This window comes from Mobula hypostoma, chromosome 2, assembly GCF_963921235.1.
Source record: "Mobula hypostoma chromosome 2, sMobHyp1.1, whole genome shotgun sequence".
In the NCBI taxonomy this organism is placed as follows: Eukaryota; Metazoa; Chordata; class Chondrichthyes; order Myliobatiformes; family Myliobatidae; genus Mobula; species Mobula hypostoma.
In genome coordinates, this window is record NC_086098.1 from 240,925,297 (window position 1) to 241,040,448 (window position 115,152).

The window sequence follows — 115,152 nt, forward strand, 5'->3', positions numbered from 1 at the left end:
TTCACCATCCAAATCATTGACGTGCAATGTAAAAGAGGCAGTCCCAAAGCTGATCCCTACAGAACACCACTCGTCACTGGCAAGCCAGCCAGGAAAGGGCTCCTTTTGTTTCCACTCTTTACCTCCTGCCAAACAGCTACTACTTTATCCATGCTAGTATTTTTTTTTCTGTAATACCGGGGGCTCTTATTTTGTTAAGTAGCTTCATGTATGGCATCTTGTCAAAGGCCTTCAGAAAATTCAAGTACACTTTGTCTATTCTGCCTGTTATTTCCTCAAATATTTCCAACAGATTTGTCAGGCAAGATTTTCCCTTAAGGTAACCACGCTGACTTTAGCCTATTTTATCATGTGCCTCCTTGGTACCTTGAGACCTCAACCTTAATAATCAGACTCCAGCATCTTCCCAAACACTATCAGGCTAACTGGACTATAATTTCCTTCCTTCTGCCTCCCTCCCTTCTTGAAGACTGGCAGAGCGACAATTGCAATTTTCCAGTCCCCCCCCCCCCCCCGGAACCATGTTAGAATGTAGTGATTCTTGAAAGATCACTACCAGTGATTCTGCGATCTCCCCAGCCACCTTTTTCCAGAACCCCAGGGTGTGATCCACCTGGGCCAGGTAACTTATCCACCTTGACCTTTCATCTTCCCAAGCACCTTCTCCCTACTGTTGGCAATTGCATTCACCTCTGCTCCCTGACACCCTCGAACTTCCGGTACATGGTGTCTCTAGTGGTATAGCAACTGACCCATCCTCATCTCTATCACCCTGGTGGCCTATCCCCAGTAGATCACCAGATACAACCCTGAGATTCATTTTCTTGAGGGCATGCATACTCAAAGAATCCAAAAACCACCCAACAACCAGTGTGCAAAAGACAGCAAACTGAAAATACAACAATAAAAAAGTGATAATACTAAATAAATAAGCGATAAATATTGGGAACATGAGATGAAGAGCCCTTGAAAGTGAGTCCATAGGTTGTGGGAACAGTTCAGTGATGGGGTGAGTGCAGGTATCCCCGCTGGTGCAAGAGCCTGATGGTTGGGGGTAATACCCTGGTGCTGTGGGTCCTGAGGCTCCTGTACCTTCTCCCGACAGCATCCGGATTAACCGCACGAGTGCGCGTACTGGGTCTGTCCCCGCATCGGTCCCGGACACTCCTCCGGGGAGGCGGCCTCTGCTCCGGACACCGCCCCGGGGTCTGATTGACAGGGCCCCGCGCCGAGGGCGGAATCTACGAAAAAAGCGAGAGAGCGGCGGGCGGAGGGGCCAGAGTCGGGGAGTGAAGCCGCCGACTGCCGCTCTCTCGCTTTTGCTCCGCGACCGCCTGCCCCATGGCTCCCGCTTCCCCCTTATTGCCCGCGTGTCTCCTGGTTCTCCTCGGGGTGGCGGCCGGCCGGCCATGGCAGGGTGAGTGAAGTTGGGGTCTGTGGAGAGGGTGGGAAAGTTTTCTTGAACTTTGGGAAAAGTTTCTACTCGAAGACGAGGGGAGTAATCCCCCGCCTTGGGGATCCCTGCCCCGCGGATCCGCGATCCGCTCAGTCCCGAGAAAAGGTGGGGGACTCCTTGGTGACTTCCGAACCAAGAGCGGGCATCACAGGCTATGCCTGTGGAGGGGGCAGAGCTGGGAGGGCACGGGAAGTGGCGAGGGTCAAGGGGCAGTGCGGGTTTGTAAAGGGTGCAGTGAGAGGTCAGTCAGTTGTGGGGGTTAAGGGGCCTGACAGGAGAGAAAGGGATGTTGTTGCCGGGGTCAAGAGGTGACGAGAGGGCATGGAGGAGGTGATAAGGTCAAGGGGCACAGGGGATGCGGTGAGAGGGTGTGGGGGGGGTCGTGGGGTGTGACAAGAGGGCAAGGGAGCAGGTGAGAGGTCAAGGACACAAGTAATGGCAATGGCACAGTGTTAGGTCGGGGGAGTGGCCGTGGGAAGTGACAAAGGTCAAGGGGCACAGCATGATGGTAGAGGTCACAGTAAGAGCACAAGGGGCTGAGAGAGGGCACAGGTAAAGGTGAGGGTCAAGGGTTACGGAAGGTGGGGGGGGGGTTGGTTTTGTGGGCACTGCCAGGGAAGCAGAGGATGAATAGTGAGGGCAGCTGGGGTCAGGGGTCAGGATAAAATTCAGGTTCATGACCCCTGCTGGACTTGTCCATTCAACCACTGCTGTCAAAGACATATACCTTTTAAATGTTGCCTTCCACCTCCCACGCCCGCGAGTTTCCATTTGAGATCAGCACCCGTCTGTCTCTGACTGTTGTCTCCGTCCCCCACCCCCCCGGCAGTGATCGATTTCATGTCCGTGCGCAGCGAGATGGAGGAGGCCGCGATGGTGGAGAAGCTGGCTGCAGAGATCCTGACGGTGGACGAGGTCTCGCTGGTGTCCACGTTTAACCTGCCGCCTGCACATAAAGTAAGTCTGCTGGGTTTCCACGCCAAGGACGATGACTCCCAGTACCTGGAGGTGACGGTGATGGGAAAGACGGATAGAGGTAGGCACAGATGTACAGGAGGGTTTCCAGAGTGTTGTGAAATGGTTAAAAAGGTGTAAGAAAGACCAACTACTGGTTAATTGAGTAACAAATGATGTATTTAACTGAAATACAGAACAAATTAGAACTACCAATACTACCACAGCATTATAAAGCTGGGTATTAGTACTGCTTGCTGGGAAATAAAACCAAGAAACCAACTAAATACTTCACAAATTACCCTTTTCCTACTAAACGGTAGACTGTAACTGCAAACAGTAGACTGTAACTTCCCTGTACGACCTGACGTTTTTGCGGTGGGAATTGAAGTTTCGAAGGTGCAGGACGGCTGTGGCGTGGAGTGTGTACGGAGCGGTGGGGTCTGGGCTGGAGAGCGGGCAATGAGCCAATGTTTGGCCATTCTTGGAGCGAACTTGGAGGCAATTCGATTCTGCAGAACCAAAGCGGCAGGGCCTGGATCCGGGCCTGAGAGCGAGGAAAAGACCCGAGGTTTGATTGGTTTGAAGACTGAGTCAAATTGGAAAAGTCGGGTACAGGCTGAATTGAGATGACGGGGCACCGGCCTGAGAGCGTATCGAAGCAGCAGAGTCCTGGTCTGAGAGCAAGGTCTGGTCGATTTAAGTGCTGGGTTGGGTTGAAAAGGACAGGGTGCCAGGGCCAGAGGCCAGGCACGGACCAGTTCCAATCGCTGCTCCGCGAGGTTTGCTTGTCTCTGCACCGAGCTGTGGCTGTGGCCTGCAACTACCCCACTGTGAGCTCACTGCGTGTGTTTTCCCTTCCTCCTTCTCTGTACGTTGGGTGCTTGACGGTCTTCTTTTGTGGTAATGGGTTCTATTGGCTTTCTTTGCTTTGTGGCTGCCTGTAAGGAGACGAATTTCAAGGTTGTATAAAGTGTACAAACTTTGATAATAAATGTACTTTGACTTGACTTGTTTAGTTCCTAATAGTTATCGATGGAGGACTTCATCCAGTGTACATTGTCGTGTTCTTTTGATTGATTGTAAACGAACAAAATCAGTGCAGAAACTGAAAGCAGATAGTGGACTGCCTTCAAACAGTGCTTTCAACTACTGTACCCTCCAAATCTTCATTTTTATTGTAACATTCAAGATGATTGCTGATACCTTCAAATTCTTCGTAGTTTCTAACTTGTTAAAGTAGTGGAATTGTTTCATTTTTACTTCCAGCTGTTTCTGGCCTGTCCAAGCCTAAATGCTTGAAATCACAGTGAGCAAAACAGTTCTGAATTGTCTTACTGCTTATTTCTTGCCAACTATCAGTGACAAAAATCACTGTTTGCTCTCGGCTGGAATGTCTGAACAGCCACACAAGTTCACGTGACTGACACTAGTTAGAAACTGTTTGGCAACAATCTCCTGTCCCAATTAAGTGGCGTAGTGTCCCAATTAACCAGAATCCACTGTACTACCTTAGTGTCTACGGTTAATTGGGCAACCTTTAAAGAACAAAACTAATTGAGAAACTAGCTGGGATACCCTTTGTTTATTTGGGACACCATGCCGCTTAATTGGGACAGGAGACTGTTGCCAAACAGTTCTAACTAGTGCCAGTCACGTTTCTTTGTGTGTCTATTAAGACATTACACTGCTGAGAGCATTCGTTAGTCTTGCAAGACCATGGATCTGCACCTGGAAAGTCTTCACTCTCCAGGGTGTAGGCCTGGGCAAGGTTATATGGAAGACCAGCAGTTGCCCATGCTGCAAGTCTCCCCTCTCCATGACACTGATGTTGTCCAAGGGAAGGGCATTAGGACCCATACAGCTTGGCACCAGTGTCGTCGCAGAGCAATGTGTGATTAAGTGCCTTGCTCAAGGACACAACACGCTGCTTAGAGCAAATAGTTTTTAAATAGCGTCATTTACGATGTATTCAAAAAGCAGTGATTTTTGTCACTGATAGTTGGCAAGAGATAAGTAGCAAGATGATTCAGAACAGTTTTGCTCACTGTGGCTTGGAGATGCCAGAAACAGCAGAGAGTGAAAATGAAACAATTCCACTACTTTGACAAGTTAGAAACTACGAAGAATTTGAAGGTATCAACAATCATCTTGAATGTTACAATGAAAATGAAGATTCATGTTCTTTCAGGCATTTACAGGGAAGCAAAGAAATGTAATAGAATTTACAGAAAACCTCTACAAAAACAAAGATGGAAAAGTAACCAATGTGCAAAAGAAGACAAATGTAAAAAATACTGAGAGCATGAGTTGTAAAGAGTCTTTGAAAGTGAGTCTGTAGGTTTTCACATCAGTTCAGAGTTGTGGCGAGTGTGGTTTTAACATTGGTTCAGGAGTCTGAATGGAAACAAAGAATGAAGTGTTAAGGCTGATATACTTGTGTGTCAAATGTATGCCGTAGGTACGGTGTAGCCGCATACCCTACGCTGTACCCTACGCCGTAGCCTAACGCGCACCTCTCCCAAAATGTAACTACGCGTTGCGGCGATGCAGACCGCAACAACTGTGATTGGTCCGCTTGGTAGCATCGCATTTCCTCCTACGCTGCAATAGCTTCCCATTGGGCGACTGAAGGGCAGGGAAGGAACTCTGGCTGCATAAAGCTTTACAGACCCCCAAGATTATGGAGGACCCTGTGCTTGACGCCAGTTTGTAGCTAGCTGCTACAGCCTGTTGACTTCCACCTGAAGCTAAAACTCAAATGGTGATTGCCAGTCTCTGAGTAGACTGTGCGTACACGGATGCAAAATAAATGGTTGGAGACGGTGAACCAAATCGTCAAATCTACCTGCCGACATCCGAAAATATTTGAAATGTATTTCCTCGTCCATGTCTCTCAGTGGCCGGACACGCACAGAAAATTCACCCTCCTTCAGTTTCAGTCGCCATTGTTTGAGTTTGAGTTTCTTCGTGTTGAGTTTCAACACGAAGAAACTCAACACAGTGGCATAGAAACCCCACCTTCAGCTAGCGTTTTGGCGGTGAATTGCAGAGCGACGCTGACACACCAATGCACAAGTGTAAATGCTCACAATGGCGTAGGCTGTGGCATAAGCTAGTATGCACAAGTATAAATCAGCCTCTACACAAAGAGAGTGCAGTGTAGGGGGACATTAAGGTGCGAGGATCACGATGAGTTAGAAAGCAGTCGACATAATTGAGGAACTATACCCAGCCAGACATCCTTTCTTCTCTCTTCTCCTATCGACAGAAGATGTACAAGTCTGAAAACATGTTCTGCCAGGCTTAAGGTCATCTTGTATCCCTCTGTTATCAGACTCTTGAACGAACCTCTCATATGCCAGAAGGTGAACTCCAGGTTCTGACCCTTGTTCTTTGTCTACCTGCACCACACTTTCTCTGCACTGTAATTGTAACACCACACACAGTAGCCCGTAACAGTGAATAAGTGTTCATAGCCTTCTACTACTGTAGCCCAAACACTTTGAGGCTTGATACGTTCTGTGTTCAGGGGATGCTCTTCCACACGCCACCGTTCTAACGTGTGGCTATTTGAGTTACTTTCACCTTCCTGTCAGCTTGAACCAGCCTGGCCATTCTCCTCTGACGTCTCTCATTAGCAATGCACTTTCGCCCACAGAACTGTCGCTCACTGGATGTTTTTTGTTTTTTCGCACCATTCTCTGTAAACTCTGTAAACGCATGAAAATCCCAGGAGACCAGCAGTTTCTGAGATACTCAAACCGCCCCATCTGGCGCCAGCAATCATTCCACAGTCAAAGTCACTTAGATCACATTTGTTCCCCATCTTGATGTTTGGTCTGAACAACAGCTGAACCTCTTGACCATGTCTGCATGCTTTTATGCACTGAGTTGCTGCTATATGATTGGCTGATTAGATATTTGTATTATTGATCTGGTGTACTACTGCACCTGATAAAGTGTTGATTCTGCGTTTTCTTTTTCTACTACCTCGATGTACTTGTGTACAGAAAGCGCAGTATGGATGGTATACAGACAAAGGTTTTTACTTTATTGTGGTACACATAACAAAAATAAGCAAATTTCCCAGTTCAGAGCCCAATCACAGGCAGATAGTAACTTATTAATCGAGCACTTTTCATACAGGCAATATTGTTCAAATTCCTTTACAGTGGGGCAAAGTGCAAACAGGAAAATAACAAAAAAAGTGAAAATAAAAGGCAAAAAGATATTTGTTAAAAGCAAGGTTGAATATGTTTTGAGCTGGTGTTTAAAAGTGTCAACTGAGTTGAGGCCCTTATAATTTTAGGTATTGAATTCCACAATTTAGAAGTGCAGTTCAAAAAAGCTGACCTGCCAATTATCTTTTGAGAGAGTTTGTTTAAATCTGAGAGACCAACAGGAGAAGACCTGAGTGCTGGTGCAGGATTGGCATGGACTAGATGGGCCAAAGGGCCTGTTTCTGTGCGCTGTATTTTTCTATGACTCTATTATAAAACAAAAGCAATTCTGTGATGCACTCCAGTCCCAGACCAGTGAGAGCTTTAAAGACAAGTAAGAGAACTTTACTTTTTTTTTTGGCGTGTGCCTGCGTGCACGGGAGTCTGTGCATCTGCGTGTTCGTGTGTGCGTCCGTGATGGTGTCTTTTCCATGGCTTTTTTTACAAGGTGCGGAACGAGAGAGAGAGAGAGAGACTGTGTGGCGGGCCACTCCTCTCACAGACATTTTCGCAGTATTTTCCCTTTATTTTACAAGGTCGAGTTGTGATCTCGACAGTCAACCCGGCATGGATGGAAAGCGTACTCGGGAATGGACCCGACTGGTTTCGAACCCGGGAACCCCCGCTCCCGGGTCCGGCACCGATGTCATTACGCCACCAGCCGGCCCAAGAGAACCTTACAATTAATTCTAAAAGATAAACGATGCCAATGTAGATGGGAGTGGTAAACTCCTGCATCCTGGTTCACTCTAGCTGCTCTGGATACCCTGACCAGGGTCAGCCTCGTGCACGGGTTACAATGTCCCGTTGCTATTCCAGACCTCATGCTGGGAATTCCTGGTGGGATGGGGTGGGGAGGAGAGGTTATGAAAGTTGTGGGGCGGAGTTGGAAATGGGTGTGGTGGGCGAGGAGGTGGGAGGGAGCGGAGGCTCCTCGGGAAGATTGGATAAGGTGGGAAGTTTGGTGGGTGTGTTGGGAGTAGGAGTGAGGGGGATAGGAAGGGGTGGGATGGTAGTTGGTTTAATATTGTCACATGTACTGAGAGGCAGAGAAAAGTTTTGTTTGCACGGCACTCAGAACAATTGTATAATTACATTGAGGTCGTATGGGAGTGCCTGGGTGCTACTGTAGTGTAGCAGTTAGAGCGACGCTGTTACAGCTTGGGGTGGGGCACTCTGGAGTTCAGAGCTCAAATCCAATCGGCATCCATACGTTCTGCCTGTGACCGCCTGTGTTTTCTCTGGAAGCTCTGGTTTCCTTCCCCCGGTACCAGTTAGCGGGTTAATTGGTCACTAAATTGTCCCGTGATTAGGCTAGGGTGAAGTGTACAGGTTGCTGGGTGGTGAGGCTCGTTGCTGCAGAAGGGCCTATCCCACGCTGTATCGCTAAATCAATGAATGAATAAAGTGCGAAGGAAAAGCGACAACAGAACGCAGGATAAAACGTTACCGTCACAGTGCGGGTGGACAGTTAGATGTGGTAGATTGGGAGAGCAAGGCTTCATCTTATTGCACAAGAAGTCTGATAACAGCAGGAGAGAAACTGTCCTTGAACCTGGTGGTACGCGCTCCCAGATTCGTATCTTCTGTCGGAGGGGAGCAGAGGAAAAGTCCAGGGTGGCGGGGTCTTTGATTACGCTGGCTACAGACCAGGCCGCTCAGGGACTTTTGTGACTGAATGTTTTATGTGCTGTGTGCTTTTGGCACTGCGTTTTGCACCGTGGCCTCGGAGGAACGCAATCTCCTTTGGCCGTGTTCGTGTGTGTGGTTGAATGACAAGTAGACTTGCACTTTCTCAGTGGAGCAGGAAGTGTGGACAGCGTCAATAAGGGATGCCTGATTTGCGTGCTGGACTGGGCTGTGTTTTCATCTCTCTTCTGTTCCTTCCAGCTGTGTGCCTGCCGGGCTGTGAATACTCCCAGTTAGGATGCTTTCTACGGTGCTTCCGTTGGTGAGGGTCAATGGGAACGTGCCAAATTCCCTGTGCCTTCTGAGGAAGTTGGAAGCGGTGTGGGAAGGGCAAAGCTGGTTAGGAGGATGCTTGGTAAAGAGGAGCGGGAAGCACTAATTGTCACGTTCTCCCAGTGCTCGTCCAGTACCTGAGGGAAGACGGGAAGACCCAGTCCGTGAGCCTACAGAACGCGACGCTGGCCGACGGGAAGACCCACTCCATCATCCTGAGGTTCACGGGACTGCAGAGTGGCCGGATCTCTGTGGAGCTGCACGTTGACTGCCGACAAGTGGACTCCAGCTCGGACCTGCCGGCCATGGACACCATTCCCCCTGAGACGGCCGACATGGTCGAGGTGCGAGTGGACGAGAGATTCGGACAGCTCCAGGTGAGGTTGGGGCTTGGTTGGTTTCTGTCTCCAGGGAGGGAGGTAGATATTACCCGCTGCTCTAAGCAGAGATGTATACACTCGTATCATGACCTTCCGTCTCTCGTGTTGGCACCCTGACTGATGAAGGTAAGTGTGCCAGACACCACCTTCCCCCCACCCCCCCCATCAACCTGAAGGTTTGCAACACTCAAACTTCAAAGTAAACTTATTACCAAAGTACGCACTGTCACCATTCCAGCCCAACGAGCCGCAGTGTCCAGCAACCCACCGATTTAACCCTCGTCTAATCACAGGACAATTTGCAACGATCTATTAACCTACTAACCAATAAGCCTTTAGTCTGCGGGGGGGGGGAACCAGAGCACCCGGAGGAAACCCACGCGGTTCGCGGGGGAGAATGTACAAGCTCCTTAAAGGCGGCGCCAGAATTGAACCCCAAGTTCTGGAACACCCGGAGCTGTAATAACGTCACACCAGCCGCTGGGCTCCCGTTGTAGGGGCCTTGAAAGTGCGTGGAATCAATTCAGGCTGGAGATGAGCGCGGTTACCCACGCCGGTCCAGGAGAATGACAGTTGAAGGGTGATAGCTGTTGTGAGACACAAGCAGGTTTAATCTGCCTGCATTATTAATGCATGTAGGTTCGCAAAGCTTCTCTGTCCTCCATCGGGCTGAATGCCTGCCATTGGCACTGGGAATAAATTGGATATTGCACCTTTGCAGCCAGATCGAGAGCCTGGAGCTCCTCCTTCCCCACAAGGGCTGCAGCCGCCCAGGAACGTGGCTGACGTCTACCAGCTGCTGAAGAAGGCCAGGACACTCCAACCTTGCCAGCAGCAGTGACACCCCGCAGAGTTTAAAATAAAAGGCCTGTTACTTCTCACGGTGTTGGAGTCTTGACATGCGAGGGATGAGACAGGAGTCGAATTCTTCCCCTTGGACCTTCCCCGATTGGACTTGGGGACTCGGGCTGCCCGGAGGACCACTCACCCCCTTTTCCACCCGACCTCCCTGCTTAGAAACCACCAACTGCAGATGCTGGAAATCCAGAGCAGCAGGCAAAAATCATCTGTATACTTTCCGAAGACTCCAAATCCTTCCCGGGATGGGGGTGACTAGAATTGCACACAGTACTCCAAGTGTACCCTAACCGAAGTGTTACGGGTTCTGCAACATGACCTACTCTTACACACAGTACCACGACTGAGAAAGGCAAGTATGCCATACATACCAAGAAGCCGACTGTTTTCCATGTCGTGGGAATCCAGGCATGCAAAGAATGTGCAGGAGCACAGCTCGCTATCCCGCCAAGCGGCCTGTCCCCTGGCTGACTCACACCGAGTAGTCGGGCTGTCAGAACATGGGAACCAGGATTCCCTGGGAGTCTGCAAGCTGTGCCCCCGGATCAAAGTTCAAAGTAAACTTGGGCACTGCAGTTCGCGCGATGCTCTTACAGCTGGGGGTGTTCCGGAGTTCAGAGTTCGATCCCGGCGCCATCTGCGAGGAGCCTGCGTACGTCCTCCCCGTGGAAGGTGTGCGGTTTCCCCGGGCGCTCCAGTATTCCCCCCACCCCACAGTCCAAAGGCGTCCCGAGTAGGTTAACCGGTCATTGTAGATTATCCGATATAGGTTAGGGTTAATCGGGGTCGTGAGGTTGTTGGGGGAGCACAGCTGGAAGGACTGACTGAGCTACATCCTTAGATAAATACATGTATTATTGAAGTATGTGTACATCACAGTGTGCCACCCAGAGGTTCATTTTCTTGCAGGCACTCACCGTAGATGCAAAAACAGAATAAATGAAAATCTACACACAAAGATAGACCGACAACCAATGTGCAAAAGAAGACAAAATGTGCAAATACCCAAAAAAAAAATAACAAAGTCATATGTGTTGTAGCTTGCAGTCGTTAGCCCGCACAGTGTGTCCGAAGGGGTTGTGGCTGTTCCTTTGACTGAGCGGGGTCTTGCCTCTCTTCAGGGCTCACTGGAGGAGTTGAAGCTGGTCCTTGGAGGGACGCTGAACCAGGTCAGAGCCCTGCAGGGTTGCCCGTTTCGGGATGAAGTCATGCCAAAGAGTAAGGGTATGGATTTTAAGAAGCAGCAAGTGGTCATCTAGTCTCTCGGTTCGCGACCTACTGACCCATCACCCCGTGTATGTCAAATCCACGAGCACCGTTTCTTCCCCGACCCTCCCCCCGCTTCATTCCCAAGAGTCAGTCAAAATCCGATATTGCCGCCCGGATCAAAGAGCATGTCTGGTGAGGATAGTTGAGAGAGCAAGAGCTTTTCTCTTTGGAGCAGAGGAGGATGAGAGGCGACCTGATAGAGGTGTACAAGATAAGAGGGATAGGCTGAGTGGACAGCCGGAGACTTTTGCCCAATACAAGGGGGCATAACTTTAAGGTGATTGGAGGACAATATAGGGAGGTTATTTTTACAGAGAGAGAGGTGGGTGTGTGGAACACACTTTTGGGATGATGGTAGAGGCAGATACGTTAGGGACATTTAAAAGACTTAGACATGTGGATGAAAGGAAGGCGGAGGGTTATGTGGGAGGGGAGAGTTAGGTTGATTTTAGAGTAGGATCAAAGGTCAGCGTAGCATTGCGGGCTTGCAGGTGCTGTACTGTTCCCTGTCGTAAAAACTGTTACTGAGTGAGCTTCTTTAAGCTGGCTGGTTGTGTAGTGGTGTCAGCACTGGACTTTGAGGCGAATGGTCGCTGGCTTTCTCTCATCCCTACGTTTCGTAAACATCCCTAACATATCTGCCTCTACCACCATCCCCGACCCCTGGCAGCCGGAGCTGAGCTACGCTTGATCCATCAACTCTGTTTGGGCAGCCTCTGCTTTTGATGGGCTGAATGGCCTAATTCTGCTCCTCTGTCTTGTGGTCTTGTACACTGTTTGAACGCTACACCCTTCCACGCTTAGTCATAGAGCACGACAGCTCAGAAACAGGCCCTTTGGCCCCTTGTATGTTTCACCTTTCACCCTCAACCTATGACATCTAGTTCCAGTCTCGCCCAACCCCGGTGGAAAAGCATGCTTGCATTTTCCCTATGGAAACCCCTCACAGTTTTCTATACATAACCCTGTCTGTTACTTACTTACTTAAGCCCATCACCCCCGCGGGGGCACAGGCCGCCGTCAGAGCTCGCAAGAGTCCTCTGTCCTGGGCTGCCGGAAGGTTGATTGGCCCTGCGGCTTCCACATCCACCACACAACCTCATACCTCTTCCAGGTGAAGATCCTTTCTCGCCCAGAGTTTCTGTAGCTCTGAGGCTTTACGGAATGTGGTCATTAGCCCCATATCCAACCCTCCTCCTTTCTCAGCCGGGCTTGGGACTGTCCCTGGTGGGGTTACCACTTCACCATGACCATGTCCAATCCTTCCCCTTTTTCAGCCGGGCTTGGGGCTCCCCATGGCGGAGTTAACCCTATCTTTACCCCTCATCATTTTGTATTCTTAACTGTATCGTTGCCCCTCATGATCTTGCACACAGAATAGTTGTAGTAGATCGCTTGTTAAGATCTTGTTTCCGATTCCCAGCTTCTGACCCTCACCTCCATCTCTCTCTCTCTCCCGGCAGTGATCGATTTCATAGCCGCACGTCGGCTGGCGCAAGAGGCGCCGGCGCTGGAGAAGCTGGCCGCAGCGGTCTCGTCGGTGAGCGAGCTCTCGCTGCTGTCAGTGTTCAGTCTCCCGCCCGGTCAGAGTGGCGTCCTGCTGGGCATCTACGACAAGAGCAACAACTCACGGTACCTGGAGGTGTCCGTGAAGGGAAAGGTCAACAGAGGTAGGGGTCAGGTAACCGTTCCGTCAAGGGGGGGGACGGGGGAGGTTGTCGGCCCGATTGGTAGTGGGTGACGTGCTGTGGTCCTTTGTTGCCCAGACTGTTGCTCTCTCAGATCTCGTCAGCACATATACTCAGGGTACGAGGCCCTTTGTTGGTCAGATACGGCGTCCGAACTGTCTATGTGATACGCAAGCCAGGGCAGTATGATATGGAGAGCAAGCTGCTGTCCATATGTAGCAAGCTTCCCCTCTCCATGCAGCTGATGAACCCAAAGGAATGGCAGAGACCGATACAGTTTGGTACCAGCAGCATTGCAGGAGTTGCCAGTCAGCGTTGAACTCAACGTAGGACTGTCTTAGGGACTCCAGCTCCGGATTTCCCCTCGGGGTTTACTCCCGGACCCTTCCCCTTGGGTGCGTATAGCACAAGGCAGCGGAGGTTTGAGATCAGAGTTTGCCTTCTCCTACATGAGCTGCCAACCACCGCTGATGAGCCCCGTGTACACAGGCGTATGAATGGCATGAAAGCTAGCTCTTTGCAGCAACATGGTACATTACGAAGATAAATTAATGTAAATTTAAATGAACGTAAATTACACGTAATTTAAATGTGCACAACATAGAAAACAAACATAGCATTCCTGCAACGAACTAATCGGAACCTGTTTGTCTTTGGAATGAGGGGGGAAACGGGAGCAGCCGGGGAAAATCCACACGGTCACGGGGGGAACGTACAGACCCCTTACAGACCCCTTGCAGATCGCTGGTGCTGTAATACTGTTACACTGACCATCGTGCTCCCCTGGAGAGAGGGAGGGAGGGAGAGAAAGGGAGGGAGCGGGGGAGACGAAGTGGGGGAGAGAGACACAGACACACACACTCTCGCACACACAGTCTCACACTCTTGTGCACTCTCACACTTACACACTCTCTCACACTCTCTCTCTCAGACACACACACACACACACACTCACTCACTCACGCTTAGGATTTCTCAAGCTGGTTCAAGGACCTGATGGCAGGTTTCTTGGATGTCCTACCTGAGGGCCTCATCGAGATGAGGACAGAGCCCTGACGCTGGGGGTCCCTGATGATCGATGTGGCCCTCCCGGGGACCTTGAGTCATGTAAGTGCCCCTCGATCGCGGGGAGCACCATACCTGGGATGGAACTGGCGGAGTCCCACCCCTCTCCGTCGCCTCTTGTGTTCCTGTATATTGGAGTTTGCATACGAGAGCGTGACCGGGGGTATAACGGGGGCATGTTACCCAGTATGATCGACCTGACCGGGGGTATTTCGGGTGGAGGATGAACGGTTCGTGATTAACTGGCGTATCAAAGGTTACGGGGAAAAGGGAGGAGAGTAGGGTAACCAAGTGGTGGAGCAGACTTGCTGGGCAGATTGGATTGATTCTGCTCCTGTGTCTCATGGTCTCGTGGTGGTGCAGCAGTCAGAATGCTTTCCACCGTACACCGGCAGAAGTTTGTCAAAGGCTTTGATGGCTTGCTGAATCTCGTCAGACTAGTGAGAAAGCGGTGAGGCTGGCATGCCTTCTCCATCTCTGTGCCAGGCCCAGGATCGATCCCCCGAGGTGCTGAGGCAGAAGAAGATGTCCACCCGTCTATCGCAGAACCTCAGTGAGGACCAGTGTGTGTTCGCCTGGGATTCCTGTGGTCCAGGTGGTCAGGTGGGGCACAGGGTGATGAGATGGACGGAGAGGACGATGGTGCAGTGGGCACAGGGTGAGTTAGATGGAGTGGACAACAGTGTAGTGGGCACAGGCTGAGTTAGACGGAGTGGACAACAGTGTAGTGGGCACAGGGTGATGAGTGGGATGTAGTGGACAATAGCATAGTGGCCACAGGACAAGTTGGACGGAGTGGATGACAGTGTAGTGGGCACAGGGTGAGTTAGACAGAGTGGACGACAGTGTAGTGGGCACAGGGTGAGTTGGATGGAGTGGATGACAGTGTAGTGGGCACAGGGTGAGTTAGACAGAGTCGACGACAGTGTAGTGGGCACGGTGAGTTGGATGGAGTGGATGACAGTGTAGTGGGCACAGGGTGAGTTAGACAGAGTGGACGACAGTGTAGTGGGCACAGGGTGAGTTAGACGGAGTGGATGACAGTGTAGTGGGCACAGGGTGAGTTAGACAGAGTGGATGACAGTGTAGTGGGCACAGGGTGAGTTAGACGGAGTAGATGACAGTGTAGTGGGCACAGGGTGAGTTAGACGGAGTGGATGACAGTGTAGTGGGCACAGGGTGAGTTAGACGGAGTGGATGACAGTGTAGTGGGCACAGGGTGAGTTAGACGGAGTGGATGACAGTGTAGTGGGCACAGGGTGAGTTGGATGGAGTGGATGACAGTGTAGTGGGCACAGGGTGAGTTAGACAGAGTGGATGACAGTGTAGTGGGCACAGGGTGAGTTAGACGGAGTGGATGACAGTGTAGTGGGCACAGGGTGAGTTGGACGGAGTAGATGACAGTGTAGTGGGCACAGGGTGAGTTGGACGGAGTAGATGACAGTGTAGTGGGCACAGGGTGAGTTAGACGGAGTGGATGACAGTGTAGTGGGCACAGGGTGAGTTAGACGGAGTGGATGACAGTGTAGTGGGCAGAGGGTGAGTTGGATGGAGTGGATGACAGTGTAGTGGGCACAGGCTGAGTTAGACAGAGTGGACAGCAGCGTAGTGGGCACAGGCTGAGTTAGACAGAGTGGACAGCAGTGTAGTGGGCACAGGGTGATGAGTGGGATGTAGTGGACAATGGCATAGTGGCCACAGGACAAGTTGGACGGAGTGGATGATAGTGTAGCGGGTGTGCCAAGGACTGGCCAGTTGGTTCATTATTGCCACCTGTACTGAGGTAGAGTGAAAAACTTTGTTCTGCAAAACACCCATAGGGATCACTTCATTGCATCAGTGCATCGAGATAGCACAAGGGAGAAGCAATAACAGAGTGCAGAATAAAGTGTTACAGCATTACAAGGATGTGCTGCTGAGGCTTTATAAGGCTTTAGTCAGAATGCAAGTGGAGTATTGTGAGCAGTCTTGGGCCCCTGTCTATGAAAAGATGTGTTGCCTCGGAGAGGGTCCAGAGGAAGTTCACAAGAATGATCCTGGGAATGAAGGGGTTAATGTATGAGGAGCATTTGATGGCTCTGGGCCTGTACTCCCTGGAATTTAGAAGAATGAAGGGGGATCTCACTGAAACATATCAAATATTGAGAGGCCCAAACAGGTGGATGTGGAGAGGACGTTTCCGACAGAGGGAGAGTCTAGGACCAGAGGGTGCAGCTTCAGAAGGGAGGAACGTCCATTTAGAACATAGATGAGGAGGAGATTCTTTAGCCAGGGAGTGGCGAATCTGTGGTATTCGTTGCTACAGATGCCTATGGAGGCCAAGTCATTTAAAGCAGAGGTTGATATGTTCCTGAATAGGAAGGGCATCAAAGGGGCGAAGGCAGGAGAATGGGGTTGAGAGGGAAAGTAATCAAATGGCGGGTCAGACCTGATGGGCCAAATGGCCTAATTCTGCTCCTTATGGTCTCGTTGGAGAGGAAGTGCAGTGCAGACAGAAGATAGGATTCAGGACCATGACGGGGTAGATAGTGAAGGCAAGAGGTCTGACCAATAGTCTACTACAGTGAGATCGAAGGTGTTCTGGAGCCTGGTGCTATGCGTATGGTGTATCTGGCGGTAAAGGCAGGGTGGTGAGGCCCACAGAGCAACCAGGGGACAGTAATGGTCATTTTCTCCCAGTTCTTCTCCGCTACCTGAGGGAGGATGGGAAGACCCAGTCCGTGAGCCTGCAGAACGCGGTGCTGGCCGATGGGGACTCCCACTCCGTCGTTCTGAGGTTCATCGGGCTGCAGCAGGAGCAGGGCCAGCTCGCTGTGGAACTCTACGTCGACTGTCGAAGGGTGGACTCCAGCATGGGCCTGCCGGCTGTGGCCTCCATCCCCGCCCAGACGATCACCAGGACCAGTAAGACATTCGCACATCCACAGGTGGGTTCGGGATCTGTTAAAGTTTTTACTTCGATCACGTGCCTTCCAGCCCAATGAGGCCGCTCTGCCCAATTACCCGCCTTTGACCGATCAGCCTACCCACCGGTACGTCTTTGGACTGTGGGAAGAAATGGGAGCCTCTGGAGGAAACACACACAGTAACGGGGAGAACGTACAGACCCCCAACAGACAGCGGGGAAATTGAGCCTGTGGTGCTGTAATAGTGTTATGTTAATCTGCAGCCTGATAGTGTAGCAGTTACCACAGCAACAGGGCATTCCCTCATCACGTGGGGAGAATCGAGGACATCTCCCTCTCGCTGCAAGAAGGGGGTAGTGTTGGACTGCTCCAACACAGGTAGGGGAACCCCCAGCGCGAGAGGGAGACGGTAACCCTGCCACTGTCTGTAAGGAGGTTGTACACTCTTCCCGTGACCGCACGGGTTTCCCCTCTCAGTCCAAAGACGTACAGGTTAATTTGTCATTGTAAACTGTCCTGTGGTTAGGCTAGGGTTAAAATCACGGTTTGCTGGGCGGAGCCTGTAATGCGCTTTATCTTCAATGAATTAAAAAATGCAGGGTTAAGGGTTCAAACTCCACGTGGGGACTGGGAGAGGTCAGAGGTCAGGGTTGAACCCAGGTCGCTGAAGTCACGAGGCAGCAGCTGCCCTTCCTGCCACGTCTTGGGCCGTCCTGTGTCGAGGGGGAAATCTATGAACCATTCCCATGGTATTTCTCCCGGACCCTGGATTGAAATCCCACAAAAAAAACGTGTGACTCTCTCCTCTACGTGTTCGGGAAAACGATGCCCTCATCCTCTGATTTACTTATTGATTGAGATACAGGCCCTTTCGGCCCTACGAACTGCGCCGCTCAGCAACCCGAGCCTAATCGCGGGACAATTTACAACGACCGATTAACCTACTAACCGGGACGCCTTCGGACTATGAGAGGAAACCGGAGCACCTGGGGGAAACCCACGCGGTCGCGGGGTGGACGGGAAAAACCCCTTGTGGGCAGCGCCGGCGTTGAATTCCGAACTCTTGACGCCCCGAGCTGTAATCGCGTCTGTGCTACCATGAAGCCGTAGCGGTTAGCGCGAGGCTGTTCACAGCTCGAGGTGTTCTTGAGAGGCATCTAAAGCTGAGGTCCGTTACCCTTCCTTGCAAGCAGGGGCCCGACCCCAAAAATGAAGGAAAGTAGTATCCCTGCACTAAAGAGTCTTCCCCTCGTGTTGTGACTGAACCACCCGACCGTACAAACTCGGGCCCCCCCTACCCGGAGAAGTTTCTGCCTTATCCCTCAGCCCCTGGTCCCCAGCAAAGTCAAAGTCAGGTTTAATGTCACCTGCACCAGTCCCTGTCTGCACAGCTGCAATGAAAGACTTAACTTGCAACAGCATCGCAGGCTTGGAGCATCAGGTACACACCATTCACAAAGAAAACGTAGATTAAACAAAACTATAGACAATTCTCACAAAAAAAAGGACAGAATTAGCACCAAAAAACCCTCCATTTCAGAGCAAAGTAACCATAAGACATAGTAGAATTAGGCCATTTGGCCCATTTCGTCTGCTCTGCCATTCCACCATGGCTGATTCATTTTCCCTCTCAATTCCCACTCTCCTGCCTCCTCTCCATAACTTCTGATGTCGTAAGTAATCAAATAATTTATCAGCCTCTGCTTTAATATACCCAATGACTTGACCTCCACAGCCGGCTGTGGCAATGAATTCTACAGGTTTACCAGCTTCTGGATAAAGAAATTCCTTCTCACCTCCGTTCTAAATGGACATTCTTCTATTCTGAGGCTATGCCCTCTGGTCCTAGACTCTCCCACCATAGGAAACACCCTCTCCACATCCACTCTATCTAGGCCTTTCAATATTCGATAGGTTTCAATGAGATCCCCCCTCACAGTGGTCGTAGTGATGCTGAGCCCTCGTGATGAAGATTTGGCCAGTTGGTTCAAGAACTGAATGGTAGGAGGGAAGTAGCTGTTCCTGATCCTGATGATGTGGGACTTCAGGCTCCTGTATCTCCTGCCTGATGGAAGCTGTGAGAAGATGGGATGTACTAGATGGTGGGGGTCTGGAGGCAGCACCTCCTGGAGAAGCCGTCAGCAGTGGGGAGGGAGGGATGTGCCTGTGATGTGCTGGGCTGAGCACACGACTCTCTGCGGCGTCTTTAGTTTGCGTGACGTGTCTCCCTTTCGCTGACCGGTGTGTTGCCTCTGTTCAGGGTTCACTGGAGGAGCTGAAGGTGATTCTCGGAGGGACATTCAGCCAGATGGGAGCACTGCAGGACTGCTCACTTCAGGGCGATGACACTCTGAGGAACATGGGTATGACTTAAGAGCATGAGAAATAGGCGAATGGACAGATTATCCAATATCTCGAGCCTGCTCCGTCACTCAGGCCCTGTGGCCAGACGAGTTCACTGATATCTGGCTTGTTACGGTTGGGCAGGGTACTGGTGAGGTCACACTGGGTGTCCGGTGCTCAGTTTTGGTCCCCTTATTTAAGAAAGGTTATCTTGACATTGGACCATATCCAAAAGAGATTCATCATCATCATCATCATCAGGTGCCGTGCCCAGTTTGAGCTCTGACTGCCATTGCCCACACACTCCTGTTTCGGGTTAGGTGGATCAATTCACTGGTATTCATTTCCAGTTCTCTGGCTGCTGTCTCCATCATCATTTGCCTTTGCCTTCCTCTTGCTTTCTTCCCTTCAGTCTTTCCCATAATTACCATGCATTCTAACTCATGTCCAATGAAGTTATGTTGCCTTTTCATGATCTCATACATTATTTCTCTTCTTGTGCTTGCTCTGTTCATGACATCCTCGTTAGATATTTGTTTCGTCCATGATATTCTTTGCATCCTCCTCAAAAACCACATCTCTGCTGCTTCAATTCATTTCCTCATGTTACTAGATATTGTCCGACATTCTGAGCCATATAACGTAACTGGATAAACTTGACATTTCAGTGCTCTGAGGCAGGTTGTCATGCCTAGTTTAGTATTGGTCAGTATACTCTTCGTTCTCGTAAAGGTGTCTTTGCCATCCCTATTCTTCTTTTGATGTCCCTGTTGCACCTGCCATCTGATGTCACCCAGCTTCCTACGTAGCAAAAGTTCTGTACTTGTTTTATGTCTTCCCTGTTTATTCTCAGCCTGCAGATAGGATTCCCATTTTTGGATATCACCATACATTCTGTCTTTTTGCAATTGATAGATAGACCTATTTTTCCACTTTCTTCAACAACTGTATCAATTAAGTTTTGTAGTTCTTCCTCTGTAGAGATCCACTCGGCCAGTTTGTGGGATCATAAACCCAAGAGATTCTGCAGACACTGGAAATCCAGAGTAACACACACAAAATGCTGGAGGAGCTCAGCAGGTCAGGCAGCATCTAGGGAGAGGAATGAACAGTCGACGTTTCGGGCCAAGACTCTTCATGAGGACACAAGATCCTGATGAAGGGTCTCAGCGCAAAAATCAACTGTTTATTCCTCTCCATAGATGCTGCCTGACCTGCTGAGTTCCTCCAGCATTTTGTGCATGTTCCTATGTGCTTCTTAAATGATACCATTGTACTTGCCTCTGTGTGAAAAAGTTGCCCCTCGGGTCCCCTGTCACCCCAAACCTAAGCCTCCTAGTTCTGGTCGGAGTAAAGAATGTGACTATCTGCCTCATTTACACTCAGTGTCCACTTTATTAGTCGCCTCCTGTACTTAATGAAACGACCACTGAGTGTTTGTTCGTGGTCTTCTGCTACAATGGCAGATTCACTTCAGGGTTCAACATATTGTGCATTCAGAGATGCCCTTCTGCACACTACTTCATAACATGTGGTTATTTGAGTTACTGTACTGTCCTGTCAGCTTGAAACAGTCTGGCCACTCTCATCTGATCTCTCGTTAACAAGGTGTTTTCACCCACAGAACTACTGCTGACTGGATGTTTTATTTTGTTTTTGCACCATTCTCTGTAAACTCTAGAGATTGTTGTGTATGAAAATCCCAGGAGATCAGCAGTTTCTGAGATACTCAAACCACCCCATCTGGCACCAACAATCATTCCACGACCAAAGTCACTTTGACCACATTTCTTCTGCATTTTGATGTTTGGTCCGAACCAAGAACTGGACCTCTTGACCATGTCTGCATGCTTTTATGCATTGAGTTGCTGCCGTGTGATTGGCGGATTAGACGTTTGCATTAACGAGCAGGTGCACCTGGTAAAGTGGCCACTGGGGGGTATGTAGGAACCTGAAGGAACTTATCAGAATGGATGTTGAGATGATTCCACTCGTGAGAGGGTTTGAGTGAGGGGCCCATTTAGAGGAGGTAATTTAATACTGAGGTGCACATGAGCCTCTGGACAAAGGCAGAGCATTGAGGGTATCTTAAGAAGAGGAGGATAAATTGAGGGTTTTGAGAGCCTCAGACAAAAGTTACTCCAGAGCCCAGCATCTCCAGGGACTTGTGTCTCCATGAGGAATATGAAAAGTTGTATTTTGATGTTGTATAAATCGTTGGTGAGGCCTGATTTGGAGTGTTGTGTGCAGTTTACACCTTTCCTACCTACAGGAAAAATGTAACTAGGATTGAAGGTATACAGAGAAAATTTAAATGGATGTTGCCAGGACTTGGGACCCGTGTTATAGGGAGAGGTTGAATAAGTTTGGACTTTATTCTCCAGAATGTAGTAGACTGAGGGGAGATTTGATAGAGGTTTACAAAAGTATGAAGGTATAGATAGGGTAAATGCAAGTAGGCTTTTTCCACAGAGGTCGGGAGAGACTAGAACTAGAGGTCATGGGTTAAGGGTTAAGGGTGAAGGGTGAAATACTTCAGGGGAACCTGAATGGGGACTTCTTCACTCAAAGCATGGAATGATAAGCCAACGGAAACGGTGGCTGTGGGTTCGATGTCAACTTTTAAGAGAAGTTTGGATGAGAGGAGTATGAGGAGGCGGGGAGGGGGTTATGGTCCAGGTGTGGGTCCATGGGACTAGGCAGAATAATAGTTCTGTTATTAAGGGCATCGAAGGTTACCGGGAGAAGGCAGGAGAATGGCTTTGAGAGGGATAATAAATCAGCTATGATGGAATGGCGGAGCACACTCGATGGGCTGAATGGCCTAATTCTGCTCCTATGTCTTATGGTCTAAGATACACTGCCTGGCAGAAAGTCAGACTCCAGGACCTATATCCCTATATCCCTGTTAAAAAAATAGTTCTGGAATAGTCCTTGTGTGATGGGGTGGAGTTGTGACCTCATTGTGGCCATTACACATTGCACTGCACTTTCTCTGTAACTGTAACGCTCTGTTCTGTATTCTGTGAGTGCTTTCCCTTGTACTACCTTGCTGTAATGAAACCATTGTGTAAAGGGCTTTCAATGCACAGTTTTACACTGTGCAAAGTCATGTTTATTGTCGTGTAACTCTGTACATGTATATACTAAATCAAAGGAGACAATGTTTCTCCGGGCCTGAGTGTAAAGCACAGTCGTACACATAACACACAATAACTTCGGAAAGTAAGGATGAAATCTACAGATGAATTAAGCATAAATAAACTGAAGTGCATAGATTGAATACTGTAAGATACGGCACAGATTAACTGGCCACACTTCAAATACAACGTAGCAGGGAGTTCTGAGGGAAGAAACTGTTTCCCATCCTGACCATTCTTGTCTTTATGCATCAGAGACTCCTGCCCGATGGTAGAAAGTCAAAGAGGATGCTGGATGGATGGGTGGGATCCTTGATAATACTAAGGACCCTGCATACGCAGCGCTCCTGATAAATGTACCCGATGGATGGTGGGGAGACCCCTAACATCCTCTCAGCCGATCTCACAGTCCTTCGCAAGGACTTCCAGTCCGATGCTGGGCTGCTTCCCTACCAGATGGCGATGCAGCTTGTCAGGACTCTCTCAATGGTGCTCCTGTAAAATTCAGTTAAGGTGGGTATGGAGGGTGCCTCGCTTGCCTCAGTCTCCTGAGGAAGTGGAGACGCTGCTGTGCCTTCTTATTCCGGGAGGTGATGTTGAGGGACCAGGAGAGGTCGGCCGTGATGTGAATTCTGTACACATCACAATAGTATTGTAGACCAATTTACCAAAATGTTTATTATTAGACCTTTAGTTTGTACTTTCAACGTTAGAATGGAATTAGGTTTTATTAATGCTGACTTGTAGAATGTGAAATCTGTTATTTTGTGGCAAAGATATAAAATTGCAATAAAATAGCAAAGTAAGTAATACAAAATATGGAATAACAAATTGATATAGACTATTCAGTGTCCAAGTTCAAAGTAACATCAAAGTATATATCCAGAACGTCACCATGAACAACCCCGAGAGTTCATAGACATTCACAGTAAATCCAAGCAACACGAGAATCAGTGACAACACCCACAGCAGAGGTGGACAAACAACCAACGTGCAAAAAACAACAAACTGCAAATACAAAGAAGAGGAAGAAAAATAAATAATAAGAAATAATAAATATCGAGAATATGAGATGTACAGTCCTTAAAAACAAGTCCAAGGATTGTCACAACACACATCAAAGTTGCTGGTGAACACAGCAGGCCGGGCAGCATCTCTAGGAAGAGGTACAGTCGACGTTTCGGGCCGAGATCCTTCATCAGGACTAACTGAAGGAAGAGCTAGTAAGGATTGTCCATCGGTTGTGGAATCAGTTCAGTGCCGGGAGGTGTGAAGTTATCCCCTCTGGTTCAAGAGCCTGATGGTTGAGGGGTAATCACTGTTCCTGAACCTGGTGGTGTGAGTCCTGAGGCTCCTGTACCTCCTTCCTGATGGCAGCAGTGAGAAGAGAGCACGGCCTGGGTAATGGGGGTCCCTGATGAAGCACGTTGCTTTCCTGCAATAATACCCCACGTAGATGTGCTCATTGGTGGGGAGGGCCTTACCTGTGACGCACTGGGCTGTATCCAGCACTTCTTGTAAGCTTTTTTTTTGTTCCTGGGCATTGGGTTTTCCATACTAAGTCATGACCATTCAGAAATCTGATGGCAGAGGGGAAGAAACCGTTTCTGAATCACTGAGTGTGTGGAGTGTGTGCCTTCAGGCTTCTGTACCTCCACCCCAATGGCAGTAATGAGAAGGGGGCCTCGGGAGTAAACATAGACAGGTTTCTATGCAACCCCAGTAAATACTTCATGACTTAGTACGTACTTTGTGGAGGAAAGCATCTCATTTATTGTCAAACACGACTCAGATTGGAAACACTAATATATACATGGTCTTTGTGGAGTGAGTGGTTTATAAAAATGTCAGAAACAAATTAAATTGTGAATTTGCAGCCGATGTCTCATTCCTCATTGTGGTTTGGTTCTAATTTTTCCTTTTGTTTTGGTTGGAGCTGCTGTTTCAATATTTAATTGATTTTGCATTGAATTTATATTTTAGGTAACTTTGCTCCTCTTAGTTGAACCTAAAGTCAGGAAATAATTTCAGGGTCACGGGAAGCCACGGGACCAGGTGGTGGATGGTCATATCGCAAGTCCTGGTTACGCGACCACTGATGCCAGGCAGACAGTCTCTGGAGAGTGTTGATCCGGTCTTGTACAGACCCTACCCAGAAGGCTGCAGTGGTAATCCACTTCTGTAGGAGAATTTGCCAACCATCATGGTCGTGGAAAGACCACGATCGCCAACATCATACGACAGGGCACACAATGATGACGTCATATGACATGGCGCATGATGATGATGGTGTTATCCTTCAGTTGTCCCCCCATGGAGCACGTCTACACAGAGCGGTGTTGTAGGACAGCAGCGTCCATCATTAAGGACTCCCACCACCCAGGCCGCGCTCTCTTCTCACTGCTACCATCGAGCAGGAAGTGCAAGAGCCTTGGATCCCGCACCACCGGGTTCAGGAACAGTTATTACCCCTCAACCTTCAGGCTCCTTAACTAGTGTGGATAACTTCACTCACCTCAACTCTGAACTGATTCCACAACCTACAGGCTCACTTTCATGGACTCTTCACAACTCGTTCTCCGTATTATTATTTTTCACAGTCTGTCATCTTCAGTACGTTGATAGTTTGTCAGTCGTTATTTTGTTATTCTTAAATTTGATTGTATTTCTTTATTTTCCTGTAACTGCCTACAAGGGAAGGAATCTGAAGGTAGTGCAGGGTGACATTTATCTGCTTTGATAATAATGTTACTTTGAAAGGTGGTGACTCTCTGACGGTGGTGTCTGAAAAGAGGATGCTGTCTAAGTTGCATGCCATCTTGGACAATGTCTCCCATCCACTACATAATGTACTGGGTGGGCACAGGAGTACATTCAGCCAGAGACTCATTCCACTGAGATGCAACACAGAGCATCATAGGAAGTCATTCCTGCCTGTGGCCATCAAACTTTACAACTCCTCCCTTGGAGGGTCAGACACCCTGAGCCAATAGGCTGGTCCTGGACTTATTTCCTGGCATAATTTACATATTACTATTTAACTATTTATGGTTTATTACTATTTAATTATTTATGGTGCAACTATAACAAAAACCAATTTCGCCGGGATCAATAAAGTATGACTATGACTATATCTTTTGAAGGTCACGTGCTTTCAGATTCTCAGTGCTCTGATTGTGATCAACGTCTCTGCCTCCTTCCCGACAGTGGTCGATTTCATGTCTGTGCGTAACGTGCTGCAAGAGGCCGCTGCGGTGGAGAGGCTGGCCACGGACATCCCGGCGGTGGGTGAGCTCTTCCTGGTGTCTACGTTCCAGCTGCCGCCCGCACAGGGTGGCATCCTGCTGGGCTTCTACCACAAGCGTGACAACACGCGCTACCTGGAGGTATCCGTGATGGGCAAGATCAACAGAGGTAGGGGGAGATGCGGGGGGTACTGCAGTGGCTGGGACCCAGCGCAACAGACAATCCGAACGGGAGAGTCTGTGGGGATCAGGGGAGTTCGGGTCGAAACCCTGCAGAGGGAAAGGGGGAGGTAGCCAGTGTAGAGAGGAGCGGGGGAGTGGTGAGACAGGGGCCAGAGAGCTTTTTTTTTAAAAGAAGATTAGCTTTACACTCAGTGGCCACTTAATTAGATACCTTTATACAACTCCTCGTTAATGCAAATATCTAGTCAGCCAATCATGTGGCAGCAACTCAATGCGTAAAAGCATGCAGACGTGGTCAAGAGGTTCAGTTGTTGTTCAGACCAAACATCAGAACGGGGAAGAAATGTGATCTAAATGACTTTGACTGTGAAATGATTGTTGGTGTCAGATGGGGTGGTTTCAGTATCTCAGAAACTGCTGATCTCCTGGGACTTTCACACACAACAGTCTCTAGCGTTTACAGAGAACGATGCAAAAAACAAAAAAACATTCAGTGAGCAGCAGTTCTGCAGGTGAAAATGCCTTGTTAATGAGAGAGGTCAGAGGAGAATGGCCAGACTGGTTCAAGCTGACAGGAAGGCAACAGGAACTCAAATGACCACAGGTTACAACAATAAGGCGCAGGAGAGCTGACATCCCACCTCTCCCGGAAGTTCCGGGAGTCTCCTGCAAATTGATGGTGCTACCTCCCTGAAATGAGTTTCTGCAGGGTGGGATGTCTGGGAGAGCGTCTCTGAAAGCACAACACATTGAACTTTGAAGTGGACAGACTACAGCAGCAGAAGACCACAGACATACACTCAGTGTACTTGTCACGTGCAGATTGAAACCTGCACAGTGAAATGCATTGTTTGCTTCAAATTCAGTCTGCGATGATTGTGCTGGGGGCAGCCCGCAAGGTTTAGCAATCTTCTGACGCCAACATAGCATGTCCAAAGTTCACTGACCCTCACTACGTCTTTGGAATGTGGGAGGAAACCTGAGCACCCGGAGGAAACCCACACGGACACGGGAAGAACGTACAAACTCCTTACAGGCAGAGACGGGAATCGAACCCTGACCGTGCCGACTGTTAGTTATTACAGCGCCAGTGACCCGGGTTCGATTCCCACCACTTTCTGTAAGGAGTCTGTACGTTCTCCCCATGACTGCGAGGGCTCCCTCTGGGCACCTCGCTTTCCTCCCACTTTGCAAAGACCTGCAGGTTAGTAGGTTAACTGGGTATAATTGGGTGGTGTAGGCTTGTTGGGCCAAAGGGCTGTGTTGTTACCGTGTTGTAGCTCCAAATAATAAAATGTGCAAGGACCGTGATGAGACAGTTTGGGAGATCAAGAGTTAATCTTTATCGTACGGGAGGTCCGTTCGAGAGTCTGACGTCAGTGGGATGGAAGCTGTTCTTGAACCTGGCGGCATAAGTTCACACGCTCTTGTATCTTCCGTCCGATGAAAGAGGGAGAAGAGAGAGTGACCAGTGTGGGAGGTGTCCTTGATTCTGTTGGTTGCTTTGCTGAGGTGGTGTGGAAGTTGTGGTAAGGCAAGGGTTAAAGACAATGTCCAGGCAAGGAGAGCCTGGCGCAGTTGTAGTTAAGTGAAACCTTGGAAGTGAGACAATTGGAGCCAGCTTTGCTTACTGCAGACAGACATGGGAGAATAACTGTGTAATCAACCTAGAGGAACACAGACCACATACATACATGGACACATACATGGAATTATGATGTAGTGGCCATTACAGAGACTTGGCTGGCACCAGGGCAGGAATGGATTCTCAATATTCCTGGATTTCAGTGCTTTAAAAGGGATAGAGAGGGTGGAAAAAGGGGAGGGGGTGGCATTACTGGTCAGGGATACTATTAAGCTACAGAAAGGGTGGGTAATGAAGCAGGATCCTCTTTTGAGTCAGTATGGGTGGAAGTCAGGAACAGGAAGGGAGCAGTTACTCTACTGGGGTATTCTATAGGCCCCCTGGTAGCAGCAGAGATACAGAGGAGCAGATTGGGAGGCAGATTTTGGAAAGGTGCAAAAATAACAGGGTTGTTATCATGGGTGACTTTAACTTCCCTAATATTGATTGGCACCTGATTAGTTCCAAGGGTTTAGATGGGGCAGAATTTGTTAAGTGTGTCCAGGATGGATTCCTGTCACAGTATGTGGACAGGCCAACCAGGAGGAATGCCATACTAGATCTAGTATTAGGTAATGAACCGGTCAGGTCACAGATCTCTCAGTGGGTGAGCATCTGGGGGACAGTGACCGCCACTCCCTGGCCTTTATAATTATCATGGAAAAGGATAGAATCAAAGAGGACAGGAAAATTTTTAATTGGGGAAAGACAAACTATGAGGCTATAAGGCTAGAACTTGCAGGTGTTAATTGGGATGATGTTTTTGCAAGGAAATGTATTGTGGACATGTGGTCGATGTTTAGAGATCTCTTGCGGGATGTTAGGGATAAATTTGTCCCGGTGAGGAAGATAAAGAATGGTAGGGTGAAGGAACCATGGGTGACAAGTGAGGTGGAAAATCTAGTCCGGAGGAAGAAGGCAGCATACATGAGGTTTAGGAAGCAAGGATTAGATGGGTCTATTGAGGAATATAGGGAAGCAAGAAAGGAGCTTAAGAAGGGGCTGAGAAGAGCAAGAAGGGGGCATGAGAAGGCCTTGGCGAGTAGAGTAAAGGAAAACCCCAAGGCATTCTTCAATTATGTGAAGAAAAAAAGGATGACAGGAGTGAAGGTAGGACTGATTAGAGATAAAGGTGGGAAGATGTGCCTGGAGGCTGTGGAAGTGAGCGAGGTCCTCAATGAATACTTCTCTTCGGTATTCACCAATGAGAGGGAACTTGATGATGGTGAGGACAATATGAGTGAGGTTGATGTTCTGGAGCATGCTGATATTAAGGGAGAGGAGGTGTTGGAGTTGTTAAAATACATTAGGACAGATAAGTCCCCGGGGCCTGACGGAATATTCCCCAGGCTGCTCCACGAGGCGAGAGAAGAGATTGCTGAGCCTCTGGCTAGGATCTTTATGTCCTCGTTGTCCACGGGAATGGTACCGGAGGATTGGAGGGAGGCGAATGTTGTTCCCTTGTTCAAAAAAGGTAGTAGGGATAGTCCGGGTAATTATAGACCAGTGAGCCTTAGGTCTGTGGTGGGAAAGCTGTTGGAAAAGATTCTTAGAGATAGGATCTGTAGGCATTTAGAGAATCATGGTCTGATCAGGGACAGTCAGCATGGCTTTGTGAAGGGCAGATCGTGTCTAACAAGCCTGATAGAGTTCTTTGAGGAGGTGACCAGGCATGTAGATGAGGGTAGTGCAGTGGATGTGATCTATATGGATCCCGCATGGGAGGTTAGTTAGGAAAATTCAGTCGCTAGGTATATATGGAGAGGTGGCAAATTGGATTAGACATTGGCTCGATGGAAGAAGCCAGAGAGTGGTGGTAGAGAATTGCTTCTCTGAGTGGAGGCCTGTGACTAGTGGTGTGCCACAGGGATCAGTGCTGGGTCCATTGTTATTTGTCATCTATATCAATGATCTGGATGATAATGTGGTAAATTGGATCAGCAAGTTTGCTGATGATACAAAGATTGGAGGTGTAGTAGACAGTGAGGAAGGTTTTCAGAGCCTGCAGAGGGACTTGGACCAGCTGGAAAAATGGGCTGAAAAATGGCAGATGGATTTTAAGTGTGAGGTATTGCACGTTGGAAGGACAAACCAGCGTAGAACATACAGGGTTAATGGTAAGGCACTGAGGAGTGCAGTGGAACAGAGGGATCTGGGAATACAGATACAAAATTCCCTAAAAGTGTCGTCACAGGTAGATAGGGTCGTAAAGAGAGCTTTTGGTACATTGGCCTTTATTAATCGAAGTATTGAGTATAAGAGCTGGAATGTTATGATGAGGTTGAATCTAGAGTATTGTGTTCAGTTTTGGTCACCAAATTACAGGAAGGATATAAATAAGGTTGAAAGAGTGCAGAGAAGGTTTACAAGGATGTTGCCGGGACTTGAGAAACTCAGTTACAGAGAAAGGTTGAATAGGTTAGGACTTTATTCCCTGGAGCGTAGAAGAATGAGGGGAGATTTGATTGAGGTATATAAAATTATGATGGGTATAGATAGAGTGAATGCAAGCAGGCTTTTTCCACTGAGGCAAGGGGAGAAAAAAACCAGAGGACATGGGTTAAGGGTGAGGGGGAAAAGTTTAAAGGGAACATTAGGGGGGGCTTCTTCACACAGAGAGTGGTGGGAGTATGGAATGAGCTGCTAGACGAGGTGGTAAATGCGGGTTCTTTTTTAACATTTAAGAATGAATTGGACAGATACATGGATGGGAGGTGTATGGAGGGATATGGTCTGTGTGCAGGTCAGTGGGACTAGGCAGAAAATGGTTTGGCACAGCCAAGAAGGGCCAAAGGGCCTGTTTCTGTGCTGTAGTTTCTATGGTTCTATGGTTCTACAGTAAGGCATTTGACAAGGTTCCACACGGTAGGCTTATTCAGAAAGTTAGAAGGCATGGGATCCAGGGAAGTTTGGCCAGGTGGATTCAGAATTGGCTTGCCTGCAGAAGGCAGAGGGCGTGGTGGAGGGAGTACATTCAGATTGGAGGATTGTGACTAGTGGTGTCCCACAAGGATCTGTTCTGTAACCTCTACTTTTCGTGATTTTTATTAACGACCTGGATGTGGGGGTAGAAGGGTGGGTTGGCAAGTTTGCAGATGACACAAAGGTTGGTGGTGTTGTAGATAGTGTAGAGGATTGTCGAAGATTGCAGAGAGACATTGATAGGATGCAGAAGTGGGCTGAGAAGTGGCAGATGAAGTTCAACCCAGAGAAGTGTGAGGTGGTACAATTTGGAAGGACAAACTCCAAGGCAGAGTACAAAGTAAATGGCAGGATACTTGGTAGTGTGGAGGAGCAGAGGAATCTCGGGGTACATGTCCACAGATCCCTGAAAGTTGCCTCACAGGTGGATAGGGTAGTTAAGAAAGCTTATGGGGTGTTAGCTTTCATAAGTCGAGGGATAGAGTTTAAGAGTCGCGATGTAATGATGCAGCTCTATAAAACTCTGGTTAGGCCACGCTTGGAGTATTGTGTCCAGTTCTGGTCACCTCACTATAGGAAGGATGAGGAAGCATTGGAAAGGGTACAGAGGAGATTTACCAGGATGCTGCCTGGTTTAGAAAGTATGCATTATGATCAGAGATTAAGGGAGCTAGGGCTTTACTCTTTGGAGAGAAGGAGGATGAGAGGAGACATGATAGAGGTGTACAAGATAATAAGAGGAATTGATAGAGTGGATAGCCAGCGCCTCCTCCCCAGGGCGCCACTGCTCAATACAAGAGGACATGGCTTTAGGGTAAGGGGTGGGAAGTTCAAGGGGGATATTAGAGGAAGGTTTTTTACTCAGAGAGTGGTTGGTGCGTGGAATGCACTGCCTGAGTCAGTGGTGGAGGCAGATACACTAGTGAAGTTTAAGAGATTACTAGACAGGGATATGGAGGAATCTAAGGTGGGGGCTTATATGGGAGGCAGGGTTTAAGGGTCAGCACAACTTTGTGGGCCGAAGGGCCTGTACTGTGCTGTACTATTCTATGTTCTATGAGATAGGAATAATGGAAAGATGTGAAATACACCCAGCAACTAAGGGACAATTCCTTTACTAACTTCAAAGTGTCATCTGTTATCAGCTTGTAGTTTGTATTGGCTTTTAACACCTCTATTGCAAGTGGCAATTGTTCCTGCAGGTAAGGAATTCAAACAGTTTACCAAATGATCGATATCTGCAACTGATGAGCCAATTCTGTACTTAAAGATAATTTTTTCTGTTCTGACCTCAGGACAGTGTAGGCAACAGGGGTCACACTGTTCCCCTTGTGCACAAGTAAAACAAAGTGTGGTTGAGTCGTGGGTGTGCATGTGTTCTGGGCCCAGTTATTTTATTTTATTTCTGGCGATGACAGCAGACGGTAGTGTAGATGGGGTTGGCTGGTTTGTGTGATGCCTGGGCTGTGCCCACGACTCTGCCGTTTCTTTGTGCCGGGCAGTTGTCGTGCCAAGCCGTGACGCATCTTTCTATGGTTTATCTGTAAAAGTTGGAAGCGAGTGTTGGGTGCTGACATGTCACGCTCTTCCCCAGTGCTTCTCCGCTACCTGAGGGAGGACGGGAAGACCCAGTCCGTGAGCCTGCAGAACGCGCGGCTGGCTGACGGGAAGTCGCACTCCATCATCCTGCGGCTGAGTGGGCTGCAGAGCAGCCGGATCGCCGCGGAGCTCTACGTTGACTGCCGAAGGGCGGCTTCCAGTGCTGGGCTCCCGGCCGTGGCGGCTATCCCCTCCGAGGCCACGGACTCCATCCACACCAGGACCAGCAAAGTATTCGGACAGCAGGAGGTGAGCTTGGGAACACGATTCGCTAGTGTCTGGGCATTGCCATGGTCAGGGAGATGGATGTTCCCCATTGCGTGGAGTATGTATAGAGCACAGCGCAAGCCCTTCGGCCCATAATTTCTGTGCTGAACACATTGCTAAATTAAACTACACTCTGTCCCAGCATAATGCTACCCCACATAGCACTGATTCATTACGACGTGGTTATTGCTTTAATTCGTTAGTTCAATTTTAGTTCAGTTCTTTGATCTCTAGTTAAATTCTTTGTTGACATTTTAAAAAATGACAAAAACTCATTTTAAGCAACACTTAAAACTTCTCGAGAGCGGTCGCCATTAGAGTAAGCATTCAATCAGCCAATGAAAACGCTTTACACATGCTCTGAGCCACTCACAGCCACTCACGTATCAGTTCACTCTCTGCCTCCCCCACGGGTGTAAATGTTCTTGCTTCCTTGCCAATTTATTCCATTTTTTTTCACCCATAATGTTTGGAAAACAGCCTGCAACTTCCAGTGAGGGTAGTACATCTAAGGTGTCTAGGAAAAGCTTGAGCATGGATGTGAAACTGCAAGTGATACGGCGTTTGGAAGCTGGTGAGAGTCAGGCTGATGTTGGCGCTTCTTTGAAATCGGCTGTATCGACGATCGGAACAATTATAAAAAATGCAGAAAAGATGAAAGCTTTTGCGACGATGACTTCAAAGTTAGCGTCAACGGACGTGACTCATTTAAGGAGCCATTTGTTTGAAAACATGGAAAATAGACTAAATATGTGGGTAGATGACCAAACACAACGAAACAACATGTCCCCAAGCCAGCCGATAATAATGGAAAAAGCAAGAAGCATCTTCAATCATGTTCAAGAAGAAGATCTGTCAGTAACATTCACGGCCAGCAGAGGCTGGTTTGATAGATTTAAACAGCACAGTAACCTCCATAGCCTACGTCTCTCTGGTGAGCAGCTAGTGCAGACAGCAAGGCAGCCCAGGACTTTCCCTGCAGCACTGAAGGCCAGAAGAGAAGAGGAAACACCACAAAGTTCCTCACACTAGCATCACTACGATCATACAAGTCATGGACCAGTTCACCGAAATTGATCCTGACTGGGAGTGAAGCGTTAAGGCAAAGAGAGAGGCGTTCTTCACATGATTTCCTGCTGCCGCGAACTACTCCATGAGAGGAAACTTAAGAAAAGGGCTTCAAATCTCGAAGCCTATATCTTGGGTTTGATTTGTTTTATCAGACACACTCGTCCATTTACGTAATGTTATAGTGACCCCGCATAGCACTGATTTACACGGCGCCGAGGATGCGTCCTCAGCATTAAGCGAGGTCTGGGTGTAAATCTCTTCTACCTGCATATTATCCATATCCCTCCATTCCCTGCACATTAAACTCCGATCTAACAGCCTCTTAAACACCTCTGCCATATCTGCTACCACCACCACTCCTGGCAGACCATTGCAGGTAACCACCTCTCTGTGTGGAAAAATTAAAAAAAAGACCTTGCCTCACACATCCTGTTTAAACTGTCCTCCTCTCACCTGAAATGCATGCCATCTCACACTGGGGAGAAAAGAAAAAGATTCTGACTGTCTGCACATTTTGAGCCTCTCATAATGTTATAAACCTTTATCAGGCTCAGCCTCCTACACTCCAGAGTAAACGACCTAAGTTTGTCCAATTTCTCCTTGTAGCTCATGCCCTCTAAGCCCTCTTCTGTGTCCTTTCAAAGCCTCCACGTCCTTCCTGTAATAGGGGTGACCAGAATCGTATACAGTCCTTTAACTGTTGGGTGGTGGGGTGGTGGGGTGGTGATCCGTCTCTACCAAAGGAGGTGTATGGTGCTCCTTCCCTCCGCTAACCTGCACGTTGCCCTTGGGCGAGGGGTAGGACCTGCTTGGCCCCCTGATCAGGGTCACATGAAGCCATGGGACTAGGTGGTTGATGGCTGTATGAGCAGCTGGTGCACATCACAAGTCCTGGTTTTGCAACCACTGACACCAGGCGGACAATGTCAGAAGGGTACTGATAATGGCTGGGGTCACCCATCTTGTAAAGACACTGCCCAGAAGAAGGCAAAGGCAAACCACTTCTGTAGATGCTATTAATCTTGAACAACACACACACAATGCTGGAGGAACTCAGCAGGTCAGGCAGTATCTATGCAAATGAATAAACAGTTGACGTTTTGGGCCGAGGCTCTTCATCCAAAGTATGCCATACACCACCTCTTTACATGTGTGGCCGGAATTAGCTGCCGTGGTAGCAGGACACTGTTACAGCTCAGGATGTCAGAGTTCGGAGTTCATTTAAGGATATCGTACGTCCTCCCTGTGACTGCACGGGTTTCCTCCGGGTGCTCTGGTTTCCTCCCACATTCCAAAGACATACCCCTTTGTAGGTTAATCGGTTATTGTCTTGTGTTGTTCGCTTTCCATCTGTGCTGGGTTGAGCGTCGAGCTAGCGACTCGACCTCGTAAAAAATAAATTGCCTGCTACAGAAACGTCAACAGCAAAAAGTTGATGGCCTGTGCTCTTGTGTGGGTTTAAAAGGGCAATTTCTTCTCTTGTGTTGTAGCTGAAAGGAGATTATAATTGAGAGCTGAACATCCAAGGATACACGTTGTATCTAAAGGACGGGCAGGTCAGCAGAGGGGGTGGCAAAAAATGAAATCAAACTCTTATAAAGAGGTGACATAGGATTGGAAGATGTTGAATTCTTGTGGATAGAGTCAAAAAACTGCAAAGGTAAAAGGCCCTGACTGGAGTTGTATACAGGCCTCCGAACAGTAGCCAGAATGTGGGCTACACATTACAACAGGAGATCAAAAAGGCATGTTATAAGGGCAATGTTACGATAGTCGTGGGGGACTTCAATGTGCAGGTAGATTGGGGAAATCGGGTTGGCGCTGGATCCCAAGAGAGGGAATTTGTAGATAACCTGCAAGATGGCTTTGCAGAGTAGCTTGTGTTTCAGCCCACCAGGGCAGAGGCTATTCTGCACTGGGTGTTGTGTAATGAACCAGATTTGTTTAGGGAGCTTAAGGTAAAGGAACCCTTGGAAGGCAGTGATCATAATATGATAGACTTCATCCTGTAATTTGAGAAGGAGAAGAATAAAGTCAGATGTATTACTATTACAGTGGAGTAAAGGGAATTACAGAGGCATGAGAGAGGAGCTGGCCAAAGTTGACTGGAAGGAGACACTAGCAGAGATGACGGCAGAACAGCAGTGGCTGGAATTCGGAAGGCGCAGGATAGATATATCCCGAAGTATTCTAAAGGCAGCATGACACAACCGTGGCTGACAAGGGAAGTCCAAAAGAGCATAAAGGCAATAGACCAGAACTTAGAGGGAAGTTAGAGGATTGAGAAGCACAGAATGCAACTTTAAAAAAACATAAGGAGGGAAAAATTAAAACATGAAGGTGCGCTAGCCAATAATATGAAAGAGGATATCAAAAGTTTTATCAAATATATAAAGAGCAAAAGAGGCGAGAGTAGATATCAAACTGCTGGAAAATGATGCTGGAGAGGTAGTAATGGGGGACAAGCAAACGGCAGATGAACTAAATAAGCATTTTGCATCAGTTTTCACTGTGGAATACACTAACGGTATGCTGGAGGTTTGAGAGTGTCGGGGGCAGAAATCAGCGAAGGTGCTTGGGAAACTGAAAGGACTGAAGGAAGTAAATCACCTGGACTAGATGATTTCACAGCCAGGGTTGTGAAGGTGTTGGCTGAAGAGATTATGGAGGCATTAGTCATGATCCTTCCAAGAATCACTATATTCTGGCATGGTTCCAGAGGACTGGAAAATTGCAAATGTCACTGCACTGTTCAAGAAGGAAAAGAGGCAAAAGAAATGAAATTATAGGCCAGTTAGCCTGATGTCAGTGGTTGGGAAGATGTTGGAGTCACTTATCAAGGATGAGGTCTCAGGGAACTTGGGGGCACATGATAAAATAGGGAATAGTCAGCATTGTTTCCTCAAGGAAAAATCTTGCCTGACAGATCTGTTGGAATTCCTTGAGGAAATAACAAGCTGGATAGACAGAGGAGAATCAGTGGATATTGTGTATTTGGATTTTCAGAAGGCCTTTGACAAGGTGCCACACATGAGGCTGGTCAGCAAGATAAGAGCCCGTGGTATTACAGGAAAGGTACCGGCGTGGACAGAGCATTGGCTGGTTGGGAGGAGGCAAAGAATGGGAATAAAGGACGTCTTTCCCGGTTGGCTGCCAGTGACTAGTGGTGTTTTGCCAGGGTCGGTGTTAGAACCGCTTCTTCTACATTATACGTCAATGATTTGGATGATGGAATTGATGGCTTTGTGGCCGGGACTTATAGACGATACTTAGACAGGTGGAGGGGCGGATAGTGTTGAGGAAGCAGGGAGTCTGCAGAAGGACGTAGACAGATTTGGAGAAAGGGCAAAGAAGTGACGGACAGAGTACACTGTTGGGAGGTGTATGGTCACGCACTTTGGTAGAAGGAACAAAAACGTAGACTGTTTTCTAAATGGGCAGAAAGTTCAAAAATCTGAGGTGCAAAGGGTCTTGGGAGTCCTTGTGCAGGATTCCCTGAAGATTAGCTTGCAGGCTTGAGGAAGACAAATGCAATGTTGGCATTCATTTTGAGAGGACTGGAATATAAAAGCAAGGATGTAATGCTGAGGACTTGTGAAGCACTGGTGAGGCCTCACTTGGGAGTCCGGTGAGCAGTCTTAGGCACCTTGTCTGAAAAAGGATGTGTTGACATTGGAGAGGGTTCAGGGGAGGTTCACAAGATTGATCCTGAGAATGAAAAGCTTATTGTATGAGGAGTGTTTGATGGCTCTGCGTTTGTACTCGCTGGAATTTAGAAGAATTTGGGGGTAGGGGGAGGGAACCTCGTTGAAAGCTATTGAACATTGAAAGAGTGGATGTGAATAGGATGTTTCCTGTGGTGGGGGAGTCTAGGACCAGAGGGAACAGCATCAGGATAGAGGGAGAATGGAGATGAGGAGGAATTTCTTTGGCCAGAGGGTGGTGAATCTGTGGAATTCATTGCCACAGACAGCTGTGGAGGCCAGATCACTGGGTGTATTTAAGGCAGAAGTTGATAAGTTTTTGATTAGTCGGGGTGTGTAAGGGCAGATGAATGGGGTTGAGAGGGAAGATGGATCAACCATGATGCTATGGCAGAGCAGACTCGATGGGCCGAACGGCCTAATTCTGCTCCTGTCTCTTACAGTCTTCTTGTAGATTGTCCTGTGATTAGCCTAGGGTTAAATAGGTGGTTGCTGGGCGGTGAAGCCTGTTTGGGCTGGAAGGCTGCATCTCTAAACAACATTAAAAAGATAAAATTCCACAGGGCAACCCAGAGAGGGCAGGGAAGTGGTAACTGACAAGACTGGTGGAGTGGGATGCAGGGTCGGGGAGGAGAATTACCCACCAGGGAGGGCTGGGTGAACAAGAACTCTTCAGTGTGGCCTCTGAACTAGGCTTTCAGAACACGAGGGCCGGGGTCTGACCACCTCTGGGATCGCTTGCTTGCGCAGTTGCCATGGTTTGTCCACGGGGGGGTGGGGGTTTGAGTCCGTGTCACTGACTGGTGCTCTGTCTCTGCGCAGGGCTCACTGGAGGAGCTGAAGCTGATTTTCGGAGGGACGCTGACTCAGGCCGGAGCACTGCAGGGCTGCCTACTCCAGGGCGATGGCACGCTGAAGAACACAGGTACGATTTTAAAAACAACAGGGCCAGGAGCAGGAGAAAGCTATCGGCCTCTCAGCCTCGCTCTGTAATAAGACCATAAGACATAGGAGCAGAATTAGGCCATTCACCCTTCGTGTCTTCTCTGCCATTCCATCATGGCTGATATATTATCCCTCTCAATCTAATTCTCTTGCCTTCTCCCCGGAACCCTTATTATTCAAAAACCTATCAAACTCTGCTTTAAATACACCCAATGACTTGGCCTCCACAGCCATCTGTGGCAATGAATTCCACAGATTCGCCACCCTCTGCCTGAAGAAATTCCTGCTCATCTAAAGGGAACGTCTACTCTGACGTTGTGCCCTCCAGTCCTAGGAGACATTCTCTCGATGTCCACTCTCTCTAGGCCTTTCAACATTCCATAGGTTTCAATGAGATCCATGCCTTCCTCTTCTAAACTCCAGTGAGCACAGGCCCAGAGCCATCAAATGTTCCTCATATGTTATCCTTCCATTCTGGGATCATTATTGTGAACCTCTGCTGGATACCTCTCCGTCCTTTTTTAGATATGAGGACTAAAGCTGTTGACTGTACTCCGAGAGCGGTCTGACTAGTGCCTAATAAAGCCTCAGCGTTACATCCTTGCTATTCCAGTCCTCTCAAAATAAATGCAGTAACTTTGTGGCCAAGGCAGAAATCCAAATCTGCGTTCTTGTCTTATCCCAAGTCCCTGAATTCCTCACTGACTGAGCAATCGCGACCCTCTGAGGTGAATGATTCTGAAGGTATGTGGTGCTAGAGTGCAGGACGTTCCCCAGGTCTCATTCCTAGGTGTCCTGAGATGGTTCGAGTCTGGTTCGAGTCTCATTGACCAAATTAAATGAACTCTCAGCAGGTCAGGCAGCATCTAGGGAGGGAAATGGACAGTCAATGGTTTGGGCCGAAACTTTTCAACAGAACTGGAAAGGAAGGAGGAGAAACAAGAGAAATTGTGCAGATGCTGGAAATCCGAGCAACACACACAAAGTTCTGGAGGAACTCAGCAGGCCAGGCAGCATCCATGGGAAAAAGTACAGTCGACGTTTCGGGCATCAAATATTAATGATGCCCATCACCCAGGTCACGCCCTCTTCTCATTGCTACCATCAAGGAGGAGGTACAGAAGCCTAAAGACACACACTCAACAATTCAGGAACAGCTTCTTCCCCTCTGCCATCTGATTTCTGAATGGACGTTGAATCCATGAATACTACCTCACCTCTTTTTTAATTTCTATTTTTGAATTGAATTGACTTTATTACTTACGTCCTTCACATACCTGGGGAGTAAAAATCTATGTTACGTCTCCGCCTAAATGTGCAATGTACAATTTATAGTAATTTGTAATAAATAGTATGTACAACAGGACAGTCAATATAGCATAGAAATACAATTGTATCAGCATGAATTAATCAGTCTGATGGCCTGGTGGAAGAAGCTGTCCCGGAGTCTGTTGGTCCTGGCTTTTATGCTGCGTTACCGTTTTTCGGATGGTAGCAGCTGGAAAGGTTTGTAGTTGGGGTGACTCGGGTCCCCAATGATCCTTTTTACACTCTACTTATTTAATTTAACTAATATAAATATAGATTCATAGTTTTTTTTCTCTGTAATATCATGTACTGCTGCTGCAAAGTTAACGAATTTCAAAACCCATGCTGGTGATATTAAAGCTGTTTCTGACTCTAATCAATGTTTTGTCCGTTCTGTTGCAGTGAATGATGCAAATTCCATCCTGGGTAAGTGTTATAACCTCATCCACCTCTTTAACACGTAACTAACATCCTCGACTCGGATACAACATGCGATCATCTTCCCAGGACTAACCTTAACTTCCAAATTGATCTATAAATGGAGATAAACACTCAGTGGCCACTTTATTAGGTACGCCTTCTTGTTAATGCAGATATCTAATCAGCCAATCATGTGGCAGCAGCTCAATACATAAAAGTATGCAGACATGGTTAAGAGGTTCAGTCAACACACATCAAAGTTGCTGGTGAACGCAGCAGGCCAGGCAGCATCTCTAGGAAGAGGTACAGTCGACGTTTCAGGCCGAGACCCTTCGTCAGGACTAACTGAAAGAAGAGATAGTAAGAGATTTAGGAGGGGGAGGGGAGATCCGAAATGATAGGAGAAGACAGGAGGGGGAGGGATGGAGCCAAGAGCTGGACAGGTGATTGGCAAAAGGGATATGAGAGGATCATGGGACAGGAGGCCCAGGGAGAAAGAAAAGGGGGAGGGGGGAAGCCCAGAGGATGGGCAAGGGGTATAGTGAGAGGGACAGAGGGAGAAAAAGGAGAGAGAGAAAAAGAATATATATATATATATATATATATATATATATAAAATAATAAATAAATAACAGATGGGGTACGAGGGGGAGGAGGGGCAATAACGGAAGCTAGAGAAGTCCATGTTCATGCCATCAGGTTGGAGGCTACCCAGACGGAATATAAGGTGTTGTTCCTCCAACCTGAGTGTGGCTTCATCTTTACAGTAGAGGAGGCCGTGGATAGACATGTCAGAATGGGAATGGGATGTGGAATTAAAATGTGTGGCCACTGGGAGATCCTGCTTTCTCTGGCGGACAGAGCGTAGGTGTTCAGCAAAGCGGTCTCCCAGTCTGCGTCGGGTCTCACCAATATATAAAAGGCCGCATCGGGAGCACCGGACGCAGTATATCACCCCAGTCGACTCACAGGTGAAGTGTCGCCTCACCTGGAAGGACTGTCTGGGCCCCTGAATGGTGGAGAGGGAGGAAGAGTAAGGGCATGTGTAGCACTTGTTCCGCTTACACGGATAAGCTCACAAGAGGTTCAGTTGTTATCCAGACCAAACATCAGAATGGGGAAGACATATGGTCAAAGTGACTTTGACTGTGGAAGGATAGTTGGTGCCAGACAGGGTGGTTTGAGTATCTCAGAAAGCGCTGATCTCTTAGGATTTTCACTCACGACAGTCTCCAGAGTTGACAGTGTGAAAAACAAAAAGGAAACACCCAGCGAGGGGCAGTTCTGTGGGTGAAAACGCCTTGTTAATGAGAGAGGTCAGAGGAGAATGGCCAGACTGGTTCAAGCTGACAAAAAGGCGACAGTAACACAATCAGAATCAGAATCAGAATCAGGTTTATTATCACCGGCATGTGATGTGAAATTTGTCAACTTAGCAGCAGCAGTTCAATGCAATACATAATCTAGCAGAAAGAGAAAAAAATATGATAAAATAAAACATAATAAATAAACAAGTAAATCAATTACGTCTATTGACTAGATTTTTAAAAATGTGCAAAAACAGAAATACTATATATTAAAAAAAGTGAGGTAGTGTCCAAAGCTTCAAAGTCCATTCAGGAATCGGATGGCAGAAGGGAAGAAGCTGTTCCTGAATCACTGAGTGTGTGTCTTCAGGCTTCTGTACCCCCTACTTGATGGTAACAGTGAGAAAAGGGCATGCCCTGGGTGCTGGAGGTCCTTAATAATGGACGCTGCCTTTCTGAGACACCGCTCCCTAAAGATGTCCTGGGTACTTTGTAGCCTAGTGCCCAAGATGGAGCTGACTAGATTTACAACCTTCTGCAGGTCCTGTGCAGTAGCCCTTCCCCATACCAGACAGTGATGCGGCCTGTCAGAATGCTCTCCATGGTACAACTATAGAAGTTTTTGAGTGTATTTGTTGACATGCCAAATCTCCTCAAACCCCCAACAAAGTATAGCCACTGTCCTGCCTTCTTTATAACTACATCGATATGTTGGGACCAGGTTAGATCTGCAGAGATCTTGACACCAAGGAACTTGAAACTGCTCACTCTCTCCATTTCTGATCCCTCTATGAGGATTGGTATGTGCTCCTTTGTCTTACCGTTCCTGAAGTCCACAATCAGCTCTTTCGTCTTACTGACGTTGAGTGCCAGGTTGTTGCTGTGGCACCATTCCACCAGTTGGCATATCTCACTCCTGTACGCCATCTCGTCACCATCTGAGATTCTACCAACCATGGTTGTATCGTCAGCAAATTTATAGATGGTATTTGAGCTATGCCTAACCACACAGCCAAGTAACCACACGTTACAATAGTGATGTTTGGAAGAGCATCTCTAAACGCACAACACGTCAAACCTTGAGGTGGATGGGCTACAGCAGCAGAAGACCATGAACATACACTCATAGAACATAGATACCTCATAAAATGGCCACTGAGTGTAACTCCATGTATGGTACTGAGCCCCATGGAGACTACCAGATGCTTGTTCAGTAACATAACCTGTGGTTAGAGTATTAACTGGAGTCTGGATTGTTGACTTGCTAACAAGGGTTTCACAGTACCATAGTACCATGACAACCAGAGAACATTCTTCAATTAATTCAATAAATCCAGACAAAACATACAAGGATCAAGCCCTGACTGTGCTGAATATGATGTACAATTCAATTACCTCTTTTTTGTATGCAGAATCATGTTTTTTATAAAAGCCTCTTAAATAGCACTATCATATCTACGCTACGATATTCCCACTGTCGTATCTACACTACGAGATCCCACTGTTGTATCTACACTACAATATCCCCACTGTCGTATCTACACTACGATATCCCACTGTCGTATCTACACTATGATATCCCCACTGTCGTATCTACACTACGATATCCCCACTGTCGTATCTACACTACGATACCCCACTGTCGTATCTACACTACCATATCCCACTGTCGTATCTACACTACGATATCCCCACTATCGTATCTACACTACCATATCCCACTGTCGTATCTACACTACGATATCCCCACTGTCGTATCTACACTACGATATCCCACTGTCAATCTGTGTCCACCACCATCCCTGGAGCAGTTTTTAGGCACCTACTGCTCCCCTTACCCAGCCCTTCCCCTTTAAACCTTTAAAGCTCTTTTAAACGTTTTCCCTCTGGCGTTAAATGTATCAGCTCGGGTTGGTCAAAGAGCAGACAGTGCACTGCTTCAGCGACTGGAAGGTTGGGTTCAATTCCCGCCGTGGTTTATAAGGAGTCTGTACGTTCTCTCTACCCAGGGACCCCGGGGATAGAGAGAGAGGGAATATACCAGGGTTTCTGTACCCCATCACCTCCCAGGGACCCCGGGGTTAGAGAGAAGGTTCCTGTACCCCATCACTGCCCAGGAACCCTGGGGTTAAAGAGAGAGGGAATATACCAGGGTTCCTGTACCCCATCACCATTCAGGGACCCTGGGGTTAGAGAGAGGGGATATTCCAGGGTTCCTGTACCCCATCACCACCCAGGGACCCTGGGGTTAGAGAGAGAGGGGATATTCCAGGGTTCCTGCTTCCCATTACTGCCCAGGGACCCCCCCCCGGGGTTGGAGAGAGAGAGAGAGGGGATATTCCAGGGTTTCTGTTCCCCATCACTGCCCGATGACCCTGGGTTGGAGAGAGAGGGGATGTTCCAGGGTTCCTGTTCCCCATCACTACGCAGGGACCCTGGGTTGGAGAGAGAGGGGATATTCCAGGGTTCCTGCTCCCCATCACTGCCCAGGGATCCTGGGGTTGGAGAGAGAGGGGATATTCCAGGGCAAACAGGAATTCTGCAGATGTATTTCCGACACCTCCCTCCCCTTTCTAGATCTTTCTGTCTCTGTCTCTGGAGACAGCTTATCCACTGATGTCTACTATAAGCCTACTGACTCTCACAGCTATCTGGACTATTCCTCTTCTCACCCTGTCTCTTGCAAAAACGCCATCCCCTTCTCGCAATTCCTCCGTCTCCACCGCATCTGCTCTCAGGATGAGGCTTTTCATTCTAGGACGAGGGAGATGTCTTCCTTTTTCAAAGAAAGGGGCTTCCCTTCCTCCACTATCAACTCTGCTCTTAAACGCATCTCCCCCATTTCACGTACATCTGCTCTCACTCCATCCTCCCGCCACCCGACTAGGAATAGGGTTCCCCTGGTCCTCACCTACCACCCCACCAGCCTCCGGGTCCAACATATTATTCTCCGTAACTTCCACCACCTCCAACGGGATCCCACCACTAAGCACATCTTTCCCTCCCCCCCCCTCTGCATTCCGCAGGGATCGCTCCCTACGCAACTCCCTTGTCCATTCGTCCCCCCCATCCCTCTCCACTGATCTCCCTCCTGGCACTTATCCGTGTAAGCGGAACAAGTGCTACACATGCCCTTACACTTCCTCCCTTACCACCATTCAGGGCCCCAAACAGTCCTTCCAGGTGAGGCAACACTTCACCTGTGAGTCGACTGGGGTGATATACTGCGTCCGGTGCTCCCGATGTGGCCTTTTATATATTGGCGAGACCCGACGCAGACTGGGAGACCGCTTTGCTGAACATCTACGCTCTGTCCGCCAGAGAAAGCAGGATCTCCCAGTGGCCACACATTTTAATTCCACATCCCATTCCCATTCTGACATGTCTATCCATGGCCTCCTCTACTGTAAAGATGAAGCCACACTCAGCTTGGAGGAACAACACCTTATATTCCGTCTGGGTAGCCTCCAACCTGATGGTATGAACATCGACTTCTCTAACTTCCGCTGGGGCCCCGCCTCCCCCTCGTACCCCATCTGTTACTTATTTTTATGCACACATTCTATCTCTCACTCTCCTTTTTCTCCCTCTGTCCCTCTGAATATACCTCTTGCCCATCCTCTGGGTCCCCCCCCCCCGCTTGTCTTTCTTCCCGGACCTCCTGTCCCATGATCCTCTCGTATCCCCTTTTGCCTATCACCTGTCCAGCTCTCGGCTCCATCCCTCCCCCTCCTGTCTTCTCCTATCATTTTGCATCTCCCCCTCCCCCTCCAGCTTTCAAATCCCTTACTCACTCTTCCTTCAGTTAGTCCTGACGAAGGGTCTCGGCCTGAAACGTCGACTGTACCTCTTCCTACAGATGCTGCCTGGCCTGCTGCGTTCACCAGCAACTTTGATGTGTGTTGCTTGGATATTCCAGGGTTTCTGTTCCCCATCACTGCCTGATGACCCGGGGTTGGAGACAGAGGGGATGTTCCAGGGTTTCTGCTCCCCATCACTACCCAGGGAACCCAGGGTTATGGGGCGGGGGTGGACCAGCCTCTCCGGTTGTTTAACTTTACCCCCTACTGGAGTTTGTGCGTGTGATTGGAGGATGAAGGCTGAATGTCTGAACTTTGGGATTTCCCTCTGTTTTCTGGCTCTCTACTCCCACCTACTGGGGATGGGCGGTACAGCAGGATCCCGCCAATACCACAGTCACAGCCAGAGCATTTATTATCCAAGAACGTAGAAAATTATGCAACCTAGAGATTCGAGTCCTTACTTGCATGCAAAAATCAAAGAAACCCAATAGAACCCATTAAAAAAGCAGGCTGTCGAACACCCAATGTGCAGAGAATTAAAAAAAACACAAATCGTGCAAACAATAACTGCAAGCAAATAGTGTTCTGAACTGGGGTCAGCGCAGAACTGAGTAGCATCACGGGGCAGCGAGCTGAACTGGCCCGTCCCTCGCCTCGGGCTTCAACGCCCTGACCTTTTCGATCTGAATCGACGTCCAAGCATCGGGTTCAATTGTCTCGGTTCTTAAATTGACCGAACCTCGGGTCTTCCTCACTGTTGACGAGGAAGCTTGGCGCTGCCTCGCCTCGGTCCTGCCACGTTGAACTGCCAACAAGTCCGAAGGGAAGCTGCGGATTATTATCCTGATGAAGGGTCTCGGCCTGAAACGTCGACTGTACCTCTTCCTAGAGATGCTGCCTGGCCTGCTGCGTTCACCAGCAACTTTAATGTGTGTTGCTTGAATTTCCAGCATCTGCAGAATTCCTGTTGTCTGCAGATTATTACTTGAGACGATCGTTTGCTGGGAAAAGTGGGATTAACGAAGTATTTAAGTCAGGCTTTTGGGCAGGGTGTTGGGTGTTGGCTGTTACCGTGGGAACACATGCAGTGAGGTGTCTGTGGCCCACTTGTCCTAGGTAGTGTCACCAGTTCTAGGGTGATGTAGTTGGTGGGGAAAATCCGGCATTCGCCATCCTCCCTTGTGGGATTTGAGGAGAATCCTCGGATCGTCTGAGCAGGGGGCGGGTTAACATTCATATTGCCACCCCTTCATTGTACAAGCCGCTCCCCAAATAGTCCTTTATCATCTGCTTCCCGAATTCTGTCCAACAACATAAATGATCCTTATTGGCCACGTACTTTGAAACGTACAGTAAAACGCGTTGTTCGTGTCAACGACTGACGGGTCCGAGGGTGTACGGGGGGGGGTTCCCGTAAGTGTGGTCGTGCTCCAGTGCCAACATAGCATATCCGCAACTTACAAACCCAAGAAATCCAGAGCTGGAGGATCTCAGCAGGTCGGGCAGCGTCTATGGAGATGCATAAACAGTCGACGTTTTGGGCCGAGACCCTTCATCGGGGGTGGAAAGGGGGCAGCTGTTAGAATAAAAAGGTGAGGGGAGGGGGAGGAGGTGAAGCCAGGTGGGTGGGAAAGGCGAAGGGCTGGAGAGGAAGGAATTGGATAGGAGAAAGAGGAGGAGGCCATCCAGTCGGAGGGGATAAGTAGGTGAGGAGAGGTGAATAGAAGGGAAAGGGGAGGGAAATTTGTTTTTCCTGGAGGGAGAAACTGGATCATCGTGTCATCAGGACGGGAACACACAAAATGCCGGAGGAACTCAGCAGGTCAGGCAGCATCTATGGAGAGGGGCAAACGGTCGACATTTCAGGAAGAAACACTTCCTCGGGACTTATTAACCCTAACGTGTATTTCCTTTGAAATGTGGGAGGGAACCGGAGCAGCTGGAGGGATCCCACGCCGTCACAGGGAGAATGTACAGGCAGCGGCGGGAGTTAAACCCCGACGGTAACCGCTGGTGCCGTAAACCTTTACGCCATCCTGCTGCCCTTAGATCTGGTTGGGTGTCAGGTCCCACCCTCGCTTGGAAAACACGCACTCAATAGTTCAACAACAGCTTCTTCCCTCTGCCATCGGATTTCTGAATGAACAACGAATCCACGAACACTGTCTCACTACTTTTTTTCCCCTTTGCTCTCTTATTCCCAGCTTATTTAATTTAATTTTTAAAAAATTCCTATTGTAATTTATAGTTTTTTAAAATTGGGTATCGCTGTCACAAAACAACAAATTTCCTGACATGTGCCAGTGATATTAAACCTGATTCCGGTTCAAGAGAGTTGGCTGTCAGACCTCCCTGTCCTTGATCTCCAGTATCCCAGCCTCAGGATCTAAGCTGACCTGGAAAGCCAGGTCCCGTGGGGAAGGCGCTTGTGACCGGGCAGGAATATTCACCCTCTCTTCCCCTCCAGTCAACAACTCACCCTTGTTGCTATCCCGTCTGTCTCCTCAGGGGACCAGATGAAAGCCCTGGTCGGCCAGTTGTCCCTCTTCAATCAGGCTCTCCTCGGTCTGAGGCAGGACATCAAGGAGCAGGTGAGAGGACTCCTGTGTTGGGGGGGGGGGTGGTGGTGGTAATGGGACCTTTCATCTTGGGGGTGTGAGCAGAGCAGGCTCCTGGACCCGTGGGTTGGGGATAAGTGTTCGGTTGTTGGGGGGGGGGTGCGGAGAGCATGTGTAGTTTGTGGGCTGGGTGAGGGGTTTGTGTCCTTGGAGATAGGGGAGGGGGCAAGGGATGAGGAGGGCAATACGGAGGGCAACATTGAGGCTGACTGGTCCAATTACAACAGAGGTCACAGTCCACAGTCCTCGTGCAGGGTTCCCTAAAGGTTCACTTGCAGGCTGAGTCTGTGGTGAGGAAGGCAAATGCCATGTTAGTGTTCATTTCGAGAGGACTGGAATATAATAGCGAGGATATAATGCTGAGGCTTTGTAAGGCAGTGGTCTGACCACGTTTGGAGTATTGTAGCAGTGTTGGGCCCTGTATCTAAGAAAGGATGTGCTGACGTTATGAGTGTTCACAGAATGATCCCAGGAACGAAAGGGTTGGCGTATGAGGAGTATTTGGTGGCTCTGGGCCTGTGTATGATGGAGTTTCAGAGAATGAAGGGGGGTCTCATTAAAACCTTTCAAACATTGAAAGGCCTAGATAGACTGGATGTGGAGAGGATGTTTCCTACAGTGGGGGAGTCTAGGACCAGATGGCACAGTCTCAGAATACAAGGCTGTCCCTTTAGAACCGAGATGAGGAGGAATTTCTTCAGCCCCAGTAGGTGGTGAATCTATCGCCACAGACGGCTGTGGAAGCCAGTCATTGGGTGTATTTAAAGTGGAGGTTGATAGGTTCTTGATCAGTCAGGGTGTCAAAGGTTATGGGGAAAAAAGCAGGAGAATGGGGTTAAGAGGGAAAATGAATCAGCCATGATAGAATGGTGTAGACTCGATGGGCTGAATGGCCTAATTCTGCTCCTATGTCGTGTGGTCTTATGGTCCCAGTCAGTAGGATTTACAGACCAGGTGCAGAGTCATGGGATTGGTGGTCACAGCCCAGGCTCAGAATGAATCATGGGATTGGTGGTCGCAGAGCCTTGGCCATCACCCGGGAAACGTAACTACCTTTCACACACAGACTCCTGTCCCTTTCAACAGGTGAAGGAGATGTCATTGATCCGGAACACCATCCTGGAATGTCAAGTCTGTGGTGAGTTTGGATCTCGTTGCCCATAACCTTTGTCGTCCTCTGCAGCCAGGGCGCGGTTTGGGCAGAGTCTCGGTCAATGGAAAAGGGAGGGGTTCTGCACAGAATCAGTGCAATGGCAGTGGGTGAATGGAGTTCGGCCTATTGGGATTCTGTACAGTTGGGGGTGATGGGAATTGGGAAGCACAAGAGGCTGGAAATCCGGAGCAACACACTCAAAATGCTGGAGGAACTCAACAGGTCAAGGCAGCATCTACGGAGAAGAAAAAACAGTTGATGTTACGGGCCGAGACCCTTCGTCAGGACTGGAAAGGGAGGGGACAGTAGCCAGAACAAGAAGGAGAGGAGGGGGAAGGGTACAAGCTGGCAGATGATAGGTGAGACCAGGTGAAGGGGGAAGATGGGTAAGGGGACAAGGTCAGAAGCTGAGAGGTGATAGATGGAAGTGCTAAAAGACTGGAGAATAAGGAGAGGAGAGTGGACCATGGGAGAATGGGGAAGGAGGAGGAACACCAGAGGGAGCTGATGGTTAGATCAGGAGAGAAGGGGTGAGAGGAGAGCTGGAATGAAATAAGAAGGACGGGGAAGTGCAGAGAAATTACCGGAAGTTAGCGAAATCAATGTTCATGCCATCAGGTTGGAGGCTACCCAGACGGAATATAAGGTATTGGTCCTCCAATGTAAGAGTGGCCTCATCGTGACCCTGGAGGAGGTCTTGCTGTGTGAGGTGGTTTGGCCCATTGGAATTCTTCATGATAGGATTAGACGGGAAGCGTTTTGGCCCTTTGGGATTTTGCACACTGGGAGTGGCTGGAAATGGACATTTGTATCGTGGGAATGAATGGGAATGCTTTTGGTCCGTAGGGATTCTATCAGCGAGATTCACTGGGAGCACTTGGAGTCTTGGGTTCCACTCTACTGAAGTTTAAGAGCAAGTATGTGTTTTTAAAATATAACCAGCCCTCTTGCCTTCACCTCCAAGGCTTCCACGAGCATCGGTCAAAGTGTGACCCCACCCCCTGCTTTGAGAGCGTGGCGTGTATGGAGACGTACGAGTATCCGGGTTACCGCTGTGGACCCTGTCCTGAGGGTTTCTCCGGGAACGGCTCACACTGCAGTGACATTGACGAGGTCAGTAATCAGCGATCCACGCCGACTCCGACACCCGGCAATGAGCTGAAGTGGGCGGGTTAAAGCGCAGCTGTGGAAAACCTGAAATAAAACGGAAGAGGCAGGAAATGCTCAGCAGGTCGGGCGGTATCTGTGGGGAAGAGAAACGGGTTGTCAGGACTGGGAGGGAGATAAAGTGAGTGTTGGGCTTCAGGGAGGTGGGGGAGAAGGGTGTCTCCGGTGGGGTAAAACCAGTGTGACCATCGGAATAAGCCCTGGACAACCTCTGGGTGACTGACATTCTCTGCATTAGGATTTGCTCAGTTTCCTATTTCCAGTTGCCTCAGCTTCTGATTTTGGGCACCTGGTGTGGGGGGGGGGGCCTCGGGGTTCTTGTGTTCCTGTCATTCATTCATTCTATGGGGTTTCTGGTCACGAGGATGTCTGTGAAGAGTATGAATTTCAGGGTGTATACTGTATGCATTCTCTGATATTAAATTGAACCATTTGCTGGGGAGGGGAGTGGGTCGACTGGGGGGAGGTGGGAGTGAATCTCCTTGCCGATCTGCTCCTGGACCCACTCGGAGGTCATTCACAGTCAGTGGTTTGACCCAGGCCGACTGCCTGCCTGTCTCCAGCTTCAGATTTGTATCCCCCCTACATCGAAACATTCAGTGAAATGCATTGTTCCCCGTTAACCTCCAACGTGGCATGCCCACAAAGTTCAGCAGGAAGATAAAGCCCCTCCCCAAACTCTCACCCATCCCCTCACACACACACAGGAGGCCTTAACCCCAGGACAGGGTGACTTTGGGCTTTCCAGTCTTTGGGCCTTGGCCCCAGACACTCAGACGTCAGACCTCCAACTTCATCTGAGAATACAACCATGGCCAGTGTTAATATAAAAATGTATTTTAAAGCATAATTTTTTAAATGCACATACACAATTGCACATACATTAAATCCCTCATACTGTGTAATGTAAATATTACATTCACAGACATCCCACCCTGCAAAAACTGATTTCAGGGAGGTAGCACCATCAATTTGCGGGAGACTTCCGGGAGAGGTGGGATGTCTGCAATAGAGTAGCTCCTGAGCAGCCAGCCAGCTAGTTTAAATAACGTTAGCTATGCTAATGAACGAATGACACCAACTCACCTCAACATGTCTTTTACAGTCTTAACCCACCATGGGCAATAGAAAAGTCACTGTGGCAAACAGTGTAGCGAGCAACACTGTCATTATTTTTGACCCCTATTAGGCAGGGGTACACTTTAGTGTAATCTGGGGTGACGTACGTTTTATATATTTTTTGGAACACTCTGCCATGGCGCGTTCTCGCTCGCGCTGTCTCGCTTGCTTTCTCTTTTGCTGTCTCGCTTCGCTCACAAAAAAATTGATTTCCGTGATATTGTATATAATTTGCGGGCATCAGGGAGCCACTATGAATATGCAGGAGACTCCCGGAGTTTCCGGGAGAGGTGGGACGTCTGCATTCAATGCTGGCCACAGACGTTCCAGAGTATTCAAGATTGTTTAATGTCATTCCCAGTACCGTACACACGTGTAAAGGAGAATAAAATAATCATTAATAACCACCCCCCACCTTCTCATTCTGGCTTCTGCCCCCTTCCTTTCCGGTCCCGATGAAGGGTCTCGGCCCGAAATGTCGACGGTTTATTCCCCCTCCATAGATGCTGCCCGACCTGCTGCGTTCCTCCGGCATTTTGTGTGCGTTACGACAGAATGCAGAGTGGAGTTTTACTCCTATGGAGAAAGTGCCGCGCAGGCAGGCAATAAAGTGCGAAGACCACGATGAAGCAGACCGAGAGATCAGGAGGTTATCTTTATGGTACAGCAGGTCCGCTCAAGGGTCTGATAACGGCAGGGGTGGAAGCTGTCCTTGAGCCCGGTGGCTCCTGCTTTAATGCTTTTGTACCTTCAGCCTGCTGGTAAAGGGGTGGGGGGCAGAGAAAACAGAATGAGCTGGGAGGAGTCCTCGATAGTGCTGGCTGCTCTACTGAGGTGTAGAGAAGAGCCCATGGAGGGGAGGCTGGTTTTGGCAGCTCTCTGCAGTTGCTACGCTGAGCTGTGATGTGTCCGGGTAGGGCCCTCTCTGTGGTGCAGATGGGTTGGGGGGCGGGGGGGTGTCACTGGGGACCTGCCAGATTTCCTTAGCCTTCTGAAGAAGTAGAGATGATGGTGGTTGGGCCAGGACAGACGATGGGTGATCGGTGCGCCCAGGAACTTGAAGCTCACAGCTGGCTGTTATTTCACCCCCCAGTGTGCCTTTGCCAACCCTTGCTTCTCCGAATCCAAGTGTATAAACGCAGTGCCCGGATTCCGGTGTGAACCGTGTCCCGTGGGATACAGCGGCAACGTTGTCGTCGGCGTGGGCGTGGACAGTGCGAAGACCATGAAGCAGGTGAGCCAACAACTGTCGGGGGTGGGGGGGCCACAAGGGAGGGCCAGGCACTGTCCCGCACTGCAAGGCTGGCGTCTGAAATCCTCTCCGCGCCTCCCGGGGCAGTGCGAACCCTCCGATCCAGCGGATTAAGGGCTGTCGGATCTGCCCACCCGCTACTTGTCCAGCGCGGAAGGAGGCAGTTGGACCAGGTTCCCGATAGTGAGCAGGGAGAAAGTTCAGAGACAAGCGAGGACTACAAAAGCAGGCGCAAAATGGGTAAATTGTAGGTAAAATCTGTTGGGACTGGTAACTCTGGAGGTCGCCGAGGGTGGAGATGTGTGGGTGTGTCTACGTGTTTGTCCATATGTGAGTAGGTGAGGTGGGTGCACTTTGTAGTTCACACGTCCCCATACAAGTTCAGAGTAAACCTTACGATCAGAGTTCATAGACATCACCACGTACAACCCCAAAAGGTGCTTTTTCCTGCGGGCATACGCGGCAAGTGGTAACTGTAAACAGGATTGATGAAAGAGCATAGACGACAAACTGCAAATACAGATATAAACAAATAGCAATAAATAACCAGAGTATGAAATGACAAGATAAAGAGTCCTTAAAGTGAGATCATTGGTTATGGGAGCATCTCAATAGTTGAGTGTAGTTAGCCTCTTTGTTCAAGAGCCTGATGGTTGAGGGGTAGTAACTGTTCTTGAACCTGGTGGTGCGAGTCCTGAGTCTCCTGTACCTGCTACCTGATGTCAGCAGTGAGAAAAGAACATGGCCTGGGTGGTGAGGATCTTTGATGATGGATGCTGCTTTTCTACGACAGTATTTTGTGTAGCTGGGCTCAATGGTTGGGAGGGCTTTACCCGCGGTACAGGGCCAGATCACTACCTTTTGTAGGATTTTCCTCTCGAGGCATTGGTGCACATGTCTACGTGTGTGTGTGTGTGTGTATTTTCTGTCGGATGGGAGGGGGGAGTCGAGAGAGAGAGAGAGAGAGAGAGAGGATGAGGAGGGGTCCTGGATTGTGTTTGCGGGACGTTCAGGACTCTCCTGCGGTCTTGGGGCAGAGTTCCTTACGGCCGCCGAGCAGAAGAAGGTGCGATGGCGCCGGGGGGCCAGCAGGGAGCAGCATCCGTCACAGCTTCGCCGAGACAATAGCGGCTGCCTGCGTTCAGTGAAATCTGAATCTAATCAGGTTAAATATCGCTATTAAAACTGAAAAAAAACATACAAATTACAATTTTAAACGGGCAATGAATAAAATTAAATGTGGTGCAAAAAGAGGACAAAACTAGTGAGACACTGTACATGAATTAATTGTCGATACAGATGATGAGGGGGGAAGGAGCTGTGTGTTTCTTCAGTCTCCTGTACTTTGTCCTTTATGGTAGCAACTGGGTGATGGATGCCGCCTTTTGAATGTGTTCTCATACGCAGCATCCTCAGTTAAAACTTCGCCCCAAAACTTCTGCGATGGCCGGGAATCGAACCCGGGTCAACTGCTTGGAAGGCAGCTATGCTCACCACTATACCACCATCGCAAGGCTGCTCAGTGTGACAGTGCGGTAGCTGCCGTCTTTACACCGTCTCTTTCTCGCTTTCCCTCCCTCCCTCCCTCTCCCCCTCCCTCTCCCCCTCCCCCTCCCTCCGTCTCCCCCTCCCCCTCCCTCCCTCTCCCCTCCCCCTCTCCCTCCCTCTCCCTCTCCCTCACCCCCTCCCTCTCTCCCTCTCCCCCTCCCTCCCTCCCTCTCCCCCTCTCCCTCCCTCCCTCTCCCTCTCCCTCCCTCCCTCTCCCCCTCTCCCTCTCCCTCCCTCCCTCCCTCCCTCTCCCTCTCCCCCTCCCTCCCTCCCTCTCCCCCTCCCTCCCTCACCCCCTCTCTCCCTCTCCCTCCCTCTCCCTCTCCCTCTCCCTCCCTCTCCCTCTCCCTCCCTCCCTCACCCCCTCCCTCCCTCTCCCTCGCTCACTCTCCCTCCCACCCTCTCCCTCCCTCCCTCCCTCTCCCCCTCCCTCCCTCCCTCTCCCCTCCCTCTCCCCCTCCCTCCCACCCTCTCCCCCTCCCTCTCCCCCCCACCCTCTCCCCCTCCCTCCCTCTCCCCCTCCCTCTCCCCCTCCCTCTCCCCCTCCCTCCCTCCCTCCCTCCCTCTCCCTCCCTCCCTCCCTCCCTCTCCCTCCCTCCCTCCCTCCCTCCCTCTCCCTCCCTCCCTCCCTCCCTCCCCCTCCCCCTCCCTCCCTCTCCCCCTCCCCCTCCCTCCCTCTCCCCCTCCCCCTCCCTCCCTCTCCCCTCCCCCTCTCCCTCCCTCTCCCCTCCCCCTCTCCCTCCCTCTCCCTCTCCCTCACCCCCTCCCTCCCTCTCCCCTCCCCCTCTCCCTCCCTCTCCCTCTCCCTCACCCCCTCCCTCTCTCCCTCTCCCCCTCCCTCTCCCCCTCTCCCTCCCTCCCTCTCCCCCTCTCCCTCCCTCCCTCTCCCTCTCCCTCCCTCCCTCTCCCCCTCTCCCTCTCCCTCCCTCGCTCCCTCCCTCTCCCTCTCTCCCTCCCTCCCTCCCTCTCCCTCTCCCTCCCTCCCTCCCTCCCTCCCTCCCTCCCTCCCTCTCCCCCTCCCTCCCTCCCTCTCCCCCTCCCTCCCTCACCCCCTCTCTCCCTCTCCCTCTCCCTCCCTCTCCCTCTCCCTCTCCCTCCCTCTCCCTCTCCCTCCCTCCCTCACCCCCTCCCTCCCTCTCCCTCCCTCCCTCTCCCTCCCACCCTCTCCCTCTCCCCCTCCCTCCCTCCCTCTCCCCCTCCCTCCCACCCTCTCCCCCTCCCTCTCCCCCCCACCCTCTCCCTCTCCCCCTCCCTCCCTCCCTCTCCCCTCCCTCTCCCCCTCCCTCCCTCCCTCCCTCCCTCCCTCCCTCTCCCTCCCTCCCTCCCTCCCTCTCCCTCCCTCCCTCCCTCCCTCCCTCTCCCCCTCCCTCCCTCCCTCCCTCTCCCCCTCCCTCCCTCTCCCTCTCCCTCTCCCCCTCCCTCTCCCTCTCCCCCTCCCTCTCCCTCTCCCCCCCCCTCTCCCTCTCCCTCTCCCCCTCCCTCCCTCTCCCTCTCCCCCCCTCCCCCCCTCTCCCTCTCCCCCCCTCCCCCTCCCTCCCAGGTCTGCTTGGACGTCGACGAATGCAACGACGGCAACAACGGAGGCTGCACACCCAACTCCGTCTGCACCAACACCGCGGTGAGTGGACGCTGTTCCCGGGCCGGGCCGCCGAGAATCGCAGGGCCGGCCATCACCGCTGGGGGGCGCCCCGGCATCGGGTCGGCGTTTCAAACTTCAAAGTAAACTTATTGCCCGAGTGTGGGTCTGCGTGTGTCACCATAACCGACCCTGAAATTAATTTTCTGCAGGGCGTTTACAGGAAAGTAGAAGAAATAAGACCATAGGACATGGCAGCAGAATTTCAGACGAGGAGAAATTTGTCCCTCCCCCCAACTTCTAACTCTGTCTTCTCATCTTGTTTTTTTTTCTCCAGTCCTGATGAAGGGTCTCGGCCCCAAACGTCGACTGCTGTCGTTTCCAAAGATGCTGTCTGGCCTGCTGAGTTCTTCCAGCATTGTGTGTGTGTTGCTGGGAGCAGAATTAGGCCATTTGGCCCATCGAGTCTGTTCTACATGGGTGATTTATTGCCCCTCTCTGCCCAATTCTCTCGCCTTTTCCCGTAACCCTCGACGCCCTGACTAATCGAGAGCTTATCAACCTCTACTTTAGATGTACCCAATGATTTATAATACAACATTACAATGAATTTTACCAATTGTACATCAGCAAAGACTGACAACCAATTGAAACCTTCCATCGGGATCGGTTCACCTCCGCCACTAACTTCCACATTGCTGTCATTTTCATGTGGATCAGTTCCAATATTACTCTCCCCTTTCTGGACCTCTTTCTCCCTCGTGAGAGGCAGACTAATTCACCAATAAAATTAGCACCTGATGCAGGGTTTCGACCTGAAACATTGACAATTCCTTTCCCTCTCCCACTGGCTCTCCTACACCCGTTGCATTGCTCCACAACAAGAGAAAATCTGCGGACGCTGGAAATCCAGAGCAACACACAGGCAAAATGCTGGAGGAACTCAGCGGGGCCAGGCAGCACCTACGGAGTGAAGTAAACAGTCAACATTTAAGACAAAGATCCTTCATTAGGACTGGAAAGGAAGGGGGAAGAAGAAGGTGGAGGAGTACAAACTGGCAGGTGAAAGGTGAGATCGGGTGAGGGGGAAGGTGGGTGGGGATGAAGTAAGAAGCATAGATGGGAGGTCTTTTTTAGAGCTGCCCACCAGGGGAAGGACTATTCTGGATTGGGTATTGTGTAATGAACCAGATTTCATTAGAAAGCTTAAGGTAAAGGAACCCTTGGGTGGCAGTGATCATAATATGATAGAATTCATCCTGCAATTTGAGAAGGAGAAGCTGAAGTCAGATGTATCATTATGACAGTGGAATAACAGGAATTACAGAGGCACGAGAGAGGTGTTGACTATCGTGTGGATATTCAGAGCCTTTTTCCCAGGGCTGAAATGGTTGCCACAAGAGGTCACAGGTTTAAGGTGCTGAGAGTAGGTACAGAGGAGATGTCAGGGGTAAGTTTTTTTACTCAGAGTGGTGAGTGCGTGGAATGGGCTGCCGGCAACGGTGGTGGAGGTGGATACGATAGGGTCTTTTAAGAGACATTTAGCTTACATGGAGCTTAGAAAAATAGAGGGCTATAGTTAAGCCTCGTAATTTCTAAGGTAGGGACATGTTTGGCACAGCTTTGTGGGCCGAAGGGCCTGTATTGTGCTGTAGGTTTTCTATGTTTCTAAAATTGATTGCAAGGAACACTTGCAGGGATGACGGCAGAGCTGCAACGGTTGGAGTTTCTGGGAGCAATTCGGAAGGTGCTGTATAGATAATCCCAAAGGGGAAGAAGTATTCTAAAGGCAAGAGGATACAACCATGGCTGACAAGGGAAGTCAAAGCTGATATAAAAACCAAAAAGAGGACATGTAACAGAGCAAAAATTAGTGGGAAGTTAGATGATTGGGAAGCTTTTAAAAATCAACAGAAGGCAACTAAAAAAGTGATAGAGAAGGAAGAGAGGATACCAAAAGTTTCTTCAGATTATATAAAGTGTTAAAGAGAGGTGAGTGTAGATATCGGACCGCTGGAAAACGATGCTGGAGATGTAGTAATTGGGGACAAGGAAACGGTGGGCGAACGGAATAAGTATCTTACATCAGTCTTCACTGTGGAAGACACTAGCAGTATTTTGGAAGTTGGAGAGTGTCAGAACTGATGAAGGGTTTTGGCCCGAAACATCGACTGTTTACTCTTTTCCATAGATGTTGCCTGGCCTGTTGAGTTCCTCCGGCATTTTGTGTGTATTGTTAGAATATGAAGGCAAGGATGTAATGGTGACATTGGAGAGGGTTCAAAGGAGGTTCACGGTAATGATTCTGGGATTGAAAGGCTTATATTATGAAGAGTGTTTGATGGCTCTGGGCCTGTACTCACTGGAATTCAGAAGAATGAGGGGGGGATCTTATTGAAACCTACCGAATATTGAAAGGCCTGGGTAGAGTGGATGTGGAGAGGATGTTTCCTGTGGTGGGAGAGTCTAGGACCAGATGACACTGCCTCAGAATAGAGGGTCGCCCGTTTAGGACAGAGATGAGGAGGAATTTCTCCAGCCAGAAAATGAAATTCATTGCCACAGGAGGCTGTGGAGGCCAACTCATTGGGTATATTTAAGGCAGAGGTTAATAGATTCTTGATTGGTTCGGGCATGAAGCGATATGGGGAGAAGGCAGGGGATTGGAGCTGAGAGGGAAAATGGATCAGCCATGATGAAATGGCAGAGCAGACTCGATGGGCCAAGTGGCCTAATTCTGCTCCCGTATCGTATGGTCTTGTGAAAAAGGTAAGGGGCTGGCGAAGAAGGAATCTGATAGGAGAGGAGAGTGGACCATAGGAGAAAGGGAAGGAGGAGGGGAACCAGGGGGAGGTGATGAGCAGGTGAGGAGAAGAGAAGGGACAAGAGGGGAACCAGAATGAGGAATGGAAGAAATGAAGAGGGAGGGTGAGAAATTGCCATGTTGAGATCAAACTCAGGTTGGAACAGCAACACCTATCTCTTCTGGGTAGCCCCAACTTGATGGCACGAAGATTGATATCTCCAATTTCTGGTAGTTTCTACCCTCCTTCCTTCCTTCTTTGTCCATTCCCCATTCTGGATTCCCTCTTGCTGCCTCTCCTCACTGGCCCATCACCTCCCCCTGGTGCCCCTCTTCCTTCCCTTTCTCCCGTAGTCCGCTCTCCTCTCCTATCAGTTTCCTCCTTAAGCCCTTTACCTCTCACCTTTCCACCTCCCAGCTTCATCAACCCTCCCCTGCCTACCCACCTTCCCCCTCACCTGGTCTTACCTGTCACCTACCAGCTTGTCCTCCTCCCCTCTTATTCCGATTTCTGACCTCTTCCTTCCCAGTCCCGACGAAGGGCCTTGCCCCGAAACATCGACTGTTTGTTCCCCTCCGTAGATGCTGCCCGACCTGCCGAGTTCCTCCGGCGTTTTGCGTGTGTGGCTCCAGAAGGCTGTTTGCCGCTCTGTCGTCTCTGATGCCTGACCTCTCCCTGCTCCCCCCTCAGGGCTCCTTCCGGTGTGGCCCGTGCCGGAATCGGTTCCATGGGAACCAGACGTTTGGCTGCCGGCAGCTGAAGTCCTGTAGCAGCCCCAGCTTCAACCCTTGCGACGTCAACGCCTGGTGCACTGTCGAGAGGAACGGGGAAGCCTCCTGTCACGTGAGTCCAATTGCAGGTCTCAGGATCATGATTATCACTGCTGACTTCTACCTTGTGAATGTTGTTATGCGGCAGCAGAATGGGGCAAAGATATTAGATCCTAATGGCCACTGTGTCTTAGCTCTCTACGAGATACGCAAACCAGGGCAGTCCGATACAGAGAGCAAGCTGTTGCCTGTGTAGCAAGCTCCCCTTCTCCATGATGAATCCAAAGGAATGGCAGAGGTTGGCACCAGTGGTGTCGCAGGCAATGGTCCCTTCTAATTTGTAAAGACCAGTGTGTGCAAAAATCTTGTGCTGTGCAACTCCTTGTCACCTGCACACTGAATTTTATTAATTTTAGCAAAACACTGTCAATAAGAACTTCGATCTCCTCTGGGTTTGATTGTTTTTGCTCTCATTCATCTGCATTCTCACAAAACATGCGTAGCAGGCCTCTAGCGGGTAATGAAGGATTTTCTCGCACCGTCCATATGTGATTTGCTTGCTAAATGACGCTTTACAAAGTCGGGTTTTCAAATATCACTCCACTGCTTCCTGCTTGCAAATTCTCCAGCAACTTTTGCATTGCGACAATACACACAGGTAACATCAGTTTCTGTATTGTACATAAATATTTCCCGTAGCTGCACGTTCCTGGCCTCATGAGCTTTTGGTGTACAGGTTTCCCCCGCCATCTGAAGGTACAGCATTCCTATGAAACGGTTCGTAAGCCGGAATGTTGTAAAGTGAAGAATCAATTACCATTTATTGTTATGGGAAAATTCGTGAGCGTTCGCAGACCCAGAAATAACCTACCAAATCATGCCAAATAACACATAAAACCTAAAATAAGAGTAACATATAGTAAAAGCAGGAATGATATGATAAATACACAGCCTATATAAAGTAGAAATACTTTTCTACAATCATTGCTGAACTGTCCACCATAGTGAAAATCTCGCGCAAGTGCTCTCCGCAGAAACTCTCTCTCCAGTAACCTTTAAGCTATGAAGCTGCCAAATCATACCAAATAACACATAAAAATACACAGCCTATATAAAGTAGAAATAATGTATGTATAATGTAGTATCACTTTCTGGAATTGGGAAGACAGCGCCGAGCACACTGATGATGGTGTGTTAGGCTGAGTCGGAGGCTGGGGTGGTGCAGTGGCCCCCACCCTCCGGGCAGCGAACCGATACCGATCCGCGGAGAATGCAGCGGTCTAGCGATGGCCAAGATGCACCCAGCACATCTTTAAGAAAAAAGCCGAAATAAACAAGCTAATTAAATAGGTGCCGCCCGGCACGTACATGTCGGCCCAGATCAGAGGCAACGCAATCGGCAATCGCCTCTGATCTGGGCCAACATGTACGTGCCGGGCGGCACCTAATTAATTAGCTTGTTTATTTTGGCTTTTTTTCTTAAAGATGTGCTGGGTTCTGCATTCGGTTTCGATTGTTATCCTTTCCTCTTCCAATTGCATCAGCTCTTCATCTATCAGTTCTTGGTCATGGGATGCCAAAACCTCTCCAACATCATCTTCGTCAACTTCCACAAGCCAAACTCAGCTTGTCCTTACTTCATTCACCACGATCGAAACGCTTAATTATGGCTAGTTTTACGCTAAGTATAACACCCTTACGAGCTCTTTTAGGCTTTTCCGATACCTTAGAACTCATCTTGCAAACGGATGTTCAGAATAAATCGACATAAAGCACAGATGCTCACAGGCACGTGTTTAAGCAAAGCCGGCTAGACTGCAGTTCCGAATCTGGGGGAGGAGCTTGGCTGCTCGGGGCGCGCGCTGCCTTTTTTCATAACAGTGAAAACACCTTCTGTTAGCGAAAACAGGTAACTAATGTGGGGCTTTCGTAACAGCGAGGTTTTGTAAAGTGAAAGTTTGAAAAGCGGGGAACACCTGTAGCAGTTTCTACTGTTTCATTTAGCCATTCTGCTTTAAATGAACTAGCAGTTCTTTTGTGCTTCACACCCTTTGCTTCTTTGGAATTTGACATAGTGCATCAAAAATGTCTTCAATAAAAACAGTATAAATAGGCCAGTTCTAAAATCTGCAGACAAATCATCGCAAACTCCACATTGTCAACATTGTCCGTATCAGAAACCGGAAAAGGAAATGCAATTGCGTCCAATCGTGAAAGATGCCAACGAGGTAGAGGGTGACAACCTTTTGTGCGCAGTTTAAATCCCTTTGTGCGCAAGCAGCAGAAGATGGGTGTGGGGGCATGCTTTAGAGGGAATATTGATCGCAGGAGTTGTCAGTCAGCGTTGAATTCGATGTAGGACTTCTCCGGAATTTTTGTCAGGATTTACTCCTGAAGCCTTCCCCATGAGTGGGTGTAGCACAAAGTAGCGGAGGTTTGAGATCAGAGTTTTCCTTCTCCTAGATGAGCTGCCAACCACGGCTGACAGAGTGACTGGTTTTATGGTGCCAGAAACCCACCTCTGCCCCTCCTTCTGTCAGTAGAAACGACTCTGCCGGGCTTAGTGGCTAAGCCACATGTGAAGGCCGGGAACTAGACTTGGTTGTCAGAGGCTGTTTGAGATGCACGACATTGGGAGCATTGGCACAAAGGCATAAAGTTATAACAATTTGGAAAAATGAGTGAATGTTGCAAAGCAAAGAGAATCAGAAAGGTGATGGCTGAGGAGATAGACGTACGAACCCAGCACCCCTACTGGGCATTGGCTGCCAGCTGCATCTCACCAGAGTCCCCTGTCCTGTCCTGGGCCACTTTCAAGTTGTCCCCAAGGGGAGCCCATCCTCCCTCTCCCAGGATGAGGTCTTCGAAGCTTCTGTTGGTGTTTCTCCAGCTCTGAGCTTTTACACAACAGGGTTGCTACGGAACGGGGTTGCTCATGTCCAACTATCTCCCCCCCCCCACCCCAACGAGACTGTCCATGGCAGATTTGGAGGGGATAGAAGCTGTTCCAAAAACATTGAGTGTGGGTCTTCAGGTTCCTGTACCTCCTCCTTGAAGAGAGAGCAAGTCCCGGATGGTGTGGGTCTGTAGTAATGGGTGCTCCCTCTTGAGGCACTGCCTTGTAAAAGGGTGGTAGAATCATAGAGCACGTCAGCACAGAAACAGGCTGTGGCCCATCCAGTCCACGGCAAACCATTACTCTGTCTAGTCCCATCGACCATACCCCTCCATACCCCCCATCCATCTCTGTCTAGTCCCATCGACCATAGCTCCCCATCCATCTCTGTCTAGTCCCATCGACCATACCCCTCCATACCCCCCATCCATCTCTGTCTAGTCCCATCGACCATACCCCCCATTCATCTCTGTCTAGTCCCATCGACCATACCCCTCCATCCCCTCCCATCCATCTCTGTCTAGTCCCATCGACCATAGCTCCCCATCCATCTCTGTCTAGTCCCATCGACCATACCCCTCCATCCCCTCCCATCCATCTCTGTCTAGTCCCATCGACCATAGCTCCCCATACCCCCCTCCCATCCATGTAAATATCCAAAATGGGGAGAGGTTGAAAATGTCCTTGCTGCTGAGGAGGTTTGAGCCCATGACAGAGCTGGCTGAGGCCGATACTCACCGGTACGGCTTTCTGTTGAGCGGCAATTCACCTGATCCAGCCAGATTTTATTTAGAGATACAGCACGGAACAGGATCTACTGGCCCTTCAAGCTGTACCACCCAGCAACCCCTGATCTGTTGTTATTCCTCTCCGCACCTTGTGGACTATCAGGCAGCAACCTGAGCATTTATCTGTTTTTTTTTGTGAGGCCAAGTAGCCAGCTTGCCTCTCAACCCAGGGCAGATGGAAAGCGTGCTAGGGGCCGGCCGGATTCGAACCCGGGACCTCTGGCCTCGCAGTCTGGTGCTGACGCCACTGGCCGGCTACCTCCAATTTAATGCTAACCCAATCACGGGACAATTTACAATGACCAGTTAACCTGCCCGGTACGTGGTTGGACTGTGGGAGGAACCTGGGGCACCCGGGGGAAACCCACACATCCCACGGGGAGGACGTACAGAGGACGCGGAGATTGAACTCTGAACTCTGATGCCGCGAGCTGGAAAAGTGTTGCACTAACCACTACGCCCACATACATGAATATTCATAATTAATTCTAATTAACTAAAATTAATTGGTATATTATTGTCACATGCACTGAGATAGTGAAAAGCTTTAGCAACACACACAAAATGCTGGAGGAACTCAGCAAGTCAGGCAGCATCTGTGGAGAGGAATAAACAGTCAATGTTTCAGGCCGAGACCCTTCATCGGGTCTGGAAAGGAAGGGGGTGGAAACCGGAATGAAAATGGGGTGGGGAGGGTAAGGAGTAAAGATGGGTGGTGATGGGTGGTGCTGGGAGATGGGTGAAGCCGGGAAATGGGTGGTGATGGGTGAAGAGGGAGATGGATGGTGATGGGTGAAGAGGGAGATTGGTGGTGATGGGTGAAGCCGGGAGGTGGGTGGTGATGGGTGAAGAGAGAGATGGGTGGTGATGGATGATGCTGGGAGATGGGTGGTGATGGGTGAAGCTGGGAGATGGGTGGTGATGGGTGAAGCCGGGAGATGGGTGGTGATGGGTGAAGAGGGAGATGGGTGGTGATGGGTGAAGAGGGAGATGAGTGGTGATGGGTGAAGAGGGAGATTGGTGGTGATGGGTGAAGCTGGGAGATGGGTGGTGATGGGTGAAGCCGGGAGACGGGTGGTGATGGGTGAAGAGAGAGATGGGTGGTGATGGGTGAAGAGAGAGATGGGTGGTGATGGGTGAAGCCGGGAGGTGGGTGGTGATGGGTGAAGAGAGAGATGGGTGGTGATGGGTGAAGCTGGGAGATGGGTGGTGATGGGTGAAGCCGGGAGATGGGTGGTGATGGGTGAAGAGGGAGATGGGTGGTGATGGGTGATGCTGGGAGATGGGTGGTGATGGGTGAAGAGGGAGGTTGGTGGTGATGGGTGAAGCGGGGAGATGGGTGGTGATGGGTGAAGAGGGAGATGGGTGGTGATGGGTGAAGAGGGAGATGGGTGGTGATGGGTGAAGAGGGAGATTGGTGGTGATGGGTGAAGCCGGGAGATGGGTGGTGATGGATGATGCTGGGAGATGGGTGGTGATGGGTGAAGCCAGGAGATGGGTGGTGATGGGTGAAGAGGGAGATGGGTGGTGATGAGTGAAGAGGGAGATTGGTGGTGATGGGTGAAGAGGGAGATTGGTGGTGATGGGTGAAGCCGAGAGATGGGTGGTGATGGGTGAAGAGGGAGATGGGTGGTGATGGGTGAAGAGGGAGATTGGTGGTGATGGGTGAAGCCGGGAGATGGGTGGTGATGGGTGAAGAGAGAGATGGGTGGTGAGGGGTGAAGAGGGAGATGGGTGGTGATGGGTGAAGAGGGAGATTGGTGGTGATGGGTGAAGCCGGGAGATGGGTGGTGATGGGTGAAGAGGGAGATGGGTGGTGATGGGTGAAGCCGGGAGATGGGTGGTGATGGGTGAAGAGGGAGATGGGTGGTGAGAGGTGAAGCCGGGAAATGGGTGGTGATGGGTGAAGAGGGAGATGGATGGTGATGGGTGAAGAGGGAGATTGGTGGTGATGGGTGAAGCCGGGAGATGGGTGGTGATGGATGATGCTGGGAGATGGGTGGTGATGGGTGAAGCCAGGAGATGGGTAGTGATGGGTGAAGAGGGAGATGGGTGGTGATGAATAGATGGGTGGAGAGGGAGGGAGGGATGTTGGCAAGCTGGGAAATGATGAGTAGAAAAAGTAAAGGGCTGAATAAGAAGGAATTTGACAGGAGAGGAGTTGGACCATGGGAGGAAAGTCTGGCTCCAGTCCTGATGAAGGGTCTCAGCTGGAAATGACACCCATTCATTCCTCTGCATAGATGCTGCCTGACCTGCTGAGCTCTCTGATCCTGAGGTGGTCTGCTGCGCTATGCTCCCCCTCCGGACTATCTCCCGCCAGGATATTTCTTCTCCAAACCCTGTTCCCCCCACCCCAGACCCATCTCACCGCTCAGCGGTTCCCCCACCTGCCCCCAGCCCGCCTCACCGCGAGGCTGCTCCCCCCTCACCCACAGAACCATCTCGCTGCGAGGCCGGCCTTCCCAGAATCAGAATTCGGTTTAATATTGTCAGCGTGTAGTGTGAAATTTGTTGGCTTTACGATGCCGTACAGCAGTAGAATGCAATACATAATAATAGAAAAAATGTGAGTTGTTTTATATATATATATATATATATATATATATATATATATATATATGTATATATACACACACACATCTACGTATGTATATTTGTATATAAAATAGTTAAGTAAGTGGTGCAAAAAGAGAAATAAAGTATTGAGGTAGTGTTCGTGGGTTCAATGTCCATTCAGAAATCGGATGGCAGAGGGGAAGAAGCTGTTCCTGAATTGTCGAGTGTGTGCCTTCAGGCTCCTGTACCTCCTTCCTGACAATTACAGTCGGAACAGGGCATGACCTGGGTGATGGGGTCCTTCATGATGGACTCTGCCTATCTGAGGTATCGCTCCCTGAAGATGTCCTGGATACTACGAAGGCTGGTACTCACGATGGAGCTGACTAATTTTACAACTCTCTGTAGCTTACTTCAATCCTGTGCAGTAGCAACCCCCCCCCCCCCCAGTACCAGACAGTGATGCAGCCGGTTAGAGTGCTCTCCACGGTGAATAAACTCCTCTTGGGCTTCCAGCCAGGTACAGGCATCGATTATAGCTGTCGTTTCAATGACAAACTCCACCATCTTCATCAGGGACGATATCTGGGCAAGTCTAGTCCAGTGGTATTTACACCCCCATATCCTGTCTCTCCTGATTGGTTACTATTCATTCAATCAGGTTTCCGTTCTCCCACCTTGTTTACAATCAAGTTCCAGTTCTTGGAGCAAGACCTTCGCCTTTGTTAAAGTTCTTTCCCTCTAGTTTTATTTCAATGGCTTTCTTCACCAGGTGATCCCTAAAGCCATTGGCACAGCACAGCAGTTTTGTACCATCGAAGTCAATCTTATGGCCATTGCAAATACACTCCTATGGTACATCTGCAGAAACTTTCAAGTGTTTTTGCTGACAAACCAAATCTTCTCAGACTCCTAATGTAATACAACCACTGTTGTGCCTTTTTTATAGTGGCATCGATATGTTGGGTCCAGGTTAGATCCTCAGAGATATTGACACCCAGGAATTTAAAATTGCTCACTCTCTCCACTTCTGATCCCTCTGTGAGGACTGGTGTGTCATACCCTTTCCGAAGTCCATGATCAGTTCTTTGGTCTGACTGACATTGAGTGCAAGGTCGTTGCTGATCGATCTCACTCCTGTGCGCCCTGTCGTCACCACCTGAAATTCTGCCGTCAATGGTTGCATCCTCAGCAAATCTATAGATGGCTTTTGGGCTGTGCCTAGCGACACAGTCATGGGTGTAGAGGGAGTAGAGCACAAAACCCTGAGGTGTGCCAGACCGCCTCCCCGCGGGGGACTGCTCCCTCCCAGACCGCATCCCAGCGGGGGACCGCTCCTGCTCCAGATCGTCTCCCCATGGGGAACCACTCCTGCCCCAGACCACCTCCCCGTGGGGGACCGCTCCTGGGCCTGACCAATTCCCTGTGGATGACGCTCCTGCCCCAGACTGTCTCCCCATTCTTCTTTAGGCACCACTTGCGGTTTGGCCGATGTATCGCTGCAGCTATGGGAGGAACCTGGCTGTCTTCTGGGCAGGCTGTTGTTCCTTCCCTGACCGTCTGCTGCAGACGTCTCACCCCATCAGTCACCTCCCTCCTTTTCCCCACAGTGCAAGGTCGGCTGGGCTGGGAACGGCTACGTGTGTGGGCCAGACACGGACATCGACGGCTACCCCGACTATGACCTGCCCTGTATCGACAATAACCGTCACTGCAAGAAGGTAGGTGATACGGTAACAGCAGGTGGGACGGGCCCTCCACCCACTGCTTACTGGCCAGCCATCAATGCTGTGGGTCATCCTGGAGCAGCAGATGGACAGCTAACCGGATGATCTGTTGCTAGTTATCGCTGTTGACCAGAGGAATGAGTGAATGACCAAGAGCAGTGTTACACAGTTCAAATCTTTGGATAATATTTTAAAGCCCAGCTCACCACCCCTTCCACAGTGCCTCCTCGCTGCCCCTCCCGCAGCATGGCGCTCTCTCCTCACCGCACTGCCTCTCCCCTCCCTCCACACGGCCCCTTCCTGAAGTGTCCCGTCCCTCCACACGGCTCCTTCCTGAAGTGCCCAGTCCCTCCACACAGCTCCTTCCTGATGTGTCCAGTCCCTCCACACGGCCCCTTCCTGATGTGTCCAGTCCCTCCACACGGCCCCTTCCTGATGTGTCCAGTTCCTCCACACGGCTCCTTCCTGAAGTGCCCAGTCCCTCCACACGGCTCCTTCTTGAAGTGACCAGTCCCTCTACACGGCTCCTTCCTGATGTGTACAGTCCCTCCACACGGCCCCTTCCTGAAGTGTCCCGTCCCTCCACACGGCTCCTTCCTGAAGTGCCCAGTCCCTCCACACGGCTCCTTCCTGATGTGTCCAGTCCCTCCACACGGCCCCTTCCTGATGTGTCCAGTCCCTCCACACGGCCCCTTCCTGATGTGTCCAGTCCCTCCACACGGCTCCTTCCTGAAGTGCCCAGTCCCTCCACACGGCTCCTTCCTGAAGTGACCAGTCCCTCCACACGGCTCCTTCCTGATGTGTACAGTCCCTCCACACGGCTCCTTCCTGAAGTGTCCAGTCCCTCCACACGGCTCCTTCCTGATGTGTACAGTCCCTCCACACGGCTCCTTCCTGAAGTGTCCAGTCCCTCCACACGGCTCCTTCCTGATGTGTCCAGTCCCTCCACACGGCTCCTTCCTGAAGTGTCCCGTCCCTCCACACGGCTCCTTCCTGATGTGTCCAGTCCCTCCACACGGCTCCTTCCTGAAGTGTCCCGTCCCTCCACACGGCTCCTTCCTGAAGTGTCCAGTCCCTCCACACGGCTCCTTCCTGAAGTGTCCCGTCCCTCCACACGGCTCCTTCCTGAAGTGTCCAGTCCCTCCACACGGCTCCTTCCTGAAGTGTCCCGTCCCTCCACACGGCTCCTTCCTGAAGTGTCCAGTCCCTCCACACGGCTCCTTCCTGAAGTGTCCCGTCCCTCCACACGGCCCCTTCCTGAAGTGTCCAGTCCCTCCACACGGCCCCTTCCTGAAGTGTCCCGTCCCTCCACACGGCCCCTTCCTGAAGTGTCCAGTCCCTCCACACGGCCCCTTCCTGAAGTGTCCAGTCCCTCCACACGGCCCCTTCCTGAAGTGTCCAGTCCCTCCACACGGCCCCTTCCTGAAGTGTCCAGTCCCTCCACACGGCCCCTTCCTGAAGTGTCCAGTCCCTCCACACGGCCCCTTCCTGAAGTGTCCAGTCCCTCCACACGGCTCCTTCCTGAAGTGTCCCGTCCCTCCACACGGCCCCTTCCTGAAGTGTCCCGTCCCTCCACACGGCTCCTTCCTGAAGTGTCCCGTCCCTCCACACGGCCCCTTCCTGAAGTGTCCCGTCCCTCCACACGGCCCCTTCCTGAAGTGTCCCGTCCCTCCACACGGCTCCTTCCTGAAGTGTCCCGTCCCTCCACACGGCCCCTTCCTGAAGTGTCCCGTCCCTCCACACGGCTCCTTCCTGAAGTGTCCAGTCCCTCCACACGGCCCCTTCCTGAAGTGTCCAGACCCTCCACACGGCCCCTTCCTGAAGTGTCCAGTCCCTCCACACGGCCCCTTCCTGAAGTGTCCAGTCCCTCCACACGGCCCCTTCCTGAAGTGTCCAGACCCTCCACACGGCCCCTTCCTGAAGTGTCCAGTCCCTCCACACGGCCCCTTCCTGAAGTGTCCAGTCCCTCCACACGGCCCCTTCCTGAAGTGTCCAGTCCCTCCACACGGCCCCTTCCTGAAGTGTCCAGTCCCTCCACACGGCTCCTTCCTGAAGTGTCCAGTCCCTCCACACGGCCCCTTCCTGAAGTGTCCCGTCCCTCCACACGGCTCCTTCCTGAAGTGTCCAGTCCCTCCACACGGCTCCTTCCTGAAGTGTCCCGTCCCTCCACACGGCCCCTTCCTGAAGTGTCCCGTCCCTCCACACGGCCCCTTCCTGAAGTGTCCCGTCCCTCCACACGGCCCCTTCCTGAAGTGTCCCGTCCCTCCACACGGCTCCTTCCTGAAGTGTCCCGTCCCTCCACACGGCCCCTTCCTGAAGTGTCCAGACCCTCCACACGGCCCCTTCCTGAAGTGTCCAGACCCTCCACACGGCCCCTTCCTGAAGTGTCCAGTCCCTCCACACGGCCCCTTCCTGAAGTGTCCAGTCCCTCCACACGGCCCCTTCCTGAAGTGTCCAGACCCTCCACACGGCCCCTTCCTGAAGTGTCCAGTCCCTCCACACGGCCCCTTCCTGAAGTGTCCAGTCCCTCCACACGGCCCCTTCCTGAAGTGTCCCGTCCCTCCACACGGCCCCTTCCTGAAGTGTCCCGTCCCTCCACACGGCTCCTTCCTGAAGTGTCCAGTCCCTCCACACGGCCCCTTCCTGAAGTGTCCAGACCCTCCACACGGCCCCTTCCTGAAGTGTCCAGTCCCTCCACACGGCCCCTTCCTGAAGTGTCCAGTCCCTCCACACGGCCCCTTCCTGAAGTGTCCAGACCCTCCACACGGCCCCTTCCTGAAGTGTCCAGTCCCTCCACACGGCCCCTTCCTGAAGTGTCCAGTCCCTCCACATGGCCCCTTCCTGAAGTGTCCCGTCCCTCCACACGGCCCCTTCCTGAAGTGTCCCGTCCCTCCACACGGCCCCTTCCTGAAGTGTCCCGTCCCTCCACATGGCCCCTTCCTGAAGTGTCCCGTCCCTCCACACGGCCCCTGCCTCTGTCTCACCCCTCTCCCCTTTGTCTCTTTGTCCAGTTCACGTTTACTGGCATTCAGCCATATACACGTATACTGCCAACGAAACAATGTTCCTCCGGACCGAGGCATACAACACAGTAATATAACTCACACACACAACACACAAAGTAATATTACCACTAGTAAATTAACAAACAATAGGGTGTATTTATGACAGAAGTTAAAAAGTAAACAGTGTAATGTTGCTGCAGCTTCATACGTGATGAGACCGGGCTGGTGTCAGGAGCTCAGTCGTCCACAGCCTGGGTGAAGCAGCTGTTTCCCATCCTGACAGTCTTGTCCTAATGCTATGGTGCCTCCTGTCTGATGGTAAGGATTCAAAGAGATTGTTTGACGGATGGGAGGGATCGTTGACAATGCTAAGGCCCCTGCGTAGCATCACTTCTGATAAATATCTTGGATGGGTGGAAGAGAGAGATCCTGATTATCCTCTCAGCAGTCCTTGTAATACCCTGTAGGGACTTGTAATTCCCGTAACCAGACGAGTGCAGGGTCTCCACCTGGATCTTCGCCATTCCCTCCGGCAGCTTGCTTGTCACTCCCAACGCCTGGCGCCTGCGGTCTCTCGCGTCTCCGTTTCCATCTCTCTCTGCCCTCCCCAGGATAACTGCCGGTACACGCCAAACTCGGGCCAGGAGGATGCGGACAAGGACGGCGTGGGAGATCAGTGCGATGACGATGCCGATGGCGACGGTATCAAGAACGTGCAGGTCAGTACCCTGCACCCCGACCCCGTGACCCCTGGGGAAGCTGAGAGGAGGGGGGGTCCTCGGGAAGAACGCAGGGAGGCCGAGGCTTGGGCCTGGATGGTTCCTGCAGCATCTCCCTCTCCACTGGGGCCTGAGCTTGTGTTTGCAGTCTGCAGATCACTAACTCTCCATAATTATCGGTGGTTGTCTGTTGTATCCGAACGATGACAGGAACCTGTGCGGGAGGGCTTTTAAAGTGGAAAAACCGTTTCACTGGGACAGTTCTACTCTCTCGATCTCAGAAGTCTGGGTCCAGTGGTACGAGTAGTCATCATTACTGGGGTCTTCCTTGGTTGTAGTAGATGACCCATGACTTCTCTGCCTTGTCATGGCCTTCGCTCTCCATGAAGCGTTGTGGTACGACCTTCCTGTTTGTTGGATCTCACTGTAGATCTCATCCTCCCTGTCCGCCAGAGCTGACTTCGCAAGCCAGGCCAGGCGTGTCCCTATCTCACTGGGGTGTCAGGGCCACCAGCCACCCTCACCTGGTGTAGCGGAGTACCGGGGTGTGGTCACTGTCACATGCAGACAGCTACTTGGAGCCACAGGTGAGAGCCATGTGTCTGGTGAGGCCCGAAGGTGAGTGATTTGCCCCAGAGTGGACACAATGCATCCCCTCACCAGAGGGGCCATCTCTCCCTGGACACCCCATACACTACTTTAGGAAATTAAGCCTTCTCCAGTTTCTGACTTGTTACTTTTAAGACTATTGCAGAGAACAAAGCTTCTCAAATTCAGACTCAGATTTATTTATCACACGTACAGTGAATCAGACAGTGAAATGTGTCGTTTGTGTTAACAACCAACACGGTCTGAGGATGTGCTGGGGCAGCCTGCAAATGTCACATTCCAGCGCCAACGTAGCCTGTCAACGTTGTTCAGCAGAACAACCCAGAACACAACAAGCAACAAAACAACAACAAGACAATCCCCTTTCCACACTCAGACACGTACCCACTCACTCATACAGACACACTCACACACACACTCACACTCACACACTCACTCATACACACACTCACACGCTCACTCACGTACACACACTCTCACGTATACGCTCACTCACTCTGTCTCTCTCACACACTCACACTCTCTGTCACACACGTGTGCGCACACACACTCACACTCACACTCACACATACACTCACACACACATACACACACACACACACACACACACACACACAGATGGTACATGGATGGGAGGGGGATGGAGGGCTATGGTCTAGGTGCAGGTCAATGGGACGAGGCAGATTAATGGTTCAGCATTGACTAGATGGGCTGAAGGGCCTGTTTCTGTACTGCGGTGCTCCATGACTCTGTGCATTGAAGTCGTACAAGGTAGAGTAAAATGTTATTAACAAAGTACAGATACACACAGTGGCCACTTCATTAGGTACCTCCTGCTGCTGTAGCCCGTCCGCTTTAAGGTTCGACGTGTTCTGTGTTCAGAGAAACTCTTCTGCACACCACTGTTGTAACGTGTGGTTATTTGAGTTACTGTCAGCTTGAACCAGTCTAGCTATTCACCTCCGACCTCTCTCATTAACAAGGTGTTTTCGCCCACAAAACTGATGCTTACTGGATGAGTTTTGTTTTTCACACAATTCTCTGTAAACTCTAGAGCCTATTGTACATGAAAGTCCCAGGAGATCAGCAATTTCTGAGATACTCAAACCACCCCATCTGGCACCAACAATCATTCCACAGCCAAAGTCACTGAGATCACATTTCTTCCCCATTCTGATGTTTGGTCTGAACAGCAACTGAAGCTCTTGACCTTGTCTGCATGCTTTTATGAACATAAGAAATAGGAGCAGGAGTAGGCCATTCGGCCCATCGAGCCTGCCCCGCCATTCAATATGATCATGGCTGATCTGACCATGGACTCATCTCCACCTATCTGCCCATAACCCTTAAACCCCTACTATGCAAAATTCTATCCAACCTTGTCTCAAATATATTTACTGAGCATTGAGCTGCTTCCACATGATTGGCTGATTACATATTTGCATTAACGAGCAGGTGTTCAGATGTACCTCATAAAATGGCCACTGAGTGTATGTCACCGTATACAGTCGGTTCCAGATAACTGGGTCATCTCAGGGCCTTTGGCTCAATTAAGCAGCTGCCCCAATTAGCCGAAGTTTCATGGAAATTGTTAAAAAGGTATATAAAAAAAGATAAACTACTGTTTAACTGAGTAACAAGTAATGTATTTAAATAAAACACAAAAAAATTTTAACACTATCAATACTAATACAGTACTATACAACTGTGTATTCCTTGCTAATAGTTATTGATGGAGGAATTAATATGCTGTGTTCTTTTGGTTGACTATGTCATACAGTGACTGCCTTCATACAATACTATCGAAGATTGCATCCTCCAAATCTTCATTTTCATTATAACATTCAAGATGATGTTGATACCTTCAAATTTTTCATAGTTCCTAATTTGTTGAAGGAGTGAAATTGTTTCATTTTTTCACTCCTGGCCATTTCTGGCATCTCCAAACCTGAATGATTGAAACTGTAGTGAGCGAAAGAGTTGCGAATTGTCTAATTGCTTATTTCTCTCCAGTGATCAATGACAAAAATGGCTGCTTTTTGAACGCAAGGACGTACAACTGATGCTGTTTAAGAACTGTACTCTCTCAGCATTGTGGGGGTGTCCGACGTCCACATAAGAGGACGCGATTTATGCTCGTTAGAAACTTTTCGACATCGGTCTCCTGCCCCAATTAAGTGGCATAGTGCCCCAAATAACCAAAGGGAATCTCAGCTATTTTCTGGATTAGTTTTTGTTCTTTAAGAGTTGTCCCAAATAAGCAGCTGGCCTGATTATCTGATGGCCCAATTAACCGGAATCCACTGTGTAACAATAAATACAGGGTGTTTACGTAGCAACAAAGAACTGTGGAGAGTAATGGTCTTGACCCAGTACATCATGGGAAGTGGCCACACAGGTTGACGGGGTGGTTAGGAAGGCTTGTGGCCTGCTTGCCTTTATTATTTGAGGCACTGAGTTCAAAAGTCAAGAAATTAGATTGCAGCTTTATAAAACTCGAGTTAGGTCACATCTGGAGTGTTGCTTACAGTTCTGGTCACCCCACTGTAGGAAGGACGTCGTAGCGCTGGGAGAGGGCGTGAAAGAGGCTTGCCAGGCTGTTGCCTGGGTTAGAGAGCATGTGATACAATGAGTTGGACTGTAGCGGCTATCGCGATGCTGTCACGGCTTGGGGCGTCAGAGTTTGGAGTTCAATTCTGGCACTGTCTGTAAGAATTGTGGAATGCGTGGGTTTCCTCCCACAGTCCAAAGGCATGTTGGTTGGTAGATTAATTGGTCATTGTAAATTGCCCTGTGATTAGGCTCGAGTTAAATTGCCCCTTGCCGGTTGTCTGCCTCCAAAGGCCAGAGGGGCGTGTTCCGCACCCTCATTCTCATTCCGCATTCTCATTAAATCAATAAATAAATTTGTTTTTTTTAAGTGACAGAGGCTGTAGGGAGGTTTATAAGACTGAGAGGCACAGATAGATTAGACAGACGATATCTGTTTCCAACGTTCGAAATGTCTAATACCAGAGAGCATGTATTTAAGGTGAGGGGGGGGGTATTTCAAAGGAGACGTGGGGGGGCACGTTTTTCACTCAGGGAGTGGGGATGCCTGGAATGTACAGTCTGGGGTGCTGGTAGAGCCAGATACATGAGGGACATGTAAGAGATCTTTATATAGACACATGAATGTGAGGAAGATGGAAGCATATGGACATTGTGTAGGCAGAAGTTTGTTTAGTTGGCCATTTGATTATTAATTTAATTGTTTTGGCGCAACTTTGTGGGCCAGAGGGCCTGATCCTGGGCTGTGCTGTTCTACGTTCTGTCTACAGGAGATGGCACCTGAAGAAAGCAGCGTCGATGATCGAAGTCCCCACCGTCCAGGCCAAGCCATCTTCTTGCGGCTTTGATCGGACAGGAGGTACAGGAGTCTGAAGTCCCACACCACCACGGTCAGGAACAGAGACTTCCCTTCGACCATTGAACCACCTGGCACAACCCCTAATCTCCACAGTTTAGCAACTCTGTGACCACTCTAATCAACACACACAAAATGCTGGAGGAGACAGGTCTATGCAGGGGAATAAACAGTCAATGTTTCAGACTGAGTGGACGTAATAAACATAGAAACATAGAAAATAGGTGCAGGAGTAGGCCATTCAGCCCTTCGAGCCTGCACCACCATTCAGTATGATCATGGCTGATCATCCAACTCAGAACCCTGTACCAGCCTTCCCCCCGATCCCCTTAGCCACAAGGGCCATATCTAACTCCCTCTTAAATATAGCTAATGAACCGGCCTCAACTGTTTCCTGTGGCAGAGAATTCCACAGATTCACCACTCTCTGTGTGAAGAAGTTTTTCCTAATCTCGGTCCTAAAAGGCTTCCCTTTTATCCTCAAACTGTGACCCCTCGTTCTGGACTTCCCCAACATCGGGAACAATCTTCCTGCATCTAGCCTGTCCAATCCCTTTAGGATCTTATACGTTTCAATCAGATCCCCCCTCAATCTTCTAAATTCCAACGAGTATAAGCCTAGTCTTATACTGGTGACTGGGGTTGTGCCGGTCGGGTCAGGAACCGAGTGGTTGAAGGGAAGTCGCTGTTCTTGAACCTGGTGGTGTGGGACTTCAGGCTTCTGTAGCTCCTGCCCTGTGGGAGCCGTGAGAAGATGGCCTGGCCCGGGTGGTGGAGATCTCTGATGGTGGATTTTGTCCTCTTGAGGCAGCGTCCACCATCTTGTGGTCGAGGTTTGTGGATCTTGGCTTGGTGAACCTTCCAGTGGATTTGAGAATGTGAAGACTGGGCCATGGAGATGAGGCTCCTAGGGAGGTGCCTCTTGGATGCAGAGCAGGGGGTCATGGACCCCAGGCTGAGCTGTACATTAACTACTGCCTTTTTGTCTTCCTAGGACAACTGCCGACTGGTCCACAACAAGGACCAGCAGAATTCCGACACGGATTCTTTCGGGGATGCCTGTGACAACTGTCCCAACGTTCCCAACAACAGTCAGAGAGACACGGACAGCAATGGGGAGGGTGATGCTTGTGACAATGATATCGATGGAGACGGTGGGTGGAGTTTCCCAACAGCTCACTGACTCGTCCCGTCTCGTCCCCCACACACCCGTCCCCCGCATTCCCGTCCCGTCCCCCACACACCTGTCTCATCCTCACACACCCGTCCCCCTCACACCCGTCTCGTCCCCCACAGACCTGTTCCCCACACTCACGTCTCGTCCTCACACACTCACTTCTTGCCTCACTTTTCCAGGAATTCCCAACAGCTTGGATAATTGCGGCGCTGTCCCGAACCCTCTGCAGACGGACCGGGACGAGGACGGAGTCGGGGACGCGTGTGACAGCTGCCCTGAATTGAGTAACCCCACCCAGGTGCGAACCCATTCCTCCCCGAATACACACCGACTCTCCCCAAGTGTTTGTTTGGGGGTGGGGGTCGAGAGGGGCTGACCCAGTCTCTGGGCCAGCATTCAGCTCTACCCCTCAGGAAACCTCTGTACTCCCGGGCTGGACCCTCTGTTATTAATGTGACAGTGCTCATCTCCGCCTGTTCTGCTGGTAGATCGGAGACGCACCTGGTCACAGTCACACAGCGCCCTCGGAGAACACGTGGAGGGCAGTATCCCACTCTGGTCACGGGTGGTGGTGGAACAATTTCATCGCTCTAAAGTTGTGGGATGGTTGTACTTTGTGTATTTCAGTGTCCCAATGGTTCGATTTAATATCAGTGAATGTATACAGTATACAACCTGAAATTCTTACTCTTCACAGACATCCACATATATATATATAATGTACAACCTGTAATTCTTATTCTTCACAGACATCCACATATATATATATCAGAGAATATATATAGTATACAACCTGTAATTCTTATTCTTCACAGACATCCACGTATATATATATATCAGAGAATATATATAGTATACAACCTGTAATTCTTATTCTACACAGACATCCACGTATATATATAAATCAGAGAATATATAATAGTATACAACCTGTAATTCTTATTCTACACAGACATCCACAAAACAGAAAAAACCCAAAGAATGAATGAGAGAATAACGTCAGAACCCCAAAGATCTCTCTCCCCCACGCACAAGCAGCAGTGAAGACATCAACCCTCCCTCCCCCCACCACGCAAACATTAGCATTGACCCCCCTCCCCCCACCACGTAAGCAGTAGCAGAGCCTGTGGGGAAAGGTTGAACAAGGGAGAGTTTTCCGACTTCAAGTTGATTGCCATTCAAGCATACACACGTACACAGATAGACCAGATGTTGCTCGACCTGCAGAGTTTCTGTACCATTTGGTGTGCAATGATCAAAGTGGCCATTGTGTTGCTGAGCTATAGATGTGAGGGTTCTGCTGGTTAACTAAAGGACTGAGTGGTTGAAGGGAAGTAGCTGTTTAAAGACCATAAGACATAGGAGCAGATTGAGGCCATTCAGCCCATCAAGTCTGCCCTGCCATTCCAACATGGCTGATTTATTATCCCGCTCAACCCTATTCTCCTTTCTTCTCCCTGTAACCTTTGATGCCCTGATTAATCAAGAATCTATCAACCACCACCTTAAATATACCCAATGAGTTGACCTCCACGGCCGTCTGTGGCAATGAATTCCACAGATTCACCACCCTCTGGCTGAAGAAAATCCCCATTCTGAATGAACGTCCCTCTTTTCTGATCCTGGTCCACTCATCCACTATAGGAAACATCCTCTCCACATCCACTCCATCTTGGCCTTTCAATATTCAATAGGTTTCAATGAGATTCCACCAGGCTCCATTTAATATCACTGAATGAGATCCTTTCCCCCTCTTTCCCCCCCCCCCATTCTTCTAAACTCCAGCAAATAGGACGACAGAACCATCAAATGCCTCTAATCTTTTATCCCTTTCTTTCCTGGGATCATTCTCGTCTAGACTCACTCCAGCACTGGCACGTCTTTTCATAGACATGGGACACAAAACTGCCCTCAGTGCTCCAAATGGGGTCGTCTGACCAGTATCTTCTAAAGCCTCAGCATTACAGCCTCACTTTTTATAATCTAGTCCTCTGGAAATGAATGCTAACATTGCATTTGCCTTCCTGCAAGTTAACCTTCGGGGAATCTTGCACAAGAACCCCCAAGTCCCTTTGCATCTCTGATTTTTGAATTTTCTCCTCATTTAGTCCACGCCTTTGTTCCTTCTATCAAAGAGCATAACGATACACTTCCCTTCACTATTTTCCATCTGCCACTTCTTTGCCGTTCCCCAATCTGCCCCAGTCCTCTTTCAGATGGGCTGTCCTTGGAGCTGGTGGAACGGGTCTCCTTGCTCTTGTACTTTCTGTCCAATGGGGCCTGTGAGAAGATGGCCACGGGCCAGTTGATGGTACAGTGGACAGTTTGGATACTGTGGGCCGAATGGCCTGTTTCCGTCTGTGATTTTAACAGGATGGCTGCTGCCTGTGTTTGTGTTTGCTCTAGACGGATGCAGATGACGACCTTGTTGGCGACGCATGTGACAATAATCAGGATAGGTAGGTTGGTGACAGTGAACTCGTCGCTTTGAGCGTGGGTACATTCCCCCCTCCCCACCCCCAGAGGTCCCAGGGTGGCGACGTGGGCAGGTTTATGCTGGTGACGGCTGTCCGCCTTTGTCTGGAGGTGAGGCCTGCCTGATGCACCCTACCGATAGCCCCTACCGTACAGCCGAGGAGTTCAAACCCGCTGACAGTTCTCAGCCGTCAGTCACAGGCCCAGTGACCCCCCCCACCCAAAGGTTCCTCTCTGTAACGGAGCAGCCCTGAGGCAATGCTTCGTAACTCTGCCTCTCAACTCCAGCGTCCTTTTGGACAGCAACACGTAGGGAAGAAAACCGGAGGGGCTACGCGGGAGGTAAGCTTTCATAGGTTAAAAGGTCAGCACAGCGTTGTGGGCTGAATGGCCTGTTCTGTGCTGTCCTATGTTCCGTGATCCTGACCTACACTCCCTGGGTATCTCGAGCACAAGTTAGCTTGCTTTGTCTGACGGACATCAAGGCGTACAGTGAACCAGCACAGTCCGAGGATGTGCTGGGGGCAGCCGGCAAGCGTCTCCACCAACAAAGCGTGCCCACAACTCACAAACCCCGGGCCGTGAGTCTTTGGAATGTGGGAGGAAAGCGGATCACTGGGTGGAAATCCACACGGTCATGGGGGGCGGGGGGAACGTACAGACCGCTTCCGGACAGTGACAGGAATCAAACCCTGATCGCTGATCACTGGTACTGTAAAATGTTGCACTGACCACCCGTGCACGCACAGGTGCGACGAAAGATTTACCTGCACTAGCGTCACAGGCGCAAGTGAGTTTTTTTCTATACACATCCCAAAGGTGTGTTTTTTTTCATCATTTTTATTAGAGATACAGTGTGTTACAGGCCCTCTTGGCCCCTCGAACCGCGCCACCCAGCAGCCCACCGACTTAACCTAGCCTAATCACAGGAGAATTTACAATGACCAATTAACCTACTAATCCGTACGTCTTTGGAATGTGGGAGGAAACTGGAGCACCCGGGGGAAACCCACACGTTCTATGGGGAGACAGTACAAACTTCTAACAGAGATTGAATTCCAAACTCCGGCACCCCAACCTGTAATAGCGTCGCGCTAACTGCTACGTTACCATGGCGCTGGGTGAGGTCATCGGTCGCTATGAGTTGTTCTTATTCTCTGCAGGCATTGCACTTTCTCTCTAACTATAACGCTCTATTCTGTGTTCTCTTTTCCTCTCGTACCTCCTGGATGTACTGGTCTACATTCTGGAAAGGTACAGGAAAGATTAATAAGCTTAATTAGCAAGGGGCCCTGTTACACACTTAGAGGGTGGTCACTTAATATTGAGGTGCATATGATCCTCTGGACAAAGGCAGAGCATTGAGGGTATCTTTAGAAGAGGAAGATAAATTGAGGGTTTTGAGAGCCTCAGACAACGGTTACTCCAGAGTCCAGCATCTCCAGGGACTTGTGTCTCCATCAGGAGAATGGCAAGTTGTATTTTGATGTTGTATAAATCGTTGGTGAGGCCTGATTTGGAGTATTGTCTGTAGTTTACATCTTTCCTACCTACAGGAAAAATGTAACTAGGATTGAAAGCGTACAGGGAAAATTTACATGGATGTTGCCAGGTGTTCTGGGGACCCGTGTTCCGGGGAGAGATTGAATAGGTTCGGACTTCATTCCCTGGAAGGAAGAATATTGAGAGCAGATTGGATAGAGGTACACAATAGTGGTATAAATAGGGTAAATTCAAAGTTCAAAGTAAAATTATTATTAAAGCACATATATGTCACCATATACAACCCTAAGATTCATTTTCTTGCGAGTGTAGCCCCCTGGTAAGCCTCAGGCTCACTCAGCTCGCTTCCGTCTGTGGGGAGCAGCCTTTGGCCCCGCCAAACTGGGTAATCAAGTTTGGGTGGTGCTGCGTGTTGTGTCCCCTGTGTAACGTCAGCACCCCGAAATAACTTTCAGTCCATGATGTGCGGTTAAACGATTAAGATTTTATATTGAAGTATGGGGTTAGTAGAGAAACAAAAGAAAAGGAAAACAAATAAAAGGCGCCAATAATCTCATAAACATGTCCAGTGCACAAACGGTGGAGCTCACGGATTCTCTTTCGCTGATCCTCCTTCGCTCGTCATCAACCCCTGGGGTCCCGCACCGAGCCCAGGCCCAGGCCCAGCGAGTCCGGCAACCATCTCCTCAAGCCACGTCTTCTCTCTTCATCCTCCTCGCGCCTTCTCCCTCAAGTCCCCGCGCAAACTAACAGCTTTCACACAGACAGAAGGAATAACATCTATCCCAATTGGTTAACAAGTCCCGTTATCACTAATTATAACCCAAACATACAGCTATAGAGAACCACTGTCTCAGCAGTTAACAGTACAGAGAAGCCATTTTATTCACCTTAGCAGTAACATAAAAGAAGAAACCCTTACACGGGCATACTCAATAAATCCAGTAACCGTGATAGAATCAATGAAAGATCACACCAACAGGGCGGATAACCAGTGTGCAAAAGACAACATACCGTGCAAATACAAAAAGACAGAAATAATAATAAATAAGTAAGCAATAAATATCAAGAAAATGAGATGAAGAGTCCTTGAAAGTGAGTCCCTGGTTTGTGGGAACAGTTCAGTGTGGGGGGTGAGTGAAGTTGTTCCCTTTGGTTGAAGAGCCTGCTGATTGAGGGGGTAGTAACTGTTCCTGAACCTGGTGGTGTGGGCCCTGTGGTTCCTGATGGCAGCGGTGAGAAGAGGGCATGTCCTGGGTGGTGGGGGTCCCGGATGATGGATGCCGTTCTCCTGCGACAACGTTTCTTCTACATGTGCCCAGTGGTGGGGAGGACTCTGCCAGTGATGGACTGGGCTCTTCCCAGAACCTTCTGTAGGATCTTCCGTTCAAGGGACAGTCAGGATGTTTGGGTGAGACTAGAACTAGAGATCATGGGTTAAGGGTGAAAGGTGACGTATTTAAAAGGAACCTGAGGTTGGGGGGGGGGGAGCTTCTTCACTCGGAGGGAGGTGCAAGTGTGGCACGGGCTGCCAGTGCAAGTGGTGGAGGCGTGCTTACGAGGCAGCGGCGGGAATTGACCCCCGATTGTGGTTGCCGGTGGTGTAAAGTGTCACGCTAGCCCTGAGCCACTGTGCCATGATTGTATAGGGGGCAGCACCGAGAGGCAGCGCAGGCTCCCCGTCGCAGTACATCAGCGTGGGAGGTAAAGTTATTAGGGGCGACGTGGTACCATAGCGGTTGGCGTAACGGTAACACAGTACCAGTGACCCGGGTTCACCTCCCACCGCTGTCTGTATGTTCTCCCCTTGTCTGCGTGGGTTTCCTCCGGGTGCTCCAGTTTCCTCCCACAGTCCAAAGACGTAGGGGTTAATTGGCCACGTGGGTGTAATTGGGCAGGGTGAAGTTTTTGGGTGTTACCGTGCTGATTCGGTGGAGATTTGCCCGGGGTTGCCCAGTTGCCCGGCCTCCACTGCGTGACAGCCTCTCCCCTCCGCCACCCCAGTGCCTGGGCGCAGCCTCTCCACGTTCTGCTGACTCTCCGTTTTGCGTCACAGCGACGGCGACGGGCACCAGGACTCCAAGGACAACTGTCCGGAGACTCCCAACAGCTCCCAGCTGGACTCGGACAACGACGGCCTGGGTGACGAGTGCGACGAGGACGACGACAACGACGGAATTCCCGACTACGGACCGTCGGGGGCCGACAATTGCCGTCTTATCGTCAATCCCAACCAGAAGGACTCTGATGGTCAGTGGCCGAGGCCGGCACCTCCCAGCACTGGGTGGAAGGGGGGAGGGCAAGCTTCAGGGAGGGGTCAGCAGTGGGACGAAGTCTGGGGTGGGGGCAGTCTTATTTCAAGCAAGCAGGAGAGGGGCTGAAGATGTGGGGAGCGGATGGTGTCCAGGAAGGGGTGGGGTGGACTTTGCGGGGGTGTGGTGAGCACGAGATAGTCAGTGGCGTGGCTGGGATGGGAAGTGTTAGGAACAGCCTCTTCCCTGCCCACCGCCATCAGATTTCTGAATGGAATATGAACCCATGAAGACTACCTCATTATTTCTCTTTCTTTTTGCATTATTTATTTCATGTATTCTTATCATAATTTAAAAGTAATTTTTATGAATTGCACTGTACTGCTGTCACTTAACAACAAATTTCACCACATACATCAAGTGGTATGAAGCCCAAGAGACCAAGAGTAGAATTAGGCCACTCGGCCCATTGAGTCTGTTCTGCATTCCATCATGGCTGACTTCTGATTCCTCTCAACTCCATTCGCCTGCCTTCTTCCCGTAACCTTTGATGCCCTGCCTAATCAGGAACCTATCAACCTCTGCCTTAAATACACCCAATGACTTGGCCTCCACAGCCGTCTGTAGCAATGAATTCCACTGATTCACCTACCTCTGGCGAAAGAAATTCCTCCCCATCTCTGTTTGAAATGGACACCCCTCTATTCTGAGGCTGTGCCCTCTGGTCTGAAACTCTCCCACCATAGGAAACATCTCCACATCCACTCTATCCAGGCCTTTCAATATTCAATAGGTTTCAGTGAGATCCCCCTCTCATTCTTCCAAAATCTAGCGAGTACAGGCCCAGAGCCTTCAAACGCTGCTCATACATTAACCCTTTCATTCCTGGGGTCATGCTCTGAACCCTCTCCAACACCAGCACAGCTTTTCTTCGAAAAGAAGATAATAGGTATGATTTCTGCCTGACTCTGTTTGCACAGTGAACAGGTGAGATGAGGTTCTGGAGAACAGGGGCTGAACATGGGGAGAGGGTTAGTCAGTATGGGGCTTTTTACATCAGAAAGAAACTTTATGAATACGTATACAGGTAAAAAAGCACAACGGATGACTCTGCTTACACTTGTAGTTACTCAGTCTGCACACATGGAAGGGTCTGTTCCACATTGTATCTCAGTATACGAATAAAATTCTCTCTGAGTCCAGGGAGGGGTAGGACCCCTGGTGAAGGGGCTAGTCTTGTATCCATTCTGGGACTGCTCACTCACCTTCAGGCCCCACCAGACACACAGCTCTCGCCTGTGGCTCCAGGCAGCTGTTTGTATGTCATGGCGGCCGTGCTGCAGTACGCCGCTTCGTCAGGTGGGTTACACCAGGTGACGGTCGCCGGCGGCCTCGTACCCCGGTGAGTCAGGGACGCTCCGGTCCCAGCACGCGAAGTTGGCTCCGGCGGACGAGGTGGGTGAGGTCGAACGGCCGGGAAGGCGGCTCTGCGGAGAGCGAAGGGCGTGATGAGGCACAGGAGACGCCAAAGTCATCCACTGCGACCAAGGAAGACCCCAGTTTGTGACGCTCGTTTGTACCACTGGACCTGAGGCTCTGGAGGTCACGAGAGTGGAACTACCCCAGTGCAACAGCTTTTGGTTCTATACACTGGTAGACTTAGCTCAGTCTGTGTACAGAGCACCTTCCACTGATGCTTTCTACACTCCCTACTGTCTCAGGAAAGCAGTCTGCATAATCACCCCACCCCCAGACATTCTGTTTTCTCTCACCTCCCATCGGGCAGCAGATACAAAAGTTTAAAGACACGTCACACCAAGTTCAAGGGCAGCTTCTGGCCCAGACTACTGAACTGACTTCTTGTACGATAAAGATGGACTCATCATCTTCCAGTCTACCTCTCCACGGTCCTTGCACCTTAATTTTCGGCCTGCGCTGCTCCTTCTCTGTGACTGCGACACTCTGTTCTGCGTTCTGCTATTGTTTTCCCGTTTTCGCTGCCTGGGTCACAAGGATCTGTCTGGAAGGCACACAAAAAATACTGTATCTCATCCCATGACAATAATAAATCAGTCGCCTTTGTCGCGTATCTTGTGTCCGGGGTCAATACAGACACCGTTGTTTTTGGGATTTTGGTCTCTGGCTTAACCACTCAAAGTTTGGTGGCCATCAGAATTAGGTTTCACTTCACTGGCGTGTGTCGTGGAATGTGTTGTGTTGTGGCAGCAGTTCAGTACAATACCAAATAAAACTGTAAATTACAATAAGAAATACATTTAAAAAATTTAAGTAAGTAGCTTAAATAGTGAGGTAGGGTACGTGGATTAATTGTCCATTCAGAAATCTGATGGCAGAGGGGAAGAAGCTGTTCCTGAATCGTTGAGTGTGTGTCCTGTGTCTCTTCCTCGATGGTACCGATGAGAAGAGGGCATGTCCGGGGTGATGGGGGTCCTTAATGAGGCAATAGGACCCTAAATGGCAGAACTTCACACGAAGTTCAAATTTATTATCAAATCACGAATACACGCAGTTGCCATGTCATTGTGCACCTGCTTTACCTGATAAGGTCCCCCACTGGGTGTATGTTCGTGCTCTTTAGCTGCTGTGGCCCATCAGTGTGTTGTGCATTCAGAGATGCTCTTCTGCACACCACCGTTGTAATGTGAGGTTACCTGAGTTCCTGTTGGCTTGAACCAGTCTCCCCGTTCTCCTCTGGCCCCTCTCTCATTTCTGTTTCCAGCCGCAGAACTGCTGCTCACTGGATGTTTTTTGTTACTCTCCCCCTTCTCTGTAAACTCTAAGAGACTGTGTGCGTGAAAATCCCACGGTCAAAGTCACATTTCCTCCCCATTCTGGTGTTTGGTCTGAATAACAGTTGAACCTCTCGGCCACGTCTGCGTGCTTTTGTGCATCGAGTCGCTGCCACGCGATTGGCTGATTAAATATTTGCATTAACGAGCAGGCGTACCTAATAAAGTGGCCACTGAGTGTACGTTACCATGCACTTAATTTTCAGGGAAAAATACGACAGCAATAACAAAAAAACTACACAAGTCTTCAGGATTTAAGATTAGCTTTATTTGTCACACGTACATCGAAACAGACAGTGAAATGTGTCGTTTGTGTTAACAACCGCACAGTCCGAGGATGTGCTGGGGGCAGCCCACAAGTGTCAGCACATGTTCTGGCACTAACATAGCGTGCTCACAATGTTCAGCAGAGCAACCTGCAGTCAACATACAACACGACAGGCATTACAACAAAACTAACCCCCCCTCTCCACACCAACAGACAAACAGCCCATCTGCAAAGCAAACTGTGAAATGGGAAGATACTAAGACAATGAGTTGTTGAGTCCGCTCAGAGTCGCGAGTGAAGTTATCTCGCTGGTACAGGAGCCTGCTGGTTGAGGGGTGATAGCTGGTCCTGAGGCTCCTGTACCTCCTGTCCAATGGTGGCAGTGAGAAGAGAGCGCGCTGGTCAGAGGCATTGCCCCACTGGGGCTGAAGAGGGGAATTGGGACATCTAGTTTGGGAGTGAGAGCGTGGGGGGTGGAAGGAGGTGACGGTGGGGCGGGTGGGCAGTAGGGGGCCAGTCTGTCATTTGGATGTTGCTTTGCTCCAGGTGACGGGGTTGGTGACGTCTGCGAGGACGACTTTGACAACGACACCGTGTTCGATGAGTTTGATGTGTGTCCTGAGAGTGCCGAGGTCACCCTCACTGACTTCCGAGCCTATCAGACGGTCGTCCTGGACCCGGAGGGTGACGCGCAGATTGATCCCAACTGGGTGGTCCTGAACCAGGTGAATCCAAGCCCCGGGCCCGCCGCATTTGTGGGCCTCCGTCTCTAGTCAGCTGTTTCTGGTTGTGTCCTGTGAATATACACACGTCTTAAGACAAAGACTGTGGCCGACAGGGCGGTGAGGAGAGAGAGCTGTGGGAGGGGCGGAGGGGAGGGAGAGCTGTGCTGTGGGAGGGGTGGTGAGGGAGCACTGTGGGGGGGCGGTGAGGAGGGTGCACTGTGGGAGGGGCGGTGAGGAGGGTGCACTGTGGGGGGGTGGTGAGGAGAGAGAGCTGTGGGAGGGGCGGTGAGGAGAGAGAGCTGTGGGAGGGGCGGTGAGGGAGCACTGTGAGGGGGGCGGTGAGGAGGGAGCACTGTGGGAGGGGCGGTGAGGAGGGAGCACTGTGGGAGGGGCGATGAGGAGGGAGCATCGTACTGTGGGAGGGGCGATGAGGAGGGAGCATCGTACTGTGAGGGGGGCGGTGAGGAGGGTGCACCGTGGGGGGGGCAGTGAGGAGGGAGCACTGTGGGAGGGGCGGTGAGGAGGGTGCACTGTGGGAGGGTTGCTGAGAGAGTGCTGGACTGTGTGAGAGGTGATGAGGAGGGAGCACTATACTGTGGGAGGGGTAGAGCTGTGTGGTATCTGTGGGTTGAACCACTGCTATCTGAACCCCCTCCAGTTTGTATTGGAGCTCAGCTCTCCAGGACTCGACTGTTGTCCAGTGCTGTCCACTGCCCCTCGAAGCAGCCAGCACATCTGATTTGTTGCTCTGTGACCCTCATTTCTCTCCATTTGTGTCACAGGGAATGGAGATCGTCCAGACGATGAACAGTGACCCTGGGTTAGCCGTTGGTGAGTTGCAACAATTTCTGAAGTGTCTGGGGTCAGCTAGAGTAGTGTCAACCATTGTTCTGTCTCTATTCAGCATTTACCGGTAAATGTCCCCAAGATATGGGCCCACATAAAGGCAATACAGACGTCTCATATCCCAGGAGTGTGTGATGGGACGGTGCGGAGGGAGCTTCACTCTGTGTCTGACCCCGGGAGTGTGTGATGGGACGGTGCAGAGGGAGATTCACTCTGTGTCTGACCCCGGGAGTGTGTGATGGGACAGTGTAGAGGGAGTTTCACTCTGTGTCTGACCCCGGGAGTGTGTGATGGGACGGTGCGGAGGGAGCTTCACTCTGTGTCTGACCCTGGGAGTGTGTGATGGAACAGTGTGGAGGGAGCTTCACTCTGTGTCTGACCCCGGGAGTGTGTGATGGGACGGTGTGGAGGGAGCTTCACTCTGTGTCTGACCCTGGGAGTGTGTGATGGGATGGTGTAGAGGGAGTTTCACTCTGTGTCTGACCCCGGGAGTGTGTGATGGGACGGTGCGGAGGGAGATTCACTCTGTGTCTGACCCCGGGAGTGTGTGATGGGACGGTGCGGAGGGAGCTTCACTCTGTGTAACTTACGTACTGTCCAATTCCCTTCCTTCACTGTCATTTTCAGGATGTGGGAAATCAGGCCAAACTCTGTGACTCAGTCAGTGTGGGGGACATAGGAACAGATTATTGTCAGTTGTGACAATCTTGGACTAATGTTGAGCATCTCAATGGCCACCGGTTTTAATTCTATTTCCCATTCTTACACTGACAAGTTATTCCATTCCAATCCGATGGCATAAGCATCATTTCTCCAACTTCCGATAATTTCTCCCTGCCTCTCCCTTCCCTCTTTCTGTATTCCCCATTCTGTCTCCACTCTTGCTTCATCCTTCTTCGTCCTGATGAAGGGTTTCAGTCCAAAACGTTGACTGTTTATTCCTCTCCATAAATGCTGCCTGACTTGCTGAGTTCCTCCAGTACTTTGTGTGTTTTACTCTGTTTTTCCAGCATTTGCAGAATCAATCACTCTCTCTCCCCTCTCCCCTCAGACCATAAGATAAAGGAACAGAATTAGGCCATTTGGCCTATCAAGCCCTGCTACGATAGTTCATCATGGCTGATCCAATTTCCCTCTCAGCCCTAATTTCCTGACTTCTCCCTGTATCTGTTCATACCCTGACCAATCAAGAATCTATCAACCTCTGGCTTAAATATACATAAAGACTTGGCCTCCATAGCTGCCTGTGGCAAAAAATTCCACAGATTCTCCTCCTCTGCACCCCTCCCCCCACCTCCTCTGCATCCCTCCCCCTCTACACCCCTCCCCCACCTCCTCTGCATCCCTCCCCCTCTACACCCCTCCCCCACCTCCTCTGCACCCCTCCCCTCCCCCTCTGCACCCTCCCCCTCCCCTCTGCACCCTTCCCCCTCCCCCTCTGCACCCTCCCCCTCCTCCTCTGCACCCTCCCCCTCCTCCTCTGCACCCTCCCCCTCCTCCTCTGCACCCTCCCCCTCCTCCTCTGCACCCTCCCCTCTGCTCCTCTGCATCCCTCCCCCTCCCCCTCTGCACCCCTCCGCCTCCCCCTCTGCACCCCTCCGCCTCCCCCTCTGCACCCTTCCCCCCTCCCCCTCTGCACCCTCCCCCTCTGCACCCCTCCGCCTCCCCCTCTGCACCCCTCCCCCTGCTCCTCTCCACCCCCATCCTCTCCATCTCCCCTTACCCAGACGCGGTGCATTGAACTACCCTTTAGTTCCGTTCGGAGACTGATAACAGTGGAATAGCACTGATCTAATTTAAATATTACCGGTCTATTTACTGTAATTCATGTTCTTCCCTCTGTTAATATGCATTGTAATATACTGCTGCTGTACATTTTCACGGCATCTGCCGGTGATATCGAATCTGACTCTGATTCCTCGAGCCCGGTGGTCCACGTTTTCAAGCTGCAATATCCAAGGCTACATAGAGGAGGTAGTGATTGAGCACACAGTGTCTTTGGGCGGGAGGACAGGCGGGGAGGCCGTGCTGGGTCTGTGTACAACACGGACCAGAGCAGCACCATGTACAAGTGTCGGGGCTGGAATATCGGGATTGCAGAATTACCCTTACTCGACTGGGGTTAAATTCCTTTGTTGTAAAAGCGAAAACGAGGAAAGATTTATGCTTTGTGAGTGCGAGATTGGGAGGGATTAATGGGGCACAGGGAATCAATAACACAGCACATTACAGGCCCTTCAGCCCACAATGTTGTGCCAACCCTTTAACATTTTGAAGATCAAACTAACACAAGGGTTCCCACCCTGGGGTCCACAAGCCTCTTTATTAATGGTAAGGGTCCATGGCATAAAAAAGGTTGGGAACCTCTGATTCTAACACTTCCACCCCAAGAAGCCCTGCATTTATCTGTCTGAGAGTCTCTCAATGTCCCTAATGTCTCTGCCTGAACCAGCACTCCTGGCGGTCCATTCCACACACCCAGCACCCCGTACAAAACTTACCACCGGTGCCCACCCCCCCCCCATATTTTTATGCCTTCTCACGTTAGCCATTTCTGCTCTGGGGAAAAGTCTCTGGCTGCCCACTCAGTTTCTGCCTCTTACCGTCTTGTACATGGGCAGCAAAAGGGTTAAGGTCGATGGGAACTTCCTGCCTGAGGAATTCTCTGCATGTTTAAAGCATCGAGAGCAGGAAACTAGAAGCCAGGGCCCTGGAGGTGGGAAATGGGATTATTTATTTTTAAATTGCTGCTCTGTCTGGATGCATCACGGCTCGGTACGGTAACTGCTCTGCCCGCGACCGCAAGAAACTGCAGAGAGTTGTGGACACAGCTCAGTGCGTCACAGAAACCAGCCTCCCCTCCGTGGACTGACTCTGTCCACACTTCTCACTGCCGCAGTAAAGATCCCATCCACCTCGGACATTCTCTCTTCTCCCAATGGGCAGAAATCACAAAAACCTGGAAGCTCATACCACCAGTCTCAAGGACAGCTTCCATCCGGCGGTTTTAAGACTATTGAACAGCTCCCTGGTACGATAAGGTGGACTCTTCACCTCACACTCTACCTCACTGTGGCTCTTGCACCTCTTGTGCCTGCACTGCACCTGCTTGGTAGCTGTGACACTTTATTCTGCACCATTTTTTTAGGCATCCGTTAGTCTCGTGAGACCATGGATTTGTGCCTTGGAAGGTTTCCAGGGCGCAGGCCTGGGTGAGGTTGTATGGAAGACCGGCAGTTGCCCATGCTGCAAGTCTCCCCTCTCCACGCTACCGATGTTGTCCAAGGGAAGGGCATTAGGACCCATACAGCTTGGCACCAGTGTCGTCGCAGAGCAATGTGTGGTTAAGTGCCTTGCTCAAGGACACAACACACTGCCTCAGCCAAGGCTCGAACTAGCGACCTTCGAATCACTAGACAAACACCTTAACCACTTGGCCACACGCCAACATGGGTGGGTGGGGGAGGGGGAGGGGGGATGTAGTGAGGAGCTGAGAGGTGACAGGTGAGACCAGGTGAGGGGGAAGGTGGGTGGGTGGGGGAAGGGGATAAAGTGAGGAGCTGGGAGGTGACAGGTGAAACCAAGTGAGGGGGAAGGTGGGTGGGGAGGGGGATGAAGTGAGGAGCTGGGAGGTGACAGGTGAGACCAGGTGAGGGGGAAGGTGGGTGGGGAAGGGGATGAAGTGAGGAGCTGGGAGGTGACAGGTGAGACCAGGTGAGGGGGAAGGTGGGTGGATGGGTGGGGGAGGGGGATGAAGTGAGGAGCTGAGAGGTGACAGGTGAGGGGGAAGGTGGGTGGGGAGGGAGATGAAGTGAGGAGCTGGGAGGTGACAGGTGAGACCAGGTGAGGGGGAAGGTGGGTGGATGGGTGGGGGAAGGGGATGAAGTGAGGGGCTGGGAGGTGAAACGTGGAAGAGTTTTTTCCGCATTCTGTTGTTTTACCTTGTGCTGCCTCAGTGCCCCGTTGTAATGATTGGATCAGTTTGAAGAGAAAGCAGGACCAGCTTTTCACTGTACCTCAGTACACATGACAATTCCATTCCAGCGTGGTCACCACAGCTTTCTCCTCGGTGAAGGGTCATGGCGGGGTTACAGGCAGGTTGCAGCTCCCTGAGTCCAGCTGTCACCTCTCTCCTCTCCTCTCCCCCCCACCAGGGTACACGGCGTTCAATGGGGTGGACTTCGAAGGCACATTCCACGTCAACACGGTGACCGACGATGACTACGCCGGCTTCATCTTCGGCTATCAGGACAGCTCCAGCTTCTACGTGGTGATGTGGAAGCAGACGGAACAGACGTACTGGCAGCCCACGCCGTTCCGAGCCGTGGCCGAGCCAGCCCTGCAGCTCAAGGTGGGTCCAACCACAGCATTCCCAACGGATCCCGAGCCGGATCAATTGTTATTTTAATGCGGGGGGGGGGAATGAGAGGGAATTGCAGGTGGGGGGGGAGAGATCCTGCATTTTGCGGCAGTCAGAGCAAAGGTGCTCGATGAAGCAGCCTCCCGCTCGACGTTGTAAAGGAGGCCGCGCTGGGATCACTGGACTTGACCCTGACAGAGCCACAGGTGAAGTGCTCACCTTCCCAGTCCTGCTGCAGGGTCTCGGCCTGAAACGTCGACTCTTTATTCCTCTCCATAGATGCTGCCTGACCTGCTGAGTTCCTCCAGCGTTTTGTGTGTGTGCAATCTTCACCTGCTCTTCGGGGTGAGGACTGCCGATGCTGGAATCTGGGGCGATGTTAACGTGTGGGAGTCGGTAACGCAGCCTCTGCTAAGGGTGGTCTGGAGGTTGCTAAGTGGACCTCACCACTACCTCCGAGTTCAGTCGTGTCCAGAAGCTCCCCTCCTGACCTCTGCTCCCTTCCTGTCCCTTCTGTCCCCCCACCACGACGCAGGCTGTGAAGTCAAAGAGCGGCCCGGGGGAGTACCTGCGGAACGCCCTGTGGAACACGGAGTCCATCACCGACCAGGTGACGCTGCTGTGGAAGGACCCCCGCGATGAAGGCTGGAGGGACAAGACCTCGTACCGCTGGCACCTGGTCCACAGGCCCCAGGTGGGCTACATCAGGTGAGCCTTGGGGCGGCTCGCCGTCCGCCAGCCAACCCCGCTAACCTGGCACGGGTAGCGCGGCAGTTCGTGTAACGCCTTACAGCGCCAGCTGTAAGATCGGGGTTCAATTCCTGCCACTGTCTGTAAAAGTACAGGCCCTTTGGCCCATCTAGTCCATGCCAAACCATTTAAACCACCTAGTCCAATGACTTTCTCCCTGTGCTCTGGTTTCCTCCTATGTTCCAAAGACGTACAGGTTAGGGTTGGTAACTTGTGACCATGGTACTGTATGTCAGCAATGGTGTCGGCCCCCAGCACATCCTTTAGTCTGTGTTGGTCATTGACGCAAAATGACGCATTCATTCTATGTTTTGTCAAGTTCGGCTAATCTTTACAACATAGAAACCTACAGCATATCCTTCGGCCCACGAAACCTACTCTAGAAACTGCCTAGAATTTCCCTACCGCATAGCCCTCTATTTTTCTGAGCTCCATGTATCTATCTAAGAGTCTCTTAAAAGACCCTATTGTATCCACCTCTACCACCGTCGCTGGCAGTGCATTCTGCTTTCTGTGTGGAAAAACTTACCCCTGACATCCCCCTTGTATCTACTTCCAAGCACCTTAAAACTGTGCCCTCTCGTGTTCGCCATTTCAGCCCTGGGAAAAAGCCTCTGGCTATCCACATGATCAATGCCTCTCATCCTCTTATACACCTCTGTCAGGTCACCTCTCATCCTCCGTCGCTGGAAGGAGAAAAGGCCAAAAATTCAACCTATTCTCTTAAGACACGCTCTCCAATCCAGGCAACATCTTTGTAAATCTCCTCTGCACTCTCTCTATAGTGTCCACATCCTTCCTGTAGTGAAGTGGCCAGAACTGAACACGGTACTCCAAGTGGGGTCTGACCAACGTCTTGTATAGCTGTAACATTACCTCACGGCTCTTGAACTCAAATCTTCAACCCGCTGTTCTGCCTGCCGGAAGCGGGGTCTGTCCCAGTGGGTGGCCGCGGAGCGGAAAGAGGGTCTTAAAAGGAGCAGCGGAGAGATTCCGAGCTTGTAACCAAATGGGATGATGCGACTTCACGGTCTTTTCACTGAGTATTGGAATTGGGACGTTCCCTACAAGGCCACGTTTGGAGAACTACAGACAGCCAGAGGACGATGTCATTAAGCTGGAGAGGGTGCAGAAAAGATTCACGAGGATATTCCCGGCACTGGAGGGCTTGACAGGCTGGGACCATTTTCCCTGGAGCGGAGGGGGCTGAGGGGTGACCTTGGGATCTGGTTTACCATCACTGGCATTGGTCTTGTTTGAGGCAGCAGTACTTTGCAATACATTAAAAAAAAATCACCAGAATTTTCAATAAGCAAGATAAGAAATAAATAAATAGAGCACAAATAGAACAGAATAGTGAGGCATTGTTCAGAAGTCTGATGGTGGAGGGGAGGAATCTGTTCGTAAAAATTTGAATGTGGATCTTTGGGCTCCTGTACCTCCTCCCTGATGGTAGTAGTGAGAGGAGGGCACGTCCTGGGTGATGGGGGTCCTTGAGGCCTCTGGGCACCGCTGTCTTCGATGGTGAGGAGTCTAGAGCCCGCGATGGAGCTGGCTGAGTTTACAACTCTCTGCCGCGTTTCCCCCTGATCCTGTGCAGTGGAGCCTCCGTACCAGACGTTGGTGCAACGGGTTGGAATACTGTCCGTGGTGCATCCGTAGGAATTCGCGAGAGTTTTTGGACACGTACCAGGTCTCCTCAAATTCCGACAGAGGTTTATAAAACCATGAGGGGCATAGGTAGGGTGTGGATTGTCACAGTTTTATTCCCTAGGTCAGGGGTCCCCAACCTTTTTTGCACCGCGGACCGGTTTAATATTGACAATATTCTTGCGGACCGGCCGACGGTGGTGGGGGGGGGGGGCGTGTTCAAATAGGGTTGCCAACTTTCTCACTCCCGAATAAGGGACAAAGGTAACAGTCAAATACAGGACACTTGTGTTTAGCCCAGGAAAGACTACCATGACTATGAAGCCTTGTGCGGGCACCTGTGTGCATGCGTGACGTGCACATGCGTGACATGCTGATTTTTTTTTTCTACAAATCGGTTTTGGTTTAATCTTCCCGATTCTGTTAAGTGAAACTACACTGTACATACATTATTTCTACTTCATATAGGCTGTATATTTATCATATCATTCACAGTGAAGTGCTGTTTTAGGTTTTATGTGTTATTTGGTATGATTTGGTAGGTTACCTCAAGTTTCACAGTGCGTGACAGGGAATGAGGAAAGGTGCTGTTGACTCGTATCGTTTCCTCGCAGCCCGGTGGCACATGTTTTGTGGCCCGGTGGTTGGGGACTGCTGCCCTAGGTAGGGGAGTCCAAAACTAGAGGGCTCAAGTTTAAATTGAGGGTGGAACAGATTCAAAGGGACCCAAGAGACAACTTTTCCCACACAAAGGGTGGTGGGTATACAGAGCAGGCTGGCAGAGGGAGTGGCAGAGGGGCGTACAGTTATTGTATCTAAAAAGCACTTGGATGCTTACATGGATGTGAAAGGTTTCAAAGTACTGTACACACCCCTGAGCTTTGTCTACCCACAGGCAGCCACAGGAACACCATGCAACCCCTTTAAAGAATAACCCTGCACAATAAAGACCAGCAAACACCCAACGCACAATAAAGAGAACAGGTTGCGCAAACAGCAGAAAGCACGCGGGTAGCACACAGAACGTTAAACATCGAACAGCGGCGTCCCTGAGATGGTCCAGGAGCCACAGCCACTGGGTCAGTCCGCTCAGCGGTGCGTCGATGGCTGCAGGCCACGGCGCGCAGAGCCTGTCCCGCCGCACCTCGGCGCCTCGGTCAAATCGCACAGATAGTAAACAAGAACACCTGGAACGAACTGTAGAGTCTCCAAAAGTGAGTCCACGGCTGGGGAGTGTGCTCACTTCTGAGGACATTAAACGTCAAACCACAGGTCCAATTTAATTCAAACAGCATACACCCTGAAATTCTTAAAAGTAAAGGCATCCGTTAGTCTTGCGAGACCATGGATCTGCGCCTGGAAAGTCTTCACTCTCCAGGGCGCAGGCCTGGGCAAGGTTGTATGGAAGACCAGCAGTTGTCCATGCTGCAAGTCTCCCCTCTCCACGACACCAATGTTGTCCAAGGGAAGGGCATTAGGACCCATACAGCTTGGCACCGGTGTCGTCGCAGAGCAATGTGTGATTAAGTACCTGAACACCCTGAAATTCTTACAGGTTCAATTTAATGCATGCGCCCTGAAATTCTTACTCTTCACAGGCATCCATGAAACCAGAAAACCCATGGAATGAATAATAGGAACATCAGAAACCGAAAGCCACCCTCCCCCCCCCCACCACGCACAAGCAGCAGCAGAAGCATCGACACCCCCCCCCCCACCGCCCGGAAGGTTTAGAGCTGGGGGTTCACGGACCCCTCAGTTAATGGTATACGTGGGTCCATGGCTCAGCTAGGTAACTTGGTTGCCATCCTGCTGTAGGCCGAGGGACCTGTTTTCCTGTATGACTGTGATCTGAGAACAATGCAAACACTAAAGCACAGTGAAGCGTGGGCATAAACAGTGGACCACAGCAACAGGCCATTCGGCCCAACCTGTCTGTGCTGAACTGCAGAGCAGCACAGTAGTGTAGCGGTTATTGTTATACTTTACAGCCAGCAGCCCGCGTTCAATTCCCGCTGATGTCTGTGAGGAGTTTCTACGTTCTCCCCGTGACCGCGTGGGTTTCCTCCGGGTGCTCCAGTTTCCTCCCACAGTCCAGTGACGTGCGGGTTAAGTTTAGTGAGTTGTGGGCATGCTCTGTTGGTGTCAGAAGCGTGGCGACACTTGTGGGCTGCCCCCAGCCCATCCTCGGACTGTGTTGGTTGTTAACGCAAACCATACATTTCACTGTCTTGTTTCGATGTACGTGTGACAAATAAAGCTAATCTTTATCTGATAGTTGTCCATTCCCAACAAAAATGAAGAAAAATATTCCCCCCAGCTTACTCCTTGTAAATGTATTTGCTCACCTGGGGAAACTGAATGATGTGTGTGAGTAGAAATGGTTCAAATTTATTGTGGTCACAGACACACAGACGGACAGATAGACACAGACACAGACACTTAGTTGGACAGACAGACACACACACACGTGCTCCTCTTGGGGTACATTGCCTTCCAGCTGCTAGGCTCTGGGGTATCTCAGATTGAGTCCTTAGCATCCCTACGTACCAATGACATAGGTAGGAAGAGTGACGAGGTTCTGCAGAGTGAGTTCATGGAATTAGGTGCTAAGTTAAAGGGTAGGATCTCCAGAGTTGTGATTTCATGATTGCTACCCGTGCCACGTGCAAATGAGGCCAGACATAGGAAGATCATACAATTTAACGCATGGCTGAGGATTTGGTGCAGGAGGAAGGGTGTCAGATTTTTGGATCATTGGGCTCTCTTCCAGAAAAGGTGGGACCTGTACAGAAGAAAGAGTTTGCACCTAAACTAGAGGGGAACTAATATCCTCGCGGGAAGGTTTTCTAGAGCTGCACAAGGGTGGGGGAGGGGTGGGGGGTCAGGGAGCAGATTTAAACTAGAGCTGCAGGGGGATGGGAATCAAAGTGTCTGGACAGATAGTGGAGAGTTTATGGAGGCAGATGTTGTTAAGACCTCAAAGTCAGGAATCAAAAGGTTAAGCATGATGTGACCAATGTCCTGAGGAGCATATATTTCAATGCAAGAAGTATCGTAGGAAAGGCGGATGAGCTCGGGGCATGGATCAACATATGAGGTTATGATGTTGTGTCCATTTGTGAGACTCGGTTACAGGAGGGACATTTTGTGCTGTGTTGTATGAAGTGGGCGACCATGACCATGGTTGTTTTTGGCAAATTTCTCCGCAGGAGTGGTTTGCCATAGCCACCTTCTGGACAGTGTCTTGACAAGATGGGTGACTCCATCCATTATCAATACTCTTCAGAGATTGTCTACCTGGCGTCAGTGGTCGCATAACTAGAACTTGTGATATACACCAGCTGCTCATACGACCATCTCCCATGACTTCCCAGGGGTGGGGAACACTAGGCAGGGGCTACACCTTGCCCAAGGGTGACCTGCAGGCCAGCAGAGGGGAAGGAGTGTCACACACCTCTTTGGTAGAGACATATCTCCAACCTGTGTTCTTGGTATGTTTTCATTTATTTGCACAGATTGTCATCTCTTGAGCATTGATTGTAAGCCTTTATGTATGTTTTTGTTGTAAATTCTACTCTGTTTATTTATTTTCCCTGTAAATGCCTGCAGGAAAGTGAACCTTAAGGAGTATAAGGTAACATATATTCACTTTGATGCTTTTTTGAACCCTATCTATGCCTGTCATAACTTTATTAACTCCTGCCAGCTTGCCCCTCAGGAGTTTGTAATGAGTAGTGTGACCGGTCACCAGGGCACCTGGGGCTAATTTGAGAAGTTTTTTCCTTCCCACGACCCTGGCAGAGTGAAGCTGTATGAAGGGCCTAACCTGGTGGCCGACTCCGGAGTCACGATCGACACGACGATGCGTGGGGGCCGCCTTGGGGTCTTCTGTTTCTCCCAGGAGAACATCATCTGGTCCAACCTGCGCTACAGATGTAACGGTGAGTACCCAGCGGCCGTGACCCCCACCCTGGTGTCGGGCCGCACGCGTTGGGTTGTTCTCTCCCACTCACCTACCTCCCTCTTCTCTCCCCCCCCCCCCCATCAGACACCATTCCTGAAGACTTCGAGCCATTCCGCAAGCTCTTGTTACTCGGCCTCTGAGCGGGCGAGAGGGGTTCGGCAGTTCGACGCCATCGAGGATCTGCGCGCAAGAGCAGAGAAGCGCGTCTCAAGGACAGATTTTCAAAACGCTACGACCATGTTTATAAGAAGATTCGGCACCGTCCGTGTGCAGGAAGAATCCAGAAAGGATTCGCCTTGACTTGTGGCTGAGGAAGAGACTAGACTTTCAACAGCGCCCCCCCCGTCTCCACCTTCGGCCGGCCAGTGCTGCCGCAGCTGTGTGTCTGTGGCTGTAATGTAGGAAACACCACGGCCCGTCCACGGCTACGCAGGGAATGTCACGATGTTATTGTCTGAGTAATAAATCCAGGCCGAGGGGAGTGCGGTGAGAGGCTCTTCTCGATCCGGGTGTCGGTCCCGACTTTCTTGTTCGCCCATAGGGAAAGATGGGCGGGGCGGGGGGGTAAACATTTCGTTCCAGTAACGATGTCTCTGATTGCTCAGCAAACCGCCCTCCCACAGTGTGGAGCTCCCTCCTCGCCGCCCCGCCCACAGAGTGGAGCTCCCTCCTCGCCGCCCCTCCCACAGAGTGGAGCTCCCTCCTCGCCGCCCCTCCCACAGAGTGGTGCCCCCTCCCCAGCCCCCCTCCCACAGTGTGGAGCTCCCTCCTCGCCGCCCCGCCCACAGAGTGGAGCTCCCTCCTCGCCGCCCCTCCCACAGAGCGGTGCCCCCTCCCCAGCCCCCCTCCCACACTGTGGAGCTCCCTCCTCACCGCAGCGATCCCCTCCTCGGCGCCCCTCCCAAAGTGTGGAGCTCCCTCCTCGGCGCCCCTCCCACAGAGTGGAGCTCCCTCCTCGGCGCCCCGCCCACAGAGTGGAGCTCCCTCCTCGCCGCCCCGCCCACAGAGTGGAGCTCCCTCCTCGCCGCCCTCCCACAGTGTGGAGCTCCCTCCTCGCCGCCCCTCCCACAGAGTGGAGCTCCCTCCTCGCCGCCCCTCCCACAGAGTGGAGCTCCCTCCTCGCCGCCCCTCCCACAGAGTGGTGCCCCCTCCCCAGCCCCCCTCCCACAGTGTGGAGCTCCCTCCTCGCCGCCCCGCCCACAGAGTGGAGCTCCCTCCTCGCCGCCCCTCCCACAGAGCGGTGCCCCCTCCCCAGCCCCCCTCCCACACTGTGGAGCTCCCTCCTCACCGCAGCGATCCCCTCCTCGGCGCCCCTCCCAAAGTGTGGAGCTCCCTCCTCGGCGCCCCTCCCACAGAGTGGAGCTCCCTCCTCGGCGCCCCGCCCACAGAGTGGAGCTCCCTCCTCGCCGCCCCGCCCACAGAGTGGAGCTCCCTCCTCGCCGCCCCTCCCACAGTGGTGCCCCCTCCCCAGCCCCCCTCCCACAGTGTGGAGCTCCCTCCTCACCGCCCCTCCCACAGAGTGGTGCCCCCTCCCCAGCCCCCCTCCCACAGTGTGGAGCTCCCTCCTCACCGCCCCTCCCACAGTTTGGAGCTCCCTCCTCGCCGCCCCTCCCACAGAGCGGTGCCCCCTCCCCAGCCCCCCTCCCACACTGTGGAGCTCCCTCCTCACCGCAGCGATCCCCTCCTCGGCGCCCCTCCCAAAGTGTGGAGCTCCCTACTCGGCGCCCCTCCCACAGTGTGGAGCTCCCTCCTCACCGCCCCTCCCACAGTGGTGCCCCCTCCCCAGCCCCCCTCCCACAGTGTGGAGCTCCCTCCTCACCACCCCTCCCACAGAGTGGTGCCCCCTCCCCAGCCCCCCTCCCACAGTGTGGAGCTCCCTCCTCACCGCAGCGATCCCCTCCTCACCACCCCTCCCACAGAGCGGTGCCCCCTCCCCAGCCCCCCTCCCACACTGTGGAGCTCCCTCCTCACCGCCCCTCCCACAGAGTGGTGCCCCCTCCCCAGCCCCCCTCCCACTGTGTGGAGCTCCCTCCTCACCGCCCCTCCCACAGAGTGGTGCCCCCTCCCCAGCCCCCCTCCCACAGTGTGGAGCTCCCTCCTCGCCGCCCCTCCCACAGTGTGGAGCTCCCTCCTCACCGCAGCGATCCCCTCCTCGCCACCCCTCCCACAGAGCGGTGCCCCCTCCCCAGCTCCCCTCCCACAGTGTGGAGCTCCCTCCTCGCCGCCCCTCCAGCAGAATGGAGCTCCCTCCTCACCGCAGCGATCCCCTCCTCACCGCCCCTCCCACAGAGCGGCGCCCCCTCCCCAGCGCCCCGCCCACAGAGGAGCTCCCTCCTCACCGCCCCTCCCACAGAGCGGAGCTCCTTCCTCACCACCCCCCCCCCACAGCACAGTGCTCCCTCCTCACCGCCCCTCCCCCTGACAGGTTGTTTAGGAACGGAGTGAGAGTTGGTTTGAGGGATGTTCGGGGAGGTTGCCCTGCGGGCATTAACCATTTTTCTGCCTTGCTCCGGGCTCTCTCCCACAGCGGAGGGACAGCCCACTCGCCCAGGGTCACGCCGAACGGCCTTTCGCCTTGTGTTCCCCCGTCTCAGAGGGGTGTGGGGCCCCGAGGTTCCTCATCCGTCTCGTCAGCTCTGTGAAACACCCTCCACAATCCCCCTCATGCCACCAGGACACCGGGTCCCCGGACAGCAGATCCCGAGCTCCTGGGAATGGGACGGGAGTCCCGATCTACCAGTCTCCTGGTGTTCTGACTCAAGTTATCAGGCGCTGGGGGTCGGGGTAGTGACAAACACAGAACAGAACAGCACCTCAGCCAGGCTGCCTCACGCAGAGCGTGGCGGGTCTGTGGAACACCTTACCAGGGCTGGTGGGAGAGGCAGATACCTCAGGGACTTTTAAGAGACTCTTCAGTAGAGACGTGGATGATAGAAAAATGGAGGCTGTATAGGAGGCAAGGTTAGATTGATCTTGGAGTAGATTAAAAGGTCAGCACAACATTGTGGGCCGAAGGGCCTGTACTGTGCTGTACTGTTCTGTGTCCTGTGTCTCATCGACTCCCATGTGGAAACAGGAACAGGCCCTTGGGCCCACAATGTCTGTGCTGAGCAAGTTGCTAAACCCCTTCCGCCTGCACGTGATCCACATGGCTTGATATCCACGTGTCTATCGAACAGCCTCTGTTGTATCTACTTCCACCCCTGGCGGGGCAACTTCCAGTGCCCACCATTCCTTAAACCCATCACCCCTACTGGGGCACTCCCAGAGCCCACCCCTCCTTAAACCCATCACTCCTGGGCAGGGCCACTTCCAGTGCCCACCATTCCTTAAACCCATCACCCCTACTGGGGCACTCCCAGAGCCCACCCCTCCTTAAACCCATCACTCCTGGGCAGGGCCACTTCCAGTGCCCACCATTCCTTAAACCCATCACCCCTACTGGGGCACTCCCAGAGCCCACCCCTCCTTAAACCCATCACTCCTGGGCAGGGCCACTTCCAGTGCCCACCACTCCTTAAACCCATCACTCCTGGGCAGGGCCACTTCCAGTGCCCACCACTCCTTAAACCCATCACCTCTACTGGGACACTCCCAGAGCCCACCCCTCCTTAAACCCATCACCTCTACTGGGACACTCCCAGAGCCCACCCCTCCTTAAACCCACCACTCCTGGGCAGGGCCACTTCCAGTGCCCACCACTCCTTAAACCCATCACCTCTACTGGGACACTCCCAGAGCCCACCCCTCCTTAAACCCATCACCCCTACTGGGACTTAGGCCACCGACAGAGTCTCACCAGGGTCCTCTGTCCTGGGCCAGTCTTTCAAATTGTCGCCAGGCGTACCCTCCCTCTCCCAGGGACAGGGTCTTTGGAGCTTCTGTCAGCCTCTCTGTAGTCAGGGTTTTTACAGGTCGGGGTCACTAGACCTATGTCCAACCCTCCTCCCTTTTCAGCCAGGTTTGGGACTGTTCGTGGTAGAGTCAGTAGCCACCATTACCTGTATTTCTTAAAAAAAACTTGCCCTGCACGCAGCTTTAAACTTTCACCTTAAAGCTAGGCCGTCGTAATTTGACATTTTTCCCCCCAGGGTAGAGAAAAGGCTTGACCATCTATGTAATCGCAGGAGATTCTGCAGATGCTGGAAATCTTGAGTAACGCACACACAATGCTGGAGGAACTCAGTAGGTCAGGCAGCGTCCATGGAGAGGAATAAACAGTCGACGTTTCTGTCCGAGACTCTTCACCAGGACGTGAAAGGAAGGGGCAGAAAGCAGAATAAGGTGGTGGGGAAGATGGAGGAGGCCAGGTTGGCAGGTGATAGGTGAGACCAGGTGAGGGGGAAGGCGGAGGAGAACAAGGTGATATAGGTGAGACCAGGTGAGGGGGAAGGTGGAGGGGATGAAGTAAGAACATGGGAGGTAATGGGTGGGAAAGGTAAAGGGCACCTGATAGGAGAGAGGAGAGTAGACCATGGGAGGAAGGGAATGAGGAGAACTAGAGGGAGATGATGAGCAGGTGAGGAGAACCTTCCAATTTGGTAAACTTCTATCTCTCCCCTCAGCCTCCACCAAAGGAACCAGCCCAAGTTTGTCTCATCTCTCTGTATAATTCATAGGCTCCAATCCTGGCAGCATCCTCTTCTGCACCCTCTCCAAAGCCTCCACATCCTTCCTGTGATGTGGGAGACTCGAACTGCGCACAATTCTCCCAGTTAGAGGGTGGTGTGGGGGGCAGTGTGACGCGGGAACCCCCTCAGACTCTGGCCAGGAGGAGTGCAATGCCTTTGAGGTGAAGGATCACGCAGGTTACAGCTCTCCCAGCAGCAGGATGGAAGCCAGGGCGCCGGGCTTGGGGAGGCCGCGAGCAGGGCAGCGGTCCGCTCTCACTGGGAGGCCGGGACGTGTGCAATATTGGAAGGCAGTTTGACAACAGTGCACCTCGTCCCGCGCCGGCCAGTCAGACGGAGCGGTGGAGCGCCTCCTCTTCCTGGTTCTGCGGGAAAAGGAGACAGAGACAGGAATTTAAGCCGGCACAGCCGAGGAAAGTCGCACACCGCTTGCTGATAGAGTGGCTGCGTGTGACTGGTATGCACACATACATACACACGCACACGCAGTCCATCTTAAACCAGACCGATACCTTTACCTTTTGGCTGCCAAAGGAAGCCGTGGAAAACATTCCGATTTCAGTCGTGCCTGTGATTCGACAGTCACGGTGGGAGCTCGGGGAGCAGTTGCACAGAGAGGCGTTGTATTCTCAGCGTGCAGGGGGCGGGGGCGAGGTTGAAAGAATTGCCAGTGGGGAGGAGTCACGAATAAAGTGATCCAGGAGCTAATAATAATAACAACTTTTATTTATAGAGCAGCCTTCATATGGACAACATAGTTCAGAGTGCATTACGATGGGGTAAATAAATATAAACTAAAGAATAACTATGACGACTAAAGACAAAAAGGTGTTAGTTAGAATAACACTCACAACACGCTGGAGGAACTCAACAGGTTGGGCAGCATCCGTGGAAACGATGAGTCAACGTTTCGGGCTGGAACCCTTCGTCAGGACTTGATCCCAGCATATGCAGATTATTTTGTGTTAGTTAGAATGATAGGATTGGATCCAGAGGATTTGGTGTGGGGGGGGGGGGCGGACTGCTCATATATTTAAATATGTTAGGATGGTGATATAGATGGGAGGTGACTTGATAGAGTTCTCAGGATGATAAGAGGCATAGATCGAGTGGGCAACTGGAGACTTTCTTGCAGGACGGAAACGGCTAATACGGGGGGGGGCTGATACATTAGGTACATTTAAGAGACTCTTAGGCGTATGGAGGATAGAAAAATGGATGGCTATGTAGGAGGAAAAGGTAGATTGGTTTTACAGGTTAAAGGGTAGGTACAATGGTGGGCATTGAGGCCTGAACTGTGGTGTGGTGTGGTGCTCTCTGTCCTGTATTAGTGAATAAGCAACAGCAAGGAACGGACTGACTCTGTGATCCCACTGAAGTGTATGTGGAATCTTGTATTCATCTCACAGTGGGGAGTGTGGTTCATTGGATCCACCCCCTCCCCGTGGGGTGTGTGGACCACTGCATTTACTTACCAGTGGGTTGAGTGGATCACTGGATTAATCTCCCACGTGGGGTGTGTGAACCACTGGATCCCCCCCCCCCAGGGTGGGCTGAGGGGATCACTGGATTCAGCTTGCTCAGGGGTGCACGGATCCCTGGATTCAGCCCCTGTGTGCTGTGTGGATCACTGGCTTCAGCTCTCTCTGGGGTGTGTGGATCACTGGATTCACCCCAGTGGGGCGTGTGGATAACTGGATTCAGCTCTCTCTGGGGTGTGTGAATCACTGGATTCACCCCCAGTGGGGCACGTGGATCATTGGATTCACCCCCAGTGGGGTGCGTGGATCACTGGACTCACCCCCAGTGGGGTGTGTGGATCACTGGACTCACCCCCAGTGGGGCGTGTGGATCACTGGATTCCCCCCCCCCCAGTGGGGCGTGTGGATCACTGGATTCAGCTCTCTCTGGGGGGTGTGTGGACCACTGGATTCACCCCCAGTGAGGCGCGTGGATCACTGGATTCAGCTCTCTCTGGGGTGTGTGGATCACTGGATTCACCCCCAGTGGGGTGCGTGGATCACTGGATTCAGCTCTCTCTGGGGTGTGTGGATCACTGGATTCCCCCCCCCCCCAGTGGGGCGTGTGGATCACTGGATTCAGCTCTCTCTGGGGTGTGTGGATCACTGGATTCAGCTCTCTCTGGGGTGTGTGAATCACTGGATTCACCCCCAGTGGGGTGTGTGGATCACTGGATTCAGCTCTCTCTGGGGGGGTGTGTGAATCACTGGATTCACCCCCAGTGAGGCGCGTGGATCACTGGATTCAGCTCTCTCTGGGGTGTGTGGATCACTGGATTCACCCCCAGTGGGGTGCGTGGATCACTGGATTCAGCTCTCTCTGGGGTGTGTGGATCACTGGATTCACCCCCAGTGGGGCGTGTGGATCACTGGATTCAGCTCTCTCTGGGGTGTGTGGATCACTGGATTCACCACCCCCCCCCCCCAGTGGGGCGTGTGGATCACTGGATTCAGCTCTCTCTGGGGTGTGTGGACAACTGGATTCACCCCCAGTGAGGCGTGTGGATCACTGGATTCAGCGCTCTCTGTGGTGTGTGGATCACTGGATTCACCCCCAGTGGGGGTGCGTGGATCACTGGATTCAGCTCTCTCTGGGGTGTGTGGATCACTGGATTCCCCCCCCCCCGTGGGGCGTGTGGATCACTGGATTCAGCTCTCTCTGGGGTGTGTGGACAACTGGATTCACCCCCAGTGAGGCGCGTGGATCACTGGATTCAGCTCTCTCTGGGGTGCGTGGATCACTGGATTCACCCCCAGTGGGGCGTGTGGATCACTGGATTCAGCTCTCTCTGGGGTGTGTGGACAACTGGATTCACCCCCAGTGAGGCGCGTGGATCACTGGATTCAGCTCTCTCTGGGGCGTGTGGATCACTGGATTCCCCCCCCCCCCCAGTGGGGCGTGTGGATCACTGGATTCAGCTCTCTCTGGGGTGTGTGGATCACTGGATTCACCCCCAGTGGGGGTGCGTGGATCACTGGATTCAGCTCTCTCTGGGGCGTGTGGATCACTGGAATAATTCTCCGAAAGGCGCTCCATGTGTCACGGGTACCTGATGCTGCGGACAGCGAGCGGCTGAAATCTCCGGATTGCGGGCGTTTGCGGCCTGAAAGCTGTGGCGATTCATTCTGGTCCCGGGACCACCCCGTTTAAACACACGGGGGCGAGTTTTATTATTTTCCACTCGCTGAGGTCGGTCGAAAAGCAAACATTATTTAATGAGTAAGCGCTGTTTAGTGACTCGGCCGGTCGCCCCGGTGACAGGATGCCAGGCAACGCCAGGGGACTGTATGTCAATGGAGAGGGAGGGAATGTGGCGAGGGGAAAGGAGGGTGGGGGACGGAGAGAACCACAAAACGGGGGGCACAGATGGAGGAGCACAAAGTATTAAATATCCGACACGTTTTTACACAAGGAACAGGAGTAATTGAAACGCATCTAATCCCTGAGGGCTCCCAAGAACATCCCCATCCTGCACGGGGCAACAAGGCGATCCGCTCCCCATCTACCCAAGAAGCAATTAGAGAGGGGAGGAGGCCATAAAAAATCACGGATGAGTTAATTCTACAAAAATTACCATGCTAAGCGAATTATCTTTACCCAATTAACCTTTATAAATAAAGATATAAAAGTTACTTTCGTTCTTACCTGGGGATGAATTTTTAAAACACTATTAAATCTGAGTAACGTTGCAATGTTAACTCTCTCCAAACTTTGCCCAGGGCTGTTGTTTCCCCTCTGCCCCAGCAGCCTCGCCGGGAGACCGCCGCTCCCCTGCGATCGGACCCGGTGGAAATGGGTCTTTTTAGCGTGGCTTCTGAGCCCGCCTCTCTGCACAAACACACACACACACACACACACACACACACACACCAACAAAGGCATGGCTTCTGCTCTCGGCCATGTCCTGGCACTTAAAGGGGCATTGCCCTTTCTCTCTCTCTCTCGACTGGAACGAATTTTACAGTATGGCACAGGCCCTTCGGCCCACGATGTTATACTGACCCTTTAACCTACTCTAAGATCACTCTGACCCTTCCCTCTCACGTAGCCCTCCTCCGTTTCTCTATCACCTACGCGCCGAGCTAAGAATCTCCGAAATTTGCCTAACATAGCAGCGTCCACTGCCACCTCTGTCATCGCGTCCCACTCTCCGAGTAAAAAAAAACTTCCCTCTAACATCACCCCACTGTCGCCCTGAGAATTGTCCGCCCTGTAGGTAAGTCAATGATCAAAGTCACCACATACAAACCCGAGGCGCACTTCCTTGCGGGCATTCACAGTAAGTACAAAGAAACACAATGGAATCAATGACAAACGCCCAAAACACGAGGGATAAACAACCAAAGTCCGTCAGACAACAAACTGTGCAAGAACAAAAAGAAATGAATCAATAAGCAATAAATATCGAGAGTATGGATTGGGGAGTCCTTGGAAGTGAGCCCACTGGTTGTGGAATCAATTCAGTGTAGGGGGTGAGTGAAGTTATCCCCTCTGGTCCAAGAGCCTGATGGTTGAGGGGTAATAACTGTTCCTGAACCTGGTGGTGTGGGGCCCGAGGCTCCTGTACCCGCTTCCTGATGGCGGCAGCGAGGAGAGAGCAGGGTGGGGGTTCCCCGATGAAGAACGCTGCTCTCTTGTGACAGTCCCTGCAGACGCTCTCAATGCTGGGGAGGTCTTTAGCCGTGATGGACTGGGCCTTATCCATGGAGGTGGCCAGTATTATGAGGCGTGGCAAGAGCTGGCCGGTGGGGGGTGGGGGTCGAACCGTGGGAGGAGAGTGCGGATAATAGGCAGATGGAGAGGGCGAGGGAGGGGGTGAAGCCATACTGGTGATGGAGCTGGCGGATCAGGAGGGCAGGAAAGAATCTGGGGGGAAAATTACTGAGGGCGGGGAAGCAGTTATCAGAGATTTACATAATACGATGAAGGGTCTCGACTGTTTATTCATTTCCATAGATGCTGCCTGACCTGCTGAGTTCCTGTAGCGTTTTGTGTGTGTTACCGATGTTTCTGTTGTGAGGTTACAGATTGCTCGGGCAGAGCGTGAGGTGCTGTACCTCTGAGTTTCCTGGACAGACCAGGGAAGTGGAATTGAAAGGGTCGGCCAGCGAGAGCTCCTGCAGCAAATGAGAGCGGGAGACCAGCAGCTCGCTGTCTCGAAGTTACAATCTTCCACGCCGGACTCCTCCGGCTCGACAGACTTTCATTGCAAATTTACAATGGTACAACACGACAACAAACACAGAGGCAATAACAGTGCCTGTTGCAAACTGAATTAAAGCCTTCCACCCCTCGCTGGGATGGCGTTTATTCCCCGCGGCTCCCTCCCAGTGTTGCTGGAACACCTCCATGGTACCTGTGGACATCACGTGTTCCTTCTCCACGTTCACCTGGGCACGAACGTGCACCTGGAGCATTGCCAAGCAGGTAGGCTGGGCAATACACACAAAATGCTGGAGGAACTCAGCAGGTCGGGCAGCATCTACGGAGAGGAATAATCAGTCGATGATTTGGGACAGGACTGGAAAGGAGCGGGGGCTGGGTGGGGTGGGGTGTTTGAAAGATGCCAGAATAAGGAAGGAGGGTAGGGGTTAGGAGTACAAGCTGGAAGGTGATAGGTCAGACCAGGAGAGGGGGAAATTGGGTGGGTTGATGAAGTAAGAAGCCGGGAGGTGATAGGTAGGAGAGGGAAAGGGCTGGAGAAGGAGGAATCTGATTGGATAGGAGAGTGGTCCATGGGGAGAAAGGGAAGGAAGGGGGACAACAGGGGAAAGTGATGGGCTGGTGAAGAGAAGAGGTAAGAAAGGAACTAGAATAGAAAATGGAAAAAGAGAAAGGGGGGGTAATTACTTGTCAGTACCTTCAGTTGAGCTCTGTCTTTTTGTGTGTTGCCCCCCAGGTGTCAGTCTGTGGTGTTGTATCGCCATGTGCTCCTGTCTCTACTCCGGCCCCTGTATTGCTGAGTACTCCGTCTCTCACCTGCTTCTCATTATTACCTGTTTTGCTGCCACCTGTGTCTCATTGTGCTCCACCTATCATCTGCCTCTCTGTGTATTTCAGTCCTGTGTTTTCACCTGTTTGTTGACAGATTGTGCCGATGAGTTTTCCTGAGCTTTTCCAGCATTTGTATCTGTACTCTGTCTGTCTGAATATCGACTCCGCCTGTTTCCCGATTCTGGTTTTTGGATTTCTCTGGATGTTTTGATCTCTGTCTGAACTTTTTCGCTGACTTTGCACCTTGGGATTTGTTACTTAATTAATAGTGCTGTGTGCACAGTACTGGGTGTGTGATTGGATCCCTGCTCCAGCGCCCTGATGTTACTGGAAATTGGAGAAATCTATGTTCGTGCCATCAGGTTGGAGGCAACATGAGGTGTTGCTCCTCCAGCCCGAGATTGACCTCAACCACATTTCTCAACCTCAACACACTGCATTGCTCCAGAACATGAGAGGTTCTGTAGGTGCTGGAAATCCAGAGCAACACACGTACACACACACCCACACCCTCTCCCCCCACCGCTTTGCAGGAACTCGGCTCGGCAGGTCAGGCAGCATCTATGGGAATGAATAAACAGTCGACATTTTGGGCCGAGCCCCTTCCTCAGGACTGGAAAGGAAGGAGGTGGGAGGAGGGGAAGGTGATAGGCGCCACCAAGTGAGGGGGAAGCTCTCACCCGAACCCGGGACCCTGGATCTTAGCCAGCCGCAGGAGCTGGTTTACTAAGGACCTCTCCCTCCCTGACCCCCCACCCCACTTACAGGAGGGTAGGGCCAAAGTGAAACCAGAAATTTTGGAGCAGCCACCTCACCCCCACCCCCACAGTTGGGGGCCGCAGCCCTGCACACTCCCTGGACGTGTGACACACGGTCTCTTCCAGCCCGTGGAAATGACAAGTGGCCGGGACAGCCATGTTCCAACTGATGGACTTGCACCTGGCTGTGCAGCACCGCTCACCCCGGGTCCCTATAACACTGTGGTCTGAAGAGTCTGTTCTGTTAGCCCAGTAATGAAGCCATCTCTGTGCTCACTGTCATTTGGACTGGTAACAGGCAGTAAGTCAGTGGGAGGCGGTCCCATGAGAAAATGGGTTAATGTGCTCCGAAATTCTGGTGCAGCAAGCAAGCTGCAGGAGGAACTCAGCAGGTCAGTCAGCATCTATGGAGGGGAATAAACAGAGGACATTTTTGGGCCAAGACCCTTCACCAGGACTGGAAAGGAAGGGGAAAGAAGCCAAAGCTTAAAGAGGTGGGAGGTGAGAGCACCTGAGGGAGAAGAGGAGGAGTGTGGATGGGAGAGGGGTGTGAAGTTGTTGTCGAGACTATCCCTCGAGGTCGAGGGTGATGGTCTTCGTTCTGTTGATCTACTTATGGGCTCTCAAGTGGCTTATGAGTCCAATCTTGGCTTTGAAAGTTCTTCCGCATTCAGGACAGGTAGTTCCAGGTGGCAGATCGGGCTTTGGTTGTTGCTGCCTCTCTTTCCATTTTCTTCTCTTTTCTTCTAATTCTGCACATCTGTTGGCTTCGAAAGTTGCTGTTCCTTCTCGGATGATGGCTTGCCAGAGTTTCCTGTCCTTGGCATTGGTTTCCCAATTGTTGATGTCGATGTTACATTTCTTCATGTTGGCTTTTAAGACGTCTTTGAACCTCTTCTGTTGTCTGCCTCTTTTACGTTTGCCTTCTTTAAGCTGGGAGTAGAAGATTTGTTTCGGCAGACGTTCGTCTTTCATCCGAACAACATGACCGCTCCATCTTAGTTGGTTCTTGATGACGTAGGCTTCAATGCTTGTTGTCTTTGCTTCATTTAGCACGCTGACATTGGTTCTTCTATCTTCCCAGCTGATATTTAAGATGTTTCGAAGACTGAGAAAGGCGAAGAGCTGAAAAGAAGAAAGCGGAGAGGAGAGTGGGCCATGAGAGAAAGAGAAGGAAGAGGGAGATAGAAACATAGAAAATAGGTGCAGGAGTAGGCCATTCGGCCCTTCGAGCCTGCATCGTCATTCAGTATGATCATGGCTGATCATCCAACTCAGAACCCTGTACCTGCCTTCCCTCCATACCCCCTGATCCCTTTAGCCACAAGGGCTATATCTAACTCCCTCTTAAATATAGCCAATAAACTGGCCTCAACTCTTTCCTGTGGCAGAGAATTCCACAGATTCACCACTCTCTGTGTGAAGAAGTTTTTCCTCATCTCGGTCCTAAACGGCTTCCCCTTTATCCTCAAACTGTGACCCCTCATTCTGGACTTCCCCAACATCGGGAACAATCTTCCCACATTTAGCCTGTCCAATCCCTTCAGAACTTTATATGTTTCAATAATATCCCCCCCTCAATCTTCTAAATTCCAATGAGTATAAGCCTAGTCAATCCAGTCTTTCATCATATGAAAGTCCTGCCATCCCAGGAATCAATCTGGTGAACCTTCTTTGTACTCCCTCTATGGCAAGAATGTCTTTCCTCAGATTAGGGGACCAAAACTACACACAATACTCCAGGTGTGGTCTCACCAAGGCTTTGTACAACTGCAGTACAACCTCCCTGCTCCTGTACTACTGCAGTCGTACAAGGCCTTGGTGAGACCAAGATGTTGGGCAGGTGAGGAGAAAAGGAGGGGTGAGAGGGAAACCAGAACGGGGAAATAGAAAATGAAGGAAAGGAGAGGGGACAGAAATTACCGGAAGTTAGTCATAGTCATACTTTATTTATCCCAAAGGAAATTGGGTTTCGTTACAGTAGCACTAACCAAGAATAGAGTATAAATATAGCAATATAAAACCATAAAATTTAAATAATAATATGTAAATTATGCCAGGAAATAAGTCCAGGACCAGCCTATTGGCTCAGGGTGTCTGACCCTCCAGGGGAGGAGTTGTAAAGTTTGATGGCCACAGGCAGGAATGACTTCCTATGACGGTCTGTGTTGCATCTCAGTGGAATGAGTCTCTGGCTGAATGTACTCCTGTGCCCAACCAGTCCATTATGTAGTGGATGGGAGACATTGTCCAAGATGGCATGCAACTTAGACAGCATCCTCTTTTCAGACACCACCGTCAGAGAGTCCAGTTCCATCCCCACAACATCACTGGCCTTACGAATGAGTTTGTTGATTCTGTTGGTGTCTGCTACCCTCAGCCTGCTTCCCCAGCACACAACAGCAAACATTCCACCGAGATGCAACACAGAGTGTCATAGGAAGTCATTCCTGCCTGTGGCCATCAAACTTTACAACTCCTCCCTTGGAGGGTCAGACACCCTGAGCCAATAGGCTGGTCCTGGACTTATTTCCTGGCATAATTTACATTTAATTATTTATGGTGTAACTGTAATGAAAACCAATTTCCCCCGGGATCAGTAAAGTATGACTATGACTATGATAGGACTGGCCACCATAGACTCATAGAACATCCTCAGCATCGTCCGGCAGATGTTAAAGGACCTCAGTCTCCTGACCCTTCTTGTAGACAGCCTCAGTGTTCTTTGACCAGTCCAGTTTATTGTCAATTCGTATCCCCAGGTATTTGTAATCCTTCACCATGTCCACACTGACCCCCTGGATGGAAACAGGGGTCACCGGTACCTTAGCTCTCCTCAGGTCTACCACCAGCTCCTTAGTGTTTTTCACATTAAGCTGCAGATAATTGTGCTCACACCATGTGACAAAGTTTCCTACCGTAGCCCTACCATAGTGTTCATGCTGTGGGATTGGAGGCAGTGACAGAACAAGAGGCGTTGCTCCTCCAAGCAAAGTTTAGCGGTAGAGGAGGCCACGGACCAAAATGTCGGAATGGGAAGCAGATTTAAACTGGGTGGCCGCTGGGGAAATCCTGCCTGGTGTGGCGGATGAGCGGAGGTTGTCAGTGAAGTGATCCCTCACATTACAGGTCAGCGGTCCAGGCAGCGTCCGTGGAGGGAAGTGGACAGTTGACGGGCTGAAAGAGTAGAAGGGAGGGCTGGAGCAAACTTCTTTTAAGTGTTGCAACTGGGGTGGCGCAGTAGCCCAGCGGTCAGCACGAGACTTTACAGTGGCAGTGACTATCGATTCGGGTTCAGTTCCCGTGGGAGGTTGTACCTTCTCCCCGTGATCACGTGGGTTTCCTTCCCCATCCCAGATATGTACGCATTAGGGTTAGTAAGTTGTGGGCACGCTATGCTGGTGCCAGGAAAGTCCAAGGCCAGGTTGACCGTACAACCAACTGGAACAACATTCCTCCAGACCACAGTTCACCACAAAACACATATCACACACAGCACATAAAACAAAATATTGCAGTGGATTCTCAGCTCAGGCAAACAGAGCGTGTAACACTTGCAGGCAACCCCCAGCACATCCTTGGACTGTGTGGGCACAAAAAAAATGTATTTCATGGTAGATTTCAATGTCTCAATGCCCATGAGATAAATAAACTTACTGTCTGTCATACCTGTTTGGGGTAGCAATGAAGGTCCCCCATCTCTGTCTGTCCTTGGCCATTTTGACATATGGTTCTTCATTTCTGTTTGACCATTTGGGATTGTCAGCCCTGAGCTCAACCCCCGAACCTGGAGGACAGGTGGACCACTCGTAGTCTGGCCTCTACCCTTTGACCCTACACAGAATCGGCCTCTTCCCTTTGACCCTACACAGATGCGGCCTCTACCCTTTGACCCTACACAGATGCTGCCTCTACCCATGGGTGACCCTACGAAAAGCCAAAGTACAAAGCCCTGACTCCAGCCAACACAGCTCTCCGGGTCACTGAGACAAGCAAGCCTTCGAACCCCGCTGTGGTCCTCTTGGAAGGAACTAAAGATCACCTTTAAATCCAAACAACAGGAATTCTGCAGGTGCTGGAAATTCAAGCAACCCACATCAAAGTTGCTGGTGAACGCAGCAGGCCAGGCAGCATCTGTAGGAAGAGGTACAGTTGACGTTTCAGGCCGAGACCCTTCGTCAGGACTAACTGAAGGAAGAGTGAGTAAGGGATTTGAAAGTTGGAGGGGGAGGGGGAGATGCAAAATGATAGGACAAGACAGGAGGGGGAGGGATGGAGCCAAGAGCTGGACAGGTGATAGGGAAAAGGGGATACGAGAGGATCATGGGACAGGAGGTCCGGGAAGAAAGACAAGGTGGGGGGGGACCCAGAGGATGGGCAAGAGGTATATTCAGAGGGGTAGAGGGAGAAAAAGGAGAGTGAGAGAAAGAATGTGTGCATAAAAATAAGTAACAGATGGGGTACGAGGGGGAGGTGGGGCCTTAGAGGAAGTTAGAGAAGTCGATGTTCATGCCATCAGGTTGGAGGCTACCCAGACGGAATGTAAGGTGTTGTTCCTCCAACCTGAGTGTGGCTTCATCTTTACAGTAGAGGAGGCCGTGGATAGACATGTCAGAATGGGAATGGGATGTGGAATTAAAATGTGTGGCCACTGGGAGATCCTGCTTTCTCTGGCGGACAGAGCGTAGGTGTTCAGCAAAGCGGTCTCCCAGTCTGCGTCGGGTCTCGCCAATATATAAAAGGCCACATCAGGAGCACCGGACGCAGTATATCACCCCAGCCGACTCACAGGTGAAGTGTTGTCTCACCTGGAAGGCTGTTTGGGGCCCTGAATGGTGGTAAGGGAGGAAGTGTAAGGGCATGTGTAGCACTTGTTCCGCTTACACGGATAAGTGCCAGGAGGGAGATCAGTGGGGAGGGATGGGGGGAGACGAATGGACAAGGGAGTTGCGTAGGGAGCGATCCCTGCGGAAAGCGGGGGGGGGGGGAGGGAAAGATGTGCTTAGTGGTGGGATCCCGTTGGAGCTGGCTTTAAATCACCTTTAAATCCACCACTCCCGCTGGAGCCCTCTAGGGGGCGCCGTAAGCACGTCTGTTCAGCACCGGGTGGAAACGGTAACTTAAAAGATGCGAAGTGTTTTTAAAAAAACCTGGTATGCTGACACCTCCTTTGACGCAGATAATTCTGTCTTGAGCAAGCAGAGCCACGTAAACAAGTGGCAAGGAATAAAACACGTGAAAAACTGCTCCACCCCCCGCCCCGCCTTATTGAGAGCATCTCCTGTGAGTTGCAATGCAAATCAAACACTGCAGAGGCCAGACGGTGAAATTAAAGCAGAGATGCTGGAAAGACCCAGCAGGTCGGGCAGCACCTGTGGAGAGTGAAAGAGAATTCATGCTTCAGATCAAAGACCCTTCATCAGCCAGCTACTTCATGGCCCTACTATCTTCAAGAGGTGGTGACTCTTAAAGGTGGCACCATCACCCAGGGCATGTCCTCTTCTCATTGTTACCATCACGGAAGGGGTATAGGAGCCTGAAGGCACACACTCTACGATTCAGAAACAGATTTTTCCCCTCTGCCATCCGATTTCTGAATGGAAAATGAAACCATAAACACTACCTGTCTATTTTATTTTGCTGCAGCAAAACAACATAATTCATGATATATGTCCAGTGATACGAAACCTGATTCTGATTCAATAGGTTTCAATAGGTACATTTAATGTTAGAGAAATGTATATAATATACATCCTGAAATTCTTTTCCCTTCAACAGCCAGCTCCATCATGGGACCAGCCTTCCCCATCATCAGGGACGTCTTCGAAAAGCGATGACTCTCACCACCCAGGGCATGCCCCCTTCTCATTGATACATCATGACCGAGGTACAGGGGCATGAAGACACAATACAGTGATTCAGGAACAGCTTCCTCCACTCCACCATCAGATTTCTGAACGAACCATGAACACTACTTCATTATTCTTTTTTAATACACTATTTTTGTAATTTGTAGTAATTTTAAGTCTTTGCACTATTTAAGGCATCCGTTAGTCTTGCGAGACCATGGATCTGCGCCTGGAAAGTCTTCACTCTCCTGGGCGCAGGCCTGGGCAAGGTTGTATGGAAGACCAGCAGTTGCCCATGCTGCAAGTCTCCCCTCTCCACGACACCGATGTTATCCAAGGGAAGGGCATTAGGACCCATACAGCTTGGCACCAGTGTCATTGCAGAGCAATGTGTGATTAAGTGCCTTGCTCAAGGACACAACACGTTGCCTCAGCCAAGGTCAGGTCACTAGTCCAATGCCTTAACCACTTGGCCATGTGCCCACTATACTGCTGCAGTAAAAAAAGACAAATTTCCCATCATCTAAGTCAGAGATGTTAATTCTGACCTTGGCCTCATCCTATCAGCGGCATTCCCCTGGTCCTGTCTATCTCTCCCTCGCCTTCCCTGCATCTTCATTCCCAGCTCTGACCGTGGGCCTCTGAGTTTCAGTGTTAACTCTGGTTCTTCCTCTCCAGAAGCTGCCTGGCATGCCGCACATTTCCAGACATCTCTGGTTCTGTCGGTCAAATTTAAAGATCTGTTGATGTACCGAGGG

At 50.9% G+C, this 115,152-nt stretch overlaps 1 protein-coding gene and 1 non-coding gene across 4 annotated transcripts; one reads left to right on the plus strand and one right to left on the minus strand.

Moving 5' to 3' along the window:
* The first annotated feature begins 1,232 nt into the window (after window positions 1-1,232).
* Window positions 1,233-97,657, plus strand: LOC134342994 (thrombospondin-3-like). 3 transcript variants are annotated; one of them, XM_063041772.1, is made up of 29 exons: window positions 1,233-1,417; window positions 2,286-2,492; window positions 8,719-8,972; window positions 10,955-11,057; window positions 12,566-12,772; window positions 16,535-16,782; window positions 19,022-19,124; window positions 25,452-25,658; window positions 31,813-32,066; window positions 37,682-37,784; window positions 39,515-39,538; window positions 47,151-47,233; window positions 48,347-48,398; window positions 49,378-49,526; window positions 51,793-51,933; window positions 55,040-55,117; window positions 58,570-58,722; window positions 66,503-66,613; window positions 70,236-70,343; window positions 75,353-75,512; window positions 75,715-75,833; window positions 77,942-77,994; window positions 81,570-81,763; window positions 85,390-85,568; window positions 86,351-86,399; window positions 90,569-90,765; window positions 91,310-91,482; window positions 96,979-97,118; window positions 97,226-97,657. In XM_063041772.1, the coding sequence occupies exons 1-29, from the start codon at window positions 1,342-1,344 to the stop codon at window positions 97,279-97,281; spliced, it is 3,981 nt and encodes a 1,326-aa protein (XP_062897842.1). In that variant the 5' UTR covers window positions 1,233-1,341; the 3' UTR covers window positions 97,282-97,657. The 3 variants fall into 3 exon arrangements, with proteins under 3 accessions (XP_062897842.1, XP_062897843.1, XP_062897844.1); XM_063041773.1 differs by having other exon boundaries at window positions 10,955-11,051; XM_063041774.1 differs by lacking the exon at window positions 1,233-1,417 and having other exon boundaries at window positions 2,285-2,413.
* Window positions 53,391-53,462, minus strand: trnag-ucc (transfer RNA glycine (anticodon UCC)). Its single transcript has one exon. It is a non-coding gene; the product is annotated as a tRNA-Gly (tRNA).
* Window positions 97,658-115,152: the final 17,495 nt, after the last annotated feature.

What these genes read in the sequence shown, in the direction of transcription:
- LOC134342994 (XM_063041772.1), top strand. Translation starts at nt 1,342, where the DNA reads ATGGCTCCCGCTTCCCCCTTATTGCCCGCGTGTCTCCTGGTTCTCCTC. An exon ending in ACTGCAGTGACATTGACGAG is followed by an intron (nt 49,527 to 51,792) that starts GTCAGTAATCAG and finishes TTCACCCCCCAG; the next exon opens with TGTGCCTTTGCCAACCCTTG. An exon ending in ATAACCGTCACTGCAAGAAG is followed by an intron (nt 66,614 to 70,235) that starts GTAGGTGATACG and finishes TGCCCTCCCCAG; the next exon opens with GATAACTGCCGGTACACGCC.